The sequence below is a fragment of the Cryptomeria japonica genome, chromosome 7 (genome assembly GCF_030272615.1).
Source record: "Cryptomeria japonica chromosome 7, Sugi_1.0, whole genome shotgun sequence".
NCBI classification, from domain to species: Eukaryota; Viridiplantae; Streptophyta; class Pinopsida; order Cupressales; family Cupressaceae; genus Cryptomeria; species Cryptomeria japonica.
In genome coordinates this window covers 284,178,383-284,322,561 of record NC_081411.1, presented here as the reverse complement: position 1 = coordinate 284,322,561, position 144,179 = coordinate 284,178,383, and the positions used below count along the sequence as shown (strand labels likewise).

The 144,179-nt window shown below is 36.2% G+C and overlaps 1 protein-coding gene across 6 annotated transcripts; it reads left to right on the top strand.

Annotated features, from left to right (window-relative positions):
* Window positions 1-52,551: 52,551 nt before the first annotated feature.
* LOC131052082 (pre-mRNA splicing factor SR-like 1) lies at window positions 52,552-110,015 on the top strand. Of its 6 annotated transcripts, none has more exons than XM_057986667.2 (7): window positions 52,552-52,761; window positions 72,266-72,375; window positions 72,643-72,695; window positions 72,844-73,153; window positions 98,998-99,078; window positions 103,112-103,183; window positions 108,712-110,015. In XM_057986667.2, the coding sequence occupies exons 4-7, from the start codon at window positions 72,866-72,868 to the stop codon at window positions 109,753-109,755; spliced, it is 1,485 nt and encodes a 494-aa protein (XP_057842650.1). In that variant the 5' UTR covers window positions 52,552-52,761; window positions 72,266-72,375; window positions 72,643-72,695; window positions 72,844-72,865; the 3' UTR covers window positions 109,756-110,015. The 6 variants fall into 6 exon arrangements, with proteins under 6 accessions (XP_057842650.1, XP_057842653.1, XP_059063941.1 ...); XM_057986670.2 differs by having other exon boundaries at window positions 52,553-52,761; window positions 72,266-72,348; XM_059207958.1 differs by having other exon boundaries at window positions 52,553-52,761; window positions 72,266-72,349; window positions 72,643-72,683.
* The last annotated feature ends 34,164 nt before the right edge of the window (window positions 110,016-144,179 follow it).

Below are 144,179 nucleotides of genomic sequence, written 5' to 3'. Positions count from 1 at the left end.
TTTGATCAAACGGGTTTATGGGAAGACATAGTGTCGGTATGAACTAATCAGCACACGTTATTCATAGTTTTCACCATGAATACATTTATTTATAGTGGTTCGGAAGAAGATGACTTTTCTTTTGCTACCACTTGGGTCGTCCTCTTCTCACTAGTAGTCCTAATGACCACACGGGAAGATAGGCCCTCTAAAGATTAAACAAAAAGAGCCTATTGCTCAAGACACAAAAGACAATGATTCAATTTTAGTGCACCAATGGAAGTGTTTGCTAGTCTATGAAAACAAGGCACACAATAAAAATCCAAAAAAAACCTTGCCAAGGACCTGCACCAAAGATTTGTTAGTAGTTTGGGTTGTTTCAAATGATCACCCCTTCCTGCAAGCACACAAGTTAGGTAAATTTTAAAACCCAAAAGACTGTGAAAATAGGGGCCTTCAACCAAACGATTTTGCTTCCAAGACAAGCTGGACCAATTTTGTTAGCTAGATCTGAAAATGTTAGTCCAAAAATAAACTAGATCTGAAACCCTAAATTCAAAATCCAAAAACTGAATCACTAAAATTTCAAAATTTTGGAATAGGTAATACACAGATGCGATTACCCCCTACGCAGACGCGATTCTGAAACACAAACGTGGTTCTGTGAGACACAGATGCGAGTAAAAATCACAGATGCTCTTTCCCAACACAGATGCGGGTAAAAATGACACAGACGCGCTTCTGTAACACAGACGCGCCTCCCTAGAACCTGCAAAATGAAATATTGACAAAACACAGACGCGGATCCAGTTGTCGCAGACGCACTTGAAAATCAAAAACGCGATCCGAAAGTGCGCAGACGTGAAAATACCGAAAATGCTGCCGAAAATGTCCGATCTGCAACTTCAAAAACACCAGATCTGCAACAAGGAGGTTAAATGCAAAGGGACAGGAGTCCCACCGGGCATGCCAAAATGTATATGGTGAAAATGGATAACAATAACAACAAGATTGAAAGGCTAAATGAATTCAACCACCAAACCCTAGCCTAACAATCAACAAAGATCCACCATAACATATGAAGATTACCTAAGACAATGCAAATCACATGAAATCACAAAGATTATACCATCACATATCCAATAGGGTTTTAATCTCCATTCTTCCTATCTCCATTGATCTTGCTTGATATATTTGCTCTCAGATTTTATATGCACAAGAGCTCAACAAAGAACGGAATGTGGTTGCAAGTAGGATCGTAGTGTAGTCAAGTGATCAAAAATAGTTCATTAGCTCATTAGGGTTTGATAATGAGGAAGCATCTCCTTATATAGAAGACACTATAAGAAATGGAGGGATAAGATTGAGAGGTGTAAAAGGAGGTCGGCTAGGATTAGAGGGTAGGTAAAGGAATAATAAAATAATGAAAGAGGTAGGTAGTGTATGAATTAAGAGATGAATGACATGTGTCATGGGTAGAAAAGGCTAATGAATGAATTAAATAAATAAAGATTTATTTAATTAATAGAAGAAGTGGGATAATTAAATAAATAAGAATATTTATTTAATTTAGGAAAAGGACAATTTAAATAAATAAATGTATTTATTTAAATGAGAAATAAGGCTAGAAGAGGATAAATGAATTAATTAAATAAATAAAGATTTATTTAATTAATAGAAGAATTAGGCTTAGATAATTAAATAAATAAAATATTTATTTAATTAGACATGACAATTTTAGGTGTCTACAGTATGTATATGTGTGTGTGTGTGTATATGTGTGTATGTACACACACACACACACACACACACACACACACACACACACATATATATGTATAAATGTATGCACACACACACACACACACACACACACACACACACACACACCTCTCTCTCTCTCTCTCTCTCTCTCTCTCTCTCTCTCTCTCTCTCTCTATATATATATATATATAGACACACACACGCACTCTTTCCCTTGTCAGTTGCATCACAATGCTAAAGGCCATCTTATTTGTAGTTCCAATTTATGTGATGTCATTCTTACAATTAACTAATATGGTTGTTACGTCTATTGATAGTATTTAAAACAAAGGAGAAGGCTTGAATATACATATATGTATATTCAAGATGATGTATGTATGCATGTATATATATATGTATATATGTGTGTACATGTGTATGTATATATATACATGTATATGTGTGTATGTGTGTATGTATATATGTGTGTACATATGTATATGTATATACATATATATACATATGTATGTATATATACATGTATATATATGTATATATACATATACATGTATATATACATACATATATACATACACATATATATGTATGTGTGTGTGTCTCTCTATATATATGTATGTGTATATGTATATGTATATATATGTATGTGTATATGTATATGTATATATATGTGTGTGTGTGTGCATGTGTGTATGTATGTGTCTATGTATGTATGTGCATGTGTATATATATATATATATATATATACATATACATGTATGTATATACATACATATATATATATATATACATGTATGTATATACATACATATATATACATTTATATGTATGTATGTATATACATACATGTATATGTATATATGTATATATACATGTACATATATGTATATATACATGTACATACATGTATATATGCATACATGCATGTATACATATACATATATATTTAGAATTACATACATATACATGTATGTCTATATATACATATACACATACATATATGTATATGTATATATATATGTATGTGTGTACACACACACACACACATATATATGAGTATATATATACATATATATGTATGTATATATGTATATATGTATGTATAGATGTATATACATGCATACATATATATGTGTGTCTATATATTTGTGTCTATGTATGTATGTATGTATGTACATACATACATACATACATACATACATATATATATGTCTATCTCTCTATGCACGTGTGTGTGTGTACGTATGTATCTACACATACATACATACATGCATATGTGTGTGTGTGTGTGTATGTGTGTGTGTGTGTGTGTGTGTGTGTGTGTGTGGGCACACACACACACACTCTCTCTCTCTTTCCCTTGTCAGTTGCATCACAATGCTAAAGGCCATCTTATTTGTAGTTCCAATTTATGTGATGTCAATCTTACAATTAATTAATAAGGTTGTTACGTCTATTGATAGTATTTAAAACAATTCTTTTGGGAAGGCTCAAATATACATATATGTATATTTAAGATGATGTATGTATGTATGTATGTATGTATGTCTGTGTGTGTGTGTGTGTGTGTATGTATGCGTGTGTGTGTGTGTGTACATATGTAATTTCCCCTTCTCATTGATGACCTTCCAGTAGTCCATTAGCCTATCCCTGAGACTCGTAGGCTAGGTGGAATGAAGAATGAGGGGTCCAACATTGATGAAACAAGGACTTACTATTTTTAGTAAGTCAAGGAATGGCTATTCTGGTGATATTGTCCTACTGAGCTCTCCATGCTCTGTCTCTGAGCGCGAAGATCATGCTTTTCAGAGCATTAGTTCTTGACTTACTATTTTTAGTAAGTGACAGTGTGGCATAATTCTATTTTTGGCAGTGGATAGGGTCCTGATTCTGCAGCAGTACAGTGGTCTTCCTGGCTCAGTTTCATCCTGGTTGTGATAATAATCAGTATGGGAGTCTTATGTGACACGATTAAATAGTATTTCCTTATCCTAAGGTTTAATATTTAATTAATATGATTATTGGTTGCTAATTATTGAATTTGGGATTAATGTCTATTTTTTCCTAAGTATTTGGCAAAATTTCATGTTAAATAAAGAGATGTCGAAATTATTGGAGGAGGTATTATTTTATGGCTTATCTCTAATGTGCCAAGTGAAGTTCGTGGGCCCATGCCTTTTTGGTGTGAGGGTTGTGTTGAGGATATGGCACCACTCTTGGGGTCCACGTAGGGTGGAATAAAAGGCAAATGAGAGAAGCGAGTTTGAGAGAATTTGCATTTGGATTTGAGGGTGTGAAGTTATAAATATGAGACTTGGGCTCCCATTTGCATTATCTTGAAAAATTATAATGTTATGTTGTCGGTTTGGCGACAGAACTAAGACTTCGGAGTGCATCTCCCTAGTGCTTCCCGGTTTCATACTTAAAACACAGTACCTAGTTGTGCGTTGTATTCTTCTACATTCTCAGAGTTTGCTTAGACATTTTTGGTGTTGAAGTGATGCTGGAGACTTGCTGGTTTACCTATGGCTGAAGTATCTTTTCGCTCATACCTCTCTGCTGAAGCGACTGACAATTATGGGTATCATCTCCTTCTTCCTTCCCAGCACTGGCGATAAAATTTGTGAGTTTATAGCATGTTTGTTTGAGTTTTGAATTTGTTATGCTAAATCGAAATTCCTAGGTATAGTGTGGGTTTCTATTTTTGCATTGGGATGCATGCAAAATAAATAAGGGGTTGTTTTGAGTTGTAGTTTTGATTGGTTGTTGTTGTGAGTGATATATTGTGGGTTTGGGACTGGTTTGAATTGATTTGGATGTATAATGAGGGAGTTATGAGCATTTTGGCATTTCCATAGGCTGTTGATTTGTAATTTCAGCCTGCAAATTGGTTGTAACAGAAATTTATGTTCTTATTGTGGAAATCTGCATTACTCTCCTTCTCTCATCTCTATTATTGTAAGGTTAGGTAGTAGTACTACTAACCAGTTCTATTTTTGTAACTCTCATCCCACTGAATAAGTGGAAGGGACTGGCTTGTCGCCTAATATTCAGCAACTTTGTAATTTTCAATCCTCCCACTAAATAAGTGGTCGAGTGATAGCTTGTGTAATGGTCCTCCCATTGCATAAGCAGTCGAGTTGAGGTTATTATGTAATTGCAGTCCTCCCACTGAAATATTGTGGTTGAGTGATTCTTATTTTGTGTATCTCACTTGGCTGGTTTACCACCAAGTTTCCTTGTTCTCCCGCTGGATAAGCGGAAGGGGTTGGTTGTCGCCCAAGCATTGCATTATGTTTCAGTTTTCTTATGCTAATGATCCCCTCGACACCGTATGCTCTCACCTTCCCACATTGGGCGCTTGGTGATCAGAAAGTGGAAGGGTTACTTTCCAGTATGGTTTTAGTTATGTTTTCTAACCTTAACAGGTTAATTCCTTGTTGATGTTATTGTCGGCCTTGAAAATTCAAAAAAAATTACTGGGATATTACAATGGTATCAGAGTTGGTTATCCTACTACCCTATGAGAGTCAATGTGTTCAGAAGTCTCCATGAGTGACAGAGACGTCAGATACTACAACAAAGAGCAGAAGAGACAACAGTTTTAGATTCCTATAGTGCCCGAAGAGGACACATTTTCAGAAGTACTGAGAAACAAAGGGAAGGATCTAGATACCTCATATTTAGTGGATTCAATGGCAGATAAGACTACAGAACCAAATGAGGCACCTGATAAGAAGGCAGAGAGAAAATTCAATGCCATGATGGACATGATGTCTCTACTGTTGGCCAAGGTCAACCAGAACGTTGTTGGGGTCCCTAATCAGCCCAACAATGGACCAAAAGCCAACACTTCTAACGCTCCTGTAGGTAATGGAAATGGGAGTAACAACGAGACTAACAATGGAGGTTCAGCCCCAAGGCCTTTACAACCTGTATTTCTGCCAAGAGAAGTACAACGAGTTGAAACAAAGATACCCACAACTAATGAAATAAGGAACAACTACATGGAGTATGCTTCTCTTCCTGGTGAGATCTGAGATATCCTAACTCTGGATCAGTTTATGAATTAGAAAATGAAGAGAGGAAGGAGGAATGACTATAAGTCTCCTGCCCTAAGAGATTATCAGCAAGATCTTGGAAGAGTGACCTTAGCACACTTTTATGGAAGCACTAAGAGTACAGCTAGAGCATGGGTACAGAAGTTGGACAATTACTGGTCCTTGAGGCCTATGCCGGAGGAGGATGCCATCAAGTTTGCTACCTTGCACTTGGATGGAGTGGCCCATGAATGGTGGTATCATGAATTGGTCACCCTTGGTCATAACTTAATCACCACCTATGCTAATTTCACCAACAAGCTGATTGAGAGATTCGACACCAGGGATCCAGAGGTGAAGTTTAGAGAACTTGCACAACTCAGGCAGCAAGGTTCATTGGACACTTACGTGACTGAATTCCAAAACCTGTCAATCATGGTGAGTAGCATCTCAGAGAAGCGGTTGGTTGTCCTTTTCACTGAAGGACTTGAAGAACCTTTGAGAGGATGGGTCAAAGCTTTTGATCCGCCCACCCTGGCAGAAGCTATTAAAAAATCTAGAAGTATGGAGTTGGCTACCCCAAAGAGTAAAATTCAGTCCAAGCCTTTCCCTTTCAAAAAGGATAAGAAGAAGTTCATGAATCAGACCAAGAGGTTCCCTCTGCGTATGGATGATGGGCTTCGTCAAGAGCTCTAGAGAAAGAATCTTTGTTATTTTTGCCGAGAACCTTGGGTTCCCGGACATAAGTGTCATGGAAAAGGGAATTTGCATCGAATGGAGTGCTATTCAGAAGATGGATCAGATTTTGAAATTTTAGAACAACAAACTGAAGTTGAGGATAGCGAGTATGAAGAGGCTCCTAAAGGGCCTGAATTTGGGTCAGAAGATAGAGGAGTGGTTGCTCAACTCTTGAGAATTCACAAAAATGAATCCTTTAGAGTTTGGGGTGTGATTGGAGAGCATCGTGTCATTGCTCTCATTGACACAGGTGCAACGCGCAACTTCATTGATGAGAGGATTGTTGCAAAAAAGGGACTAGTGGCAGAGGAAGTTGAGGGCTTCAAAGTCATGGTAGAAGATGGCTCCACTATATCCTGTAACCGAATGATTTCCAACATGTCTTTGAAGTTGGGGAATCATGAAATCAAAGATGATTTATTTGTGGTGAGCATTGGAGGGACTGATGATGCAGTCGTCAGGATTCAACGGCTGAGATCTCTTGGTGAGATCACACTAAACCTACAAACCATGGAGTTGAAATTCATGTATGAAGGGAAGAAGGTAGTGTTGAGAGGAATGTCGCATGGGGGGACTTAAAGTGGTATCCTTGAAAAGAATGGAAAGGTTGATCCGCCATAATCAGGTGGAGTGGGAAGCAGGGTGTTTGATAATGCCTTCCAATCCATTGGTAGATAAGGGCAGCTATTCCTTAGACATTTCAGCAATGATTAAGGATAGAAGGAAGATCATGGTCATGCCTTCAGAACCACAAAAGGAGCACAGGAATTATCCTGAAGACATTCAAGCTTTGATAACCAAGAGAAGCAAGGTGTTTGAAAATCAACCTCCTGCCAGGCCTCCTGAAAGAGGTGTCGAACACATTATTGAGCTTGAAGAAGGAGCTAAGCCAGTCATGACTACTCCTTACCGATATCCTACGAAGTAGAAGGATGAGATTGAGTAAACAATTCAGGAATTGCTTGACATGGGTTACATACGGCCTAGCAAAATCCCCTTTACTTCGACTGTTGTTTTGGTGAGAAAGAAGGATGGAACCATGCGCATGTGTGTGGATTATAGAGCCCTGAATCAGAAAACCATCAAGAATCGGTATCCTATTCCGAGGATTGATGAGCTCATTGATGAGCTACATGGGGCAGTGTTCTTTTCCAAGATTGACCTCAAGTTGGGGTACCATCAGATTAGAATGAGAGTATCAGATGTGGAGAAGACTGCTTTCAGATGCCACTTTGGGCATTTTGAGTTCCTAGTCATGCCCTTTGGCTTGACTAATGCACCCGCTACATTTCAGTCATGCATGAACATAATCTTCCAAGAACAACTAAGGAAGTTTGTTTTGATATTCTTTGATGACATACTTATATTCAGCAAATCTTGGAAAGAACATTTACAACAGTTGGATGAAGTGTTGAGCATATTGGAATCTGAATCCCTGTTTGCCAAGAAGTCCAAATGTGAGTTTGGAATGGAAGAGTTGCTTTGCCTTGGTCACACTATCAATGCAGGTGGTGTGAAGGTGGATCCTGAAAAGATTAGAGCCATCATTGATTGGCCTACTCTAAAAAACATAACACGTTTGAGGGGATTTTTGGGGTTGTGTGGATTCTATCAGAGGTTTGTGAAGAGATATTCTCAGTTGGTTGCCCCCCTTACAGATATTACAAAGAAAGGAGCTTTTGAATGGTCTGAAAAGGCACAGACAGTATTTGAGCAGTTTAAAAGGATCATGAGTTCCTGCCCTGTTTTAGCATTGCCTGATTTCACCAAGCCATTTGAGCTATAGTGTGATGCCTTTGGAGAAGGTGTCGGTGTGGTCCTCATGCAAGATAAGCATCCTATAGTCTTTGAGAGCAAAAAGTTGAGAGGTCCTAAGAGACTGTACTCCATTTATGACAAGGAAATGCTTGCCATAATGCATGCCCTTGCAAAGTTCAGGCAGTATCTGGTGGGGAGTAAATTCATTGTTAAGACTGATCACAATAGTCTTAAACACTTCATGCATCAGAAAGATCTAAATGAGAGACAACAGAAATGGGTGAGTAAGCTGTAGGCTTACGATTTTGACATTGAGTATGTTAAGGGTAAAAACAATGTTGTGGCAGATGCCTTTTCGAGAAGACCCCATTTAAGCTCACTTTGCGAGCTTACTGTTGATTGGAGAGAGTTGTTGCTTGTTGATTATGCCAAAAATCAGTTTGCAACTAGCCTTATAGAAGGTACTTTTCATGATGAAAGGTACAAATTGGTTGAGGGATTGATCCTACACAAGGGAAGAATCTTCATAGTAGCTGAATCTAAGTTAAAAGAGAAGATTTTGAAGACTTTCCATGGCATCCCCCTTGCTGGTCACCAAGGTTATTTCAAAACATACGGGCAGATCCAGGAGAGATTCTCTTGGAAGGGACTTAAAAGTGATGTTTTGAAGTACATTAAGGAGTGTCATACATGTCAGAGGAACAAAGATGAGCACACTCTATCAGCTGGTTTGTTACAACCCTTGCTTATTCCCGATAAAAAATGGGAGAGTTTCTCCATGGATTTCATCACGGGGTTGCCTCAGGCTCAAGGGAGGGATAGTATCTATGTGGTGGTGGACAAACTTACAAAGTTTGCTCATTTCTTCACCATCACCAGCTCTTTTATAGCAGCACAAGTTGTTGAAGTATTCTTCTGGGAGGTGTTCAAATTACATGGTTTATCGAAGAATATTGTAAGTGATAGGGACAACAAGTTCCTAAGTGCTTTTTAGCAAGATATTTTCAGATTGTGTGGTACTATGCTCACTCCAGGCACCAGTTACCACCCTCAAACTGATGGTCAGACCGAGATAGTGAATAAATGGTTGGAAGGTTATCTTAGAAACTATGTCTCGGAGCAGCAGAATACATGGGTGAGATGGCTTCACCTAGGGGAATATTGTTACAATTCCTCCTATCACATGTCCATTTGGATGTCGTCGTTCATGGCACTATATGGTTATGAAGCTCCTGGCTTCGTGGACTTGGTATTTGGTGATAGCAGAACCCCTCAGGAAAATGATATGATGTAGCAGAGTCAGGATATTCTGAGGTTTCTAAGGGACAATCTCTAGCATGCACAAAATCAACAGAAGTTGTATGTTGATCAGTAGCGAATTGAGTGCACCTTTGAGGTGGGCGACTTGGTTTATTTGAGGCTCCAGTCCTACAGACAGTCTACTCTCAAGAAGAGTGGGGTTGAGAAGTTGAAGCCATGATTCTATGGGCCTTTCAGAGTCAGCAGAAGGGTTGGAGAAGTGGCGTATGAGTTGGAATTGCCAGCAAGCAGCAGGATACATAATGTATTTCATGTGTCTCACCTTAAGAAGGCTCTAGGACATAATGTTGTTGCTTTAGTTGAGTTACCTCTGCTTGATGAGGAGGGTGAGTTGGTTTTGGTTCCTGAAGCTATCCTTGAATTCAGGGAACGATCTTTGAGGAGAAGGGTTATCAGGGAATACTTGATCAAATAGAAGAATCTACCAGTAGAGGATGCTACATGGGAAAATGAGGAGATTTTACTGCATCCAGCCTTACAGTTGCTTGAGGACAAGCAATTTTGGGGAGGGTGGATTGTAATGTCCCCTTCTCATTGATGACCTTCCAGTGGGCCATTAGAGCCTATCCCTGAGACCCGTAGGCTAGGTGGAATGAAGAATGAGGGGTCCAACATTGATGAAACAAGGACTTACTATTTTTAGTAAGTCAAGGAATGGCTATTCTGGTGATACTGTCCTACTGAGCTCTCCATGCTCTGTCTCTGAGTGCAAAGATCATGCTTTTCGAAGCATTAGTTCTTGACTTACTATTTTTAGTGAGTGACAGTGTGGCATAATTCTATTTTTGGCAATGGACAGGGTCCTAATTCTGCAACAGTACAGTGGTCTTCCCGACTCAATTTTATCCTGGTTGTGATAATAATCAGTACGAGAGTCTTATGTGACACAATTAAATATTATTTCCTTATCCTAAGGTTTAATATTTAATTAATTTGATTATTGGTTGCTGATCATTGAATTTGGGATTAATGTCTATTTTTTCCTAAGTATTTGGCAAAATTTCATGTTAAATAAAGAGATGTCAAAATTATTGGAGGAGGTATTATTTTGACTTATCTCTAATGTGCCAAGTGAAGTTCGTGGGCCCATGCCTTTTTGGCATGAGGGTTGTGTTGAGGATATGGTGCCACTCTTGGGGTCCACATAGGGTGGAATGAAAGGCAAATGAGAGAAGTGAATTTGAGGGAATTTGCATTTGGATTTGAGGGTGTAAAGTTATAAATATGAGACTTGGGCTCCCATTTGGATTATCTTGAAAAATTGTAATGTTATGATGTCGGTTTGGCGACAGAACTAAGACTTCAGAGTGCATCTCCCTAGTGCTTCCCGGTTTCGTACTTGAAATACAGTACCTAGCCATGTGTTGTATTCTTCTACATTCTCAGAGTTTGCTTAGATATTTTTGGTGTTGAAGTGATGCTAGAGATTTGCTGGTTTGCTTGTGGCTGAAGTATCTTTTTGCTCATACCTCTCTGCTGAAGCGATTGACGATTATGGGTATCATCTTCTTCTTCCTTCCTAGCACTAGCGATAAACTTTGTGAGTTTATAGCATGTTTGTTTGAGTTTTGAATTTTTTATGCTAAATCAAAATTCCTAGGTATAGCGTGGGTTTCTGTTTTTTACATTGGGATGCGTGCAAAATAAATAAGGGGTTGTTTGAGTTGTAGTTTTGATTGGTTGTTGTTGTGAGTGATATATTGTGGGTTTGAGATTGGTTTGAATTGATTCGGATGTATAATGAGGGAGTTATGAGCATTTTGGCCTTTCCATAGGCTGCTGATTTGTAATTTCAGCCTACAAATTGGTTGTAATAGAAATTTATGTTCTTATTGTGGAAATATGCATTACTCTCCTTCTCTCATCTCTATTATTGCAATGTTAGATAGTAGTACTACTAACTAGTTCTATTTTTGTAACTCTCATCCCACTAAATAAGTGGAAGAGGTTGGCTTGCCGCCTAATATTCAACAACTTTGTAATTTTTAGTCCTCCCACTGAATAAGTGGTCGAGTGATAGCTTGTGTAATGGTCCTCCCGTTGCATAAGCGGTCGAGTTGAGGTTATTATGTAATTGCAGTCATCCCGTTGAAATATTGCGATTGAGTGATTCTTATTTTGTGTATCTCACTTGGCTGGTTTACCGCCAAGTTTCCTTGTTCTCTCGCTGGATAAGCGGAAGGGGCTGGCTTGCCGCCCAAGCATTGCATTATGTTTCAGTTTTCTTATACTAATGATCCCCTCAACACCGTATGCTCTCACCTTCCCACATTGGGCACTTGGTGATCAGAAAGTGGAAGGGTTACTTTCTAGTATGGTTTCAGTTATGTTTTCTAACCTTAACGGGTTAATTCTTTGTTGATGTTATTGCCGGACTTGAAAATTCAAAAAAAAATTTACTGGGATATTTATATATATGTATGTATTTATGTATATGTGTGTGTGTGCGTGTGTGTATACGCGTGTGTATATATATATATATGTATGTATGTATGTATGTATATATATACATGTATGTATGTCTATATATATGTATACATGTACATGCGTGTGTGTATATATATATTTGTTTATATACATATATACATATACATGTATATGCATATATGTTTATATATATAATATATATATATGTATATATGTTTATATACATATATATACATATACACATACACATACATATATTATATGCACATATGTATATATATGTATGTGTGTATATATATATATGTATGTATGTATATGTGTGTGTGTGTGTGTCTAGATATACATATGTATACATCTATATATACATACATATGTACACGTATGTATGTATTGTATATGTATACATATGTATATACATGTATATATACATATGTATACATGTACATCACATGTATACATATACATGTACATCACATGTATACATATACATGTACATCACATGTGTGTGTCTGGATATACATATGTATACATCTATATATACATACATATGTACACGTATGTATGTATTGTATATGTATACATGTGATGTACATGTATACATATGTATATATACATGTATATACATATGTATACATACATACGTGTACATATGTATGTATATATACATGTGTACACACATATATATATACATGTGTACACACGTATATATATGCATGTGTACACATGTATATATATACATGATGTATATATATATATACATGTGTATATACATATATATATACATGTGTATATATGTATATATGTATGTGTATACACACACACACACATGTACATGTGTACACACACACACACACATATATATATATTCACATATATATATATATATACATATCTATATGTATATATAGACATGTATATACATATCTATATGTATATATAGACACGCATATCTATATGTATATATATATATAGATAGATATGCATGTATGTATAGGGTGAATTCACAAAGTTGGTTCCCACTTTTTGGTACATCCTGATTTTTGCTGAAATCATACATTTTTTAGAAAATATAATGATTCAAGCTTTAAGAGGTCCCATTTGAAGTAATTAATTGAAGATAGTTAGATCAAAGGCTCTTAGATCAAAATTTCTTGGATAGAACCTCTTTACTTATAAATCATACTTGCAATGGAGTCTCCTTTGCATCTATCAAATGCTAATAAAATATTAAATTTACATTAGCTTTTGAGGGGTTAAATGAATTCATTTAGAAGTTTTGTCTTCTTAAGGATTTAGTCCTTATTTTAAGCTTTCCAAATAGTATAATTTTTAATACATTTAATTTAATTAATATATTTTTATTTTATTTTTTATGAATGTAGGTTTTTCACCGAATATGAACTTCTTTGTTCAATGCATTGGGAAAAATAGTAAACTAATTCCAAAAAATTCTGAAAAATATCTATGCACTACGTATTGATGTCTGCTTTCTAACAAAAAAAAAAAATTGAATTTTGATATATATAGAACAAGTTATGTGTTCAAACCTACAACTATATCTAAATTATAATTAGTCGGACTTAAAAAATTAATAAAATAAAAAATATTCAACATATCACTATCAAACCAACTGCATGCCCTGGATATTGATGTTACAAACCAAAATTTAACAAAGATTAGTTTTTATCATATATGGAGAAAAAAATTATACATTTCGGGATGCACATCACTCTTAAAAAATGTTGTTTGTTGTAAAAAACTACTTTTGAGGGAGATGGAAAACTTAATAAAATTTTATTCAAAAAAATTTGAAAAAACTATATTTAGAATCTACAAAAAGGATGTTACAAATCACTAGTTTACATCACCTTCAAATTTTTAACGGTTTAAAAGTTATAGGTGTCGGAAAGTGAAGGTTTTTTGCAAAATGTTCATCTAAGTGTCAAAGTTGGTCAAAATGTGGGAACCAGTATTGTGAGTTCACCCTATATATATATATATATATATATATATATATATAATCATATTCTTTATCGAAATATAAAAATCAATCGAAGAAAGAAACTTTATTCTTAGTGTAGTATCCAACACAATCCTTTCTTGATATATGAACATAAATCGTATAAAAGAAAATAAGGACTAGATAAAATCTTACATGTCAAGAGAAAAGGTAGGTGACATAAGATGCTTTATTCCAAACAATATCAATGAAATGAAGATATTCGAAGGTTAGGGAAAATAAGTATAAATGCTCAATAGTTAACTCACTACTTTATTAAAAGGCATTAATATAATGTAATAATTAGGATTTGACATTACCCATAGTAATTCCATTCTAGAAAGACATCGTTAATCATCATCCTATATATATATATATATATATATATATATATAGTAGAGGTGAATGGATGGTTTAATCAAATTTAGACAAACATTAGGGAAATGGGTTGGAGTGATTATTGTCAAAAATGTTAATCCCATCACTCATATCCAATACATGGTGTAATACCCTGCCAGGAAACCCCGAAGGGATAAAGCTAAAACATATAAATGGAGTGTAATAATTTTTTTTTTAAAAGATAAACACAACATAATGATTCAATGAGATATCAAATTTCAAATTACACAACAGAAGACATCAACTAACACCTAAGGAGTTTCCCAACATGATTACTTAATTCCACAATTCACTTAACTCACACTAATAAATCAAATAAGCTGATTATCTTGTAACGAGATAATTCTTAAACAAGGATAATTTCTTTCAGAAGATGAAAATATATGGATTACAAGATAAGGTTCATCCATTAAGATCTATTCATATCTTACGTTCAATCTTTTCCTTAAAGTATAAGTCATACATCTAATTTAACAACACACTTGAATTTTATCATAAGCTAATGAGATCTTCCCATGCATACTTAATTTCATCAACAATGATTGAATATAATCCAATATCCTAAACTACATTCTATCAAAATGTCATTCATACATGCTAACACTAAACATGAAACATAAGAACAAAAGCATCACATAACACCAAGATGATCTTAGAGTTCACCCCTAAAGGGCTACATCTCCGGGTCTGTTCAACTGCAAGACCCCTCTGATAATTAATAAAGTTAAGAATACATGAGGTTCTCATTATTTACAATCCTTCCATCAAGGTGAAACATAACCAATATACAAACGACCACATCGGTCAACAAATACATAAACGATCCCTAAAAATACCATGGCAGGTCTTCATAGGTTCCGACCCCATACACTGGGTTACCCTGGCAACCTGATTTGAACCTCCGGCCCATCCAAGCCTCATGTGGACCCACACATCCTTTCGTGAAGACAAGGATGATGGTTTGTCATTTCAGGCCTTCTCATAGCATGTCGAGTCTGTGTTAGCACTCGTCCCATGTGTGAGGCACAATTATCTTACTTAGAGATTATCTTACTTAGAGATTAACATTCTAATCTACTGTTAGGTTATCACTTATTAGACTCACTTTCGATGGGTTACCCAGCATCCACTTTGGGCGCGACCCCCAATTGAAAGTCACTTTCCCATATGACACTAGACTAAACTCAGACGAACTCAAAAACCAAGGGACACACATGGTCAAGCAAACGGAGTTCAAAAAGGAGGGAACAACCATTTGGTCAAACACGACTCAAAAGAGGTACACTTACTGACAGTACTCTAACCAGAGACCTGACCACGAATCATCATTCGACACCCACATAAAGGATATGATCAATACGACATCACAACAAATAACAGTCAACTCGAGACCAAGGACAAAAACAGGTATCCAAATCAACCATATGACAAGGTCCAATCAAACAAAGCAAGGCTTGCCATTACTTAAGCAAAAGCGAATACATAAATTAAACTCGCATAGGCAATAACCAGAGGATACAATCTTTTCCGAATTGATTTAAACATTAAATGTCGATCAAGTTTTCTATATGATCTAAGTTAGATTGCAGTTATCTACCTCATCTAAGTACAGATTGTTCTTGGTTTTCTAACTCTCTAAGGTTCATTTGCATCGAACATACATAAATATGCCATTATGAGTTCTCAAACCAATTTCACATAAATATAATCAAACAACCATTAACCAACTAAATATGATATTTAATCTTCAATTAAAACATCGTTGTCATACCGGTTCAAAAATAATTTTCTCCAAGTTCATCTATCCAGAACCAAGTTACACTTTTCTGATCACACATAAAAGGAATCCAAGTAAAGGTAGTTTGTTCCAAATCTTAATAATTATTTCCTTGTGCATATAGAAAATTACCAAAATTAAATATTAATTACGATATATTTATTAATCCGCAATTAATAAAATATATACAATTGATAATAACAAAACAACAAATTAAGTTTCTAATTAGAAAATATGCATTAATAATAAAATACAATTTGACAATTAATTAAAGTATATTGCCACTATACAATTAATTAATTACAAATAGCATAATTTTTTTTTTTAAATGCCATATTTAAACTTAATTAAAATTTACATTTAATAATATTGAAATATTATTATTATTTTTTAATATAAAAAAATATTTATTTGTTATATTTTTATTTAACGAAAATAAATTAAAAAATCATGGGGGGAAGGGTACCCATGTGCCCCCCCCCCCTTGGTAGCTCACGCTACCCCTTGGGGGAGCGCTGCTGCCCCAAAGGGAGCACGCAACACCCCTTGGGGAGCGTTGTTGCCCAAAGGGAGCACGCACCACCCCTTCCATGTGGTGGGGAAACCCTGCCACGTGGGGGGGGCGGGGCGGGGCGGGGTTTCACACATTTTTAATTTTTTAATTTTTTTAATTTCTAAAATAAATTATCGTGTCTATACACAGTTAAAAATAAATTAACCGTTTACTATCAAAACACACAGTAATTAAAAAAAATACAATCCCAGAGACTTTAAATATAATTTTTATTTTATTTCTAGAAAGCATGGGTTTCCAATATTTTCAATTACCCAGATTTAGGAAGGAAAAACTCTCCAACACAACACCAAACTGACAAAACAATAAGGATTAACATCCATTATTCAAACCCAGGCAGATTTATCTGATTAAAGTTTGAATTTGAAAGCATAAATTTGGGATCTAAACCAATTTCCATTGCAAACAACCAATCTCAATTTTATTTTTGATTTTAAAAACAATCAGAGTAACCAAAAATTAAACTTGGAATGGAAACAACAAGAAGGGTTTGGATTGGAAATAAAATTGCACATGTTTCATTTTCTCCAAATAGATGGGAGTTTTCCATCTTCACACACAAATTTCTTTAAAAAAAATACAAAACAATTTCTTAAAAACAAGAAAATCAATGAAATTAACCAGAGGTCTACCTGGCTCAGCAATCCTGGCAAGATTGAAGAAGAGCCCCATTCTCCAGCTCAAGAAATTCCCTTTCTTCCCAAAACCCCCAAATTTTCCATCCAAGAATTTTTTCGAAAACTATCAATCCCCCATATTTTTCCAAAAGTCTAGGTTAAATGGGAAAAGTTTGACCAAATTTTATTTTTTTGGATTTAAAATTTTTATTTAAAATAAATCACAAAAATCATTCTTTTAAATTATATCAATAAATTAAATTTGCTTTTCAATTTAAAATTGATTTTTCCAAATAACTGAATTTAACCTTTCTATTTCCAAAATGCCAAGAAGATAAAATTAATTATGTTTCAATTAAATTTAAATCACTCTTTTCATAAGCATAAACATAACAAATTTAACATTAAAATTAACTATTTAATTGAACTTGCTCCCAATTTAAATCGAGCAATTCAAATTAACGATAATCACATAAAGAAACCCTGTTTAATTTAGTCCATTAATCTTTAATGCACAAACACATAATTAATCAAATTAAATACTAAGGACTAATTACTCAATTTAACCACACACACCAAACATGCAAACCAAGAACGCCAAATAAACAGACGACCCACAAACCCAACCAAAGGGAATACCGACGACAATTGACGATGCTCTCTTGAGCACGACTATGGTCAAACGAGGGTCTTACAACCTAGGTATCCAACTCTAAGGATAAAAGAGGTACACTCAAACCTGCGAAACCAGGTGGAGATGAACCTCGCACCCATGCGGCACTGTACCTGAAATCTCCTGCAACCACGAGTCATACATGCATACATATATAAACTTAATGAAAGCGTTAGCCCGAGATAATAACACGAAATAGGAGAATTAATTAACTTGCATACAAATTGGTGTGAAAACCACATTAACAGATATGCACTGAAATCAAAACATTTGACTATAACATTATATTATGATAAACTAACCAAGGTCAAACCGAGATTAGAAATTGATTAGGGCAGGGGTACTACACATGGATGATATGATTCTTTTTGGGGAGGCTAATTTGAGGCAGGCAAAAGTTATTAATAAGACTTTTCATCAATACAAAGCTTCCTTGGGTGAGATCATGAACAAATACAAATCAAAGATTATTTTCTTCAATAAGAAAAAGTCATGACAAAGATGAATTACAAGGGTGTTGGGGTTTGCAATTGAGCCCATCCACTTAAAGTTCCTCGAGACCGCAATTCTTAATGGTGCTACCAAATCTTCTCTTTGGGCATATTGTATTGATAATTTTCATGCTAAAGCTCAATCTTGGAAGGGGAAATGAATTTCCCTTATCATTTGCATCACAATGCTAAAGGCCATCTTATTTGTAGTTCCAATTTATGTGAAGTCATTCTTACAATTAACTAATAAGGTTATTACTTCTATTGATAGTATTTAAAACAATTCCTTTGGCAAGGCTCAAATATATATATATGTATACATATATATGTATATATGTATGTATGTATATACATATATGTATATACATACATACATACATACATATATATATATATATATATATGTATACATATATACATATATGTATACATATATACATATATATATATGTATATATATATGTATGTATATATATATATATATGTATATATGTATATATGTATATATATATATATATATATATATATATATATATAAGGAATTGTTTTAAATACTATCAATAGAAGTAACAACCTTATTAGTTAATTGTAAGAATGACATCACATAAATTGGAACTACAAATAAGATGGCCTTTAGCATTGTGATGCAAATGATAAGGGAAATTCATTTCCCCTTCCAAGATTGAGCTTTAGCATGAAAATTATCAATACAATATGTCCAAAGAGAAGATTTGGTAGCACCATTAAGAATTGCGGTCTCGAGGAACTTTAAGTGGATAGGCTCAATTTCAAACCCCAACACCCTTATGATTCATCTTTGTCATGACTTTTTCTTATTGCAGAAAATAATCTTTGATTTGTATTTGTATATGGTGAAAATGGATAACAATAATAACAATATTGAAAGGCTAAATGAATTCAACCACAAAACCCTAGCCTAACAATCAACAAAGATCCACCATAACATATGAAGATTACCTAAGACAATGCAAATCAAATGAAATCACAAAGATTATACCATCACATGTCCAATAGGGTTTTGATCTCCATTCTTCCTATCTCCATTGATCTTGCTTGATATATCTGCTCTTAGATTTTATATGCACAAGAGCTCAACAAAGAACGGAATGTGGTTGCAAGTAGGATCGTAGTGTAGTCAATTGTATAAAAGATGATTAGCATGAATAATTAGAATGAATGATTAGAATGCATAGAACGATTAGGGTTTGATAATGAAGGAAGCATCTCCTTATATAGAAGACACTATATGAAATGGAGGGATAAGATTGAGAGGTGTAAAAGGAGGTCGGCTATGATTAGATGGTAGGTAAAAGAAATAATAAAATAATGAGAGGGGTAGGTAGTGTATGAATTAAGAGATGAATGACATGTGTCATAGGTAGAAAAGGTTAATGAATTAATTAAATAAATAAAGATTTATTTAATTAATAGAAGAAGTAGGATCAATTAAATAAATAAGAATATTTATTTAATTTAGGAAAATGATAATTTAAATAAATAAATGTATTTATTTAAATGAGAAATAAGGCTAGAAGAGGATAAATGAATTAATTAAATAAATAAAGATTTATTTAATTAATAGAAGAATTAAGCTTAGATAATTAAATAAATAAAATATTTATTTAATTAGACATGACAATTTTAGGTGTCTACATTTTGCCCCTCTTTGAGACAATGCGGCTTGTTGCGTTGTTTCAAAGAAGATAAGATGAACTGATACAGAGTTGCCCCAGAATGGGAATGATATGCCCCCTCGAGAGATTGGATGAAAATGTCTGAAAAGATTGCAGACAATCTCTCGATAAGAAAGAAAGGCCAGAATGGATTGACCGGATAAAGTGACAAAGTCACGGGATAAAGAAGACTGACTCGGGAAATGAAGGCGAGGGGTAGTCTATAAGATAGACCACGGGGGAAAACACATCCTCATTGTCATCCATGCATCCATAAGAGCATATTGCAGAGCGAAAATAGAGCAGGAGCAGTCAGCAGCGATGGCTTTCGTGCATAGATTTGACCGTGTTCGCCGATTTCAGAGGCCAGCAGAGGCAGGAGAGCCGGTAAGTACCACCAAACCTCCTCGTACTTGGACGCATTTAATTGTTGTCATTAATGCATGATAGGTAATGTAATAAATGCACGTTTATGTCAAGAAAATGCGTTTGCGTTGAAAAATGCAAGTTTGGTCTTCTAGGTCAAATCGGCAGTTCTGTGATAAACATACGCTGTCGATTGGATAAGCTGCTGAGAGGATACACTCAAGAAGGTCCTCTAGGAAGACTAGGATAGATCAAGGCACTTTGTGATGAACAGTGAGTACCAAGATAGAGTACTTTGTGATGAACAATGAGTACCCAAAGTATGAGCAGCACTTTGGGATGAACAGGGAGTGCAAATGTGAGTAACACTTTGTGATGAACAGTGAGTGTCACGCACGTAGTACTTTGTGATGAACAGGGAGTACCACTAGGATAGATAGCCATATGCATTTAGATAAAAAGTAGCATTTTGTGATAAACAATGAATGCCACTATAACTGACATGATTGAGTTGTTTGACTGCAGGAGTATTTGTCGATGCTGGAGTCACGGGAGAGATTCCCGTCGACGCAGAGGTTGCGACCTGAGTTGTCGCTCGAGGACAGAGCTGCCATCGAGGAGATGGGTTTGAGACATGTGCTGTATGTGCCTGAGTTTTAGGCAAACATGGGTTTGCTGAGAGATGACACTCTGAGACGTGCACGTTCCATTTACCGATGGGTGAGATGACAATCACCCTGGGGGATGTTTACAGGATTCTGCGGGTGCCGATCGATGGGGAGTTGATTCCGTACGATCGAGACGGAGACAGGGATGTCCTTAGATGAGTGTTCTAGGATCCAAGATTGGAGATGAGGGCAGGACACGTGGCATGGGATACCATGACATGGATAGGATTAGCACTACCAATAGTGTTGGCAAGAGTGATCAATGAGTTCCTCTGTATCAGTTTTGTACCATTTTGTATAATGATGTAGACACCTGCGGGTGATTGTAGCCATATGATTTTGACATCATTGTATCATGACACTTTATATATATATATATATGAGATGATGCATCTTTGCGGCAGCTATATGCATGTGTACCTATGTGATGAGATGTTCTTATGTGATGCTTATGATATGGATGCAAATATGTATATGATGCAATGCAATATTTTTTATTTTTATTTTTTGTTCGTTTATATTTTGTATGTGTATGCATGATGCAAATGTGAATGTAACTAATGCAGATGAATATGATAATGCAAATGTAAATTGTGCTAACAGGTGTTGTGTACAGGATTGATGCAGTTGTGATATCTATATGTATGTATGAAATGCGTATATGTGGTAATGTAGGTGCAGCTACATGAAATGCAAATGTTTTTGGTGTGTCATTATACTCAGTCATGTGATAGCAGGCTACGCGGACTCGAGAAGGATGATGGAAGTCAATCAAGAAAGGGGGGATGAAAGACAGAAGATATGAAAGTGAAAGAGTTTCTTGTGCGTTATCATCATTGAGCTTTATTATGGCAAAATAGGTTATGACAATCGAGGCATATGTTCGACCCAGAAAGTCATTGTACCTGTTTGCATGGAGATAAGACAGTCATAAACAAGGAATGCCCCAGTTCACACTAGACTCACAGTGTCCTCATATCCTTGGACAAGTCATAGCATTACTAAGAAACAATCCACAGACAGTAAAGAAAAATAGGTGACGATACCCCATCCTCGCCTTTCTAGTCAAAGACATCCTGGAGATAGAATCTCTAGTCAGAGACATCCCGGAAAAGCTAAAAGACATGTCACCAAAAGATAAAATCAAAAGAAAACCAAGACTCGACACCAACATCCACTGTAGTCCTCAAATTTAGTGTCTCTTGTCACTTGTATACGTCTTATTTGGTTGTGGTCACAATGTTTACTTTCACAAAAAAGATAGATAGCATTGAACCATAATGTTGTCTGAGTCTGTTGAAATATTTGATTTGTTGAAGCCCATTGTTGCTGTCGTGTCTCATCTGAAACTGACTGAATCCATGAAACTGATACTTTATTGTAGGGAAGATGAAACTTTATTGCGGATCTGTGATGCAGATGTTGCTTTATTGCGGATTGTGTGCGAATAGACTGAAGGAAGCTGGAAGAAACTGTACTCCTCGAAACATGTGATGTTCTCAGTTCCACACCCATCACTAGACGTGGGATTTGCCTTAGCCACAGATAAGATCTGATTTATTATGGATGGAAAGGGATGTGAAAAGGGAGGTTTATTATGAATGGCTAACCAATCTTAGGTAGATCAATAACAAGCCATGATGGGACTGGGTAAGTTTATTATGGATGAATAGGTTGTGAGTGTGTGCAAGGTGAAAGGATGAAAGTGAATCCTGAAGGAGGGAGGAGCAATGTCTCTACGCATGACGCTGGTGACCCAATTTTCACCATGGTACTTGCCCAGGGTGCCACCGAAGTGGTTTTCACCGTTGGACGAAATTATTTCTCTTTACTTTTTTCAATTTTTCAATGTTTTTTGTGTCACAAGGCGCCTGTTTGCCAGGTTTTCACCAAGTAACGATTTTTTTGTTTTATAATTTTTTTTGTATTTTTGAATTAAGATATTCTGAAGAGCTATGTGTAAAACCTGCGAAGGTGCATGTTGTTGATAGGATCCTCCAAAGGTTCACCTTCTGTAGTTGAGAGCTGATATGCCCCAGATCCATATGTTGTTGTAATGATGTAAGGACCAAGCCAGTTTGGTTCAAACTTGCCCTTCTTCTCTCTGTCTTGCTGATGTTTGAGATTTTCTTTGAGAACTAAGTCCCCTACCTCAAATGTGTGAGGCTTGACTTTATGATTGTAGATGCACTGTTCCTTGACTGAATGATGTGTAGCTTGAGTGTCTGTCTTCCTTGATGAAGGAATTGAGATAGAATTACTAGTGTGTGGACTACACAGGCCCGTATGCGTGTCACCTAAAGAAGTTCGGGCATCCTTGATAACAAAGTCCCTTGAGGTAGCTCCATTAAAGGTCCATGATGTATCGCCAGAAGGGAATGGATCTGCAGAACAAGTGGATGAGTGATGAAGGCTTATGATTGTGAAAAGAAGTGAAAGTAGGATAGCATGATGGAGACTTAGGATCAACAAGTATGCTTTTTGACTTGAAATTTTAGAACTTTTGCCCCCAGTTATTTTGATATTAGGGGAGATCAACTCTTGCTCTTTTTCTTTTATAGGATTTTTATCCTTGAATTTGATTTTTGCAGAGTCCAATAGCTTTTGATTTTGATTTGGACTAAAGGACTTCTCTCTATTTTTGACTTTTAGATTTTTCTTTTCAAAGCTTGATTTTTGATCCCCAATGAGTGAGGGCTTTTGTGATTCTTGTTGATCCAAGTCTGGAAGTAGAGTGGAAATGGAATCAGTGGATGATATGGTAAGGCTATGTGAGTTATCAAGAGGGCTGGTGATATGCTCAATAGATTCTTCGCTGGAACCACTCTTAGGACTATTGATATCAAGAGTTGCTTGCACCACTGGAGGAGATTTGCATTCAGACTCAGTAGCCACAACACTAGGTGGTTCACACCCAATTCCTTGGTCTTGCATATTGCTTGTAGATTGTTCTTGTCGACTGAATGGCTTAGTAGATAGTGGGAGTTGATCAACATGGAATATGTACTCACCACATCCCATGTCTTTAATCTTGAACTTTTCTTTGATCTCTGCTTGTTTTGATGTAAAAGCTTTCAAGGATTCTGGATCAACATATGCTGATGAAGGAACAGCTTCTCGATTGACTGGTATTGCTATTTCTGATCTAGGTTGCAGATTGTTGCAATATATGAATGGGTTAGGATCAGCTTTGACAGTCACTTCAACTCCATTGTGTGGAAACTTGATACATCGATGATATGTAGATGGGACTGCACTCATCTCATGAATGCAAGGACGTCCTAGTAATATATTGTATGTGAGATCTAAATCAAGTACTTGACAAACCACATCCTTTGTAATTGGCCCAACTTTGAGGGGTAAGGTGACTATACCCTTGGATGAACGCTCTTCATCGTCATATGCCTTGATGGTGATTTTGTTTGTAGAATTCACAGCTTTATCAGAATATCCCAATTGTTTAATTGTGCTCAATGTACAAATGTTTAGACCTGCTCCTCCATCTATCAGGACTCGTTTGATTCTATGTTTGTGTATGGAGGCTTCAATGTGTAATGGTGCATTATGTGGCCGACTTACGGAGGTGTCATCGGCTTCTGTGAATGTAAGGGAGTGTGGAATGGAAAGGTATCCCACCATGGCTTGAAACTGGTCCACATTCAGATCAGTAGGAACAACAGTATCTCTCAAGATTTTGTCCAGAATGGCTTTATGTGCGGGGGATATGCGTAAGAGCTCAAGAATGGAGATAAGTGCAGGTGTTTTCCCTAACTGTTCTACAAGGTCATACTCAGATTTGGTTGATGAAGAAGCAGCATTTTTAGTTGGAGCACCTTGCAAAGTGAATTTACCTCGATGAGTTGTGACATTACATTCAGAGGTAGATTCGGAAGAAGATCCAACACCTTTTAGGACAATCTTGGGTCTCTGGGTAGAATTCTCAGGATTCTTGTCCTTGATGATAATGGTAGAGACATAATTATCCATTGAGATGTGGTTGATGGTTGAATCATAGTTGTAAGATGCTCTGGTATAGTTGGTTTGATCCTCTGTGGCTTTAGCTTTTCCCTTGTCATGTTTTGGGAATGGTTCCTTAAACATCTCATGTTCTTGATTAGACGAATGTCCCTCAATCTCAATGTCACCTCTATCAATGAGATCTTGTATGATGTTCTTCAGTCGATGACAATTTCCTGTCTTATGACCCTTGCTCTTATGAAATTCACAATACTCATCATCATTCCATCAATTCGGCTTAACCTTTGGTTCATATGGAGGAAAATCAGGAGCTGTGATTGCCTTGTTTGCCACAAGCTTCTTGAAAACTGACTCAAGTGGTTCTCCCAATGGAGTGTACTTCCTTCGTGATCTGGAAGTTGTTTGAGTATTTACTTGATTGTTTGTAGAACTTGATCCTGAAAAGATGAATTTGGGTCGCACTGTGTTGGCATCAACAACACCATCATTGACTGTATTCTTGTTTTTATTCCAAAATCTTGGCTTGTCTTTTCCTTTAAAGTCATCTTTGTTTTCCTTAAATATCTTAATGACTCCTTGTTCAATTAGGACCTATTATGTTGCTAAGCCTTTTTCGATAACATCCTTGAAGGTAGACAAACAAGCTTTCCTTAAGTCATAACCAATCTCTTTGTTAACATTTTGGGTGAACATCTCTACCATTTGTTTTTGTGGAATTTCACAAGAGCATCTGCTGGCTAGATTTCTCCATCTTTGTAAAAATGATGCAAAAGATTCTCCCTCTTTTTGCTTAGTATTGCACAAAGTAGTGATTGATATGTCTATCTCTATGTTGTAGGAGAAATGTTGAATAAATGCCTCTGCTAAGTCACCCCATGACTTAATTCCAGGTGGAAGTTGGGAGAACCATTCCATAGCTTGATCACCTAAGCTTTGTGGGAATAATCTCATCAAATATGTCTCTTCTGCTGCTACCTCAATGCAAGCTGTGAAAAATTGTCTTATGTGTGCCTTAGGATCCCCTTTTCCTCTATACTTATCAAATTTAGGCTTCACAAAGTGTGTAGGAAAAGGAGGCATTGGAATGCTCTTGTCAAATGGATAAGGACATATGTCTCTCATTGTGTATGTTGGCTTCGGTGTATTTATGTCCTCCATTTTCTTTTGTAAGTCCCTGATTTGTTGCTCCAAATTGCTCTTAGGTGGAGATCGACTTCTTGGACCATACCCCATGCTTGAGGCACCAATTGGAGGAGGAGCATGTTGCATATATGGATGATATTGTTCATACACATGTTCATATGAAGGAGGTCTGTAATGATGTTGCATATATGGACCACTTGGTATAGATTCATGTTGAGGAACACCATATCTATTTTGTGCATGTATACCATACTCTACAGGCATGTCATGTTCTATTGTATTGCCCCCAAATTTGACATGAGGTTTCCTTGTGTCCAAATTTTGAGCATGCCTTTGAATATCCAATTGCTTTGGTGGTTGATCCTTAGCATTGGTATGTGATTGAGCATATCTGTCTGCATAAGACTTCCATAATGGTCTGCGAAGGTGGGTATCATATGTTTGACCATGTGTGTGTGGGACCTCTGGTTTTTGAAGCAAAGCTGATGGTGATTCAGGTACCATATGTGGTCCTCTATTTCCTCCACTATTAAGTCTCCTTTGATCCATATTGGAGTGAGGTTGTTGCAAAGGTCTATGTTACATTATTTGAGACATGTCAAAATCATGAGGTATCTTGGCTCCACTTTGTGCCATCATTTATAAGAAGTATTGTCTATCCCTCCTCATTATTTCCTCAAACAATCGATTGAAATGGGGATTCATAATGGATTCTTCCACATCTGTTGAATGTACTGAAAAGTTGTCTGCATTGTCATTGTGTGTAGCATTGTTGTTTATAGTGTCCATGTTCTCAACATTTGGAATGTTTCTATAGACATCCATGTTAGGTAATGTAGTATGATCAGAATTGAAAAAGATCTCATTGTCATACTCATAAGAACTCATGTTTGCGGACTCTTGAGCCTCTTTAGTTTCTCTCCTAGATTTTTGAAGACGGGTTTCAACCATGAACTAGTTATTGACCAAGATGTGTGAGACTAGATGAAAAATGGAAAGAGTATGGAAGACCAAGAGTTGGATGAAATGTAAATGAGTCTGAAGTGTACTTGTAATGTCCAAAGTGTAAGACCAAGTATGTATGTAGTAGAGTAGGTGTGACTTCCAAAGAGAGGATAGTTTCTCTTGATGAGGTAAGTTGACCTTGACTCTAAGTAAAACCAAATGAGACCCAAAGGTAAGAAACCTTGATGAGGGACCACTTAGCAAAGTGTTGTTGTATGTAGTGTGTTGACAAAGTATGATGAGGACAAGCAAGTGACCTTTTGACTCAAGTTTAGACAAATGTGAATGTAATGTAAGGTGTAAAGCAATGATGGATTTTGTGAGACCTAAAGACAAGTTGAATGCTAGATGAAAACCTGGAGAAACAACCTAGGAAGCTCAAGAATTCCGAAACTGATTGTTCTTGTTTGCTTGACTGTAAAATTTTTCCAATTTGTGAAGTTGTGACCCAATCTGAATGTTTGACTGTTTTTCGTGACAAGAGGACATAATGTTGATGAGGACTCAATGTTTGCAAGTGTTTAGACTCTCCAAGAAAAGTGTGTTGTTTGATGTAAAAATGTTTTGCATACACTTGAAAACACAAAAGACACAATGTTTTGCTGTTTGGTTTTGAATGTTTTGAATGTTTAAAATAAGTGAAGCACAATTCTTATGGCTGGCCAAGACAATAGTTGTTGATCCCACATGAGGTTTTACCCCTGAGGCTACACTATTCAGAGCGGATACTTAGATGCTTGACCTCACTGGCTCCACCCTCGGCACTCACTTTTCGGTTCAGCCAAGCATCAGTCCCCACGAAAACTCCCCGTGGCGAACTTTGTATCTCTACTAAGAACCGTATGTGTGTGGGCCGCTACCAGAGGTCCGACCTCCTGCCCCAACAACTAGAAGGATTTGGGCTTCTAAAACAAAAAGGTGCTAGTAAGGGCATCCGCTCGTGTGGCCATACATGCGGCACTTTCAGCTCTGTAAATATAGAAGGCTCCCAGCCGGTAGGGGTTACGCCCTACAAATGATCAAATAAATTTGATCAAACGGGTTTATGGGGAGACATAGTGTCGGTATGAACTAATCAGCACACGTTATCCATAGTTTTCACCATGAATACAGTTGTTTATAGTGGTTCGAAAGAGGTGGGTTTTCCTCGCTACCACTTGGGTCGTTCTCTTCTCACTAGTAGTCCTAATGATCACACGGGAAGACAGGCCCTCTAAAGATTAAACAAAAAGAGCCTATTGCTCAAGACACAAAAGACAATGATTCAATTTTAGTGCACCAATTGAAGTGTTTGCTAGTCTATGAAAACAAGGCACACAATAAAAATCCAAAAACCCTTGCCAAGGACCTGCAACAAAGATTTATTAGTAGTTTGGATTGTTTCAAATGATCACCCCTTCCTGTAAGCACACAAGTTAGGTAAATTTTAGATCCAAAAGACTTTGTGAAATAGGGGCCTTCAACAATGCGTTTTGTTGACCAATTCAAAGATCTGATTCATCATAAAAAAAGACTACCTGTAAAATTTCAAGATATTTTTAGAAATGTAAGAAAATCCAAAAAATTTGCTAATTTGCTCCAAAAATTAATTTTTTATGAAAAATCATAAAAAATTCATATAAAATGCAAAATCGATCCAAAAACTCTGAAATTTTTACTAGAGAGTCTTGATACTCTTCCAAACCTGCACAAAAAATTTTCTGCAACAGATCCAAGCAATTTGTGAGATATGAGTAAAATAATGCAAAACCCTAATTTTCAAAGATCTGATTTTTGAGGAATGATTTTGCATCAAATTTAAAATCACAAAGAACATATCCTATGTATAATTCTGAGAGATTTCCAAAAATGTAAGAAAATCTAAAAAATTCACTAATTTGCTCTCAAAATTAATTTTTTATGAAAAATCATAAAAAATTCATATAAAATGCAAAATCGATCCAAAAAATATGAAAGTTTTACTAAATCTTTCTAATACTTTTCTTGACCTACACAAAAAATTTGATGTCAAAATTCAAAGCGGTTTGTGAGATCTGATCAAAATAAGGAAAAACCCTAATTTTTAAAGATCCGATTTTTAGGGAAATATTTTGCATCAAAATTAAATTCACAAACAATAGATCCTATGTATAATTATGAGAGATTTCAAAAAATATAAGAAAATCCAAAAAATTCTCTCATTTGCTCTCAAAATTAATTTTTTATGAAAAATCATAAAAAATTAATAGAAAATGAAAATGTGCTCTAAAAATTCTGAATTTTGGATTGAGAGCTCTTGATACTTTCTTCAACTTGCAAAAAAAAATTGGTGCAAAATTTCCAAGCCGTTTATGAGATATGATCGAATCTCTCCAAGATCTTGATTTTGTGTCCAAAACCCTAGCTACACAAGGTTATTCTCCAAATTGTTTTACAAAATAGCAATATAGGGTTAGAAAAATCTGCAAAAAACATAGATCTAAGAAAAATCCATGTCCCACAGGGCGTGCCAAAATATATATGGTGAAAATGGATAACAATAATAACAATATTGAAAGGCTAAATGAATTCAACCACAAAACCCTAGCCTAACAATCAACAAAGATCCACCATAACATATGAAGATTACCTAAGACAATGCAAATCAAATGAAATCACAAAGATTATACCATCACATGTCCAATAGGGTTTTGATCTCCATTCATCCTATCTCCATTGATCTTGCTTGATATATTTGCTCTCGGATTTTATATGCATAAGAGCTCAACAAAGAACGGAATGTGGTTGCAAGTAGGATCGTAGTGTAGTCAATTGCATAAAAGATGATTAGCATGAATGATTAGAATGCATAGAACGATTAGGGTTTGATAATGAAGGAAGTATCTCCTTATATAGAAGACATTATATGAAATGGAGGGATAAGATTGAGAGGTGTAAAAGGAGGTCGGTTATGATTAGATGGTAGGTAAAAGAAATAATAAAATAATGAGAGGGGTAGGTAGTGTATGAATTAAGAGATGAATGACATGTGTCATAGGTAGAAAAGGTTAATGAATTAATTAAATAAATAAAGATTTATTTAATTAATAGAAGAAGTAGGATCAATTAAATAAATAAGAATATTTATTTAATTTAGGAAAATGATAATTTAAATAAATAAATGTATTTATTTAAATGAGAAATAAGGCTAGAAGAGGATAAATGAATTAATTAAATAAATAAAGATTTATTTAATTAATAGAAGAATTAAGCTTAGATAATTAAATAAATAAAATATTTATTTAATTAGACATGACAATTTTAGGTGTCTACAGTATTTGTTCATGATCTCACCCAAGCAAGCTTTTTATTGATGAAAAGTCTTATTAATAACTTTTGCCTCCCTCAAATTAGCCTCCCCAAAAAGAATCATATCATCCATGTATTGGATATGAGTGATGGGATTAACATTTTTGACAATCAATTTATTGCCACAAAAAAATGAACAAACACAATGCAATTATAGATCCTATCCATCTAGAATTTACTGAAACCAATTTTTCCAAATCTTGCATTAAGAATCTCTAATAGACCCCATCATAGGCTTTGCTAATATCTAGCTTGATCAAAATGCTTCTCATTCAAAAGTCACGATGGAGTGGATGACTTTGTTCACTAGTATAATGTTGTCTATAATATCTCTCCTTTGAGTAAAACCATTTTGGTTATTTGAAACAATTTGGTTCAGGAGTAGTTTGAGCCCATAAAATGCCATTGCCTTCAAAATAATGTTGTAGATACTATTACAAAGGGAAATCAAATGAAAATCAACAAAATACTTATTCTTAATTTTCTTTGGGATAAGTGAAATGTTAGGATAACCGGTGAACAACTAAGAGGGGGGTGAATCAGTTGTTAACATATTATTTGTATTAAAGCACTTAAAATCTTATACCAGAATAATTGATTAAGCATTAAAGCATAATTGAAAACCATAGAATCAATACCATGCAACCATAACACATAACACCATGATTTGTATGTGCAAAACCCGACAAAGGGAAAAACCATGGTGGGAAACTCTACCCACAGTCAGATGATACTTTTGTAGAAAGTATATGATTACAATAGGGGCCTACACATGTAGGAAGGCACACTACCTAGAGCACAGTGCTCATAACAATAGAGTCTCACTGACTATAGAGATGTCAACCACCTTAAAATATTTGGACAAGAATCCAGAAAGAAGAACTGTCGGTGATAGCATCAAACATGTCAGATTACAGTTCTGGTTAAGCTCAATACCAGAGGTAGAAAACTTCTTACATAAACCCAACTCGATCACCTATGATCCACCAAATCCTATGCATGAATGATTATTAAATTATTTGCTCCTTTCCCATTCATACATCCATATGATCTACAATGAGATCTTACATATATTTACACTAACCCGGGACCTAACCAATTAGGTCAACCACCCAAATGATAATTCAATAGATCCATTACATAATCCTGAAATAAAATCATAAAGCATATCGTCCTAAGGCCAAACAAACATCATCCAATCAATAAAACATCTTGGAAGCACATCCTAGGATCCAAAAACTGGTCCATAACCTAGATAGCACTGAATCTAAATTAGATCCACACACACCAAAGCAATGACACCAATCAGCTGAGGCACGAATATAATCACCATCAACATCTTGAATCCCTTCTAGAAGCTACACCAACACCACTTATGCATTACATCAAAGATCTTCAATTAAGCTTGGTCGGTGAAACCCTTACCGAACCAATAAAGAAGGCTTACTAGAACATGAGATAGCATCTGACCATTAAGTTAATACCAACTAACTGAAACATACTTTAGAAGCATATGAACCATCCATACAAACTTGTTCCATCATTTAGATCATACCGATGACAATCAACTGATAATCTTCCCAATCTAATCCTTCTACAGGAAGTCGGTAAACAACCATAACATCTAGTGTTGACATCAATGACAAAACATCAAAGCAATACATAATCAATTCCATCACATTACCAACAATCTCCCCCTTTGGCATTGATGGTAACGCTAGATGTGAAAAATATCCAAGTGCCAATAAATGCCAAACAAGTCTCCCCCAATGGAAGACCGCCAACAATCTTCCATAAAATGATATAGCAATGAAGCTCTGAACCAAATCTGAATCAAAAGACCAAATACCACCAAACTCCCCCTAAGGAGTGCAATGAGTCTGAAAAATAAATAGCAATGGTTCTTCACATATATTCCTCCCCCTTTGACAACAATGTCAAAGAATCAAACAAAATAAAAAAAACTCTAAATCTCAAGGCCGACCCTGAGTAGTACCATTATTTCATCAATCTAGAGCAAAAGATAGCTTTGATAATGCATACCAGACTGATGCACATCTGCATCAATTAAGTCTCTACCAGAGGGGTAGAAACCCCCAATCTGTCTCTCAAATACTCAAATGATTCCCGGGACAAAGGTTTAGTGAAGATGTCTACTATCTATTCTTTAGTGTTCATATAAACCAATCTGACTTCTTTTGCTTCCACATTTTCCTTCAAAAAGTTATACTTGATTGATATGTGCTTAGTCTTGGAGTGAAATATCAGATTCTTGGATATGTCAATAGTTACAAAGTTATCACAATGAATAACTGTCAGATCATTACAACTCACTTGTATATCCTTCAACATCTACTTCATCCATAAAACTTGAGTACAATTAGTTGCGGCTGCAACATATTCAGCTTCAGCAGTAGATAAGGAAATGCATTACTACTTCTTGTTGTTCCATGAAACCAACTTCTTTCCAAGGAAGAATGCTCCACCGGATGTTCTCTTCCAGTCATCAACATCACCTGCCCAATCTGCATCTATATATGCACATAAAGTAAAGTCATCATCTTTAGGGTACCATAAACCATATTTAGTTGTTCCTTGCAAATATCAGAATATCCTTTGTATTGCATTTTCATGATTTTCTCTTGGATTAATTTGATATCTTGATACAATACTAACTGCATTCATTATATCTGGTCTAGTCCGAGTTAAATATAGCAAACCACCAATCATGGATCTATATCTTGTAGAATTCACTATAGGGGATACATAAAAAATTGACATTTTTTCACTTGTAACCATAGGAGTACTAACCGGTTTAGAATTTTCTATACCAAATTTCTTCAACAATTCCCTTAGATACTTAGTTTGATAGATAAAGATGTCTTTGCTAGTTTGAGTAATTTGCAAACCTAGAAAAAATCTTATTTCTCTAGTCATAGACATTTCAAATTCACTCTGCATATTATCAGAGAATTCCATGCATACTTTTTCTTCACCTCCAAAAATGATATCATCAACAAATACTTCAATAACCATAATATCATCATTAGTGATCTTATAATATAGGTTACTGTCAGCATTACCTTTTATAAAATCAAGCTTCAAAAGATACGTATCCAACCTTGCATACCAAGCTCCAGGAGCCTGTTTTAGTCCATATAAGGCTTTCCTTAATCTGCAAACCATATTTTTATCATTTGTCAGTAAAAATCCATCAAGTTGCTCAATAAAGACTTCCTCTTCAAGTTCTCCATTTAGAAATGCACACTCAACATCCATCTGACAGACCTTGTAGTTCTTATAGGCTGCATAAGCAAGAAATAGTCTAACAACTTCAATTCTAGCTACCGGTGCAAAATTTTCACCATAATCAATTCCTTCCTTCTAAGAATATCCTTTGCAGACCAATCTAGTATTGTTTCTTACAACTTGTCCATCCTCATTTAGTTTGTTTCTAAAAACCCATTTAGTTCCAATAACATTATTATTTTTAGGTCGGGGAACTAAAGTCCAAGTATTGTTATTTTCTATCTGATCTAATTCATCTTCCATAGCTTTCATCCAACATTCATCTTTACAAGCTTCAATTACTGATGCCAGTTCAATTTGAGAAATGAAACATACCTCTTGATTTGCCAATATTCTCCTTGTCATAACTCCCTTATTTTTGTCTCCAATGATTTGATTTTTAGAATGATTTAGCCCTACATACCTTGGTGTTTTCTAATATTCAGGTTCTTTGTGCTGCTCTTCAGTTACAATTGAGTTTTCTGATGATGTTGGGGTAACTAGTTTAGTATTTTGTTCCAGTACAGGTAACACTAGATCAATTATGATCATTTCCACTGTCAGTTCACTATCATAATATTTAGCTTGGTCTTTGTACTGCTCATCCACTTTCACATTAGCGCTCTCCACAATTCTCTGCAATCTTTTGTTATAATATCTATATGCTTTGCTTGTAGTTGAATAACCAAGAAATATTCCTTCATTACATCTAGGGTCAAAATTTCCAATGGAATCATCTCTTTTGATATAACACTTACTTTCAAAGATTCTGAAATACTTAAGAGAAGGAGAATGACCAAACCATAATTCATAAGGTGTCTTACCGATATCTCCTTTGATATAAAATTTGTTGAATGTATAAACCACTATACTTACTGCTTCTCTCTAGTAGCTATGAGGCAAATTAGCTTCCACCGTCACACTTTTGGCTACATCCAAAATGGTTTTGTTCTTTCTTTCCACAATGCCATTCTACTGAGGTGTCTGGGGTGCAGATAATTGTCTCCTAATGCCATTTTTCTCACAATAACTCTTGAATTCACCACCTTGATCTAATCTCAGACACTTGATTTTCATCCCTGTCTCAGTCTCAACCATAGCTTTAAAGATCTTGAATTTCTCAAAGGCTTCATATTTCTCCCTTAGAAAAGCAACCCACATCATTCTAAAATAGTCATCAATGATTAACATGAAATATCTATCTCCTTTAAAGCTTCTTGTATTAGCAAGACCACATAGGTTAGTATGAATCAAATCAATAATATCATTAGATTTATTAGGTATGCTCTTAAAAGAAGTTTTGATTTGCTTACTCATTTAACATTACTTACATACCAGATTTCGAGGCTTCACAATCTTGGGCAAGTCTCTAACCGCCTTGGTTGAACTGGTCTTTACAATGCAATTAAAATTTACATGGCACAACCTCTTATGCCATAGCCAACTTTCATCAATATGTGCAATCAAACATGTCTTTTCACCATAGTTCAAATGAAAGATGTTACCTTTTGTCTATGTACCGGTTGCAATCTACAATCCTGATTTGCTAATGATTTTGCACTTTTCATCATTGAATTATAATTGAAATCCTCTATCTACCAACTTCCCTACACTCAAAAGATTATGCTTCGGACCTTCAACATAATAGACATTAGTAGTTTTATGCTTACCATCCAATGAAATGGTTCCTCTTTCTTTGATCATGCATGCTTTGTTATTACCAAATTTGACTTGACCACCATCAAATTCTTGCAGGGTTAGAAACTTTCTTTTGTCTCTTGTCATATGATGAGAACATCCACTGTCTATTACCCATTCATCTTTGTCTTCAACTTTTGTTGCAAGGGCCTTTTCCTCATTTTTGATAATTGGTTCCAGATCATCTTCCTTCATAGCATAAAATACCCAGTCTTTTCCATTACCGGATCCACTAGTTGAATCTCCTGCCAGTTCTTCCTCTGAGCCATCGGTTACTCCTTCCTCATCAGCATAGTGGAATGATTTGTTTTTGTTTCTTTTGTATTTATGCTTGATTTGATATTCAAGGTTAGGCTTAAAAGATCTTCTTGCTCTTTCTTCCAATTTTGAATTCCTTTTCAGGACATCTAGATGCAAAATGACCTATCTTATTACATGCAAAACATTTGAAAGGAGATATTCCTTCATACTTATGTTGGCGGCAATATTGTACACGAAAATAAAACTAGTTAATTAAGTTGTAATTGTCTTGGTTAGTTGGCAACCGAGGGGTGGCAGTTGCGGTGTGACGGTTGGTGCTCGCACCCCCTCAGTATCTTTATATACTTTCGAATGTAACTTATGAAGAAACAATGAATTATGAATGGAATAACATATCTGATACTTGTCTGATATATATGGCATTATTCTACATTACGTACTTTATGCTTTAAGTATTCACCCGAGAGGGCAAACAACTTACTTCCTGACGGACCTTTAGGTATCCTTCTAGCAAATAGGGATTCAAGTTGCTCAAGATCTTCATCTTCTTTCCTAATCTCTTCCAATTCCTTTGCATGCAAAAACTTCCAATCTTGCTTGTCGATTGATGATGTAGATGCCTTAAATGCAGTATCAATCTTTGCAGCTCCAGGAGGACCAAATTCCTCAAGCTCAAAAGCAGATATCTTCCCAACAAGAGTATCTCTATTGACATAAGAATTAGGCATGGTTCTTAGCTCATTAATTGTAGTTACCTTCATTTTATATGTCAATGGAAAAACCCTTAACACTTTTGAAACAATCTCTTCCTCACTCAGAGATCCACCACAACGTTGAATTCATAATACAATTTTATTTACTCTTTCCATGAATGCAAAAATTCTTTCATCTTCCTCCATCTTCAAGCTTTCATATCTTACCCGGTAACATTCAAGCTCTGCAATTTTAACAATAGGATCACCTTCATTCAGAGTCTCCAACTTGTCCCATATAGCTTTCGCCGATGATTTGTCTGATAGTCCCATAATTTGCTGATCTGATAAGACACTTAAGAGGGCTTCTCTAGCTCTACAGTCATTTTCAATGTTCTTATCCAAGTCTGCCTGTGTAGGATTTCCAGATGCCGGATCATGAGGAGTGTAACCTTTCTGGGTTATTTCCCAAATTTTCTTTCCAATGCATCTTAAATGAGTCTCCATCTGAATCTTCCATACTCCATAGTTTTTTCCATCAAGCCTAGGGTTGTCCTTTTGGAAAACAGTAGTTGAACTATTAGTTGCCATAGGATCTTCCACAAGTGGTTAAGCTTCTATAAAAATAGGACCAGGCTCTGATACCAATTGTTAGGATAACCGGTGAAAAATTGAGAGGGGGGGGGGGGTGAATCAGTTGTTAACAGATTATGTGTATTAAAGCACTTAAAACCTTATACCAGAATAACTGATTAAGCATTAAAGCATAATTGAAAACCAGAGAATCAATACCATGCAACCATAACACATAACACCATGATTTGTACGTGGAAAACCTGGTAAAGGGAAAAACCACAGTGGGAAACCCTACCCACAATCAGATGATACTTATGCAAAAAGTATATGATTACAGTAGGGGCTTGCACATGCGGGAAGGCACACTGCCTAGAGCGCATTGCTCATCACAATGGAGTCTCACTGACTATAGAGATGTCAACCACCTCAAAATATTTGGACAACAATCCAAAAAGAAGAATTGTCAGTGATAGCATCAAACATGCCAGAAAACAGTTCCGGTTAAGCTCAATATCGGAGGTTTAAAGCCTCTTACATAAACCCAACTCGATCACCTATGATCGACCAAATCCTCTACACGAATGATTATTATATTATTCGCTCCTTACCCATTCATACATCCATATGATCTACAATGAGATCTTACATATATTTATACCAACCTGGGACCTAATCAATTAGGTCGGCCACCCAAATGGTAATTCAATAGATCCATTACATAATCCTAAAATAAAATCATAAAGCATGTCGGCCTAAGGCCAAACAAACATCATCCAATCAATAAAACATCCCGAAAGCACATCTTAGGATCCAAAAACTGGTCCATAACCTAGATAGCATGGGGCCTAAATTAGATCCACACACACCAAAGCAATGACACCAATCATTCGAGGCACAAACACAATCACCATCAGCATCCTGATTCCCTTCTAGAAGCTACACCAACACCACTTATGTATTACATCAAATATCTTCAATAAAGCTCTGTCGGTGAAACCCTTACCGGACCAATAAAGCAGGCTTACTAGAACATGAGATAGCATCCGATCATTAAGTTAATACCAATTTACTAGAACATACTTCAAAAGCATATGAACCATCCATACAAACTTGTTCCATCATTTAGATCATACCGGTGACAATCAACTGATAATCTTCCCAATCCAATCCTTCTATCAGAAGTTGGTAAACAACCATAACAACCAGTGTTGACATAAATGACATATCATCAATGCAACACATAATCAAAGGGGGAGGAATATATGTGAAAAAACGTTTCTATTTATTTTTCTGACTCATTGCACTCCTTAAGGGGAGTTTAGCGATATTTGGTCTTTTGATTCAGATTTGGTTCAGAGCTTCATTGCTATATCATTTTACGAGAGATTGTTGGCGGTCTTCCATTGGGGGAGACTTGTTTGGCATTTATCGACACTTGGATGTTTTTCACATCTAGTGTTGCCATCAATGTCAAAGGGGTAGATTGTTGGCCATATGATGGAATTGATTATGTGTTGCATTGATGTTTTGTCATTGATGTGCACTAACTGTTATGGTTGTTTACTGACTTCCGGTAGAAGGATTGGATTAGGAAGATTATCAGTTGATTATCACCGATATGATCTGGATGATGGAACAAGTTTGTATGGATGGTTCAGATGCCTTTGAAGTATGTTTCAGTTAGTTGGTATTGACTTGATGATCGGATGCTATCTCATGTTCTAGTAAGCTTGCTTTATATGTTTGGTAAGGGTTTTATGGCAAAGCTTATTGAAGATCCTTGATGTAATGCATAAGTGGTGTTGGTGCAACTTCTAGAAGGGATTCAGGATGCTGATGGTGATTGTGTTCATGCCTCGATTGATTGGTGTCATTGCTTTGGCACATGTGGATCTAATTTAGGTTCGGTGCTATCTAGGTTATGGATCAGTTTTTGGATCCTCGGATGTGCTTCCAAGATGTTTTATTGATTGGATGATGTTTGTTTGTCCTTAGGCCGACATGCTTTATGATTTTATTTAAGGATTATGTAATGGATCTATTGAATTATCATTTGGGTGGCCGACCTAATTGGTTAGGTCCTAGGTTGGTATAAATATATGTAAGATCTCATTGTAGATCATATGGATGTATGAATGGGCAAGGAGTGAATAATATAATAATCATTCGTGCAAAGGATTTGGTCGATCATAGGTGATCGAGTTATGTTTATGTAAGAGGTTTTAGACCTCTGGTATTGAGCTTAACTGGAACCGTAATCTGGCATGTTTGATGCTATCACCGACAGTTCTTCTTTTTGGATTGTTGTCCAAATATTTTGAGGTGGTTGACATCTCTTTAGTCAGTGAGATTCCATTGTGATGAGTAGTGCGCTCTAGGCAGTGTGCCTTCCTACATGTGTAGGCCCCTATTGTAATCATATACTTTCTGCAGAAGTATCATCTAACTGTGGGTAAGGTTTCCCACCATGGTTTTTTCCCTTTATCGGGTTTTCCACATACAAATCATGGTGTTATGTGTTATGGTTGCATGGTATTGATTCTCTGGTTTTCAATTATGCTTTAATGCTTAATCAGTTATTACGATATAAGTTTTTAAGTGCTTTAATACACATAATCTGTTAACAATTGATTCAGCCCACCCCCCCCCTCAGTTGTCCACCAGTTATCCTAATAATTGGTATCAACAAAATACTTATTCTTAATTTTATTTGGGATAAGTGAAATAATAGTGTTGTTGAAGTCTTAAAAAAATTTATGCTTTGCTCTAAACTCTTCCACCACTTCCTAGAGCTTTGGGCCCAAGATATGCAAATGCATTTGATAGAAAAGGGTAATCAAGTTGTTGGGATTGGGTGCCTTATTGGGGTGCAACTTGAAGGTATCATTTTTTTTTTATCTCCTCCACTAAGAAGGAGGCCTTAAGCATAGAGTCAAGTAATCCTTGGAGACAATTACCCCAATGCATTTCAGTATCTTTGAATTGTCTAGTGGGTTTGCTTCCCCTGTGGGTGCCAATAATCTCAATAAGAATTGAATTGTAGTTGCCTCCATGTCTTTGACCAACACACATTCCTTGCCAGATTCATCAGATTCATCAAGGATTCTATTAATCCTATTAGATGTGTGTCTATATCTTTCTAAATTGTGAAAGTATTAGTGTTGTCATCCCCAACCTCCAACTAGGATTCATAGGCCTTTTCAGGTTCTAGAATTCTCCCTCCCTTGTGAGCAATTTAACATGTTCCACCAACAATGCTTTCTCTCTAACAAAATTTTCTTGGAACATACAATTGGAGATAAGTTTTTTTTATTGAGCGTTGCAAACTTAGCTTCAACCCGATCCTTTTCTTTGAAGATATTTTTGAAAGAATGAATTGTTCTACTATTTTATTCTTTTCTTATAAAGCTCTTAGTCCCATTTGATTTTAGGATCTCCTTCCACCAGCCTTACAACAAATATTTGCTTGTAAACCACATCCTCTCAAACTTAAAGTAGGATCACTTGGGCTTTTTGGTCGCACATAATTCAAGAGTCAACAAGAAATGATGAGAAAAACAGATAGAAATATTGCACGATTCCAATCCTATGTGCAGCCCCAATAATTTTGTAGACATTAAGACCCTATCCAAATGCTCAACAATGTTTTTGTAACCCACACGCCTATTGGTCCATGTAAACTGATCTACTTTAGGAGGAAAATTCCCCGAGACATTGAAATTGACAAACCATCTAAAATCCCTAGTCACCTGATTTTATTTTTGAAGGCCTCCACTCTTTTTCTCCAAATTTAGGATAACATTGAAATATTCCCCTAGCATAATTTTATCATCTTTAACCAATTCAATCCTTGTAGACAACTCCTCCCATAACCTTCTTTTGTCATGAATTTTAATAGGGCCATATATGTTAAAAAGGTAAAAGAAAGATTAGAATTAATATAAAAAACCTTACGCTAAGCCCAATGATGATTGCTAGAGGATACATTTACCTTGATTGTTGTTGGATCCCAATGAATGCCTAGACCACTTGCACTCCCTTTAGGAGAGAAAAAGTATCCACACCAATGTCTACAATATTTTAAGAACTTTCCTACTTCATCAACATTTAGTTTTGTTTCTTACAACTGAACTATGTTGACCAAAAGTTCATCTAAATGGTGTTTGCTCAAGCAGCCTTTGTTAGGCACAATTAAAACCCAAACATTCAATATTCATTATCCTCCAAGGGAGGTTGTCACTCCCTTAGATACAAGTATACATACTCTTTGATGTTCGACAAACTTTTCTCAATCACAACTTCTCTTTTTTGTTTGTTAGTTTTTCTTCCTCTCAACTTTGTACACTCCTCATAAAAGCCTTAGAGCCTTAACCATTGATTAGATAATATGTTGAGGTTCGAAGACCCCAATCTCGTCCTAATATTCCATTTCCTCCTTTGACCACTCCTCATATCTGAATCTAGAGGGGAAGCCACTTTCCCATCCAAGATCACCGAAGGGGTGGGGTCTCTTGGGAAGGAATAACCTACTTTGTGACTTGATCTAAAGCTTCTGATATGCATTGAGCCTTAACCACTTTATTATGACCATCTTGAACCTTTGGGCCGATGACACCAACGAAGGAGTCGATCTTCTCCTAAATGGTCTGCATGATTTGATGGGTAGCATTGCACTTGCCATCTGCTGAGATCCTATTTAAGGAATTTGAATAAGAGGTGAGTGAAGGTTGAACCATTGATTTTTTCTTCCATACGCATTGCATAATAAGCAACCTCGTACAATTGGCTTCATTGTGGTTCTTGCTCTTGCACTCCTCGATCTCAACCTTTTGGCACCAAATCCCTATCGAGGAGAGAAGTCAAATCGAAGAGGGAATTTTATTCATTGCTATCAATTTGATCTTTGACAAAATGGATTGAGTCACCCTCCCCCATATCCGGATCAATAACATTGGCTAACTTATCTCTGAATCTCCTGACCAATGCTTGAAGGGGAGATTTTAGATCCTAATCAATATTGGCTCAACATAGGGATCCATTTCTCTAGTATTAAAATTGGGGTACCAATTGCGATTATATACATAATTATAATCAAATCTCCATGATGCCTTCTCCAAAATCTCATCCCTATCCTTCTCATGATTAAAGTCTACCAAGAAGAAATGCTTCAAAAAGAAATTAATAATAACGGTTGCTTTCCAAAACCCTAATTTATTCTCTAGTTCTAGCTTTCCTGATGATTCTCCCAGTTAGTGTCATGTGACTTCGAGCCTTCACATCCCTGTCCACGGTGCTAGAAACATCAATCTCAGTGAGATCCATGTTGGCACTTTTATTCATAGATGGGAAAACAACAAGGATCGCCACACTAGCAACATTGCTCTTGAGCTTTTGCACCATTTTTTCTCGAGTATCTTATTAAATTTAAGATAGGGATGTACCCCTAGCAGACAAATTACAAATGATCCACTCCACATCCCATGGGTAAATCAAGATACGAGATCTTGGGCACCTCTTTGTTATTATGTAGTGGAGAGTAACCTTGCAAGGTTTGAACCATGTTTGTTATAAATAAATTCAACATAGAGTAGAGGTCAATGCATAATTTGCAAAAAATGCATGATTTCTTCAAATTCAAGAGTTCCACCTTGAGCCAAAATAATTGTTTTTGAACCTGATTTCTTGATATTTAGAAAAAATGACTCATTCTAAAGACCATCAAGGTTGACACTACTTTCTCAAATTTTATTAAAAAGGATATTTGAACATGAATTTATAAATTGATAGACAAGTGAAATCATTAAGTAAATTTTTAAAATACTCAACTTTTTATGACACTCCTTGTTGAAAGATGAAGATAAAAAATTAAATGTGATAGTTATATTTCAAAGGTGACAAAGTGAAGCTAAAGATGATTAAAATTGATTTGCTAAGGTGATATAATTTTTAGGGCTAACCAATCACGTGTCTCAAAATCTATAAATTGACTATGCATCGATTTACTTAATATCTATGTTAACATATCTAATTTGAGTGATTATGAAATTTTTTTGACACACAAACCTAAACTACAACTCAAAAAACTGAACTAGTAGATGATGGGCTATTGAAATTTGCTAATCTCACTTTTTGATATTTGAATACTCGTAAATACTAGAAGTTAATAGAAACACTTGTAGGGAATATGATGATTTACAAGGATGAATTTCTCCTTAATTGGACCCCTAGTTGGATTGATTCAAAGATAATGAGCCAAGATCAAGGACAACAAGCAAATGTGCAATGAAACTAGGATAATGTGTGTTGGTGTAATGTTCTGATAGGGCTACTATAATGAGCTCTCATAAATACTCTGTAACAAGTTCTTTCTTGAATCATAGATGATCTTCATCATGATTTTAGATGAATATGTGACTTTCCACAACAACATATAGATGTGCATTAGGCCAACTCATAATGACTATTGAAAAGTTCATTAAGGTGTAAATTTGAAGGTTTGGATCTATGCTATGAAAGAGACTTGGGTCAAGTTTGCACCCACAAACTTTGATCCATGGTGACAAACAATAAATTTGGGATCAATGATAAAGTAATTAGAACGTGGTGATGTCGTCAACCAGATTTATGCAAGAATATCCCACTTGTAGACTAGTTATTGCATTTAAGACTCTCTAATCATAGTGGGTCCAAAGCATAATAGAGAAGAGCACATGTGTGTAATTTTCATCATTACACATTTATGATAATGATGAAACTTTGAACACTCTTTAGTTCACTATTAAACCACTATACAATTAAATCACGCTCTTACATTTTATTACATATTATTTAACAAAATTCTTGAAAGAGGAAAATATTTTTTCTAAACTCATTATTGACTGGTTTGTGTATGGAAAACACCTCTTAGTATTAGATCAACTATGCTATTAATTACTTGGGTACACAGACCAACCACCTTGCTGAAGCCATGAGCGCCTTCCAAACTTTGCAAATTGCTAAGCAACTTTGATGCAGGATGGTGTGGATTGAGGGAGATTCAAATAATATTATTCAATGTCTTAAGGGGAAAAGTTCACCTTAATGGATGATTGAAAATATTATTAATGCCTCTAAGAATAAAATCAATACGTTTGAGGAGTCTTATATTTCTCATAACTATAGAGAAGGTAATTGTGTAGCAGACTATTTCGCTAACACAGGGGTTAGAATTAACACTAGGAAGGTGTGGTTTGATGAAGACACTTTGGATTTTAAGGTTCGGTCACTCTTAATGCACAATCGAACACATGGCAGATATGAGGAGCTCCCTACTATTTTTGATGATATCATTTTCAGGCAAGTGTTTAGGTTGGTTGCCTTATGTTGTTTTACTGCCATACTTCGCATGCTTTATGGGCATTATTTGCTTTTGAAGTCGTTGTTGGTTTTTCTACTGCAAACTCTGTTCTTTTGAAGTTGGTTGTCTCTGAGCTAAGTTTCAATACTATGGGGGGTCAGCGACACCGGGTGGAACCTCCTAACTGTGCTAATTGGAAGAAGAATCCTACCATTTGACATAGATTGCAGAAGGGGGGAGTGGTGACTTTTTCAGAGAAATTGCATGGGCATAACTAGAGTGTTACGAGATAATTTTTGAAGGGATGGAAGGATGGTAAGGTGCATTTGTTTGGAAGGGTGACCGATATTAACGAATAACTTATTGCTGATGTGACGAGAATGTCAACGGAGGGGATTGAATTTTACAGAGAGAGAAAAATATTTGATGCTGTTTGTTGGGAAAAATGGTGTCTCAACCTTGCATTTATGTGAGGTTACTATTTATAGAAAGTTTTCATTTGAGCACGAAATGGTGCGAAACTCTCCCTGAAGCTTCTGGTTGGCTAGATAAGCATTCCGGTAAAGTTGCGTCGCAAGGTCACAACTAGTTTTGAAGATATTAAAGTTTTCGTCTTGGAGGGGTGCGATAAAATGTTTAAACTTAATTTTGGGGGCTTTAGAGGCTCCTAAACGCCCTGAAAAGTGGTCATAACCGGCGTAGCGAGTTACGAGGTGATAGAGCACTTCGCGAGCTTTCTGACGCTTCAAACGGTTCGTCAATCGGACACCCGGTTCTCAAGTTATGGCCTCCGGAAGTTTGTACTCTTGAAATAGGAAAAATAATTTGTATCGGATACATAAATGAGCTGTAAAAGGGAGCGACACATGTTGATGTGTGCTTTAACATGTCATAGGGCGTCTAGAAGGGAGATAAGGTCGGCTACACCTTATTGGGTGGTTTTAGCCCATGGTTTTGTAATACCGTTTGACGGTTTCTTGTATTGTATCTCCTATTTATGAGGTGTGAGAGATAGAGGTTGTGTGTAAGAGTCTTATGGCTATTGAGTTGCCTCTGAATCTCTGATTAATAGTACTCCTGTGAAGAGCTTACTCTGCAAGTATGTTGTAATCTGTTTTTGATTGCTGAATAAAATATTGAGCTGCTTTTGGAGGGTGGGGTTTTTCTCCCGAAAGGGTTTTCCCCACGTAAATCACTGTCTTGTGGTATGATTGCTATTATATCTATTTCTATTTTCTGTAACTGTTGTAACGATCTGAAAAAATTTTGCATTACCCTCCTCTCAAGGTTAGCGTAGGAAGTTGTTTCCGCTACTTAACTTCCTTACAAGTGGTATCAGAGCCTGATCACCTTTGGTTTCAATTGTGGGCAGTTGGGTTTTTTGAACTAATCCAGATTTGAGTGGGAGCTTGTGCAGAAGACACTTTTTGATCTTGTTGCAAGAATATTCAGATGGCGAGTTCGTCAGGGAGAATAGAGGTGGAGAAATTTAATGGAAGAAGGTGGATGAATTGCAGACCACCTGGAAGCATTCAATATGTTGGTGGCTCAATTAGTATCCGTCGGTGTTAAGATGGACGAGGAGGAGAAATGTCAGATCTTGCTTTGCTCTTTGCCTGATTCGTGGGATTCTCTTGTTATGGCTATCGGTAGTACTTCTGTTGTTTTGAAATCTGAAGACGTGGTGGGTGCCCTACTCGGTGAAGAGATGCGAAAGAAGGTATCCATCAGTTCAAAGGAAGCCCTAACCGTTCGTGGAAGACCTAAGGAGAAAGGCAAGAAGAATGAGAAGCGCGACAAGTCCAAATCCAAAGGGAGATCAAAATCTCCTGGAAAGTCCAAAGTCATTTGCTGGAATTGCGGTAAACCGGGTCACATCCATAAGGACTGCAAAAAAGAAAAGAAGAAGAAGAAAAAGAAAAAGTTTGATTCTGATTCTGAGTCCGACAAGGAAGATGGCGATGCATTTATTGTGGCTTTGGCGACTCATGCAGGTAATGATGCCTGGCTAATTGACTCAGGTGCATCTTTTCATATGACTTCCAATAGAGATTGGTTTTCTGAATATGAAAGATTTAATGGAGGTAAGGTGTACTTGGGTGATGATTCACATCTAGACATTGTTGGTCGAGGTAAAGTTAGAATCAGGTTTTCTGATGGTAGAATAAAAAGGATTAATGGTGTGCTGCATATCCCTGGATTAAAACGAAACCTGTTATCTGTGAGCAAACTGATAGATGCGAGTGTGCAGGTAGTCTTTTCTGAAGTAGGATGTAAGATGATTAAGGGTGCTATGGTAGTTGCTAAAGGTGTCAGATTTGGCACTTTGTATAAGCTTGAAGCATACACTGTTGAGTGTAATAGCACTTCTATAAAAAGTAAATCTGCGGATACTTCACTAGAAGATTTGAAGGTTTCACCTTCAGCAGATGGAAATGGTTTTTGGGTACCTAAGGGTGCTCTTTCGTCTGAAGCAAAGTTACCTGCAGAGAAGACTATGTTATGGCACCAGAGACTTGGCCACATTGGAGAAAAGGGTCTAAGGACCTTGAAAAATAAAAACCTTGTTGAAGGTTTGAATGACTGTAATCTTGACTTTGATTTCTGTGAGCATTGCATTTATGGAAAACAAAACCGCGTTCAGTTTTACTCGAGTTCTTATAAAACTTGTGGTGTTTTGGATCTTATCCATTCTGATGTGTTTGGTCCAGTAGATGTCTCTTCGATTGGAAAATCCACATATTATGTTTCATTTATTGATGATTTTAGTAGAAGGACATGGGTTTATTTCCTAAAGAGTAAATCTGAAGTTTTTAGTCATTTTAAAGAATTTAAAGCAATGGTTGAGTTGCAGACTGGAAAGAAAATAAAATGTTTGAGAACTGATAATGGCGGTGAGTTTTGCTCTAATGATTTTGATAGATTCTGTAAAGACTGTGGAATTAACAGGCAGAAGACAACTCCGTATTCTCCACAGCAGAATGGAGTTGCAGAAAGAATGAACAGGACACTGATGGAGAAGGCTAGGAGTATGTTGAGTGGTGCTGGTCTCGAACAAAAGTTTTGGGCTGAAGCTGTTGCCACTGCTTGCTACCTGATTAACAGGTCTCCTACATCAGCTCTTGTTGATAAAACGCCTATGGAAGCATGGTCAGGTCACAAGCCTTCATTGAAACATCTTAGAGTTTTTGGTTGCGAGGCATATGCACATGTGCCAAAGGAGAAGCGAACAAAGTTGGAGAACAAGGCTGTGAAATGTATCTTCATCGGGTATAGTTATGGTGTGAAAGGATACAAGCTTTGGGACCCTGTTGCACAAAAGGTAATTCACAGTAGAAGTGTTATTTTTAGAGAAATTAAGTCTCCTTCTGTTACATTGTAGCCAGAACAGACTAAAAAAGAAGATGTGATTCAACTTCCTTCTACACCTGAAAGAGTTGAATCGAGACCTCTAGATAGGCAAGAATTTGAGGAGAGCTCGTCTAGCTCTGAATCTTCAGAAGAGGAGGAAGAACCTCCAACTCAGCTTGTTCGAAGGTCTACAAGACATAGACAACCACCTGAAAGGTATTCACTTGATGATTGGAGATGTATTTTTGCTCTGAATACTAGTGTGGATGAACCAAAATCTGTAGAAGAGGCATTAGGTATGAATGATGCAGAATCCTGGAAGATTGCTATGGAGGAAGAAATGGTAGCTTTGAAAAAGAATGATACATGGGATCTTGTACCATTGCCTGAAGGACGAAAACCTGTTGGTTGTAAATGGGTGTTCAAGAAAAAGATTGGTTCAGATGGAAGCATTGAGAAGTATAAAGCAAGGTTGGTTGCAAAAGGCTACTCTCAGGTTGAGGGTGTTGATTACGGTGAGATGTTTTCTCCTGTTGCAAAAATGACGTCCATTAGATTTTTGCTTTCTATTGCTACTGCTTATGATTTAGAGGTTGAGCAAATGGATGTGAAAACTGCTTTCCTTCATGGTGATTTGGAGGAAGATATTTTTATGACACAGCCGGAGCACTATGTGGTGAAAGGCAAAAGTAATTTGGTCTGTAAATTGAAGAAATCTTTGTATGGCCTCAAACAAAGTCCTAGGATGTGGTACCAGAAATTTGATACATATGTGTTGAGTTTGGGATTTGAACGTTCTAAATCAGATCACTGTGTTTATTATAAATCTGATGGTGATCATTTCTTATTCATTGCATTGTATGTTGATGATATGTTATTCATTGGTAAAGGGAAATGTATGATTTCAGAACTGAAGTCTCAGCTCGCTGCTAAATTTGAAATGAAAGATCTTGGTGCAGCAAAGCACATTCTTGGGATGGAAATTAGAAGAGATAGGGTGAACAGAAAGCTATGGCTAGGCCAGAGTAAGTATGTGAATTCAGTGTTACAGAGGTTCAACATGCAGAATTGTAGACCATTAAGTGTTCCTTTTACAGTTGGAACGAAACTATCTATTTCAGATTGTCCTACATCCCCATTGGAGATGGAAGACATGAGCAGAGTGCCTTACCAGAGTGCGGTTGGAAGCTTGATGTATGCTATGGTCTGTACTAGACCAGATATTGCCCAAGCAGTGGGAGTACTTTCTAGATATATGTCTAATCCTGGTAGAGTTCATTGGGATGCAGTCAAAAGAGTCTTCAGATATTTGAAGGGTACTTCAGAGTATTCTTTGTGTTATCATGGTAATTCAGTTGGAGACATGACTTCCCTTGATATCCATGGTTATGTGGATTCAGATTGGGCAGGTGATATTGATAGCAGAAGATCCACCAGTGCTTATGTGTTTACTTTGTTTGGTGGTGCAATTAGTTGGATGAGCAAGCGACAGGCTGTGGTTGCTTTATCCACTACTGAAGCAGAGTATATGGCAGCTACTCATGCTTGTAAAGAGGCCATTTGGCTTAAGAGACTGTGTTCGGATATTGGAATAAAACAAGGTACAGTGACAATTTACTGTGACAGTCAGAGTGCAATTAGCCTAGCTAAGAACCCGACATTTCATGCCCGGACCAAACATATTGATGTTCAGTATCATTTTGTTAGAGATATGGTCGAAGATGGTAGGGTGAAGCTGGTTAAGGTGGAAACTTTGATGAATGTTGCAGATGCTTTAACTAAGGCTGTGAGCACAGAGAAGTTCAGATGGTGTTCAGAGTCTATGGGCCTTATGGCCCCTAGCAATTGATTCATTGTGTTGACATTCCCTTCCGCTCATACAAGGTGTTCGACAAGTGGGAGATTTGTTGGGAAAATGGTGTCTCAACCTTGTATTTACGTGAGGTTACTATTTATAGTAAGTTTTCATTTGAGCACAAAATGGTGCGAAACTCTCCCTGAAGCTTCTGGTTGGCTAGATAAGCATTCCGGTAAAGTTGCGTCACAAGGTCATAGCTAGTTTTGAAGATATTAAAGTTTTCGTCTTGGAGGGGTGCGATAAAATGTTTAAACTTAATTTTGGGGGCTTTAGAGGCTCCGAAATGCCCTGAAAAGTGGCCGTAACCGGCGCAACTGTTACGAGGTGATAGAGCACTTCGCGAGCTTTCCGACGCTTCAAACGGTTCGTTAATCGGACACCCGGTTCTCAAGTTATGGCCTCCGGAAGTTTGTACTCTTGAAATAGGAAAAATAATTTGTATCGGATACATAAATAAGCTGTAAAAGGGAGCGACACATGTTGATGTGTGCTTTAACATGTCATAGGGCGTCTAGAAGGGAGATAAGGTCGGCTACACCTTATTGGGTGGTTTTAGCCCATGGTTTTGTAATACCGTTTGACGGTTTCTTGTATTGTATCTCCTATTTATGAGGTGTGAGAGATAGAGGTTGTGTGTAAGAGTCTTATGGCTATTGAGTTGCCTCTGAATCTCTGATTAATGGTACTCCTGCGAAGAGCTTGCTCTGCAAGTATGTTGTAATCTGTTTTTGATTGCTGAATAAAATATTGAGCTGCTTTTGGAGGGTGGGGTTTTTCTCCCGAAAGGGTTTTCCCCACGTAAATCACTGTCTTGTGGTATGATTGCTATTATATCTATTTCTATTTTCTGTAACTGTTGTAACGATCTGAAAAAGTTTTGCATTACCCTCCTCTCAAGGTTAGCGTAGGAAGTTGTTTCCGCTACTTAACTTCCTTACACTGTTGTGAAGAGATTCCCCAAGAAAGAGAAGGAACATGAACGCCTGGTGAAAGCCAATTAGACCCACTTTGAGCTGAAGCAGATTAAAGCTATATGGTGAGGGCTTCTGAAGGTGATTATGAAGTTCTTCACTCTGAATGACAGGTTCACTAAAATCTACGGATATCATTTTGTGTTCCTTAACCATTTTCGTCATAATGAGAAAATGTCGTTCCCATTTTATTTGCTATCTTCGTTGAATGCAAGTATTGCCGATTTTAAGGAAAACCCCCATGTTAATCCTGTTTTACACCAAGGTTTAATCGCTTTGATATTTGAGCATTTGAAAGACAGGGCTTTTGAAAACCCCAGTACGCCATCCCTTGTTATTGCTCAAGATATTGATGATAGTGAGGATTCAGAGTTAGAAGGATGGGAAACTGATAATGAGGATGGGGATTTTGTCCCTCATTCTAGCAAAAAGGCCAAAACTGGGGCGAAGACGGTTGTTGCGGGTGTGAGTAAGGGTTCTCCCGGTGCTGGTGGTGAAGGCTTGAGTAAATGCCCTAAAGGTAAATCTCAAAAAGCCACTTTGAAGGTTTCTGATAGCTCTGATGATCAGGAGTCCCTAGACCAAACTCAAAATGTCGAGGTGTCATCTTCCTCTCACAGCTCGAAACAAAATTCTTAGGATTCAACGAATTTTTCCTCACAGGATTTTCATCCTAAACAGGAGATACCATTTGATGTGCTCAATGTCGCCAAAAACAACTCTTTGGAGGTTTTTCGTCTTTGCAGGTGGGTGTTCTATGAAATCAAAAACATCAATCTTAAGTAGCGGTCTTTATCTTCCAAGATGGAAGTTATGCATGCTAATGCTAAAGATTTGCCGCATGGTGCTATGAGTGCTCACCCTGTAGATGCTGGTAAAGAGATGGTTGAGGGTACTTTGACAGGTGTCTTGTGGACTGAAAGTGAAAAAACAGGTCATGACAAATTGCTTGGCGAAGAATATGGAAGCTACTCAATGTGTTAAGGAAATATTAGACAAAAAAATCATGGATATGGAGGCCAGAATTGCTAAATGTGAAGCTACCCATCGAGGAATTATGAAAACTAGTCAGAATATTGTGAAGGCTTCTATTGATACTATGTCTAACATGGTCAACAAGATGGAGAAAGCTCACATGGATAGGGCTGTTGTGGACGTGGAAAATGAGATGGTTGCTGGTGCTGATGATTTAGGTCCTCCGAGAAAGCGCACTCGTGCTAGTATGAAGAAGAAAGCCATTCAATTGCCTTAGGACATTCCAGACTTGAAGAACGCCACCAAGAAGATGCACCAGTTTAGTGCTGATGTTGAGGAGAACCTTAATAATCTGGGTTGATCTTTTTCTGTTGTTGGTTCTGTGTTGATAATTCGCTGGCCTTTTGCTATTTTTGTGGGTTGAGTGGTCTTTTCTTTGTCTTCTGTTGTCTCTCAGTCCTTTGTGGTTGTTTTTGCTGTAAAGGGTTTCAGGGTCCCTTCAAAACCTGTTTTTCTCGTAATAAAAGACTACGTTATTAATTACCTCACTTCATCGTGTATTAATCTGCCTATAGACAAAATTATTCAATTATAAAGAATTATGTATGTTAATATACTATTGAATCTTGAATCAACTCTTTTCTAAGAGGAAGTATAAAAGATACAAACAAATGCAACATTGCGAGGGACCTTGTTACAGCCGACTTCTTTCGATTGCCCTTAAAATTTCTTCACAAATCATCTCCCCAATCATAGGAAAATGAAATAAAAATATACTAATGGAATATTTCTAAAGGTTCAATAATACTGCACAAACAATATTAAAACGTATATGATTGGAGCGCAGCACATGAAAGCAACTGCTTTTGAATTTGGGTATGATATGCTAAGCCTTTTCAAACCCTCGTTGCAAGGGTTTCGCTCTCAGTTGCGCTCAATAAATTCGCCAACTCTCCCGAGTTTTTCTTTCGACCAGACAGCGTTTCTTCGAATCAGCAGAGCGCAGTTAAATCCTCTTCAGGTCAGTTTTTTTGCTGCACAATTCAGTACAGTTTTGGGAATGTTGCCTTGAATTTTCAGTTTTGTTTCACTGTAATTGTGTGGAAAGCTTTGGCACAGGTTTGTTAAAATTGTTTTAATCTATACATGTTTGAATTAATGATGTGATAATTTTAAAAGACTTTCGGAGTTCTTTTTCAAAATGAGCTTTTCGTCCAGGGTTTGCGCTGGATTTGGCGGAGGTTTTTGTTGGCTTAATGCAATAGAGTCATTTATTTAGTAGAGTTAGCGCTGATCTTCGCAATGATTTTTGTCGGCTTTATTTCAGTCTAGATGTTATTCTCGAAGTAAGGTCTATTTTTATGGCGTGGATATTATGGGTTTTTTTGTTAGGTTTTGACGCGCACATTTTTTTTGGTTTATTTTTTATTATTTCACCCGTTCGAATGGTTCATAGTTTTTTTGGACCTTTGTGTTATTGTTTATTTCCGACATGGAACAATTTAATTAAATATTTACTTTAACTCTTCCGTCAATCTCTGGCTTGCTTGTTAAGATTTTCTTTTTTGAGCTGCTGAGGCCCATGGCTCAAACACCTGCCCGTGCTTAATGTAACAGGTCACAGTAAAGTCCATGATCATGAGAAAACTCGGGTACATGGATGAGAAGCTTGCATATTTTTTGGTGGCAATATCTACATACAATAAAGCCTCATCCTTATTCCTTTATTCCTTTATCTGATTCCAAATGACATCCTCTTACCGGGACTCCGGAATAAAACAATTTGTAATGGTAAAATCTAGGTTAACAATATGGAGAAAGAAATTTCTAAAGAAACAAGACTGCCATGTTGAAGCTTGGAAGTAATTGACAACAGTACCTTAGTATATTTAACGCCACACATGGACACACCAGCAAAAGGTTTGCTTAGAGGCAGAAACTCAATAGAGGCAAAGATGGTCATAACTTAAACGAGGACTAGTACACATAAAACCAGACATCTGATTGGTTGATGGGCATGAACTGAGGAAGGCTGGGAGAAGAGAATGCGCATCTTGCACTTGGAGGTGGTTGGGGCAGAATTGCACTTCATTATGTATTGCTCTGCCTTTAGTCACAGTCCAAGTAACATTATACCTCAGGGGTTGATTCCACATCTTCCCACTTTGAATAGGCAAGACTTGCAAATTAGATAAATTGGAATGGAAATTAATGATAGAAGGTCCAGTATATGAATGCAATTAAGGAAGGCTCGGAGGAGAGAATGCCAATTTTGCACTTTGGAGGTGGTTGAGGCAGATTGGCACTGCACCATGTATTGCTCTGCCTATAATAACATCTAGGCTAAGTAAATTTATACCCCAGGGGTTTGTTCCAAATATTCCCACTTTGAAGAAACAGGACTTGTAGAATTGGAGAAATTCCAATGAAAATTTATAATAATAGGCCCAGAGAAGGGAACTAAGGAAGGCTGGATAAGAGTGTCTATTTTGCTCATTTGGGGTGGTTGAGGCAGAATGACACTTCATCGTGTATTAATCTGCCTATAGAAGTATGTGGGCCAAGTAAATCTATACATCAGGGGTTGATTCCACATCTTTCCACTTTGTAGAGGCAAGATGTGAAAAATTGGAGAAGTTCTAATGGAAATTAATAACAGAAGGTTCAATATTTGAAGGGAATTGTGTGCCACAGTTGATCTAATGCTTTTGATTTGCTCCTATGTACATTGATTTTTTGTCATCTTGCAGCTCTGGCTTTGTGGTACAATAGATTCTTATGGTCTTGTGGATGTTAAAAATTGTTTCATTTCAGTTAAACTGTTTACCTTATTTGGACAATGTTTATGGAATGCATGCAGGTGATATATTGATGTGTCTAACTGAAATATAACACGAGTGGTTTTGAAAATATTTAAATATCTAAAGCTGAAAAGAAAATGAAGGAAGAAATCAAATTAATGTTCACAAATAAACAAAACAGATTCCAAAAAATATTGCTAGTGTAGAACAGACAAGAGGAAGCATATCTTCAATGAAAAATTCAACTATTTTAATTTCAGAAGCAACATGAAGAACCTGCCAAAATAGCTATAAACGAGTACAATAATTTAGTCAGACTGTTCTATTTGAAATAGTCCAATGAGTCTAAGAATGCCATCTCTAGAGTGGTCAAGGCTGAGGGGAGCCATAATGTTATTATTGAGGGCAGGGGGGTTGTTTAGAATAAATAATGTGCTGCTAGAAACATGTTGGAGGTTATGCTGATCTAATCCATAAATTCACGTAGTAGTAAAGAGGGAGCTTCCTTATATTTTCTCAGTAGGCGCCTTTAAGTGAATATGGGAGTATTTTGTTGACAACAAAATGGTTCTATAAATATATCTTTGAACCTCACTGCACGGTTTTATGAGTATGAGCTGACATATGGCAAATTTTACTCACATAAGCCCTAATGAAAACTAATAAAAGAAGGTCCAGTTTTGAAGGGAACTGTTGTGATCCTGTGATTTGCTCTCGTATACATTGATTTCTCATTATTCTGCAGTGCTGGCTTTGTGGTTTTATAGACTATTATGGTCTGTGGATGTTTAAAATTGTTTCATTTCATTAAGACTGTTTACCTTTTCTTGGGCTGTGTGTTTGGAAATGCATGCAAGTGATATTTTTATGCATCTGAGCAAAATATAACATGACTGGTTTGTGAAAATATCTAAAGCAGAAAAGAAAAGCAAGTAAGAAATTATATAAATGTTCACAAATGAATGATACAAGTGCCAAAAAGTATTGCTAGCTTAGAACAGACTAGAGCGAGCACATCTCCAATGAGTGATATAATTATTTTAATATCAGAAAAATGTTTACCTACAACATTAAGAACATAGCAAAACAGCGTGGTTCAGGCTGAGAGGAGACATAGTGTTATTGTTGAGGCCAGGCTTATTATTTAGAAAAAATAATATGTTGCTAGAAACATGTTTACAGAAAAATTATAAGCTGCTAGAAACATGGATGTTATGCTTACCTTATCCCTAAAGTTGCTCAATGGTACCACAGAAGGGGCTTCCTAGTATTTTTTCGGCAGGCGATCTTAAGTAAATATATTAGTATTTTGCTGTTTAAATGGTTCTGTGAATATCAAATTTGAACTTCAATCCACAATTTTATGAGTATCAGCTGATGTGTGATAAATATATGCCACATTAATTTTTGATTTGTGTACCTAGGTGTATTATTTCATGTGTTTGGGTGATGTAGATGTTAACATGTGACACAAATTCTCATTAATTAGTTATATTGGGTCAATGATAACTCGTGGAATTAGGTGTGTTGGATAATGGAACGTCCAATGTGAGATTAGTGGTTTACTTCAAGTTTATTTGTAGGATGTTTATATAAAGGAAGTGAATTTCATGGATAGTATTCTATTTGGTAGGGATGTTTAGTTGGAGATATTGTGGGGAGTGGCTTCTTCACTAAGGAGTATTGTATGGTTGTGCCATACTAAAGGATACATTTTCCAGGTTTGGTTGGATCAGGTTAAAATCCAACTGAATTTGAATTGTTCGACTCAGACTTAATTTTCCATTTCCTATACAAATTCTACCATGTTCCATGTTGATGTATCCACTGCGAGAACCAAGTTCTCATCCTTGGGTCATGGTGTTGGCTAGGAAATGTTCCCAGGGCTGTCCCTTATGACAAAAAAGGAGGAAGCATTTAAGAAATGGCCAAAAAAAGCAACTGTCCCTAGTGGAAAAGACAATTTGAAAAAAAAGTAAAAAATGATCCAGTCATGGTTAGAGCAGAAACACACTGATTTATAGAGCAATCATCATATGATGATAGAAGTGTTGAAGGTCAAATCAGTTCCCCACATACTGCATAGTGCTGGGAAAGATATTGGTGATCTATTGCCCATCTGATTGAAGCTCCTTTATTATATTTATTGGAATCATATGTCTTCACCATGTCTGCTCTTTGATGGTGATACATTGCAATGATGCATAGCTAATATTGGTTGTATTGGGTGTAGTTTTTCTGAAAACTGCTATTTCAAGTCCACACTAACAATGCTAAATACTCTTTGTAGTGTAGGAATTATTTGCTTACTTAAGATTTATCTATGCAATTAAAATACAAAATCTGCCACATACAACTTAAGACAGTCGCCTTTCAATATTATTGTGATCAAGGTCTTGCAGTGGTATTAACTTTTAAATTTGATTTTTATAATAATGCATACAATAATTGTCTTAGTTTATGGGCATGCGACGCTTTTTTTTTTTGCAAACACTAGTACAATAATTAGGTTTTCTCACAAATGGCAAATTATCAAGGTTCCACGGGGATTTGTTGTTGGTCTTGAAATTGTTGTCCCCATCCTTGGTGGTGTTTCCGATATGACAAGTTGTAGGGGCTTGCCCAATTTTTTCCAAAATCTTATAATTCCATTATACGTTAGGATTGTGTGATGTTTTTGAAAACTGCAATTTCAAGTCCACACTAACAAGGCCGAATACTCTTTGCGGCCTAGGAATTATTTGCTTATTCAAGAATCATTTCTGCCTTCAAACTACAAAATCTATCTCAGACAACTTAAAGTCTTGCTTTTCAGTGTCATTGTGATCAAGATCTTGTAGTTTTATTAACTTTTATTTTTTATTTTTACAATTGCCTTAGTTTATGAGCAAGCAATTCTTTTTTGTGCAAACACTTTACAATAATTAGGTTTTCTCACATTTGCAAGTTATTAACGTTCTACGGGGATGTGTTCTTGGCCTTGAAATTGTTGTTCGCATCCTTTTTGGTGTTTCCAAGATGATTTGATTGTAGGGGCTTGCTCAGTATTTTCCAAAATCTTACAATGCCATGATACATTAGGAACCATTTGTGATCTATTTGATCACCCCAAGTATGGTCGGGTAACTATGTTCCACCAAGTTTTTTAACATGAGAAAGACAAGGTATTCTATATAAAACAAGGGGAATTTCAAATATACATATGATAACATTGATAAGGGTTTCATCATATGCATTATAAATCATACACAACATTATAGTTCACATTAAAGTTGAACAATTAATAAATGTCAAAACTCAAAATTTAATTACTTCCATAATTCATTGTCAAGTCTATATGATATAAAATTAAAACATACAACAAAATACTCAAAGCCTGCACTTTTGAACTACAAAATAATAAACCCACAAAAACATAGTGATAAAAAGGATGAGGCTACCCCTATTTGGCATTTGATAACGTTGCATCAAAATCGATGTTTGATTCTAAGCTATTGCTAGTATGAGGGATTGGCTCATCTAGTGGAATTTCCAACCAATTCCTTGCATCTCCTCATCAATTGGGTGGTGTCATTGAGATCAACATCCCATTGTAAAGTTGGAGTCCATTGATACTTTGAAGCTTGGTGATTTTGAAGTTGCAAAGTACTATGCACGATCATTGTGTCTTTTATTCGTCTCAAGGTAATGGTATTCCTCTCAATAGAGTGGTTGAAGTTGTGTCTAGACCAATTGCTCTTTGTGATGGAGGAACTTGCCTTCTATGAAAGGAGGTGTATTGTGAACATCGCCAATTTTGGTGTATCCTTTCTGTGACATGTCCACCATCCAATAAGATTAGTTTTAGCTAATATAGCTCTATCTATCTTTGTCTCAAGTTTATAAAATGTTGAGCGCAAGCCATTGTGTGCTAAGATAGTTGACTCCTCACTCAAATACATCTTTCGACAAGCCTTCATTAACCCTTTTTCCACCTTTTTGTCATCATATGGATGCAACCTCCTAGCCTTTGGTGCATACCATTGGGCTTTAGAGCAAAGGTTGCAATATGAAGTGGGGAGTTCATAATGTTCCACTGTTGCATCACAATGAGCTTAATATGTTGCTCATATAACCTCAAATTAGGATCCTTATTACAAATTGCTTGATTTATCCGCCCAAGCATATTGTCAAATATGTCTTATGAATATCTCCAAGACTAGAAGAGTCTGTATTGGCATATCTGATGACTTTTACAACATGTGAGATGAAGGAGCAAACATGTTAGCAAACAAAAGTTTCAAAAAAGGCGAGTTAGAGAATGAGACTCCGAAACATAATCATAATAACAACAATCTTTCAATTACAAAATCATTAGTTTATTAAAAATCAACATTTTCATTCCTCATAGTGGACCGCTAATCATCATTAAGGACCTTTGTATGATACTTTTTCCTTTAGTAGTGTTTGTAGTAGGCCATCTAGTCCTCTTTGTAATGCGCACCTTTTTGTGATATTCCTGAATTTTGCCCTAAAACAATAATTCCAACCCAAGATGAGAATCACATTATATTTATAAATATAACATTTTAAAAAATGATGAAATTTTATTATGATATTCAACTTCTAATTCTATGAATAATTCTGAAAATAGAACTCATCTTGATTTTCTGCAATAATTCTCCTTCAAATTGTCATGCTAAAGATAAACAATATTCAAATCAATAAATTGTAGCACAATAATTGATCAAATCCTGAATTCCCCGTAAATACCTTGCAAATCGGTTGAGTTAAAAGACCTCGTCCCTAGTTTGTCAAAGGTAGGAAAAGACTTAGTCCCTCCAAACCCTAGCTCACCTAGTGAGCTTGGATCTTGTCCAGTGGTAATACTAAGGACCCTATCCCTAGCATGCTAAAGGGTTGGAAGCAACTCTCTCCTTCTAAACCTTAGCCCAGCCTGTGGGCCCGAGCTTTGTTCGGTTTGCAAGTACTAACTAGAATTCGAAATTGACATCTTGACATATTTGTTAGATTATTGCTGATTGCCTTGATCTCTCTTCGACATTTCTTGAAGGATTGATGAGTGGGTGCTTAAATTTTACTCAAATGAATTGATGATGAATGTTTGATGTTTGAATGATTGATATTTGAATAATTGAGGCTTGCATAATTCTTTGATTGATTGATTGATGCTAGTATGATTAATTGATTGATGAGATGATATTATAAATTGGTTCTTGAATGGATTTCTGATTTCTTACATAGCTGAAAGAATTGATATTTGATGACGAATTCCTGAATGGATGATTCTCCCTTCTTCCATCCTTCCTTCTTTGCTTGGAGGATTGATTTGCCCTTAACACCCATTTCTTGAAGTAGTCACTACCCTTCACAAGGAATGAGTCACCACCTTTCACAAGAATTGAGTCACCACCCTTCATTGTTGCTTTTGAGAATAACAATTCATTTCCAAATTGATTACCTTCATTCCCATTGATGATATATGGATGCCCCTCTTAAAGGATCTCCCGTTTTTATCTCATGTTTGAGGGAGTCACAACTCTTCATTTCGTGCCTTTTGACCATCATCAAACTTAAGTAAGTTTTAATTGTATTATTTTTTTATCTTTTACTTTTTTATATTTTAAATTATTATTATTTATTATTATATCTTATTTCAAAAGTCGACATTACATTCTCTGAATTAACCATAATTAATTGTAGAGCCTTGTACACCTCAAGCATTCTCTCTAACAAAATGAAACAATTGGCATACCTATTCTTCAAAGTTTCAAAAATCATACCATTCGTTAAACTTAATCAAATTTTAATTATATTTTTATTTTTTATTTTTACTTTTTAATATTTTAAAGTATTATTGTTTATTATTATATCTTGTTTCAAAAAGGCGACATTACACTTTGAGTTAACCATAATTAATTGTAGAGCCTTCTACACCTCAAGCATTCTCTCTAACAAAATGAAACAATTGGCATACCTAATCTTTTGAGGTTCAAAAATTGCTTCTTTGGAAAAGTATTGAAGAGGCTAGGTGAGTTGTGGTGGTTACAAATGAACATCTAAATATCTTTAGCTTTTGCCACCAAATGAACATCTAAATATCTTTAGCTTTTGTCAGCATTGGCTGCTGCACCAACCTATTTTTTTGTCTTTAAATGTATTATTTAACACATGAACACAACATAGGGTTGAAAAGATGTGCTTGTAACCACCCTTCACCATCATGCTGGCCAATTTGCACACATACTGAATTGGTGACCACCTATACAACAAATGATGCCCCAACCTCCTCTATGGCCTCTCTTAAAATATGAATTTGGAAGTTTGCATTCTTGCACTTCTTGGAATAATCAATAGCTCTAAGAAAATAAGAGCCAACTGAACATGTGACTATGACATTGATGAGTGGCTGATGTTTAATATTTGTCTACCCATGCATGACAATAGTGCTGTTTTTTATTCCAAGTTTGCCTCATGTCTCCCATCAGCAAATTCACTTTAGAAATATTCTTTGTGAAGGAGGGTAGTGTGTAATTTATGTTCTTTAGAGGCTGAATGAGGGACCAACATAAGCTTTATCTTTGAACATTTGTTTGAAGTAAGGAGAATGTGGTATATGGCTGAGATGGGATGGGCATAGAAAAATTTGGCGGTGGAAGACTTTGCCTCATCTTGTGCTTATGTATTCAACATACTTGCAACTTTCCCCGCTTTCGCGCTAACATTAGTCCTTTTTCCTCTTGTAGAAACATCACCCCTACACTACCAACCATAGAGGTTATAGGAATGGCTGATTGTTAAGATTGTGCTGGCATTGGCACACCTTAAGACTTAGCTTCTGCCTCTATATGCAATTTATGAACCTCTACCTTTGCATCCTTTTTTATATTTGGATACTCCATAACTCCATGTCTTGTAGGGCTTAAGAGATGAGAATATACTCTTGGGTAGGTCTCTTGAAAGTATGTTTTTAAAATGGACACCACACTTTACTATCCTCCACATTTTTCTTTTTTTGTCCAGGGCTGTCACATATCGGAGAAGAATTTTTTTGGATTAAAAGAGCCCTTTGCATAAGGTTTTAAAATAGTGGAAGGATGCTCAAATGGATTTGGTGGCTGTTCCCCTCCACCCGCAGGACTCCCTTGCCTTGATGAACCAACAACTGAGCTTGAAACTTTCACATTTCTTTCTTCCATCTAATGTTTATTGCTCTCATTGCTGTTGTTCATATTTTTTTGTGAAACAATGATGCAAGTGGAAACCGAAAATTGAAAAGAAAAGAAAATCACAGATTTCATATCAGAGCCTGGTTCCTTAAAAATTCGAAATTTTTTGAAAGCAAAAAATTCAGTGTGAATTTTTTTGTTCTATTGTTTTGAAAAACAAAATCGAAGGATTTTTTTTGTCTGAATTTTTTTTGGGAATTTTCTTCCACAAAATCGTGGATTTGTTTCAGCCTATTCGGATTTTTTTTGAAACCACGGATTTTCGGTTCGCGCGTTTTCCAGGCGCTTGCATTTGCTGTGTAAAAAATCGCGATTTTCATCCTTGGCCACGCGACTTCGTTTCCTGTGCCTGTGCGTGTGGGCTTATTTGTGATCGCGTTTTTTCTCGCTTGCAGATTTTTTTCTGCCATTTTTGGACGGAAATCTGCATTTTCAGCTAGGGTTTTGACCCTCTAGATTCAGTCGAATTTTTCTTGTGATTGCAGATTCTTGGTGGGGTTTTCGAGATCTCATTTGGGTCGTCGTCATAATTTTTTGGGTGCCTCGATTTTCGAGCCAGCGGATCCAGATTCTGGCAGCAGATTCCTTTTGGGTTTTTTGCAAGGATTTCTGCGTTGTCTTCGGATTTTTCTGGGTCAGCCGGAAATTGTTTCTTGAAATTCGTGCCAGCTGCACTTCATTTTTTGAAGTCTGTACTTGCATTTGCCTCTGTTTCTGCAATGGGATTCAAATTTTTTGAATTCTATGCCAGCGCCTCTTAGTTTTTTTTCGTTTTCAGTGCATTGGGAAACGTGCAAATGGCTTCTCTAACCAACCTGATGTTAGAAGGTAGTCAATGCTTTAATGGCAACAATTACAACATTTGGAAACAGCGTATGTTGACCATTTTTGAATATAGGCGTCTTGACCAACTTGTTTTGGGAAAAGAGCTCAGTCTTGGCACACCTGGTGCAGATCAAGATAAGTTATGCTTCTCAAACTCTCCGTGACTGATGATCAGTTACCACAGATTCCTTCCGGCAAGACAGCTTTCGACATCTGGAAGCATCTGAAGGAATTGCATGAGACATCCGACAAGAGCCGAGCATTCTTTCTGAAGAATCAGCTGTTCTCCATTATGATGGACGAACGCATGTCCTTACAGGAACACCTCACGAGGATTAAGGACATTCGAGATCAGCTTGAAGCTATTGGTCGGACTATGGAGGAAGAAGACATGGTAATAATCACTCTGAAAAGTCTTCCGAAATCGTATGAACACTTCATTGAGACCCTCAATATTACTTCAATTAATGTTGACCTGAAGTTTTCAGAATTGTGCACCAAACTTCTACAGCAGGATCGCTAGAAACAACAGTTTGGTAGTGGTACTACGTCAGCCTCCTCGGGAAATGCCTTTACAGCCCAATCCTTTCACAATGATAAAGGCAAATTTCAGTACTCTTAGTCTTTTCAGCAGAAAGGCTCTTCTCAGACACAGGATGGTGCTAAGAAGAAGAATGTGCAGTGCAATTACTGTCACAAGTACGGCCATATGAAGAAAGATTGCTGTCAGAGGCTCGCTTCTGAACAAAAGAAGCAGGGAGGGTCACACTAGAAGGCGCATGTTGCTGAACATTCCGAGCAAAGGGAGTCTGCCTTTTATGCCTTTATGGCTAAGAGGTCTTCAGATCATGCTAGGTCTTCTGTTTAGTACATTGACTCTGGTGCGTCACGTCACTTTTCTCATCGGCGTGACTGGTTTACAAACTTCTCATCTTTCAGTGATTCCGTTGTATTTGGTGGAGGTGAGGAGTATACAGTTGTTGGCAGAGGCACTGTTCAGATACAGTCTGGTGGCAGGAATCTCATCTTCCTGAATGTGTACTATGTTCCTGGTATGGAACTTAATCTGCTCTTTGTCAGTCAGATTATGAGGAATTCTCCTCAGCTAGATGTGGTGTTCAGTGCTCACAAGTGTTCCATCATTGATCGGGAGACTCGTCTTACTGTTGCTGTTGGTCTAGAGGATCATGGCCTATACAGGCTTCTTGACATTTGTGATTCTCTTGAAGTGGCTCTGGCAGCTCGTGTTTCCCCTCTAAGCACTTTGTGGCATCAGAGATATGGACATCTCAACATTCAGTATCTCTCTCAGCTATCTTGGGAGGGACTTGTTTCAGGGTTACCTGATATTCATTCTGTAAATCAATCAATTCTTTGAAATCCATTGCGTGTCTCGCACTGTTTTAATTGCTTGCTAATCATTAACATTGATTTCTCTAGCTGCATTTCAAACTCTATTCAAAATGATTTTTATTGCTCCAATTTGGCTGCAAACTTTTTTTGGCATGTAAAAATGAGTTACAATGAGATTGGGAGGCTTTTTTTGTTGATTTAGGGCTAAGTGTGGTGTGAGGGTCCACAAAAAAGAATAAAACAATTATTTTCTTATTTAGGTTCTTTTTGAAAAAAAAGAAGTGAATAGTTGTGGGGACATCTGGTTGTCCCCAACTATCTTAGGGATGTTTGGTTGATCCCTCGCTGTTCCCTTGTCTCAAAAAATTGTCTGGGATGGCTAGGGCAAAAATGAAAAATTGTTTGCTCAAATAATTGGATGTGTTCTTTATTCTATCGAAGAGTCGTTTAAATAGCCGATTACAAGCGGTCATGTTTCTAAAAAGAAACAACTGCTTCTAAAAATAGAAGCCAAAAATAGAAAACTAAATAAAACAAAAATTACACTAATGGCCATTAAAATACTAATTAATAATTAAATATTCTAATACCCTCCCTTAATGGTCATTCTATCTACTAACTACCCTACAGAATACATTGCAGGTCCTTTGATCACAAACGAAAAGAACACTCTGCTGCAGCAGAAACCCTCCCTGGATCTGCAAAGTGTTAATGACCAAGAATACCAAAATCCATCCAACCTGATGTTGGGTAACCAAACTGAAACTTGAATCCATGATTTTGAGGAAAAATCGACAAACCCTCCAAAAGTGAAGATACAAATCATCATTTTTTGTGGAAAAAAATGGCTAAAATATCACGTGGTAAAACATCTAACATCATGTGGCAAAACACTAGACATCATGTGGGAAAACACTAGACATCATGTGGTAAAACCCTGATTTTTGAGGAAAAAATCAAGCAAAACCCTCCCATGATTTTTTGTAGAGAAAAATCAGAAAACCTACAAACAAATTTTCAGGAAAAAATTGTGAAAACCCTAGGATCTGTAAGACGAGAGGCCTTGCTAAGAGAAAAATAATAAATTTTTTGGAAAAAATTAATAAAACCCCCCAAATTTTTTTTTTCAAGGGAAAAATTATAAAAACCCAAAATTTTTGAAACCCTAGTTGCTGTTGGCATACAAACCAAGGTGGCAGGAAAACGTGCCCTAGGTTGGTAGCTACCTAGAAATAGAAAATTCTGGCAGAAATGGTGCCCTAGGTCGCAAAAAATTCTTGCGAACTCGTAACCCTAGTGCAGACCTTCAGAGCTGCAAAAAACCATAGATGCTGAATGCTGTATCACATGGGCAAATATGTGAAAACACAATCGTGCGGAAATAGTCAATCAAACCCAACAATCTCTTGCAGTCCGCGATTCTTAAAAAACCTCTTGCAAAACACTCCGCCCAAAAAACCAATCACGAAAATCGCGTAGAAAATAATATTGCCGAAATCCCGAAATAGAGAAAACCGTGTCGTGTCAAATCCTTGGGGAGCCAAGAAAAAAAATCGCGAAACTCGCAATTTCGGGAGGAAAAAATAATAATGGCCGCTGCTGTGTTGAAAAATTCGCAGATGAAAAAGAAAAGAGCCCGAAAAAATCCGTCTCATTGTTCACGCGAAATCGTTAGATAAAGCCCTTGAATGCGAAATAGAAATGTAGACCAAAAACAAGCTGCGAAAATCAAACCTGCTGCCGCCAAAAAATGCGCCACCAAACACAAATCCCGCCTCGAATTTTTTTTTCACAATTTACCTAGCCGGGAATGAATCACGATTTTTCTGAAAAAATCATGTGCCAAAAATCCAAAACTCCATAGTTGCGCCCTAGTTGGAAAAGCTCGGACCCGAAAAACAAGAAAATCACAAAAAGACAGTTGCGGCCGCCATACACACTGAAAAACTCTGCCCATAGAAATTTTTTTTTGCGATCCTCAGAAAACCTGTAAAAGAAATCCACAAAAATCCACCTCTAACTAGAAACCCTCGAAAATTCCACTAGAAATTATTTCAAGGTAGACGGTTACGATGAATTAAAAAATTTGCCAAATCTTAAAAAAGCCCATCGAGCCGCTATGAATTGCTAGGAATTGTCGGAAATTATCGGGAATTGCCAAAGTGCTGTACTTAACATAGTATCCTTTTCTGTATCGTAGCTTTTAACACTATAAATTTTTTCTAAATTTATTTTTATATATTTAAAAATGTTTAGTAAAATATGTTATTTATTTATTTATTAATTTCTAAGTTTTTTATAAATATATATATATATATATATATATATATAGAGTAAGATCTATTATATTATATATAGTAATACCTATTATATTATATCATATATATTATAGTAGATATTTTAATATTATAATATATTATAAAATATATATTATAATTTCCTGTGTTTGGTGCATATCTTGAGATGGGAAGGGTCAGAATGATTGGCCAGGGGAGTGGGAAACATGGGTTTTGAGGCTAAGTAGTAGGGGCATGACGCTACGATGGGAGTGTTCCCTACTCAAATAAAGATGGTTGGTGATGGGTAAGCACCAAATCCATGGTAGTTTCTGAGTCACTTCTAAATCCTATTCATTTGCCACTTATCAAGAACTTGAGAGGAGTGGGTGGGAGGCAATATAACCCCTCACATGCCCCCCTTGAGGGGGAGGGCTTAATAGTTGTTGTTGGGTGGGAACTATAGTGTGTTTGGTGGGAGGGAATAAGAGTTTTGGGCAGGAGGACATAGTTTGCATTGATTAGCCAGGTGTTTTACTACTGTGGAGATGAGACTGTATAGGTCGATCGGACTATGAGTTAACTATGCCATGCTAATCTATTTGTTCCCAGCCACCCTAGTTTCAACAATAGGGGAATATCAGAAGTTTTAAGAGGGGGAGTAATATCTAAACAGTTAATCAGAGTGTTCCACGGAAACACGTTTCCCCCCCAAGGCCCAAGTCCCCCTGTCCTTGAAACCTATCCCCAAAACTTTTTCCCTTTGTCACCACGTCTCTGAAGCTCGTCCCCGCGTCTCCCCGTCCCCAACAGCCGTGGAACAATGGAACTTAATCTCTTCCTAGACTTGGGTTAAGTGATGCTGTTAGGTGCCATCGAACATGCATACCACAATCACGACAACTCGATTGGAGCAGAGTATGTGATTGGGGTATTCCATCCCCACTTCAGTTCCCGACTTCGCACTAGGCCGCAACTCCACCTATACTTGCCCTAGATTTCTTATTATCGATTGGCTACTCAAGGTTCCAGTAGGTCTATCCACACTATTACTCGCACCCAAGGAAGTTTTTTCTGTACCTGCATACGTGAGTCCATATCCGTACCGACATACATACCTGAATCGGTAACTTAGCTTATAATGAAGGACAAAGCAAACTCAATGTAAAAGTGAGGATGATTTTGAAATTTATGAGAATTAGGAGAGGAAGAAGAAGAATATGAAGAAAATATTAGAATAATTAGTTCTTTTAGTCAGCTACCTTTCTAGTTGTTCTATTAATGGGTCATTTAGTCCATCATTTAGCTTTTTAGTTCGTTTAGTCTTTTAAGTGCAACTATTGCATTCTTTTATTAGAATGCATAGTTAGTTGTTTAGTTTTTAGCTTTTTAGCTTTATTCAGTGTTTTAAGCTTTTTAGCTTCATGTTGAAGCTTCTGTTTTACGGTTCGTTCTTTTTAGAACACCGTCTTGACATTGTATATTCGTAGTTATCATTCAATTATTTTTCACGACATCAGAGCGGTTCGATGGGCTTTTTAAGAATTTAGTGAATTTTTTAGGCCTTTTTACTTGGATATAATTTTCAGGATTTTTTTAATCAATTTTTTAATGAAAAAATTATTAGAAGTTTTTGTGAAGGTTTTGTTTGAGGGTTCATATTATTGAAAAAAAATCGTTTTTCTGCTTGTTCTGTTGGGAAATCGAAGTTTGTGTTTTTTTCGCGCGAAGGGATTTTTCTGATTTTTTCTTCTACGATGTTGGATTTTTTGGAGCTTTGACTGTGTTTTCCATTGGAAGTTCGTGTTTGGATTCTTTCGAGGGTTTTTCTCTTTTCGTCACGTTTTGTTTGATTGCGGGTGGGTGTTTGATTTTTGTTTATTTCCGTGCGTGATTTTTGCGGTCTTCCTTTTGCATGTTTTTTGGCCGTTTGAGTTTCATAGCCCATGTTCTCTATGCGACGAATTTTCACAACGATGTGTTTTTACTGTGCGATTGTGTTTCTCTTAGGCTGCCACAGTCTTCTGTGTCTATGTCTATTAGTGGCGATGTATTGTCTTTACCGCGTGACTGTTTATTTTTCCGTGTGACGCTATTTTCATCGGCGATTTTTATGTTCAATGTGATTTTTGCGAATTCTGGACATCTTCTAGCTCGTTTTTCGCGACATTCTCAACTTGCGCCCTTCGTTTTTTGCCTGAGTTGTGGCGGGTGTTGGTTTTGGTGGCCATGCAGAGATTTTTCTGCTAGGCTTTTATAATTTTTCCCATGAAAATTATTTTCAAGATTTTAATATTTTTTCCTTAAAAAAAATTCAGTTTTATAATTTTTGTCCATATAAAAATATTATATTTTAGGGTTTTTATTATTTTTTTTAGGAAAAAAATTAATTTTGAGTTTTGTTAATTTTTTCCACAAAAATTATCTTTTTGGGTATTTTGATTTTTCTCCACAAAAAATCATGGGAGGGTTTTGCTTGATTTTTTCCTAAAAATCAGGGTTTTGCCGCGCGATGTTTGTGGGTTTTCACGATTTTTTCCTCAAAAATTGTCCGTAGGGTTTATAATACTTCCTTAAAAATGATCATTTGTAGTTCACAAAGTTCATGTGGGATTTTGGTTATTTGGGTTTTACCCTTTTTTCCACAAAAAGGATGATTTGTAAATCCAATTTTTAGGTTTTCACGATTTGTTCCTCAAAAATTTGTTTGTTGGTTTTTTCGATTTTTTCCTCAAAAATCATTTGTAATTTGCGAGTTCGCGTGGGATTTTGTGATTCGTGAAATTTTCAGGGTTTGATGGTTTTTTCCTCAAACATTGTGCTTTGCAGTTTATTTTGGGTTGCTCTTGGAGTTGCTGGGGCTAACATCTGCAATTGTGGTATCTTGCAATCTGTTTTGGAGTGGCTGGAGCAAACAGTGCTCAATGCTCTTCTGCAAAAGTTTTTGTGGTTTTTTGCTAAAATCATGTTTGTTGCTCTTTGGAGGGTTCGTCGATTTTTCCTCAAAAATGGTCTCAGGTTTTTCCGCTTTTGTAATTTACGTGTGACGGTTCTGTAATTCACGTGTGAGGGTTACTTCAGTCGGACGAAATCAGCTATTCTTGGTCATTAACACTTTGTAGATCCTGGGAGGGTCCCCACAACAACAAAGTGTTCTCGCCTTTGTGATCAAAAGACCTGTCTAGTACTTAGTTGATACAATGACCATTAAGGGAGGGTATTAGAATAATTAATTCTTATAGTCAGTTACCTTTTTAGTTGTTCTATTAATGGTCATTTAGTTCGTCATTTAGCTTTTTAGTTCGTTTAGTCTTTTAAGTGCAACTATTGCTTCTTTTATAAGAACACATAGTTAGTTGTCTAGTTTTAAGCTTTTTAGCTTTATTTAGCGTTTTAAGCTTTTTAGCTTCATGTTGAAGCTTTAGTTTTACGGTTCATTCTTTTTAGAACACTGTCTTGTAATTTCTTTTTATACGTTGTATATTTGTAAATATCATTCAATTATTTTTCAGAAAATGCTATAAAAGAACAATACAGAAGAGTTTGAAGAGCAACTTAAGGACTTCAGTACTTGTGAATGATCCATAACTCAATAGATTCATAGCCCTAATGACTCACGAATTATGGTTTTCGAGATGATATGACCTTTAACTTCCAACAAACTACTCTTGAAGGATTATACACCAAGTACAACAATATGCAATTTGAATAATAAGAATGAAACAATAAACAATAGAGTGTTAGTTTTACTTTCAGATTAACAGTAAACTCAGAAAACAGATTTAGTAACTAGAATTGGATTATTTTCTGTTAGGGTTTTCAACTTAGTGAATGACAGAAAGCAAAAAAGAATAGATAAAGATGAGACAAGACAACAACATTACCCTGGGAAAACCTCCTAGGAGGAAAAACCCAGCAAGAAAAGATCCTCAGATCTGATTATGAAATTATGCACAATATTCTGATTACAACACTTATCTCTTTAAGAGGTCTGATATGACCACACTTAGGGCTGATGTAGATGGCTAATCAGTATCAGGTCTGTACCTCAGATCTGCACTTTTGTCTTCATCAAACAACAATCTGGTCTGCACTTTTGACACCTTATTCTTGACAGCAGTTCACATATTTTAATGGAGATATCCACACCTAATGTTTACACCTTGGCAGCAGATGTAGTTCACATTCATGCACAGCAGATAACTGACTAAATTCGCATTCAACTTCAGAGCTAATTCACATTTGTGAAGGAAGATGTGTGTGTTTAATGAGGTCAAATTGTTCTTTATTTGTATGTGGCAAGGGACCTATTTGAGGTCAGCTTGGACTAAATTGGTGCCAATTCTTTTATTTATTTTTATCCCTTTTGTGAGTTATAACCCTTGGGTTATAGGACTGGCCCTATTAGAGGGAACACGTTTCCCTTAGAGTGGCGTGTGAGAGGGGAGAGAAGGGCCCAGCCCTTGGCGGATTCCAATGTTGCCTTAAGGCAATTGGAATCTGCATCCTACCTAGTTACAATCAACATAGAGAACCACACAAAAATGTAATATATGACACCAATCTTCTTAAGAAAAAACTCAAGACAGGTGAAAAACTCTAGGAAGGGTTTACCTTTCTCATTGCATCACTAATAGGTGTCAATCTCAAGGATATCTCTGCCATTACAATGGTCTTTTGGAGAAATAGAGTGCATTAAACATACTCCCTTATTGCCTCTTTGCTCTTGCATCCACAAAACTCTTCACATCTCGTCCCTTGTTGAATCTACTATGATAGTAACTTCCTAAGCTAATTGAATCTCTCAAATGTATGCTTTTTTGTCCTCGCAAATCTGTACCCATACCCATATCTGTATCAACAACTTAGTGTGCAAGCATTGTGAATGGCTGCTAGAACTAAATGCTGTAAGATTAATGATTACGTTTGCTCCTATCAATTACAAATTATTTGGCAGCAATGTATATGGCTACCAAAATAGCAATTAGTAGGAGCTGGTGAAAGAACGATGCTCATCACAGATATCATGATTGAAAACATCAAGACAAAACTCTTTGACAAATGAACCAAATCTGAGATGTTTAGATCAATTAGAGAAGAGTTTTTGTTTTTTTATTTTCTAATATGGTCTGGGTATAAATAAGGAAGAAATCTTGCACATTTAAACCAGAACTGGAAGTCCAGATCAAATTGGAAATAACCTAGCACGTGCATATTTAAATTTATCCAAATGCCAACCAAAGCTTTTAAAACCCTTATGTTGATAAACCTTGAAACAAAACATTGTCATGTAGGACTCAAGAGGGAGTAGAAATTCCTAAGTACTTGAAAAATATTTGGCCACACTCTTTATAAATTAAATTTGTTAGAATATGTTTGAAGGCTCAGCCTTATTTTCTTCTTTTGTTGCTTTTCTATTTTTATTGGTCGAAAGTCTGAGGAATTGGGCTGGGCCTTTTTTGATTTAATGGGAGTAAAAAAAGGTTGGAGATGATCCCGAGCCTTGAAGTGTTAGAAGGGTTTTTTGGGCATTTTATGTTGTCATAGTTTTCTAGAGAATTGGTTGTTTTGGGTACAGGTAACTGCTAATGTGGGGATTGAAGTTGTCATCATCACTTGTCGTGTATCTATTTGTAGGCCAAACATGCTTTGTGTTTGCATTTTTTTGGTGTACTTTTCTTCCTTATTTTGTGTTGTAATGTTTACTTTGTTGTTACTGTATACTACAAACCTATGTATTTTCTAATGGAGTTATAATAAAAATGTCACGAGGGGATTGAAGTTGTCATCACTAGTTGTTGTGTGTATTTGTAGGCAAACATGCTTTGTGTTTGCATTTTTTGTGTTATTTTATTCCGTATTTTGTGTTGTAATGTTTAATTTGTTATTGCTGTATACTTGTAAACTATGTATTTTCTGATAAGAGTTATCATTAAAATGTCTAAAATTGCTTCAATGAGTAATAGATTTGTAAATCAAGTTCCTATTTATGCTCTTAAATTCTTAGGCTGAAGTGTTATCCTTGATGCTTTTATTTGCAGGCTTAATAGTTGAAAGCAAAGGCACACTGGCTATTGTAGCATCACTTTTATGCAGAGCGATGTCCTAAGCTGGATCTGATAAAAGTATGCAAATATTCTTAGATATTAGTGTAAGTTGTGCTGGCACTGGAGAAATATTTTTTGGACATAAATTACTAAAACTATCTTCGATATCAATCGAATCAATATGGATGCAAATAATTGTGAATATTTCAAGGTCCTTTGTCAAATTGAATATCTTTAGCGAAAAAATTGTAGTTCTTTTGAGCTAGTTTTCTGCCAATTGTCATTGAAGTTTGCTGTTTGGACTATGAAGCAAATCTTCTGGGTAAAGTTTATGCTACTCTCTGCTATCTTTGAATTGGTGAATTTGACAGGAAATTGTAGGGCATCGTGGACACCAGGCTTCATTGAACCAGTTAAGATCACGGTAAATGTTGACTTGTAGTGATAAAAGAGAGAGGTTCATTTCACATTCCCTTGACATTTACCTCAATTCCAAAAGCTCCTGGTGCCATTTTTTTTTTTGTATTTGAGCACTTTTACATGACAAATAAAGATCTTGGGTTTTATTTCAGGGAAGATTGGTAGAAGAGAAAAATGGAAGTTCAAACATGTGGAAAATCTATTGATTCTTTGCTTGAAAAAGTTCTTTGCATGAACATCCTGTCTTCGGATTACTTCAAGGAGCTATATAGGTTGAAGACCTATCATGAAGTTATTGATGAGATCTATAATCAGGTTGATCATGTAGAACCATGGATGACAGGGAATTGTAGGGGTCCTTCAACAGCCTTTTGCCTTCTTTACAAATTTTTTACTATGAAGCTGACAGTGAAGCAAATGCATGGGCTACTCAAACATGAAGATTCTCCATATATCAGAGCTGTAAGTTTCTTGATTGCATTGCTTTTTCCTCATTTCTGCAAGTTGCTTTGTTCTGTGATTGTTCATTGTAGCATCAATGATTGGTTCTATTTTTTCTTTCCTTTTTAAACTCTTGGTTTCCTTTTGTTAAAGACTATGTTCTGGTTATTGGTTCTCTGCCACCCTCTGTCACACTTTACTGGGCAGAACATGACAGGGATTATGTTTACTGGTATTTGGCTTTTTCTGTAACAGAGTTAATATATAATCATAAATAAGTCCAACTTGAATAAATACTTGACCTTCTAGGTTCTGTACGGACATGTATTTTTACTGTACAGCTTCTCGAGAATCTTCTTAGCAATTATTTGGTTCATTATTCTTTTGAATGAAAAGTCTGTATTGAAATCCTCTAACCAGATGTTTCCTTTTCCAATCACTGTTATATGCCATGTTTAAATTTCGAGCAGTTGTCAATAACTTTGGATTCATTCTGTCCTGTCAATTTTTTTTTGTTTCTAATTTTTGGCCTTACACACTCTGGTGCTATAATTCCTGCTTTATTTGATACTTTACTGTAGAATGTTGTCAATGAGTTCAATTGCGACCTGATATAATTATATAATTCTGGAACTCAAAACTGAAGGAACAAACTCTGAGCACAAATCTGAGATTGTTGAATCTAAAACTGAGATAGTAGAAAAGTCTCAAATCTGAACTACTAGGAAAATAAAATAACTCTATTCAAATATGAACTCCTGAAAGGTAGTAACTTCAAAACATCAAATAACCTTAACTACCTATTACATGTGACCAAGATAATAAATGACAAACCTAAAACTGTATTTATGGCTGATTTTATTAATAATACTAAGCAAATTGAAGAATTTCATGTCTATTCCGTTTTTAATAGGCCACCTGAACTTCTCTATAACATCCCAACCTATGTGTGTCACCTCTGGCTCTGTTTTTTTCTATGCTCTAGACTATATGAACTATGAAGTCTAACTGTGCACATCAAGTATTAGTGAGCACCATAATCCACATCCAATGGCTGATAAAAACTCCTGCATTTGATCAAGCATAAAAATAACTAGAATTTGTACAGTATTAAATAAAGAACTAAGAATGCATCTGATAATTAATATTTCAATGTCAATTGTTCAATATTAAATATAAATTAAAATGGCTTAACATCAGTGCAACTGCATATGGAAAGTCACATCATTAGGATTTCGTTTTACTATATATATATATATTAAAAAATTGCTTTTTGCTTTTGGAACTTGGCAGTTTGCTCAGTGGTACTGCCATGGGCCTGCAGATGCAGCAATATACCCATGCAGAATCTTCAGGACCCTGGTTGTTCCAGCCCAGTTTTGGTACCTAGTCTATTGCTCCTGGCTCAGCCAGGGCACTGAGTGAACCTGTTATCAGAGCAATGAATACATTTCAAACTTAAGATTTGATGTCCAATGATTGTAAAAACCAATTCCTCTGTTTATCAACTAATTCTCACTCTATATACAGGGAAATATACAAGACAAAGAAAATATAAAATCTAGGAACCTTGGAAATGGAGATTTCTCAAACAAAATTTCTCAAAAAATCTAAAATCTAAATTTCTTGAAAAGTAATGATGCAGTTAAGTTCCTGGTACCAAGTGAAAAGGCAGCCAAGGTCTCTCAGCTGATCATACAAGCAACGAATTGCAGAATAGAAATGAAACTACACACCTGAAATATATTGATTTTAGTTGCTTAGAAAAGTACAGTACAATCCTTTGAAAATCAGAAACTTACAAATGATAATGGGTCGTATTCATCCTCTAGTTTAAACTTCTCAGTTTTACAGAAGTGGCCTGCTACAGTTATCTGTTTATCAGAAAAGCTGTGAAATAATTGTGTCTCACCATACTTCTGCCTTGCATTTTGTTCTGCTCTTTCTGCTTACTGAGGCATTCATTTATAGGTTTTTAACTGCTGTATAAAATGTCTGACAGCTGTGTTTGCTCCCTAGGGTGAATATGATTTAACCTACAGAACAAACAAGAGTTTCACATATATAACCAGACAACTAATTACTGTACACAGCATGAATAACAGGCACAATAATTGGCAGAAAAATATATCCTTTATTGCATTCCAAAATGTTCAGTACATGATCATTGCTACCACTAGGTTCCCTTACATGGTAATATGTACTGTTCGGCGGTTGGCGGATGTACCAACCGTCATAACAGGCACGGGAACCATATGGCCGACTCAATACAAAATTATTATAAAACCCATAACTAAAGTAAGGGAACCCTCAACTAGAACTAATGCTGGAAGGGATGAGAGGGCGTCCCTGGCAGTATGGACGACTGGGATGTGCCTGCTCGCTGCAGACGCTATGTGGCTGCCAGTTCCCGCTCTCATGGCAACTTAACCATGTGGGCAGCCTCAACAATCTTATTGCGGGCTCTCTGAAGCTCCTGCCCCTGCTCCTGCAACTGCTGCTCCTTCTTGGCGAGACTAACCTCCAATCCTGCCACCTTAGCTGCCAGCTCATCCTTTGCCTTGTTGCTCACTTCCAACTCCTGAACATGCTTGGCGACAGTCTCCTCCAATGCGGTAACTCGAGAGTGCTCCTGAGCCAACTGTGTCTCACTTTGTTAAATGTGGTGGGCCAATGTTTTCCTTGCACTCTCGGTTTCCCGCACCACCTGATCCCGCTGGGCCTTCATGGCTTCCATCCTCACCACTGCCGTCCTCCAATACTTCAAAACTAGGTCCCAGAAGGTTGTCTCCATTCCACGCATAGAACCATAAATCCCATTCTCCTCTGTCACTATCACATTCGTTATCCAAGCGTCAGTCATCTCAGTGGTTTCTGACTTCGGCCATCCTTTGGTTGTGAAACATTAGAAGAACCCCCCCTCGTAGTCCTCCTTGACAAAGGATAAAAGGCGCTCGACCACTCGAGCTACCCTCAGATCATGTCCAATCGAAGTACCAGTTCCTCTGCGCGAGGAGAGGAGGATTCCTCCCCTCCTTCCTGAACTCCTCTGTGCATTGTATGCCCTACGGCTATCTGATGAGTTTGGAGATCCCTCCCTCTGTCTCGCTAGACTGTAGATTGCCAGTATCAATTCCTCCATCCCCGCCAGGTGACGACGACAACTCTGGCAATTTCTCCACTCGTACCCCGAAGGTCTCCAGCAAATCGATTGTCTGCTCTTGGTGGTCAGCATGGGCGGGACTCAATTGTGGAACTGCTTCCTCTTGGCCAGAGGTCACCCTAGGTGGCGGTGGCGGTGATGCCTCCACGTCCACCACATCAATCACTTGTGCGGATACTTCCTTCGTTTGCTCCACCCCATATGGTGCTGGGTGGCTGCCCCGACTTCGTTCAATTGGTGTATAGGAGGATTCTTGGTCACCATCACTTCCGTCGCCCTGCTACTATCTCCTACCCCTTCTGTCGCATCTGTGGCCACTGGGTTATCACCACCCGTTCCAACCTCGGCTGTCACTTGGCCTGCGACTGGAACCAAGTGAAAAGTGTCATCTTCTCCACTTTATTCATCTGACGAGGATGCCTCCACGACATCTTCTTCACTATCCTCGCTACCTGCATTGGGAGATTGCCCCACATCTTGCCGTCGTCTCTTCCTCTGTTGTTCCCCGCCGGTTGTCATGGTGTCCAGATGCGTCCAGTAAAAGATGGGAGATTTATATGGCTCCAGTCTGGCTAGCGGTTGCAAGTCACCCCTCTTCTCTGCTGGCACTCCTATACAAACAGCCTCTAGAAACATGGCAATGGCATGGTGTGACATATAAAAAACCTTATGCTGTAGCCCTAGGCATTCGCGGATGTGCTTCCTGGCCGTACATGAGCTGGAATGGTGTATGGCCTGTAGTTACCTTGTACATGGTACGGTATGCCCATAGTACTGCTGGCAGACGTTCTTCCCAATCCTCTCGTTCCACTCCACAGGATTTATAGATGATGGACACTAATACCTTGTTGGTAGCTTCCGTCTGGCCATTTGTCTTGGGATAGTATGGGCTTGAAAGATTGTGAAAGATTTTAAACTCGACCGTCATTGTTTGGATGACCTGGATGACCTGATCAACAAAGTGAACCCCTCGATCACTTGTGATCTGAATTGGAATCCCGAACCTGGTCACGATCTGTTCGTACAGAAACCTCGCCGTACTTATGGCAGTGTTGTCCGGGAGAGCTCTAGCTTCAGTCCACTTCGTCAAATACTCCGTGGCTACCACAATGTACCGACATCTGTGCAGATATACTGTTTGACACGGAGAGCACACACAGAAATATATTCGACATACAATAAGTCAACTACAGAATATAATTCGCCAGATTTCTATTTACTGATTTATATATAATTTGTAAAGCATTGCATCATAAATTCTAAGAATGTGGTAATAACATATGTAGCCACAGCACTTTATACTATGAACATAAATTCATGCCAACTGGAGTGTTGGGTCGGAGTGCCGAGATGAATAATTAATGATTATGTTAAAACAGAAACCTTTGATGATATTTGTATTATTGATTGATTGATTCAATGAATTCCTTAGATTGGATGATTTGAGGTATTGGTGAGTTGATGACTAAGTGATTCTTGATTAGATGATCGATGAGTGAGTGAGTGACCCTTGAATGCTTGGAATGATCTTGTTTATACTTTATTGGGGGAAAAGTCACAACCTTTCATAGGAATTGAGGCACACCTTTCATAACAATTGAGTCACCACTTTTCATTGCTACCTTAAAGAATAATATATTATTCTCCAAATTGATCTCCAGTCCCTCTCTTCCTCAAATGAACCTTCTCCCCTTTATATCTCCCCCTGTGAGGGAGAGGTCACATGTCTTCATCATGCCTGCCCTTTGGCAAGAGACACAACCTATCACAATTTCCACCCTTTGAAAGAAAAACTCTTCATAATTTTTGCCCTTGGAAAGAGACACAAACTTAACTACTTCCCATTCCTTTTTTCCTCCATTAATCCTTCCTTGATTCCCATGCTTCATTCCTTTCTTCCCTCCTCCTTATACCCTTTCAAATGATCTCTTCTCCCGCTTATATCCCATTTTTGAGAGTCACAACTCTTCATTCCATTCTTTTTGACCATTCATTAACTTACTTACATTTTAATTATATTATATTATATTTTTATTAGTTTATGTTCTAATTTATTATTAAATCCTATCTCAAAATGGGGACATTACAATGAGCCATGTCTTCCATTTCAGCTCTTTGCAGTCACAAAATCCTCACACTTGCAACAAAATTCTCAAAGCTTTCCAAGATTGACTTCTTTAGTCATTTCAACAATCTAATGAGCCAATCAACTTTGATATCAGTTGTTGCAATCAAGAACTGGATACCTAGTGAAAGACCGCAAAAGTCTTGTAGCCAACAATACAAACAAGAAGTTGCTTAATAGAAATGAAATGACACACCTGAAACATAAGGATTTTGGTTACTAAAAAGATTACTATAACAATCTTCTGAAAACTATAAACATACAAATGATAATTGGCTGTATTTAACCACTAATTTAGAGCTCTGATCTTATACAAAGGTGGCTTGCTACAGCTACTTGTATGTCAGAAAATCTGTGAAATAACCATCCTTGTCCCTGCTCAACATTATAGAACCATAGTCTTTCCTGTCCTGCACTATGTCCTCTTTCTGCTTAGCCACTAATTTCAAGCTCTCAGCTTATACAAAGGTGGCCTGCTACAGCTATTTGTATTTTAGAAAATCTGTTGAATAACTGTTTTTGTCCTTGCTAAACATAGTACACTTAGTAATTGGTAAAAACTTGATTGTTATTTACAGAATGATCGAAAGATCATTATAAATAATTACAAAAACGATGTTTCTGAAAAGAAACATTCGTAAAATAGAAAGAATCTAAACTTCAATATATTTACTTAATTGACCATTAATTAATAATAAATAATATTATTCTAATACCCTCCCTTAATGGTCAATCTGTCAACAACACCAAGCTGCCCCCTGAATTTGGCAAACTTATCTGGGTTGAGAGACTTGGTGAGAATGTCTGCAGTCTGATCTGCAGTTGGAACATACTGCAATTGAACTGAGCCATCTTCAACAAGCTTCCGAATAAAATGACAATGAGTTTCCACATGCTTGGTTCTTTCATAGAAGACGAGATTCTTGGCAAGTTTGAGAACTCCTTGATTATCATAGAACAAGGGAGTTAGACTTGATTGAGAAATTTGCATTTTTGCAAGCATCCGACGAAGTCAAACTATCTCACAAGCTGGCTTAACTGCTCCTCAATACTCTACTTCCGTCGAGGAGAGAGCCATTGCCTGCTGCTTTTTACTAGTCCATGTGACTGCACTAGATCCCAAATTGAACACTTACCCAGATGTCGACTTCCTGTCATCAACCGAACCTGCCCAATTTGAATCTGTTTAACCATTGAGTCTAGGATCGTGACTCTTAGAGTAAAGAAGCCCATAATCAGAAGTGCCCTTCACATAACGCTTAGACTACCCAATGATTAGCCTTGGGGGCTGTCATGAAGCGTGAAATGTAGCTCACTGCAAAATTGAGATCAAGTCTAGTGGTAGTGAGATAGATGAGACTATTAGAATATTTAATTATATTTTAGTCACCTATATTTAGTTCCTTGTTTAATGGTCATTTAGCTTTTTAGTTAATTAGCTTTTAAGCTTTATTTAGCATTTAGCTTTTTCTTTTTAGTTAATTAGCTTTTAAGCTTAATTTAGCTTTCACGCTTAATTTAGCATTTAGCTCTTTAATCTTTTACTTCAACGTTATGTTCTAATTATAGAACATCGTCTTGTAACCTCTATATATAGGTGTGTATATCTTTCAATGTAATCATCCGATTATTTGAATCATTCATTTAATTTATTTTTCATGGTATCAGAGCGGGTCGATGGGATTCTTTAAAGTTTGGCGAATTTTTTAATAAAAATTCATGGCCTTCTTTTTGGAATATTTTCCAGATTTATTTTTTATTTTTTTATTTTATAAAAAAACGATTTTGCTTTTTTGAAGGTTTTTTGAGGGTTTCAAGTTCGTGGGCGAATTCCTTTGTGCTGGGCAGCAGTTCATGTTTTTTTTAGAGTTCTGGAAATTTTCGGGCCTGCAACCTGGGGGTTTTTTTTGAAGATTGAAAATTTTCCTAGGGTTTTTGCAATTTTCGACTAGGGTTTTGACCCTTCAATTCAAGTCAAAATTTTATTTGCTTGCACATTCTTGGTGGGTTTTTCGAGACCTCAACTGGGTCGTCGTCAGATTTTTCTAGGTGCATCGTTTTTCGTGCCTCGATTTTTGAGCTGTCGGATCTGTATTTTGTTTTCAGATTCTTGATGGGTTTTTTGAGAACTTTTTGGGTTGGTCTCAGATTTTTCTGGATGCCTCGTTTTCCACACCTCGAATTTTGTGCCAACAAATTTGCCTTGGAATTTAAAAACAATTCACAATTTCTGCTATTTCTGTGGACGTTGGGATTTTTGCTGTTTTTTAGGCACCATTTATGCTGTTTTAAGTGTGCAGAAAATTATAATTTCTGGGTTTCTTCCAAACCTTGAAATTTGCACCTTGGAATTTGTGCCAGAATTCTCCTCTAGGGTTTCAGATTTTTTGTGCAGCTGCTTCTATTCTGATTTTTGAATCAGATTTTTCTGTCTCATGCTTTCACTAGGTTGACCTCGTTCAACCTCCATTTTTGTGATGGCATCTTTGACTAACATCATGTTGGAACACAGACAAAAGTTCAACAACTGTCACAACACCTGGAAATAGTGCATGTTCACGATATCTCAATATTGTTGCCTTGATCAGATTAATTTAGGCCAGACCTCGTCTTACAGGTCCCAGGGTTTTCACGATTTTTTCCTAAAAAAATTGTCTGTCGGTTTTCTGATTTTTTCCACAAAAAATCATGGGAGGGTTTTCACAATTTTTTCCTCAAAAATTGTTCGCAGGGTTTATAATTTTCCCTTAAAAATTCTCATCTGTAATCCACGATATTCGCGTAAGATTTTAGTTATCTGGGTTTTACCCTTTTTTTCCACAAAAACAATGATTTGTAACCTCAGATTTCTTGGTTTTTCGATTTTCTCCTCAAAATCATAAATTATCTTTTCGAGGGTTCCTATTTAAGGGTTTGACGGTTTTTTCCTCAAAATCGTGCTTTGTTGCAGTTAGTTTGGGTCGCACCTGCCAGGGCGAACATTTGCAATCATGGTATCTTGCAGTTAGTTTTGGAGTTGATACTCTTCTACAAAAGGGTTTGCCGATTTTCCTCAAAATCTTGGTTTCAGTTTTCAGTTTGGTTACCCAACGTTAGGTTGGATGGATTCTGGTATTCTTGGTCATTAACACTTTTCAGATCTAGGGAGGGTCTCCACTGCAACAAAGTGTTCTTTTCATTTGTGATCAAAAGACCTGCAGTGTCTTCTGTAGGGTAGTTAGTAGATAGAATGACCATTAAGGGAGGGTATTAGAATATTTAATTATATTTTAGTCACCTATATTTAGTTCCTTGTTTAATGGTCATTTATTTTTTTAGTTAATTAGCTTTTAAGCTTTATTTAGCTTTCACGCTTAATGTAGCGTTTAGCTCTTTAATCTTTTACTTCAACATTATGTTCTAATTATAGAACATCGTCTTGTAACCTCTATATATACGTGTGTATATCTTTTAATGTAATCATCCGATTATTTGAATCATTCATTCAATTTATTTTTCAGAGACTGCCCACTAGTTGCGTGAATGTTGTTTCATCTATAGGAGGAGAATCTGACTTGGTTGACAACTTTAGTCCTATCTCCATAGACGTGGAAGCAAGTTCATAAACCCGCATTCAAACCTTGTCAAGCAAGTTCCTGACATACTTAGACTGAGAAATAAAAATGCTATCATTAGTCTGCCAAACCTCAACACCCAAACAATAATGGAGAAGCAAGTCCTGATTGATTTCTGCAATCAAATGTGTTGAACTGCTAGTGATGATCAAGCATCAACAAAGACAACAAGAAAGAGAACATCATCACCGGAGTGTTTGATATACAGATTAAGGTCAGAAGGGCTACGCTGAAAACCATGAGCAACCAAGTATTGATCAATCTTGATGTACCATGCTCGAGGAGCTTGTTTGAGTCCATAGAGTGCTTTCATGAGTCTACATACTTGACGTTCTTTGCCAACAACCTTGAAACTAGGAGGCTGCATCATGTAGACTTCTTCCGGCAACTCACCATTGAGGAAGACACTCTTAACATCTATCTGATGGACTTTCCATCCAAATTGAGCTGCAATAGCAAGAAGAAGACGAATTGTACTCATCTTGGTAGTAGGAGCAAAAGTCTCTTCATAATCAATGCCCTCCCACTGTGTGAATCCTCGAGCAACCAATCGAGCCTTGTATTTATCTAAGGTACCATCTGCATGGTACTTGACCTTATACACCCATTTGCAGCTAATGGGCTTCTTCCCTGGGGGAAGATCAGAGAGAACCCAGGTGTTGTTCTTTAGAAGGCTTTGGTATTCTGTGTCCATTGCCTGTTCCCACTCTAGAATCCTTTTTGCCTTTGCATATGTCTGAGCCTTATAAATACTATGAATGTTGGCCATGAGAGCAAAATGGATTGTAGACTACTGTTAGCTCTTATTTCTGGAAGATCTACCCTCAATGAGTTCATCAGGACGAAGATCAATGATGGTCTTAGACCACTATTTAGGCCGGAGATTAGAAGGACCAACATTAGATGCAGGAGGAACAACTGGAACTGGAGGTGGAAAAGGATATAGAATAGGTGGAAGATTAGGATCATTTAGAGGAAATTTAGGTAGTGCATCATCAAATTCAGAATCTGCATCATCCCTCCTATCAGGTGAACCAAATGGAAGACGAACACCCAAATCAAAAGCCTTCAAAGGTTGATCCTCAAAATTCTGCTCAGATGAGGAAAACTGAAATGGTCCTCGTTCTTCATCAAAGACAACATCACGAGTGAAGATAAGACGATCAATGTCTACATCAATCAGCTGGTAAGCCTTGTGGTTGTCACTGCACCCTGTAAATATAAGCTTCTGACTCTCAGAATCCAACTTGGAGTGCTTGGCATTTGGAATCCATACATATGCTAAAGAGCCAAAAACTTTCAGATGACTGATCCTAGGTTTGTGACCAGTCCAAGCTTCCTTAGGAGTCCTCCCCTTAACAACATGAGTGGGAGACCTATCAAGGAGATAGACTACAGTAAACACTGCTTCTGCCCAATACTTCTTAGGAACATTCCCGTGTTCCAACATTGACCTAGTCATTTCTATATTGGTGCGGTTGCGACGTTCTACAACGCTATTCTGCTGAGGGGTGTATGGTGTGGTCAACTGACGTTTTATGCCATGCGTGTCACAGAAAGTGGAGAAAGCAATAGAACAACACCCCCCCCCCCAATCCCATTATCAAACCTAAGAGTAATAATAGAACAACCAGACTCTTTCTACTAAGGCCTTAAATTTTTGAAATATAAGAAACACATCTGATTTCTGTCTAAGAAAGTACACCCACATTTTACGACTGAAATCATCAACAAAAAACAACAAATACCTGCACCTAATAACATAAGGAGTATTCATTGGACCACGTACATTAATGTGGACCAACTGTAGTACCTTAGAGGCTTGCCATGAGTCACCATTCTTGAACGGTGTCCTGTGCTGCTTCCCAGCCTGACAAGCTTCACAAACTTGCTGATTTTGAGTTTGAATTTTAGGTAGGCCATGTACTAAACCTTCCCGAACAAGCTCAACATGGTAGTGAATGTTCGGGTGACCATATCGCTGATGCCATAGAGTGGTGATAGAGGATGATTTAGCTGCGAAGGCATGCTCAAGAGAATCACTCGTATCCACAAGTCTGTAAAGACCATGATCCTCAATGCCAACAACTACAACAGTGCGTGTTGCACAATTAACAATCGAACACTTGTGAGCATCGAGGAGAATGTCGTATGATCTAACTCCTTGAGAGTAGGTTTAGTTCCATGCCAGGAACGTAGTATACATTGAGGAACATAAGATTCCTCCCACCAGACTGTATCTGAACGTTGCCCTTGCGGACAATGGTATACTCTTCACCTCCTCCAAATATGACTGAATCAGTATAGGGTGAGAATTATGTGAACCAATCACGCCTGTGAGTGAAATGCCGAGAAGCACTAGAATCTATATACTAGGCAGAATACTTCACATGGTCTGCAAGTCTTTTAGCCATGAAGGTGTAAAAGGTAGACACTTCCTTCTTCGTGTGCTCATCAACATTGGCTTTAGGCTAAGACCCCCCTGCTTCTGTTGTTCAGAAGCTATCCAATTGCGACAATCCTTGATCATATGGCCATATTTATGACAGTAGCTGCATTGAACCTTCTTGTTCTTCAAACCATCCTGAGACTGACTAGAGCCCTTCTATTGAGATGATTGAGATTTTCCTTTATCCTTGTGAAAGGATTTGGTTGCAAAGGCTTGCTCTGGGGAGGACAAAGTGGCACTGCTACCAAATTGTTGTTTCCAATGATCCTGCTGTAGAAGTTTGGTGCACAACTCTGGAAACTTCAGATCAACATTTGTTGAAGTAATGTTGAGAGTTTCTATAAAGTGCTCATAGGATTTAGGTAGACTTTTTAGGGTTATTACTACTATATCCTCTTCCTCCATTTTCCAACCAATAGCTTCGAGCTGATCTTGAATGTCCTTAATCTTCGTAGATGCTACTGTAAGGACATACATTCATCCATCATGATGGAGAAAAACTGGTTCTTTAGGAAGAACGCTCGGCTTTTCTCGGACGTCCCATGCAATTCCTTTAGATGCTTCCAGATTTTTGATGCTGGCCTGCCAGAGGGAATTTGAGGTAATTGGTCATCTATGACAGAGAGCTTGAGAACCATGACAGCTTCTCGATTTCAGTCATCAAACTTGTCCTGATCCAGTCCAGTTGTGGTAGGACGAAACTCTTTTCCCAAAACAAGATCATCAAGGTGGCAATATTCGAAGATTGTCAGCATGCGCTGCTTCCAAGTGTTATAATTCTTGCCGTTGAATCTCTGACTGACTTCCAACATTAAGTTGGTCAATGATGCCATCTTGCATGCTTCCCAATGCATAGAAAAAAATCTAAAAAGGCGTGAAACTGAAATAGAGGCAGAGTTAAGTATAGACTTCGAAACAAACGAAGTATGACTGGCACAAATTTTGAGAAAAAATTTCGACATACCTAGAAATTTTTGACGAAGACCTAGAAAAATGTGGGAAAAACCCACCAAGAATCTGCAATCAAAATAATTTTTCGACTAGAAATGAAGGGTCGAAACCCTAGCTGATGTTGCTGAAACACTAGCTTGTGAAAATCACGGATATGATGTAGAAGAGTTAGAAACCCTAGACGCCGCAAAGATAGCACACCTAGATCGCAAAATCCTTTCGAGAAAATAATTTGCAGAAGCCGAAAAACCCTAGTTGCGCGTTGCTGATTAGGTGCGAAAAATCGCACAGAAAACGCATAGGGTTGGCGTGAAAGAAAATCATGGAAGGAGAAACCTAGGTTGCAAAAAGAGATGCCTTCACGCGTTGAAGAAATGAAGAGCGACAACTGCAGAAAAGTAATCGTGAAAAAACGCGAGTAGAGCCGATGTAAATAGAACCGTCGCGGACAAAGGAGATTGTGCAGGTAGAAGTCGTGCTTGAGAAAAAGATCTGTCTTCGCATGAGAGATAGGTAATGGAAGGTCGGCAAAATAAAATAAAATAGAAATTGCTTCGCGCAAAAATACAAGAGGTCGTGGGTTTTAAAATTGTGGAATGCAGAGAGAAAGGCACGCCGGTCGCACGAGTAGGATGAACGCCACCACAAAATAGGTGTGCAAGTTGTAGTAGAGCGATTTTCATTTGAAACCCACGAAATGCGATTTTCAGCAAAAAATTATTTTCGGAAATTGTTTTTCAGTAAACTTTAAAAATTCCTTTCGAAATTTTCTAGAAAAACGATTTTTTTTTTCTTTTCAAGTTCTGGTATCATATTACACTTAGTAAGTGGTAAAAACTTGATTGTTATTTACAGAATGATGGAAAGATCATTATAAAGAATTACAAAAACGATGTTTCTAAAAGAAACAATCGTAAAATAGAAAGAATCTAAAATTACAATATATTTACATAATTGACCATTAATTAATAATAAATAATATTATTGTAATAAAACGCTGTAGAACCATACTCCTCCCTGTCCTGCACTATGTCATTTTCTTTCTGCTTACTGAGGCATCCATATATAGATTTGTAACTGCTGTAATCAGTGCCTAAGAGCTATGGCCAGGTTTCAGAAAGTTATAAGTCAAAGGAAGGTGCAGTGGCAGTTATTATTTATAAATATTCTCATTGACTAGTACACTGCTTGAGCTTGTAACGTTTGTATAGCTGCCCAATTCCTGTATCAATGTTCAACAAATTTATTTGGCCTCACCATTTGGAGTTTGCCAAAGTCAATCTGTTTTTGCTATCACCTTTATTAAATTCAACAACTGTGGACAACTTCATATTGCCAAATGGAAGGGGAACAATTTGTTTGATTGCAAGCATACACTTTTTTTGCATGATATAGAATTGTTTGTGGCTCTGGATGCTTTTACATCAAGTAACCTAAATTTCTAAAATCTGATTTATGGCCTTTAATATGTTGAGAAACTGGGGTTAATGTTTAAGACATTCAACTAATTAACCATATCTGATTAAATCTCTGTAATGAACCATAAACTAACAATTATATGAGCAACAATACCATATTATGCAAATGGCAAGATTCTGATTCTGATTATCCATAAAACATGAGAGCATCGATATATGTGGGAACACTCTTTTGGGGAAGAGACCCACCACCAAAGAGAGCATATCAAAAAATATAGAGTACATTAGTACATATAACTTCTCACCTCATACGATTTTAGTAGAGTAACTATTCTCCAATCTTGCATCGTACAACCTACATCTCAAGTTTTTTGTTTCCAATGCAATTCACTATTCAATGTACCATTACAACAATATTTCTGAGTCATTGGAGAATAATTCATATGCTCCCACCTTCACATGGATCTTTTGTTTTATTCACTCCATAAACTTCGGAGATACATAATTAAACATCAATGGATAATTTAGTTACAATGAAACGACGAGAAATTGCTAAGTGACTATTACACCTAAGCCCCCAACATTGTCTCTCTATATCTACATTGCAAGAGCATGATAGAGAAACAAAAAAGACTAACTGCTTAAGGAGTGAAAGACCCATAGCTGCCTTGCACCAGTTGGCTTTATCCATGCTCAGTAATGTAGTAAGTGAATTAATAACATTTTTTAAACTGTCAACTTTTTCTCTTTGGACTCGCTTACCCTCAACTATCTCATGGACAAAATAACATTGAATATCAATATGCTGAGTATAAGCATGGTATATTACTTTCTTTGCCAAATAAACAAGCAATACTTTAGAGTCTTAGTCTAAAAGATTGTTCGAGCTTAGCCTACTCAGCATACTTTGTGCTATATCCGTCAATATATTTTTCATCCTTTGTACAACTCTAATTTGTTGTAGCATATATGGAGTAGTCCTCAGTCTCACAAACCAGCAGGTCTTAAAAAAATATCAGATTATTTAGAGCAATATTCATCTCCATTATTAGACTTCACTACTTTCATCTTCCTATCTATATGCTTTTCTCACAAGAACCTTAAAATCCTTAAATTTGCAGAAAACTTCAGAATTGAGTTTTAGAAAATAGATCCAGGTACATCTAGAATAGACATTGATAAATGAAATATAATATTGAGATTTATTAATAGGAGGTACATCCACATGAATTAAACACATTGGTTTGAATGGACGATAAAATTCTCTTTGCTTTTGTACTACTAGAATAACTTGACAAATAAATAATCATATTTTTAGTCGCTAAGGTTTTTAAATCTTTTTCAGCAATGTGGCTCAATTTGTGGTGCCAAAACATACTCAAAATCAAAACTTTCAGTTATATTAACAGAGTTCCATACCATGTATCTTTAGCCAACGCCAAGTTCCTTCTAGCTAACCTACAACCATTTTTATCAAAAGGGACATGCACACCAATATGAATATGTTAGAAACAAAAATCAAATTCCTAGCAAGATATGGAATATGCAATACATTAAAAAGAATCTCCACTCTCCCATCATCCAATATCAGTTTTTCTTTTGTTACTAAAAAACACCTCACCACCATCATATTTCCTATACTTTAAGTGCCACTCCTTGTGAGGTTTCATGGTATGGGGTACTTGATATGATCAGCCATGAGTTATCACTAGCATTGTTAGCACTTACAAAGAGTGTATCCAACAAAACCTCAACTAGAGTGCAGATCCATAAGCTAAATACACATTTTTCATGGAGCCAAACATGTGAGAAAGCAGCAAACGAATTTGCAATCCTTCACCTTGAATGGGTTGTTTAATGGTATTACCACATCACTGCCTATGAGGAATTTAAAGGCACAAGCATATCACTACCTATGAGGAACTTTGTGAAAGATTGACAGATAGATTTTGAGAGGCAAGATCTTGAAGAGCACTTCAGGGAGCTCACACAGTTATGATTATGTGACTGAATTTCAGAGGATAGTGGTCATGGTATCAGATGTATTAGAGAGGTGCCTAGTGTTCCTTTTCCTATAAAGGTTGAAAGAGCCCCTTAGAGGTCTAATTAAGGTCCTTGGCCCAATTTCATTTCAAGCAGCCATGAAAAGGGCCTTCACATTGGAACCATCTAATTGCCTACTCTCCTTCCTTTGAATCGTTGACATGGGTGACTACTTCACCTAGCTGTTCCTTTCAATAGTCCACCATTGGAGGTGTGGGTTTAGGAGCACCACAACAGCAGCATAGAACCCAACATAAATTTCTTATCACAAAAACTGGGGGCCCATCCTTTTAATCGACAAGTCATCAAGAGGCAAGACAAACCTTGAAGTGTTTGCAGTTGGTTGACATGACCTGCAATGATATGCGGATGAAACAGCTATGCTTAAATTGTATAGATCCTTGGGATCCAACACAGGTGCTTGGAAAAAGGGCAGGTGCATTTGATTTACGTCTTGTAATTTCCCTTTTTAACATGAGTTTTGAATAGAGTTTTTGCTAGCAAATAGTGAGGAAATAAAGGTACTCTTGATAGTTTAGACTGATTTAGGACTAGGACTTTAGTCTTGGCTAGAATAAGGTGGAATTAGCTCCCAGTTAGCCTTGTCAGTTATCTTAGATAATTAAGGAAGTTGTATTTAGTAATTGCTCACATTTAAGGGGTAGTTAGTTTCGTTAGACACCATCAATGGTGGAATTAGCCATCATTGTCTAGACATTGTTGCAATCCCCATTAGTGGATGAGACAGTAACTTGGTTGTTAACTGCTAAAAATTCTGGAGAAGTATTTTCAATCTGTTATTAACAAGCTTTTCTTTTATAGTTGCTATACATTTATCTTTCTCTTCTAAGAGATCCTTTGTTTTCCACTTCCAAAATTAAAATTTTGACTATTGAACTTTTCAATAGTTTGTTCTAGATGTTGTGCCCGCTATGATTCTTAACACATGCTTTTTGATTTCCATTATATTACTGAGTGGTCCCACTGTATCTGGAAAACTATACTAAGAAAAAAAGACGCTTATCTCTTCTAGTCAAACCAAACAAGGCTTCAATACTAGATGCTTAGAAAGCTGGGTTAATGGTTACAATAAAGCATTTGTAGCTGGCAAAAGTACATGTTATAGTTGGCTAAATAAATAATTATTATACTTTGTATTTACGGTGATTAATTCCCAACTAATTGTGAGTTGGCAGTTGGTAGCCCTAATCAACTTGGTATATTATTTATATGTAGTTTATAGTCGAAAGGGCTCTTTGATGTTACAATACTTAGTGCACATTTGGTAATTGGTAATAAAGATATATCTTCTGAATATGCTGCAAGTGCCAAGCAACCAAGAAGTGACAAAGGGATACGTGGTCGAGAGTGAAGGGCAGGCATTGGAATGTAGAGGTCAAGGCAATTCACCCAGGTCCAACGCACAAGGATAAAAGCATGCGAAAAACATGGTAATTCCCTTAGCGAGTTTGAACATGGATAGACACTCCTGAAATTCATGGGGAATGGGTCCGAGGATCCTGTGAGGCATTGCAAGATATTCAAAACCATTTGGATAGCTAACAGCTAGGAAGATAAAGACTACCAGTTCAAAGCGTTTTCAACAACACTACAAGGTATAGCCATTGACAGTGAAATTGTGGCAGAGATCTACAAGACTAAACAAGGAAAAAATGAGATTGTACGAGCTTACAATTGTAGCTTCAAGGAGTTGCTGGTTAAGTTGGAAAATCAACCAATTGACTTACTGAAGAAGTAGTGGTTCATTGAGGGATTGATCCCCGCGCTGCACAAGAAGATGAAAGTGGTACTTCCATCCTTGTATGTTGATGCTTACAACCAGGTGATGGATATCCATAGTGAAAACAAAACATCCTCCTGAGGAAAGAGGAAAATAGATGAGGACAAGAGCCTCAAAGGTAGTAGCGATGAATAATCTAAACCAGCCCAAGTCTTACAGTGGGACATGATGTAGATCATGAAAGAACTAAAGGCCCAAAACAAAAACTTAAGAAACCAAGTAATGGGACATTCTATCAAGGCTTGCCCGTACAATCAAAAAGCAAGAAGCAGACAAGTGTTCTTAACAAAACAGGAACAATCAACCCCTTGGACAACACCTAAACCAAAAAATAATAATAACAATGCATCTCCTAGCAGGTACTGTGGGGAATAACAACTGGTACAATAATAGCGGGCCTTCTTGAAAGAGATGCCACCAGGGGAAAGGTGGAAATTGGCTCTGAAAAGTAAAAAAATTCCAACTTATAAACGGATTGTCTTATAAAATGGGGTCTAACAAAGTTTTGAGACAATGTGTAATGTAGGAGGAGATACTAGGAGTTCTCAAGGAAGCACATGAAGGCCTCATTGGAGGACACATGGTACCAAATGTCATAGGTCGAAATTTTTTATAGGTATGTTTATGGTGGCCAATGGTACACACAAATGCTTGAGAGTGGGTGATTGGATGTGACAGATGTCAAAGAGATGGCAAACCTCTCAATCAGGATTACCTTTATCATAAAGATATACCCAGATTTGAGTAGTTAGTACTCACATTTTCAAGTGTAGATGCATATATGACTGGCAAATTGATGAATTAACTCTCAATGTCAACAATATTCAAGAATGAAAAGTGATGCAGAGTAGGGGTTCAAAACACAAACTAACTCAAATCAAACAAACTTTATAAATGTGGGACCCTAACTTCATGAATTCCACTCACAATCTCACTATTTCCCTAGTAGCCCTCTAACAGAGGTTTTCTCAGTATAACTTCCTGTGCAGACAACATTAGGCAAATATGAAAACACTTCTGGATACCCATTTGGAAGTTTAACAACATATCAAGAAACGAGGTGGGTTGTTTTCGAACAAATGACTCAATAATTGACTGGTAAACTGAAACTAGGTCCAATTAGTACAGCAAATTGAGTTTTTTGGGCATGCAAACTTTTTATTTTCTTCATTCCAGTCCTTCCCAAAACCTTCCCAACCTGGGATCCGTGTTTACAAGGCATTATATACATTGTCTAACCTCCCAAACCAAACATAACCGACTTTTAAACTTCCCCAAACAAAAATGACCTTTCAACTTCCCATCTTGCAACTTTTACATTTTTTTACTTTGACAACACTTACAAGATTTTGCAATTTTGGAAGTATTGACCCAAATGACTCCAAATCCTGCTTATTACATCAAATGGTCTCAATGGACCTTATTAAACTCAAAAGAACTCAAAACACCTACAAACCTACTACTCGACCCCTAATGTATGAGATGGCCTTGGTGCCCCTGCACCATACACCCGGCCAAAAACAAACTCATGTCCCATGAGGACTGTACTGCCTTTAATCTTGCTCCTTCACGGCATCTCCTTGACCTTCAAATGCTCCCTTGACTGGATGTCCTTTCCATTTGGTCAGGTACTGAAAAATTGTATCATCCTTTATACCTTTGAACTTGCTTTCTCCTTGCCATTGTCTCATGCTTGCAAACTGACCTGTTAGCTGTCTTCTACTCTTTGCCTCTTCAAAATTTTATGTTGCTCTTATCTTCATACCCGCAAACAAGTCCTTACCAGCTGTACCGTGAATGTCCTTCTTCCTTACCTTCGCTGCGTACACAAACTCATCCATTTGCTTTTGCCAAACAACCTTGTTCACTTCACATCTATTCTCAGGTTCCCTGTGCTTAGGACCCCTGCATAATCAGGTCCACAAACCTCTGTCATGGCAGAATATGACTGCTTTCCAACCTCACTTTGCATTAAAGGACAAAGCGCTTTCCTAACCACAATATTTTCAGGCTTCTCTAATCCATTTGGAGTCTTCATCAACAACTCGCCTTTGGCCTTCTCTTGGCCCATCTTTGCTATCACCACATCATTGCTTCTCTCCAATACTGAATCACTTTTCAAACTTACTGTTTTATCAAGTTCATAATCCACTGTATTGGCAGGTTGAAACTGCCCACAAACTTCTTTTTCAATTAAAGGACAACTTTTTGTCCCTACCACAATCTCATCATACTTTTCCAATCTAACTTGGGCCTTCTTAAGGAATTCATCCTTGACCTTCTCTTTCTCAGATTCTATCACCAACTCATCATCTTTTCCTTCTAGACTTGCTGTCTTGACATCTTTTGTCTTTGTAGTGGCTGCACATTCTCCATTTTTGTCTTCCTCAATCTTCATATTATACTCCTTGCCAAACATGATTACTCTTGCTTCTTTGATCTGCTCCTTAGCATTCTCCTGCAATGGTGTTAGTGTAAAAGTGGTTCCATCCTTTTCTATAGTGTAAGTATTATACCTCCCATCGTATATGGCATGTCTATCATACTGCCATGGTCTTCCAAATAACAAATGACAACTCCTCATAGGTGCCACATCACAAAGAACTTTATCCTTATAGCCACCAATATTAAATTCAACAAAAACTTGTTCACTTACCAAAATTGACTGATTATCATTCAACCAGGATGCTCTATATGGTGCTTCATGAGGAATCCATTCTAAATTCAGTTTATCCGCCATTTCTATGGAAACCATGTTGTCAATAGAACCAGAATCTATCACAACTTTACATACCTTTTCTTTGCATTTGCAGGTTGTTCGGAATAGTGATCTCCTTTGAGTCATCTCCTTCAACTCAGCATATCTCTCTTTCAATTCTCTGATTTCTTTTGGTATCTTGTCTCTTCAACTTCCACAGCTCAAACTGCAAGTTTCACCTTCAAATGATCTACTTCTTAAGCTCTGATACCAATTGATGCAGAGCAGGGGTTCGAAACACAAACTAACTCAAATCAAACAAACTATATAAATGTGGAACTCTATCTTCATGAATTTCACTCACAATCTCACTATTTTTCTAGTAGCCCTCCAACAAAGGTTTTCTGAGCATAACTTCCTGTGCAGACAACATTAGACAAATATGAAAACACTTCTAGATACCCATTTGGAAGTTTAACAACATATCAAGAAACGAGGTGGGTTGTTTTGGAACAAATGACTCAAAAATTGACTGGTAAACTGAAACTAGGTCCAATTAGTACAGCAAATTGAGTTTTTTGGGCATGCAAACTTATGACTCAAAAATTGACTGGTACTGAAACTAGGTCCAATTAGTACAGCAAATTGAGTTTTTTGGGCATGCAAACTTTGTATTTTCTTCATTCCATTCATTCCCAAAACCTTCCCAACCTGGGATCCGTGTTTACAAGGCATTATATACATTGTCTAACCTCCCAAACCGAGCATAACTGACTTATAAACTTCCCCAAACAAAAATGACCTTTCAACTTCCCATCTTGCAACTTTTGCCTTTTTTCACATTGACAACATTTACAAGATTTTGCAATTTTGGAAGTACTTACGCAAATGACTCCAAATCCTGCTTATTATATCAAAATGGTCTCAATGGACCTTATTAAACTCAAAAGAATTCAAAACACCTACAAATCTACTACTTGTCCCCTAATGTATGAGATGGCCTTGGTGCCCCTGCACCAAAAAGGGAGTAAACTTGTGTGGAAAACATCTTCAAAATGCAACATAAACAAGATTTGAGCAAGATTGCATCATTGATAAAGGTAGTTAGAGACCTGATTGCATGATTAAGATAATCCCTAGGAAGCTGATTCTATTTAGATTTGAATCTTAAACAATTATAGAGCCCTATAATGCTATCCCACCACAAGAATAATTTCTGGAAATCACTAAAATTGATAACAATCGATAAAAATCAGGAATGTGTTAATGATGATGCACAGAGAAGACCTGAAATTATCGCATAAATCACCAAGTGTGATGCTACTATCGTATGACTACCCTCGGAGAAGTACAAAAGTGTTGGTGTTGTAAATAAGCCACACCCGGACCGACGATGGATTGGTCCAAGAGGGGCCAGTAGCTCAGTGGTAGAGCACTCCAGCAGCATATGGAATGTCCTAGGTTTGAGTCCTAGCTGGTCCATGTCTCAACATGGTATCAGAGCCAGGTCCAGGCTTAGGAGTCCCAAGCACACGAGAGGTGTGGCTTAAAGGGGGGTGTTGGTGTTGGAGTTGGAAATAAGCCACACCTGGACTGACGATGGACTTGTCCAAGAGGGGCCAGTAGCTCAGTGGTAGAGTACTCCAGCAGCATATGGAAGGTCCTAGGTTCGAGTCCTAGCTGGTCCATGTCTCAGCAAGAAGTAACGAAGGAATGTTCAGCTGGGCTATGTGGAGGGCTGTATGGCTAGTGTAAGCTTGGCAACAACAACAAATCAGTTCCGAAACCCGGTTTAAATATTCTGATATGCTTCTCAATTGAGATTGCTACCAAAGGATGGTCAAGGATGCTCCCATTATGGCTGATTTGAGGATAAGTACCATAGTGATGCTGTAGGGATACTGTAGCAGCAACATGGAACCATCAAAATGGTGGTTTTCAATTAGTCATTGTAGCAGCATCTTCAAAGCTTCAATGAATCAGCAAATTTGTTATTCCCGAATGGAATCACCCAAAATGGGAAACAAGTGTTTTTGTCCTTGACCCAAAATGTGGAATCTAAGAGGGTTTTTGTCCACTGAAAATCTGAACACACCAAAGAGATTGAACAAATTGCTCGAATCTGAATATTGGATGGAAAAGATAAGTTGAAAGCTTCGTGAATGAAGATAGCCACATCTTTGATATACCTTTTTGAATTGGGCCCTTGGGTCTTAAATTTCTCTCCAAGTATTTAAAAATACTTTTAATTCTTATTTTATTTTATTATTTTAAGTATTTAAAAATACTTTTATTTTAAGCTATTTTTTAAAAACACCTTTTATTTTAATTATAATAATATTATTAAGTTGCCCTTAAAATTAGAGATTATTGGGCCCAACTTAAATAATATTATTAATTCAGTTAAACCTGAAAAAAGGGGAGATGACATTGATACATCTAGTTCCTCCTTTCAATCCATCAGCATTTTGTTAAGAGTAACCTATATCATACAACCTACATGTCTCTGCCCCATCACAACAATATTTCCGCGTCATTGATGAATAAATAAATAATTACATATATCACGACGCCCACATAAATATCTTGTTTTGGCTGCTCCATGGACTATGGAGATTCATACGAAAATAACTATCTATGAACATTTAAGTTGCAACAAGTTGACAAGGACTTGCAAGGTGAATAACACACTTAGTCCAAGCGTAATAAAGCTATTAGCCTCTTGATTCAAATGTTTATTGTTGTAGTTCAAAACTTCAAATCCTCCAATTAAACCTTGAGTTTCCAAAATAAATGTATATATATACTAGTATAGATATCTTAAATACATTCATACATAAATAACTATCTATGAACATTTAAGTCACAACAAGATGACAAGGACTTGCAAGGTGAATAACACATTTAGTCCAAGCGTAATAAAGCTATTAGCCTCTTGAATTAAATGTTTATTGTTGTTAGTTCAAAACTTCAAATCCTCCAATTAAACCTTAGAGTTTCCAAAATAAATGTATATATATACTAGCATAGATATCTTAAATACATTCATATGACAGGGACTTGCAAGGTGAATAACACACTTAGTCTAAGGGTAATAAAACTATTAGCCTCTTGAATTAAATGTTTATTGTTGTAGTTCAAAACTTCAAATCCTCCAATTAAACCTTAGAGTTTCCAAAATAAATGTATATATATCTTAAATACATCTCTATCTAAAGAAATGTTGATAGATATCAATTGAAACAATTTTATTTACCTTAAAATTATTTTATTTCATTTTAAATTATATTTACTACATATAAAAATATTTAAATTATATTGTATTTAATTTTTTTTACCTTAAAATTATTTTATTTCATTTCAAATTATATTGTATTTACATTATTTATTTTTTCTCAGATACATTTTTTTTATTCGATAATTGACATCTATTTTTTTATATTTAAATTTTAAACTACTTGTCATTGCTCAAAAAAATCATTAAAAATAAAAATTATAAAATATTTTTTTTAAGGAATATTGTAATTATGAAGTGCTGGATTATTTTTTAAATATCTTTGTTTATAATTACTATTAATATTTTGACATGTGAATGGTTGTCAAATTTAAGCAAAAAGATAAAAGTTAACATTAACACAGTCACGCTCCACCCCTTGCTGTCATTGTAGAATGTCTATCGGCATTAACAAGCAACAGTCCATCTTATTTTAGTGTATTTTATCTCAAAAATATTTTGTTTCTGAATATGGGCAACCTTATTTCTATCAAGATAACAGATCCACAGTGATCCCTTGATCAAATATAAGTTGCTCCTGTTAGTTGTTCATATTGATTATATTTTGTTTCCGAATATGGGCAACCTTATTAGTTATTACCATCATGATAACAGATCCACAGTGATCCCTTGATCAAATATGAGTTGCTCCTGTTAGTTGTTCATATTGATTAATTAATGCTGATAGGCATTCTACAATGACAGCAAGGGGTGGAGTGTGAACTAACAGGAGCAACTCATATTTGATCAAGGGATCACTGTGGATCTGTTATCATGATTGGAATAAGGTTGCCCATATTCAGAAACAAAATATAATTGAGATAAAATACACTAAAATAACATGGACTGTTGCTTGTACAAACATTAGCTTTCTATTGAGAAATCTGAAACTATTAATACATACTATTTATCATCATCCTTTTACCTTCTATTTGCTGTGCACAACTTTTTAACTTGTATCTTCCACAACTCTACATTCTAAAATATATAATAATCCATATTTACAAATGCACAGACCCATCTTTCTTGTATAAATGATTTTTTAACCTCTACCTTCTACATGACCAACTCTAATCTACCTTAATACATGTTTACAAATGCACAAGCCTCTCTCTTCTACCTTTTACATAACTATCTACATTCTGAAATATACAATAATCAATATTTTATTGTTTACAAATGAATATGCTCTTCCTTGGTATAAATATTCATCCAAGCATTTTACACTCTGAACCTAGATATAAAAAACTGGAATTTGTATGCAGAAATTTGTCAACTTGCTAAGGCAGAAAGTCAAACAGATTCTTGCATTTTTGTGCCCACTTGAAGGACATAGATTCTTTTTTGTGATGTTTTGTTTGTGTGCGTCTAAACTTGTCTGGGTCAAAGCCACATAGGTTTGGATGGACTTGACATGGAATCGATATATGTGCAGTGTTGCATGCCTTGTGTTGTAACTTGGAAGGCCCTGGGGTCACTGCTTTTGCATATTTATTTCGCAGATGATTGATTTTCAATGTTAATAGGTATGCCGCATAGGGTCCTGGTCCTGGTATTGGTCCTGTGATTGTAGTGGCCAGGATTTGCCCAGGGTCCTGTCGGAAGGACCGACAAGGGACATGAGGTGCCTGGGGGGACCATGGATGAACCTGTAGCCTTGGTGTCCTGGTCCTGTATTGAACTGGTCCAGGTATGGGTCCTGTGATAGTAGTGCCCCAGATTTGCCCAGGGTCCTGTTGGAAGGACCCACAAGGGACCTGAGGTGCCTGGCGGGACCAAGGACAAACTGGGGCTGCTGATGGGTGAACCTAGGGGGACCCTGGATGAACCTGGGCCACTCTTGGGTGAACCTAGGGGGACCCAGGGCTGCGCAAACAGAAAACAACAAAAAAAAGATCATTAAAAAAATGTCAAAAACATAATTTTGTTTTTGTGGTAAAATTGTGAAAATGGCATGTGCCATGAAGGGTTGTGTGGTTTCAGAGGCCTTAATTTGTGTTGCCCTTGGACCCTGTTGGGAGTGTTGCTCCCAGACCCCATGAGGGGTGCTGCCCCTCAGCCCCATTGGTGGTATTGCAATACATAACTCTTGTTTCTGGGAGATCCTATTGTGCTTGTTATCATGAATTTTGTTTAGCTAAGTGGGATTTTTCTTTTCTTCTTTTTATTTTTTTTTTGTAACCGGACAAGTCTTTTTAACAATTTGAAATATAATAAAACAAAATATTATCATATTTTATTTGGAACTCACTAAATTATTGTTGTGAATAATCTATAGTATTTTTCAAAATTTTGTTCTGAATGATACATATTTGCAACTTTTCTGTAGGTTGGCTTTCTCTACCTGCGTTATGTTGCAGATCCAAAGACATTGTGGACTTGGTTTGAGCCATATGTTAAAGATGAGGAGGTACTTTTATTCCTTACTTTCTTGTTTCTCTTTCTCATGAAGATGATAAATGCATATAATGATAATGCTATGGCCTGGCAGTTTGGTAAGTAATTACTTTAGATCACACGTTCAATATCAATCTCCAGGTAAGAGATACATCTATGTGCTTGCTTGCTGTTAGTTATCCAGGGAAGCTTCTAACAATTAACATTTAAAGACATACACCATTGTATTTTCCGTCGTTCTATAAGTTACATTCCCCAACACATGGATGTAGAATACTTACGCAAAAATTTGCAAGTTTTATTGATCTCCCCTTTACTAGATTTTCTGTGAGCAGTTTTAGGAAATCCTCTAAGATATCCTTTTCTGTTATTTCCATGTTAACATATAGGAGTCAACTTATAGCCGTGAATGTAGCAAGAGGTCTGGAAAGGCAAGGCAGGTTGGTCCTTGATCTTTTAAGTCAGGTCTCACTTTGTTTTTTAGGGTTTGGGTGACTTTTGCTAATTGCATTTTATCATCTTTAGACATCTTAAGCAGATTTAATGCTAAACAGTTATCAATGGTTTGTAGAAGTTACAATTTAGCTACATACTACATATATGAGCCTCAAAAGCTTGTTCATTGGTAAACTGATAGTATTTGCAAATCTCAAATCTCTAATTCATTAATATCTATGTGATCCAATCCCTTTTATGAGAATGAAAAAGATGATCACAATCATTAGAGATGTGCCTGCACCTCTTGCAAGCTCCTTTATGATTTTTTAGTCAGTTTTTTTCTGGGACCTAGAGCTCTGTATTACCTCCTTTGGGCTGATGCAGATTCAGAAACTGTCTTTCTAGATATGAGTTAAGGTCTCTATTAAGCGAGGCTAGGTTTTTGCTGTGTCTTTCTCACTGTGCTTGCACTTTGTTGACAAGTTCAGGTCAATTATACAGGTATAACACTTCCATAGAAAGTAGTTATTCTCATGCTTTTCTTGTTAGTACTTTGTATAGTGATACATGATAACAGGGCGGTGTTGTAATGTGATTCATTAGCTTCAAGATTCAAAGATTTTGTAATAGGGAGATATGATGTGTGCCCCTATACTCTTATCAATTTAAGGATATTACTTATGCTTGAAACTTGAAACATAAACATCAAGGCATATTGAGGAGGGACTAATAGCATACTCTGGTGCTAGCCTTTTTGTTATGATATGAAATATCTTTTAGACAATTGAGGCCTATGCTATTTGGCTAGAATTCTTTATCATTTCTGTACATATAGGTTCTCTTTGAATGTTGTGGACTTGTCATATTATTAATAGACTGTTTCCATATCAAAGTGCAAACACAATCACTGCCATAGTTAATAGGCGAGAAAGTTATTAGTAAAAATATGTTCTGTTATTTAACCTTGTGCAAGCATGAGATATTCATCGATTTGGGGAAATTAGTACTGCAGTGTTGCTTATTCCTCAATTGACAGTATGCATGCAATTTTTGAGATTGGTAATGCTTTTCTGTTTGCAATTTTGCTGATTCAACATATTAATTTCCATGGTGCTTTTTTTTAGCGTGTTACCACAATTAAGTTTCATGTATGAAATCCTTCTGACTACCAAGTTCTGCCCTGTACAGTAACTCTTTGACCAGCATACTAACCAGCTTTCTGATGCTCAGGTGCTCTGTTTCTTGATCGATGAGCTAAAACTTCTGTTGTGATGGCATGGTGAGGGTCAACTAAATAGCTATCACCCACATAGCTGGATTAGAGTGCACATACACAACTGGAAGCCAAAATTCATACATAATAATTGTCTTACTTAATTTATACTGCAGAAATACATATAAACTTTAAAGTAAAGGATAAGCCAAATATAAAAGGCAGGACACAGTTCTGTACTATTCAAATACATATAAACTTGGCCTACTTATTCTTCAAAGTTCTTCAATTACCAGCACTCTAAGATGAGAGGGAAAGAAATTCGTACTACATAAAAAAACTTGGCCTGCTTGGCATACTCAGTCGTCAAGGTTCTTTGATTACCAGATCTTGAAGATGGGAAGAATGAGACCTATCTTCAGCATGTTACAAAATTCACTCTCTTTGGTTGAGTATAGAACAGTGTTTCTTGGGATGTGTCTCTGGGTTTAGAGGTGACATTACCTATGGCCTGGATATTCTAGTTAGTTGGGTACTTGGATAAAATGTCCACCTTTTTCAGCACCCTTGCTTTTAACTTTTAAAATTTGAGGTGATTTACGTATGTTAAGTTATTTTAATAGCTGCCTCTCCACCATCCCCAAAATTTGAGAAAATATTTTGCTGTCCCCAAAAATGCGACCCACGTTCATGCTTCCACTCCCATCTTCCCCCTCCTGGAAACTTGGAGAAACATTGGCACACTGTAGATTGACCCAATTTCCATCCATTGAATTGGCATGTGCTGTGTTTAAATGTTACACATGGTTTATGCCACCTCTGCTGAGATGCCCTGCTGAGATGCCTCATCTTGGTGTACCATGTTGTCTCCTTCATGACACCTTAACATCCTTGACCAGAACATGGCAAAGTCATGGAATTGTATGGCAAAGTTACAGTCCTTGCTGGATATTGCTCCCAAGTGGCCATTAATGGGAGATGCAAACCACAGGAATTTTTTTTGCACCATTGCATCCTTTTGGAAAAGTATGCATAAGAAAAGGACAGTCAATCTGTTGTCTCCATGAAAAGTCATGGTTTCTGCAATATTTAGGCCTTTTACAAGGTGTTGCAGCCATGCATAAAAAATGATCTCCCGCATGGTCTGCAGAACTCATTCATGGTATTTTCTCAGAATGAAATCAAATAGTTTTAGCCAATGATGTCAGCGTTGCTCAACCTCAAGAAGGAGCTTGAACATGTTATTTATGTTGTTTTTCCAAGGATGCTCTTGCATCAATTATACTTGGACCATTGTAGAAATTTTAGAGAGTATCCTGTTATATTAACAACTCCTTGGATATGCTCTTATGCTCCACAACTTCTCGATTTGTGAGGCTTGAAATTCTGCATAATTTCTTTTCCATTTATTTGCAGGAATTCATCAAAATTTTGCTAAATGCTCAACTTTTATATTCAAATATTTCTGATATTCCTATAATTCAGACCATGGGGTTGTTTAAATTGCATTTCCCATTTGTCTCAAAAAATGACTGATTTCCTTTCTTCTTTCTTCTTTCATTGCCAACTTCATGAATCACATGGTCCTAATGCTTGAAGACATCTTGCAGTTAGGTATTAATACTCACTTCAGAATTTGTTATCGAGATAAACACTTAATACCAAAATTTGAGCTACATATAATTTTTCTAGATGTGATTTATATTGTATTTAGTATTTACATTAAAATTCCAGTGATGTTAGGATCAAAATTTTGTACAAATCAAATTATACTATTTTCCCTTTATCTCTATATGTTAAAACATTGTTCTTGGTGTTTTCTTCCTATAAAATGGAGGACTTACATCCTATTCAGAGTAAATGTTATAGTACTCTTCAACTTCATGAATTGCAATTGTTATTGCAGCTTTCTACCCTATATCATGGCTCATGCAGCTTTCTAGTTTCTACCCTATCAATGATTTCTTTTGTAATGATAGAAACACATGCCATTCCAATTTAGCTTGAAGCTTATTGTTTAACAACTATGCTGATGCTCAAACTTTTCTCTCAATAGACAATAGAACTATACACTATACAGTCTTTGTTGACTGGATTTGCTAAAGGACATGACCAAATTGATGACGAAGCTGAAAAATATATGTGAAGTTAATAGGGTTAAAAAGTTCTGCCGAGTAAAATTGTACTTTGTTGTCAGGTAATAATGGCTTTTCTAGAAGTAACAAGTCAAGTTACTAGTAGATGTTTATATCTGTTAATCAACAGTAACTTATTGCACTGTCTTATGCATTTCTTGTTGCTTGTTTATGCTTTACATTGTAAATTTTTATTTAATATGTTTCTTCTGTGGATTTTTAATATTAGTAAATCATTTTCATTATTGTATGTGCATCAGGATTTTTCACCAGGATCAAATGGACGAATGACCACAATGGGTGTTTATACCCGTGATCTACTTCTAGGCCAGGTTAGTACCATAACTTTTGCATTTTGAGAGATCTTTTGTTTTACACGTGGACTATTATCTGTTTTGCTTAAAAGTTATCTTTTCTCAAAATGGTCATGTTTATCTATGTAAAACTGTAGAATTGTAGCTCAAATTGTGTTTCTTATTGCAGTTAGAGATAATCAGGTTCTATAAATAAGTTGTCTTTTTGGTCATGTAATTTGGGATGCCTTTTCAAGAATGAAACTTGGGAGGATACATTCAATCGCTTAAAAATGTGAATATCTCTGTCAAAAATATTTGAATGTTTGTCATATTTTGGCTTTATATGTGTTGATCACTCATGGTTGTTCATGCGAGCCTTGAGCATGGGATCATCTTCTGGAGGTTATTGAAAGAGAAGTGGAGCAGATCTTTATCATCATCGCTGTAAAAGGTTTGTAATGTTGATCTTGAAGAAGTGATACCTGGTCCCAGCATGTTATGTGAACCAGTCTGATCTGTTGGTTATCTGTACATATTAATACTAAAACTAATAGTCTTTGTAACTAGTTATACGCGTATTAGTGTCCTTAAAGCTGCATCTCTTTCTTTTGTATCGAATATGTATTTCCATTGTGACGTTAAATTCCTTTCAAATCAGGCACTCCATTTTGTATATGTTTTTATTCTTTTAGGTGTAGATGTCTCCCAAATTGATTCTTCATATTCTTGTTGAATTCCTTTCTGGAATTTCAACTAGTTGTACAAACATTTGAATTTCCGCAAAGAGTTCTAAGTGTGGATACCGTTTTATAATGGGTGCATTGGAATGGTTTCGTTAACTGTGATCCATGCTACTGCATATTGGCAAACTTCCTCTGATGTATTGTAATTTTGTTAGTTCATATTTTGCTAATATATATTTAGTTGAATTTTTGTCTTTTCAGCAATGCATATATCGTATAAATGATTAGGAGATTCAATTGATTGTTTCCAAAATTTAAACGTTGTATATATATGTGAAACTACTCTCAAGTTTTGCAGAGTTTCAACTGAATTGCTTCTAGTGAGTAGCATTACAAACTGTTGTCATCTTATTTTGCTGGTATTATTTTTATGTGAAATAAAAGAATTTCGTATAAAAACGTATTTCAGTATCACATAAAAGGGTTTCGTATAGTCTATACAGAAGATTAAGTCCTGCTAGAGACTAGATACAACATACAATATGCTGAAAAGTAAATCAAGTATTCTCTTTATTTCGTTGTTGTGTAAGCTTGGCAACTTCTTGGAATTGATTTTATAATCTCAGATGAAAGTACATGTTGTATCTAATTAATCTCGAGTTCATTTAGGAAAAAATGGTTTTAACAAAATACCTTTGATTGTTTGAGTCATCTGTTTTTAACAGCCTAATTTGATAAAGGCTGCTTAAACATAACTGTAATATATCTTCCTTATTATTTTTCACAGTTTGTCGTGGTAACATCTTGAGTATATAATAAATATTGTCACATACCTCCAATCATTTTTATCTCATCTCCAACATCATTTTGGGGAGCAGGAAATGTTGATTTTTCTGATCTAAACTTAGATAGTTATACCATACGCTATTCTCCAGCATACTTATTTATGAAAGAATGAAGTGTTGTAAACTTTCCAATTAGTAAACTGAATTAAAGGAATCTAGATGAGAGCAAACACCATTCACAATTGAGAAGACTCTTACCATGGAAAAATCCACATGTGGGAGAAAACTCCAGATACATGTGAGCTATAACTCACTTATAATCCACAACTTGAGTGGCAATCACAATGCTAGTCCACTTGGGCACAGTGCAAGTCTGAATCTCAAAGAATTCAGTTTCTAAAATCTCACACAAATCTCTTACAAGTTTAATCAGCCTTCAATGATAATCTGTTCAGTAGGAACTTAAAACCTTAATGACTTAACTCATTTCCCTTAGTGAATTCTTTCATTCTCTCTCATTTGATGCTTTTTTCATTTACAATAGCATATGTATGCTTCATTGGTCTGGACAAAAGTCCAGAGGTTTCCAAAACTTAGAAAGCAGTAGACTTTGGAATGCCATGGGATGTATTTTTTGTTGCAGAACAAAACTATTGCTTTCCAGCATGGGTCAATTGTGTAACTGGGCCAGTCACAAAGACAAAACTGCTGCTTCAGTGGAATATTTTATTCTCCATTTTTAGGAAGCCATCGCTTTTGTATAGATTTAAATTAAGATTTAGTTTTATTTATTAAATTGCATAATTCTTTGAGAGGATTCTAAATATGCAAAGATTATTCCAATTTTGGTACCATTAAAGACCTGTTTTTGACCCTGCAACAAAGTGTCTGTCAAGCTGTGATCATCTTGCCTCGGAGTCAAGAATTGATCCCAGTCCATTTTTGGACCAGTTTCCAACTCAAAACAAAACCCTTTAAATTCTACTAGTCCCAAAAATTGATGTGCTGTTATCTTGTGGCGTTTTCATCTCTTTCAGTATTGCTTGAATTGCATTAAGCATCTTGCTCAGAGTTGTTTCTAAATTTGTTGCTTAATATTCATTAATCATGAATTGGCTTTGAGTAACAATTTTTGTACTAGAATGCTTTTCTTCAATTTATCACCGACTTCCAACTGAATCCCCTTGATAACTTGTGTGGATTTATTTCACTGTCCACCACATTGAACTGGTCACTAGAAGCCACAACAATTGATATAAAGCAACAGAACTGATGGATATTTTGCAAGAGATGCCATCAACAAGGTGACTTATCATTCTAGAACATGTAAGTTGCCATTTGAAATGCACTGGGGTTTCAAATCAGTGTCAGAAGTAAATGGAGAAAGTGGGAATGTGTAGTGTGAACAACTGGAAAAGGTCCAAATGTTTGGTAGGAAATTTCAGTTTCCACAAAGTTCAGTATGTATAATATAAATTTCTGCAAATTATACTCAATAATTGGGCCTCTTTGATTTGTTGATTTGGGATTAATTTTTGATCTAGGAATCTAGGACAGTTACCTCTAGGTGTGGGATATTCTTTCCTGCAAAATCAAAATGATAAAGCATCAGTACCAAAAACTTTTTGAGAATCACCTATGACAATGAGCTTTTTTGTTTCCTTGACTTTGTACTGATTTTTGGCATTGAACAGTTGCTTCTAGCTTTGTGATATTTTTTCCTACACATTCAAAATTGATAACATCAGCATTGTATGGTCTTACAGCACTTTCTTTCTTTCTTGCATGACCTATGATGTTAAATTTCTCACCATTGTAGTGCAGGTGCGTGCAATATTTGCTTGGACAAGATTATATGAAACAGTAAGAGAGTTCTTAGGAATCAATATAAAATGAGATTACAATTGAAGTACTACATGAAATGCTGGGTTGATTTGTTAAGAATCAATTCAGTAATCAAAAAATTTGTTTCTCCTAGAGTCTTATTGGATAATCACATAGTTACCGAATCGTGGGAAAACAAGGCCGATTCCGGGTACGAAACGTCCTGGAATCGGAAGCGGCTTGGAATCAGTGGAAAAACGGCCAGTATTCATTCACTCTGTTTTGCCCACTTCCCGACCTCTGAAAACCCTAAACAAAAAAAAATTTACTACCAAAAATAATAAACACGGATTCCAAAATCGACTTTGAGGGCATTACGGCGACGATTTCCATATGCTGGCTCCAGCTCAACGCCCGCAGATAGCTGCGTCCAAACTATTTACTCTGCCTGAACAAAAATGTTTTAGACGAATATAGTTTTTTCGAATGGTAATAACCATGACGGAATCCATGGATGCTGTCGCAAACCTTCATGGATTAGTAGTTTACATTATCTTAATATATTTTCCCGTAAACTATATATTAAGATAATGTTTTAGACGAATATATTTTCTTAGTAGAAAATGATAATTAATATTTTAAGGTTTGCATATATATACATGTATTAATATAGTCCCGTAAACTATGTATTAATATAGTCCCGTAAACTATGTATTAATTAATATATAGGCCCGTAAACTATATATTAAGATAATGTTTTTGAAAAGATATGCTTTCGTAAAATCGTTATACATTATCATAATATGTTGTCCCGTAAACTATATATTAGTACTTATATAATTAGATTACAAATTTAAAATAATATAAATTCTATAAGATATTTAATATTAATTTATAATTAATATATCTAATTTTTAATAATGAAATATATAAAATAGTTTATTTTAAAATTATTATACATTATATTAGTATATTGTTCGTAAAAACTATATCTTAATAGTTATATAATAAAATTATAAGTTTAATATAATATTAAATTTATAAATTATATATTTAATATTAATATATTATTAATATATGTAATTTTTAATATATATAAATATTTTTTTAATTTATAATTAATATATTTAAATTTTAATATACATATTTATGATATTTATATGTTTTTTATACTAACATACCCAGCTCCCTCAAAAAATCCGATTCGGTAATAATCATGATTCTTAACAATATCTAAACACATAAATTGAAATTTCATATTTCTGTGGAAAGTGGAAACCGATCAGGCTGGCTGTGAAGAATAACTGCAGTTTTGAATTCAGAGTTCATGAATGGAGCATTTTATGCAAACAAAATGACTAGGAATATTAGAAAGCATCCAGGATAGCACTTAAAGTTAAACCCAATCCTGTTCCTTTTCAAATAACAACTTGTTAAAATGTTCATTCATCTCAATAAAAGATTTAAACCCTTAAAGCTCTCCATTTTTTCTCTAAGTCAAGGTCTTTGATATAGTTAGGATTTTTATACATTATGAAGTCATGTTAGTATAAGATCGCAGACATAACACACTCTTAAACAGAATATTACTGGATGCATCTTCGAGAGGATGTCTTATTCATTTTGATTTTCTTGATTAAAAGAATTCTGTGGTAGCAGCAAAGCGAGGATATCTTCCTGTCTTATTAGATGAAGATGCCTTAAATGTTCTTTTAATGCATTATTACAACAGAGCACTCTTCTTGATGTGGTGATCCGTGTTGTAACTCTTGTAGGTCATTCACTTCCATTGCATTTTCAATTCAAACTGAGTTAAATGTTCTAAAATGTAAGTTTTATCAATATTTTTATTAGGAGAATCCAAACTCGGTGGCAGGATCATATTTTTGAAGAAGACATGCTGCATTTAAAGGAATTATACACTAGCCTCCTTCCAAACTCTTTCATGTATTCTTTGACCCGACACTGTGGAGTTTACTGCCTTATAAGATTGCAGAATTACCAATTGGTTACTTATGTTGCTTAGATAGCTGCTGCTGTTCACTTGATATTAAGTTATTAACTGCTTGCCTGTTCTGTCTGAGATTGTTCTTATATTGCTTATCTGATATTCGAAGGATATGTTGATTAATATTTTCCTGACAAATTTTAATTGTACCAATGCTTATTTTTTGTTCATAGCCTGTACATAATTGACTTAAAATTTACCTTTGTTATAATGTATGCATATTTTAATCACTTTTCTAAACCTCTGAACACTGTGTGTGTGCAGTACTATTTTGATACACTCTTCCCCCGTATACCAGTACCTATCATGCGACAAATTACTGCTAATTTGGAAAGAATGAACCTTCCTACTCGGCTTTCAGGAGTGACTGGTGATGCAACTCGCCATGGTTCAGATGATACTGCTCGGAGGCCACCTTCAGTGAAAGCAGCTTTATCTGTATCCTTTGGCCAGCGTGCACCGCATCGGGCTTCTACTCGAGATTCCTCACCTGTCCGCCGAACATTGCCTCGTGAAAGGAATGAAAGTGATGATATTCCAAAATCTTCAAATGGTGATCGATATCGGGATGCAGATAGGGAGAGAGACAGAGATAGAGAAAGAGAAAGAAAAAGAGAAAGGGACAGGGATGAACAAATAAGAAACAGAGATAGGGAACGTGACAGGGAAAGGAGCAGGGATTATGATAGGGATAGGGATAGGAATAGGGATCATGATGCAGAAAAGAGCAGGGATAAGGAACATGACAGGGAGAGAAGAAGAGACCATGATAGGGAAAGGAGCAGGGATAGGGAACGCGATAGGGAAAGGAACAGAGATCATGATAGGGATGAAAGAAGCAGAAGAAGCAGGGATACGGAGCACGTTAGGGATAAGAGCAGAGATTATGACAGAGAGCGTGATATGGAAAGGAGCAGGGAGCATGAGCGGCATAGCAGGGAGAGAAGTAGGGATTATGATAGAAATGGTAGAGACAGAGGCAGAGACAGGATCAACTCTAGAGACAGGGACCATGATGCTAGGGATAATGATAGGCCAAGGATTGAGAGGTCACCTCGTGAGAGGGATTCTCACAGGAGCCGAAGTCGAAGTCCACAGAGAGGACAGAGAAGTATCAGTGCTGATCAGCAGCTAAGTCCTCTGAAGGAAACAACCAAAGAGAAGACTGCTTTACCCAGTAATCTCACCAAGCTCCGTGATTTATATGGTGATTCAAGTGCTAAAAAAGGTGACAATGACAATATTTACCCTCCAAAGGATTCCAGCAGTGAAGATGTGATCCGCCTTGGTGGTACCACATGGAGGTAGCTACAAGTGATTGGATGAAGTTTCCACAGAGACCTATTTATGAAGAAAATTTAAGGAGTTTCTGTGGTAGCTGTATTTTGATTTGTAAAATTGAAAGGTCCAAATGCCTGCAAATTTGTTTTGATTGCTTGATGAACCTGGGTAATGCACGTGGAGATTACTGTTTGATAATATATTTGATCTAAATCGTTAGGTACAATTGCCTTCTTTGATTCAATTTAATTTTCGGTCAACTTGAATAAATGGCTCAAATTTTTCAATTCCAAAATTTGCAATCGACTTAACAATTCCAGGCTTAATAATTAACTGTGTAGGTTCTTCTCCGCAGCAAATTATTTTTACATTCTCTTTTTCAAAGCACAAAATAATTCATGGTAAAATCTGGCTTCTGGAAGGAGTGATTCAATGATTTTATACTACTGCAAGTAAAATGGTGTATAGGGAAAACATTGGTAGATGATATGGTCTAATTATATGACTCGGCAAAATATCTACATACTGACTATATTTCAAATACATTCACTGTAATTTGGAATGTTCTGTTAGGTTTATGGCATTTTAGGAGTCCTATGTCATTTTTGAGCAAGAGATGAACAAAGAAACCCATCGTTGAATTTTTTATCAGAACCACTACCAAAGCTTATTAACTGTGTCCTTATGATATGCATCTCTTAAAACATAATCCTTTTTAGGACAATATAACATAAGAAATTTTGCTAATGAGTCATTTTGAATGAGAATAGAAGAATACAATGAAGTGGAAGGTGGATAGTTTAGTTGGGTGGTGGGAAGGGAGAGTCAAAGAAAACCAGCAGCACCGAGAGTGATAATGCTCCTACAAACTGAAAGGGCCTCATCCTGAAGAGGCCAAAGTGGCAGAAAATGTGCCAAACTATCAAAGGGACAGATGCCCTTTTACTGAAAGTCAAATTGTTTAAGAGCTGCTTGGAAGAACTTTAATGCTAATACCAAACAGGTGTTCATGCAGCCCAGGCAGTAGCCCGTCATTTATGGGAATTTGCAGGAAACTTTTCTTGACAAGGAGATCATAATTTTCCAGCCTTGCCAGTAAGCTGGATTTTGCTGCATGTTAATATAGACCAATATTAGCAGCTAGTATGGTAAGTTTTTGATTTGGAAAAACATGACAGCTGCACACTACAAAAATTAATCGCTTTATTACTCGAGACCTTTCATGGTCTAAACTTTTGATTGAAACATGAAACTCTGATTTCCTTGGCTCATGTCACAAACTTTGATTGAACTTGGAAACTCTGCTTCAATTGGCCGACTCCACAGCTTGCTGAGAGTTCTCTATGAATGTTTGTTAAGTCTCTCAGCATATGGAAATCCAAAGCAATAATATCTTTAATATCTTCAGTTTCTGCAGATTCAAATTTTGTCTTATTGTGCCCCTTTTTAAGAGCTCAAAGCAAATTCATTTGTCAGATTTTAAAGCATGTGTGTTTTGTTGTCAAAGGATGACATTGTTTCTATTGAGAGTAACAGGGGAGGAGCTTTGCGAGCCAAATTCAAATTACGCTTGTAAATTTACCTGCAATGTTAGGTTGTAAGGACAATTCTCATCAATAGTGAGCATGAAGTCTTTAGCTTTCCCCACTTTGAAAAGTTGATGCACAAATCCATCCCTGAATTCGATCATATTGAAAAGATAAATGTTTGTTGAGGATGCAAGGAGAGGGACAACTGAATATCCTTTTTATTATCAAAGTTTCTGTATCTGCTTATGTTTATGGCAACTATATATACATGGTCGATGGAGGGAATGGAATATAAGGGACTTGCAATCTTTTCCATATCTGATCATGGAGATTAGCATTGATCGAGCCTATAGGAAACCTTTTTCCGCGTAACTTGTCAATGTAAAAAAGGTCTCCTATATTAAAAGCTACATCATGTTCCTGGAAAGATGAGTTGTATATTGATTGATTCGAAAACTCAAACCGTTTTTTGATTTGAAGTTTGTTGATAACTTTGAAGTCGGGGGTGGGAACAAGGAGAGGAAGGAAAGAAAATGGTTCCTTATGAAAAGCTTTTATTATTCTTCAATCTGGAAGATATGAGGAAAAACAGGACCCAACATAGGGAAGAAGTACAAGTACGACCCTTAGCTGGGAAATTGATAGAATTCATTAAGAGTGAGCTTGAATTTGGAGAATCGGTAACACTTTGTGGCTAGTGCTAGTTAATGAACCTGAGGAAAGAGTTCGACAAAGAAACTCGAGGAAGCTTGACTATCTTTGAGGTGCAAAAGGAACTATAGGAGCTCGAGAGGGGGGAAATTTGCAGTGCCATAATCTTTATTTTTCCTGCTTTTGAATTACAGGCATGAGCTCCTTCATCTTATTACTATATTATTCTTTCACATATAGAATGTTTCTTAAGAAACCTATGTGCTTAGTTATAAGAAAGAATCAGTTATGGCTATACTTTCCCATGGATATGGGTACAAGCTTTTTCTTTCAAATGCAATTTCTGTTTTAATAGACATAACATAGATTTCATGAGGAGAGCGGATCTCATTATAATCAGTTTAGAATGTTATTATGGAAAGAGTAGGACTCGTAGGCTTGAGAAAGACGGTCGTCTTAAATTAAAGTTATTTCAGTCATTGAAAAGTTCTTAATGAACAATAGTCTTGTTATTATTACTTATTTCTGAGTCTTTAGAAAAGTTCTTAATGAACAAGAAACATTGTTATAATGGTTGTCTACAAGTCATGTGGAAAAGTGTATTGTAACATGACCTCTATGCTTGAAGTATTATGCTTATAGATTTTAATAAACTACATGTAAGCATACAAGTACAAAGGTTGAACTTTATGCTCACCAATAGTTTCATGAAATCCTATGAGGGCTTATAAACATAATGTTATATGAATACCTAGAAAACTGAAAATCAAGATCAAGAAGACAAAAAGAGAGCCGTACTTCATTATGGTCGCTACCTTAATTAAGATTATGTTTATGTTACCTTGAGGTGTTTAAAATTCTGAACTCGGTAAGAGTCTTATAGAACTTCAAGTTGAAACCAAACATGGCTAAAGTAGACAGTCAAGCACTTAAGAAGAGTTACGATTCAAACATGAGCTCTCTCATCTAAATGGCTATCGAATTCACCTAGTCTCAAGAGTGCACACTTCTCAACTCGAATGCCAATTATAATACTCACACGAGTTTACATCTATCTTATGTATTGTTGTTATGAAAACTAGTGGCAGTTACCAAGGTTAGTATGTGAGTACGCATGACGAGAGGATCCATGACAACCTTGTTTGGTTTAAGTCAATGAGTTGAAAACTATAGGATGTCTGAAGTACCCAAGTCAAGTAGGGGTGAGTGAGTAGATGACTGCACTTCATGTCAAGTGTTCTAGTATAAAAACCTTTGGTCAAGATGGTGCGAAGGTCTGCTTGCATCCAGTCAGTACATCGTGTCCAGATGCATAGTCCAGTCAGTTGGTCATGCCTAGTTAGTGGGCGTCTGTAGCTGTAAGGTCGTCTGGATCTATGTAAGATACAATACCAGACTTAGATGGTAATCTTGACCAACTCTTGTTTTTGTACACTAGTGAAGGGTAGTGCCACTTACAGTAGGAAGGTGTGCGGGGGGTTCGAAAGGTTTTCTCTCTCTCTCTCTCTCTCTCTCTCTCTCTACCTTATGTTATTTCATTGCTTAATTTGAATCTCTCTCTCTCTCTCTCTCTCTCTCTCTCTCTCTCTCTCTCTCTCTCTCTCAATTTTCACTCTCAATTTAAATATGTTAGATTCATATTTCAACATATCATAGCTTTCATAGTTATTCTTATGTGTTGCTTGTACAATGTCATTCCATGATGAAAAGTTAATTCAAATGCAAAATAATTTTTTGTGCAAATTTACAAATATCTTTTACTTTAACTTGTGTTTATCTCTCTCTCTCTCTCTCTCTCTCTCTCTCTCTCTCTCTCTCTCTCTCTCTCTCTCAATTAGATTCAACTCTCTCTCTCTCTCTCTCTCTCTCTCTCTCTCTCTCTCTCTCTCTCTCAATTTAAATATGTTAGATTCATATTTAAACATATCATAGCTTTCATAGTTATTCTTATGTGTTGCCTGTACAATGTCAAAAGTTAATTCAAATGCAAAATAATTTTTTGTGCAAATTTACAAATATCTTTTACTTATGTTTCACGATAAAGTTTCTCTCTCTCTCTCTCTCTCTCTCTCTCTCACACTCTCTCACTCTCTCATTACTTAATTTGAATATACAAAGTTATTCAAAGAAATGAATATGTCTCTCTCTCTCTCTACCTTATGTTATTTCATTGCTTAATTTGAATATACAAAGTTATTCAAAGAAATGAATATGTTAGATTCATATTTAAACATATCATAGCTTTCATAGTTTCTCTCTCTCTCTCTACCTTATGTTATTTCATTGCTTAATTTGAATATACAAAGTTATTCAAAGAAATGAATATGTTAGATTCATATTTAAACATATCATAGCTTTCATAGTTATTCTTATGTGTTGCTTGTACAATGTCATTCCATGATGGAAAAATCTCTCTCTCTCTCTCTCTCTCTCTCTCTCTCTCTCTCTCTTTGTGTTATTCTTATGTGTTGCTTGTACAATGTCATTCCATGACGAAAAACTCTGTGTGTGTGTGTGTGTTATTCTTATGTGTTGCTTGGACAATGTCATTCCATGATGAACTCTCTCTCTCTCTCTCTCTCTCTCTCTCTCTCTCTCTCTATTTCATTGCTTAATTTGAATACACAAAGTTATTCAAAGAAATGAATATGTTAGATTCATATTTAAACATATCATAGCTTTCATAGTTATTCTCTCTCTCTCTCTCTCTCTCTCTCTCTCTCTCTCTCTCTCTCTCTCTCTCTCTCTCTCTCTCTCTCTCTCTCTCTCTCTCTCTCTCATGTTATTTCATTGCTTAATTTGAATATACAAAGTTATTCAAAGAAATGAATATCTATCTCTCTCTCTCTCTCTCTCTCTCTCTCTCTCTCTCTCTCTCTCTCTCTCTCTCACTCTCATGTTATTTCATTGCTTAATTTGAATATACAAAGTTATTCAAAGAAATGAATATGTTAGATTTCTCTCTCTCTCACTCTCATGTTATTTCATTGCTTAATTTGAATATACAAAGTTATTCAAAGAAATGAATATGTTAGATTCATATTTAAACATATCATAGCTTTCATAGTTATTCTTATGTGTTGCTTGTGCAATGTCATTCCATGATGAAAACTTAATTCAAATGCAAAATAATTTTTTGTGCAAATTTACAAATATCTTTTAGAAAAGATCATGTTACATATTGTATTAGAACTACTAGGTTCAGTACTGGACCTAGGAGCTCACCACTTGAAACTATTTACAAACTTTAAGTTTATCTAATGTGAATAATGTTCTTGTTTGGTTGACAGGAATGAGAGTCCGCCAAACACCGAGAAAGAATGTTCATGTGATATGACCTAATTTCCACAAGAAATATAAAACTAAATATAACTACTTAGAGTGTGCACTATTGTCAAACCATGAAACTTTGACTAGCATCATAATGAGGCTCTAGAAGGAGAGGAAGAAGTGGCCACTAGAGAATAAAGAAACTCCAACACCATCATCATTAGTAAACCTGAATGATAGGTGTGAAGTGCCACAAGAACATAACCATGAAACCATATATAAGGGGAAGAATGTCAAGGAGGAAGAGGAGAATCTACATGTTCGCCCTAACTACTATTTAATAATTTTTGATTTTGAAGGGCAAGTTGTGCCCATTGAAACAACTCACCCAGTGGCGATAGTAGCTTGTAAATATGTAAATTCTGAACAATGTACATAAAAGAATAATAGAATGACAATGTAAATGATGTATATGCTTTTGAATGAATAAAAATTAATCTTATTTTGTTGTGTTGTAAATATCTTGTTGATGCTTCAATTTACGTTGAAAATGGAAACATCAGTTGTTCATTTAACTGATAAAGCCCAAAATGAAAATATATAGGTACTATTGTAGATACATGGATCATTCCAGGGATAATTTTGGAGGACCACAAGGGGAGTCTAATCCCTTCAAAAAACCCCATGGAATAACTTGATCATATTTTGTCTATTCTAAACTACAGGTTATAAGCTAGAATAAGTTAGAGGACAATGAATAGGAAACCCAAGAAAGGGGAGACTATAATAGGCATGAGTAGAGCACTTAGTGTGAGCATAGAGGAACACTTAAACACTAGAGCCCGGTTTGAGTGTGAGCATAGAGGAACACTTAAACACTAGAGCCCGGTTTGAGTTGCAAAAACCAATTGACAATTGAATTCTCTTGTGACATGAAAAATGTCACTCGTAAGTTTGAGGGCTCAATGTCAGGCGACAATGTTGAAGCCTGGTATGCGAAAAAAAGTATTTTGAGATTCAAAACTATTTTGAAATAACCAAAGCTATTTGCGGAGCATTCCAGTTGTCTAGGGAAGCTTGCACGTGATGGGAATGTGATAAAGGTCTTACATGGGATCAATTTGTGGTTATGAAAAATTGATGGGCTTTCAAAACCTTTGTCAAGGAGACTTCACTATTAATGAATATTGGGAGAAGTTCACATGACTCCTTCTATATGTGTTGTAATACCAAGTGGATGACATGTTTAGGATTAGGAAATTTATCTCGAGTTTGAACAACCAAATCAATGGCATAGTTGATAGTCTCAGATCGACCACCATGGATGAGGTTTATGATAAAATTGTTAAACAAGAGTAGAGGTTGAAGACATATGTTACATATAGGGAGAAGAGCTGCAATAAATATAAATGGTCACAATCCTTTCAACCTTTCAAAAAGAAAGGTGATAAACTTGAGATGGGGAAAAAAATAAAAGGGTTTAGAGGAAACAAGCATGAATCAAGGGAAGATAGGAAAAACTTCAATAACTTTGGGAAAGGTGGAAATGATTCAAACAAGACTTTAGAAAGAAGGGGACCTCCAAGAGGATGCTTTATTTGTGGAGGCGATCATTATGCCAACCAGTTCCGAAGCAAAAGTCAAGGGGCACCACAATAGAGAAACCCCTTACCATCCCACCAGGTATCCTTTCAAAAGAGGATTCATGTAGCATTGACAACGAGTAGGTAGAGTATCAGATTACCTCTATTGAAACAAAATTATACTTTATGGAAACCCAATGTCTATCCTTATAGATACAAGTGCAACGAAATGTTTCCTTGCACCTAATGTTTTAAGTAAGTTTCCTAAAAGAACTAGTTTTATGGTAGCCTTGGTCTATTGAGTATGCAAATCAGACCAAAGCTCAGGTAGAGAGAGCAATGGCTATTCAAAACTAGGGTTTAACTTCCAGGCTTGTCAACTAAGGTGAATTTGTATTTCAAAAGAAGATACACATTCCCATCAATTTTATATTTTCTTTTGTGTTAATTCTGTCATGAGTTGGCATAATTTGGATAAGGATGTAATCTTAATATATAATAATGACTTTGTACTTGCTAGCTTTAGATATTTTTTATTATAAAATTAACAAAACAAGGGTGTTGACCGTTTACAAATATAGACCAAACGTGTCACAAACAACTACTTGAGTTGTTTTAAGAAATTAAGCAACAAACTAGGGTGCTAACCTTTATAAAAAGCCCAAAGGCAAAGAAACATAGGCCAAATACATGCCACTCATAGCATTCCAAAGGAAATTAACATACTACTTATATCACGTCCTAGGCCATGAATAGAAAAAAACATCTGACATCAAGAGTGGGTAAGGCTTTTAACCATAATGTGAGGAAGAGTTTATGAAGAATAACCTCCATAGAGAGGCTGTTGGCACACAACAAAGGGTGGAAGAGGGAGAATATCCTCCACCAAAGGTTGACGTTGAATGGGAGTAATAAGTAGAGTAGGGTGCATGCATTGGGCAGGAGGTCCACCAACAAGGGTTAGTGGACACGAAGAGGTCACATCAACAACAAGAGGTTTCTTAGCAACCTGGGAGGATGTTGCACTAGAGAGACAAAGAAAATTTGCAACAAACTATGCATAGACAATAGAAGATGTAGAACAATGAGGATTAAAAGGCATCCCAGTCTATACATGAGGGGAAGGAGGTTCAATAAGAGTCTCATCAAAAGCAAGAGAATGCACATCATCCAAGTCGTTCGATGGATCAAAAGCATTGATAGTTAAATGGTCGTTAGTAGCATTCTTCTACCACATAGCAGAACCCTTGCAATGCGAGAGAGGCCAATCTATAACCAAGTGACCAATGGAGAAGCATCATTGACATCAGAAGGTGAGACCCTCATAATCAAGAGGTTGAGTCCAAGGCCTATCCTCAACCATCACCACCACATCTACATGAAGGAGCTTCAAGATGTCAATATCCACTAGAATATGAGTAAAAGTGGAGTGACCCATGAAAGAAGTAGAATCATCACTTTAAAAAAGCGACCAATAGAGTTACCAATGGAGTCATAGAAAGAAGGCTCTCAAAATTGTAGAGGGAGGTTCAAAATTCTAACCTACATTGGGCACACATTTAGTGGCTTAGTAAGAGGATTAAAGGACGTTGACCAAGGCTTAATAGAGAGAGCGTGCTCCCCTCAAGACCCCAAATTTCTCAACACCAAGTTTCTATCACCAGAGGAAGCAAAGGAGACGAAACAATATTTAACACAAGGGAAGATGTCAATCATACCCTTCACAATAGGCCTCCAAGAATCCAACACCCGTTTGTGTAGATTTTTGCACACTAGACCCCTACATTGGTAGAAGAACTCATTTTCCACCACCTCATTGCTAGAAGCCACCATCAAAGATGAGTTTACATAAAGAAGAGGATGATATTTGTACCTCAAAGATTGAGAAATACTAGTTGCCTGAGTAAAGCTACGTCCAACAACAACTAGCCCAGAAGGTGCAACAACACTAGCGACCACGACTGTACTAGAGATAAGAAGACCAACAATAGATGCCACAGAGACCAACAACACAAAAACAACAAAAGGAAGTACACCAATGATATATGGCACCCCAGACTTAGAGGAGACAACCGAATGACACACTGACAAAATATGTTGAGGAAGACCTTGAAACAACAACAAAAGAACTTGTGGCTACACAAGAGACAAAAAGCACACCTGTAGTAGAAAACACAACAATTTGAAGCGCATCCACCATTTAAGAAACCTAGCAACAAAAGAATTAATGCCAAATGAAACTAACAAAAAGCACACCTCCAATAGAAGACACACTAATTTGAAGAGCATCCACCACGAAAGAAACCTAGCAATAAAAGAATTATTGCCAAATGACACGCTAACATAAAGAAAACCTACAATAGAAGATACCAATTTGAAGCGTGTCAACCACAAAAGAAACCTACCAGCAAAAGAATTAGTGCCAATCGACACACTAACAAGTAACATAGAGGAATGAAGGGTCCCATAGATGAGATTTACACTTGTGGCAGATGACATAGGAAGCACACTTCTGGCAGACAAGACAAGAAGAATACCTGTGATAGGTGACATGGGAAGTACACTTATGGTAGACGAGACAAGAAGCATACCCGCGACAGATGAGATGGGAAGCACACCCATTCCAGAGGAAACCCCAATTACAAAAGAACCAGTGAAAAGTGACACACCAACAAAAAACATAGAACCATGGGGCTCTGTAATAGGTAGCACATGAATAGGAGTGGGAGAGCCTATTTCAAGAACTTCAAATTTTTAAATTTTAATTAATTCTACAGGTAAGGAGATCGACTATTTCACTAAGGGTCAAGGTAAGTAACTCTTCACTTTTGACATAGTAGAGAGTGACCCCATGAGGTTTGAACCTTGATTGTTTGTTGTACAAACAATAAGCTTGTCCATTTCACCAAGGGGTCTCCACTTAAAATTTTGTACCTTGGTTGTTAGCTCTACAGGCAAGAAGCCCCACTTTTTCACCAAGGGTCAAGGCAAGTAACTCTCCATAGTTGACTGAGTAGAGAGTGGCCCTTTTGGGTTTGAATGTTGGTTGTTGGCTCTACAACAAAGAAATCCCATCACTTCAACAAGGGATTATTTCTATTTGTTAGTATGGACTTAAATGATTAATACTTTAAAAATTAATTGATAGAATTGTAAAGTAGTTGAGATTATGAGTTAAATGATTTTATTTCAGTTTATAATATGGATGTATCTATACATGTATATTGGACTTCAAATTAACCATGCACTAACTTTCTTGTGTTGACTTGTGCGCGAGAATTTGGAGTGGTTTTGGAGATGCCAGGGGGTGCAACAAAATGGACGTAGAAACTTTTCTTGAGAATAGTCTCTAAGCCTAGTATCTACCTTAGGAATTGCAGTAATGTCTCACCATGGCTTGGTGACCATTGTATCTATCCATAATAAAAGATTGTTTCTAGACTGGGGGCAAAATTCTGAACTTAGTGGGGGAAATCCACTTTAAGCTTAACACTACAGACAAACAACGACAAGACAACACATTGAAAACAAAGATCACAAAGAAACTCATCATTGAACATAGATCACAATTTTCAAAGCCGACTATCAAACTCAACATCAAGATTGGTAAAACAAAAACTCAATGGATGATATATTATGAATTAGGGTTTGATCACTTTGGCAGGAAGGTTCGACTTTTGTATCTTGATTTTTATTATCATATCTCCTAAGTGACACAAGGATGTCTTGAACTAGAGATGCGAGGAAGGAGAATGATATTTTTCTTTGTCTACTGTCTGTGAGTTGATCAAAAGTACTATGCAAATTTGTCGTAGGACGTGATTGGTAACATATCATTGAGGAAATTTTGGATCTACATAAGAAAAGGGTAAACTCTTGTCCGTTTTACACAAACAACACTTAGGTCATCTTGGTTTAATTATACTTTGATGCTTTTGTCATTTTGCAATATCAAAATCCATGTAGGTTGTACTCAGGTTATCATGGTTCAATTATACCATCGATGTTTGTACTAACTTCCAAAATTTTAAAAGCTTAACGATGATAAACAAAACACAACAAAGTTTGGCTGATAAAATGACAACATTGCATTTCTTAGGTTTGCGTGGTTAAGATAGATTGCATTCACATTGCTTCATATCATTCATACATCATAGCTAGGATAATGGATAACTCTATTCTTTATCCTCTTCCATAGGAATGGGTCCTAGGTCCTCCATACATTCTATCTAACATTGACTACTCCCCTCACCCTTCCTATCCAAGTCATCATAATTGCATACCCTGCATCGTTTCCTATCAACATCGATTGAGCCACATACTCTAAATTGAGGTTGCTTTGTAGGTCATCCTGTAAGAAAATAAAGTTACTATGTCTACCTTTTAAACCCAACTGTCTATTGGTCAATCAATCAAACACAAATCAAACCAGGCAATTACATTAATTGTCTGTCTCAATGAGTAATTTGACTAAGATACCTTGACTTCATCAGGAAATTACATCAATTGTATAAGCCTCAATAGGTCACTTTGACTCAATTACTCCAACTTTATCCTACCCGAGCGAACAACTGACATCAACTATCATGCTTTGACTAACATTGGGGCAATTCAACCAATTACACCCGACTATGAAAACAATTGTGCCAAAACAATATCGATCAATTGTACAACATCAATCAAATGCACCACAACACTACATTTGCATCATATCTCCTGCATGACCTCAGGCTACTTACCGACTTACCATTCTTCTCCACCATTCTCTCATTTTTATCGGGAGATGAATCGATTGAAAAGTCGTTGCAAAAACCCTAAAAATTCAAAACTTTCTTTGATTCATCTCTCGAGGGGGCATACTCGCATCATTATCCAACAATAAGCATTTGGGGCAAATCGAAAATTTTATCAGTGTCGTCAAGCAAATTTTTCTTTGAATCAACATGTTGCCACACATCACTTCAAAGAGGGGCAAAATGTAGACACCTATTTCTGTCCACTTGATTAAATGAATTTATATTTGTTTAATTCATTTAACTATTAATTAAATTCACATTTAATTAATCCTTCCTCCTTTTTCAATTATTAATTAAATTAATATTTAGTTAATCCATCCCAACCCTCTTCTTCTATTAATTAAATAAATTATTGAATTTATTTAATTTAATTCACTTAACAAAATTCAGAGCATTAATTAAATAAATAAATCATATTTTATTTAATTAAATCACCCTCTCACATTTAATTAAATTAGTATTTATTTAAATCCCTAAATCTCATCTCTCTCATTTAAATAAATTATTATTTATTTAAAATCCTATTTATCCTCACCCACTTGCATTTTCCTACAATGCCCACTTACTAATTTTCTTCTAAACCCTTCTAAATTAGCCTAATCCCCCTCTAAGTATTTGCACATTCCCAAACTAAGGATTAGGGAGGAGTCACTTCTCAAAACATTTAAGGCTCTTACAAAACATTAAAAGCCTTTTCCTTCCACAAGTTTGTTAGAATAACTGGTGGACAACTAAGAGGAGGGGGGGGGGGTGTGAATCAGTTGTCAACCGATTATATTAATCAAATCACTTTATAACCTTTAACCGGAGCACATAAACATTGAATACTAGAATAGCAGAAAAAGATACCGATAAGCAATACAACTTAAGAATGAAATAGAGAATTAACACATTGCAACCATACCACATAACACCATTATTTGTACGTGGAAAACCCAGTAAAGGGAAAAACCACGGTGGGAAGCCTACCCATAGTCAGATGATACTTCTGCAGAAAGTATGTGATACAATAAGGGGCCTGCACATGCAGGAAGGCACACTGCCTAGAGCGTACTGCTCATTACAAATGAGTCTCACTGACTACAGAGAGGTTATAACCACCTCAATATAATTTGGACAACAATCCATAAGAATGAACTACCAGTGATAGCATCTACCATGCCTGATTATAGTCCCAGTTAAGCTCAATACCGGAGGCCTTTGACCTCTTACATAAACCCAATTTGATCACCTATGATCGACCAAATTTCCTTCGCATATGATATTTCACCACGACCACGACCATGATCTACAATGAGATCTTACATCAATTTATATAAACCCTAAGACCTAAAACAATTAGGTCGGCCACCTAAAAGATATTACAATAAGATCATTACATACATGCATATTACAATGATATGCCATGTCGACTTTAGACCAAAACAACATTAACCAATCCATAAATAATCCCAGTAATGTGTAGAGAACACGTAACATGACACCGATTCATAATCTAGATAGGTATCAGACCTAATTTGGGTCAACCTCGCTAAAGCGATGTCTCCAATCAGTCGAGGCACGATCAAGGATCACCTTCTGCATCCTGAATTCCATCTAGAAGCTGCACCAACACCACTTATGCATCGTGTCAAAGATTCTCAGTAAAAGCTCTGCTAGTAAAACCTTAAACCCTTACCGGTATAGGCTTACTAGAGTGTATGATAGCATCCGATCATCAAGTCAATACCAACTGACCAAAATATACTCTAGAAACATCAAACCAAACATATTCCATTGATCCAAATATGCCGATAGTATCCAATTGATAGTCCTTTCTACCGGTAACACAAGTTCTTCTACTGGTAACCAAAATCTGTCTGTCGGTAACCAACCATAACAACTAGTGTTGACATCAATGACAAAACATAAATGCAACACATAATCAATTCCTTCATATTGCCAACGATCTTCCCTTTTGGCATTGATGGCAACACTAGATGTGAAAAAGAAAACATCTAAGTGCCAAGAAATGCCAAACATTTCTCAAAGAAGATATAACAATGAAAAACTGAAAAAATCCCACCAACTCCCCCTGAGGAGTGTAGTCCAATCTGAAACTGAACTGAATCTCTCTCCCATATGACATATTATGATATTATTTTTCACATATAACTCTCCCCCTTTGACATCAATGCAAAAGATATGACATAGATATCAAAATCCCGTGAATCTCAAAGTTGACTACTCCCCCTGAGTAGTAGCACCACTACATCAACCCATAGCAAATGATAAAGTTGATGATGCATACCAGACTGATCCTCTACTCCATCAGTTAAGTTTTTTCCGGAGGGGTAGATACCCCTAACTTGTCTCTCAAATATTCAAATGATTCCTTAGACAACGGTTTAGTGAATATATCTGCAATCTGCTCTTTAGTGTTCACATAAACCAATTTGACTTCCTTTCCTTCCACCTTTTCCTTCAGAAAGTTATATTTTATTGAAACGTGCTTAGTCTTAGAGTGAAATACTGGATTCTGAGATATGTCAATAGTTGTAGAGTTATCACAATAGATAACTACTGGTTCACTACAATTTACCTTGATATCTTTCAACATTTGCTTCATCCACAAGACTTGAGTGCAATTAGTTGCTGCTACAACATATTTAGCTTCTGTAGTAGATAAAGAAATGCATGACTATTTTTTGCTGATCCATGAAACCAATTTCTTTCCAAGAAAGAAAGCTCCACCAGAAGTGCTCTTCCTGTCATCAGTATCTCCTGCCCAATCTAAATCTGTATATGCACATAAAGTGAAGTTATCATCTCTAGAATACCATAAGCCATATTTTGTTGTTCCTTGCAAGTACCAGAATATCCTCTTTATTACACATTCATGATTTTATTTAGGATTACTTTGATATCTTGAAACAATACTTACTGCATTCATAATATCTGGTCTAGTCTGAGTTAGATATAACAAGCCACCAATCATAGACTTATACCTTGTCGAATTTACCGGTGCAGATGTGTCATTGATAGATAATTTCTCACTTGTCACCATAGGAGTACTTATTGGTTTGGAATTATCCATACCAAACTTCTTCAACAATTCCCCTAAATACTTAGTTTGATAGATAAAAATGCCTTTGTTAGTTTGAGTAATTTGCAAACCTAAGAAAAATCTCATCTCACCAATCATGGACATTTCAAATTAATTCTTCATATTATTAGAGAATTTCATGCATAATTTATCTTCACCTCCAAAAATGATATCATCAACAAATACTTCAATAATCAGAATATCATCATCAATGACCTTGTAATATAAATTACTGTCAGCACTGCCTTTAGTAAAACCAAGCTTCAAAAGATATTTATCCAACCTTGCATACCAAGCTCTAGGAGCTTGTTTCAATCCATATAATGCTTTCCTTAACCTGCAAACCATATCATTGTCATTTGTTAGTGAAAATCCATCAGGCTGCTCAATGTATACTTCTTCCTCAAGTTCACCATTCAAAAATGCACATTTAACTTCCATTTGATAGACCTTATAGTACTTGTATACTGCATAGGCAAGAAATAGTCTAACAACTTCAATTCTAGCTACTGGTGCAAATGTCTCACCATAATCAATTCCTTCCATTTGAGAATATCCTGTACAAACCAGTCTAGCCTTGTTTCTTACAACTTGATCATCCTCATTTAGTTTATTTCTAAAAACCCATTTAGTTCCAATAACATTCTTATTTTTAGGCCGGGGAACTAAAATCCAAGTCTTATTCTTCTCTATCTGATCTAATTCATCTTCCATAGCCTTTAACCAATGTTTATCTTTACAAGCTTCAATAACAGATGCCGGTTCAATTTGAGAAATAAGACATACCTCTTCATTTTGCCAGTCTTCTTCTTGTCATAACTCCCTTGTTCCTATCTCCAATGATTTGATCTTTAGAATGATTTAACTTTACATACCTTGGTGTTTTCTGAACTTCAGGTTCACTGTTCTGATCATTAGTCACAGTTGAATTTTCTGATTGTACTAGTGTAACTATCTCAGTGTCTTGTACCGGTTGAGGCATTGCTGGTTCAGTTATGTTCATTTCCACTGCCGGTTCTCTGTCATATGATAAAGATTGATCTCTTTATTGCTCATCCACTTTCACATTTGTGCTCTCCACAATTTTTTGCAATCTTTTGTTATAACATCTATATGATTTGCTCTGAATTGAATATCCAAGAAATATCCCTTCATCACATCTAGGATCAAACTTCCCAATTGAATCAACCCTTTTGATATAACATTTACTTCCAAAAATTTTGAAATATTTAACAGTAGGTGTATGTCCAAACCATAATTGATAAGGAGTCTTACCGGTTTTAGCTTTGATATGAACTCTGTTGAATGTGTAGACTGCTGTACTCACTGCTTCCCTCCAGTATATGTGAGGAAATTTGGCTTCCATCATCATGGTTCTTGCTACATACAAAATGGTTCTATTCTTCCTTTCCACTACTCCATTCCACTGAGGAGTCTGGGGTGTAGATAACTGTCTCCTAATTTCATTAGTCTCACAAAAACTGTTAAATTCATGGGAAGTGAACTCACCTCCTTGATTCGATCTCAGACATTTGATTTCAATCCAGTTTCTGTTTCCACCTTTGCTTTGACGATCTTGAATTTCTCAAAAGCTTCAGACTTCTCCCTTAGAAAAGTCTCCCACATCATTCTAGAATAATCATCAATTATTAGCATGAAGTACTTATCACCTTGGAAGCTTCTGGTCCTTGCTGGACCACATAAGTTAGTATGAATCAAATCAAGCACATCATTAGATTTATCATGTATGCTCTTAAAATAAGTTCTAACTTGCTTTCCCAATTGACATTCCTTACATACAGGATTATAAGGCTTTATAATCTTAGGTATATCTCTATCTGCCTTTGTTGAACTGATCTTGACAATACAATAAAAATTAACATGACACAACGTCTTATGCCATAACCAACTCTCATCAACATGAGAAATCAGATATGTCTTATTACCAGTGTTCAAGTGAAAGATATTACCTCCAATCTGAGTACCAGTTGCAATCTCCAAATCAGTTTTGTTAATGATTTTGCAATTTCTATCTTTGAACTGAAGTTGGAATCCCTTATCCACCAATTGACCAACACTTCAAAGATTATGCTTTAAACCTTCTACATAATAGACATTATTAGTATTATGCTTGCCATCCAGAGAAATAATACCTTTACCTTTGATCATACATGCTTTGTCATCCCCAAATTTGACTTGACCGCCATTGTATTCTTGCAGGGACACATTTTATATTTTATCTCCAATCATATGATGTGAGCATCGAATATCAATTACCCATTCATCCTTGTCTCCAACTTTTTCTGCGAGGGCCTTTTCTTCATTCTTGATAGGCGGTTCGGGTTCATCTTCCTTTAAAGCATAGAACACCCATTCCTTTCCATTGCCAGATCCACTAGCAGAGTCTCCCACCGGTTCATCCTCTAAGTCATCACTTACTCCTTCCTCATCCACTATGTAGCATAATTTGTTTTTCTTGAATCTATATTTTTTTTTTTGATTAGGCTTAAATGATTTCTTAACTCTTTCTTCAAATCTTGCATTCCTTTCAGGACATCTAGATGGAAAATGACCAATCTTATTACATGCAAAACATTTAAAAGGTGCTTTTCCTTCATACTTACTTCCTGTTGGTCCTTTAGGTACTCTTCTAGCAAATAGGGCTTCAAGTTGCTCAAATTCTTCACCCTCTTTCCTCATATCTCCCAATTCTTTTGCATATAGGGCTTTCCAATCACTTTTGCCGGTAGATGACGATGCATGAACAACAGGTTCATATTTTGTAGCTCTCGAGGGTCCAAATTTTTCAAGCTCAAAAGCAGATAATTTCCCAATCATAATGTCTCTTTTAACTGAAGTGTTTGACATTGTTATCAATTCATTAATTGCAGTAGCCTTCATCTTTTAAGATAGTGGTAGGGCTCTCAAGACTTTAGAAACTATTTCATCTTCACCCAGAGATCCTCCACAACATTGAATTCCCATGACAATCTCATTTACTCTTTCCATAAATGTAGCAATTCTTTCATTATCTTCCATCTTCAAGTTCTCATATCTTATCCGGTAACCATCAAGTTTAGCAATTTTGATAGTAGGATCACCTTCATTCAGAGTTTGCAATTTATCCCACATAACCTTTGCAGATGATTTATCAGTCAATCCCATGATTTGCTGATCAATGATTGCACATAAGAGGGCTTCTCTTGCTTTGTAATCATTTTCAATATTTTTGTCCAAGTCTGCAGGAGTAGGATTGCCAGATGCCGGATCATAAGGTGTATATCCTTTCTCAGTGATCTCCCAAATATCCTTGCCAAGACATCTAAGATGAGTCTCCATTCGGATTTTCCATATCCCATAGTTTGTTCAATCAAGCTTAGGGATTTCTCTTCTGAAAATAGTTGTGGGTGGATTTGAAGTATTAGTTGCCATAGGATCTACTTGAAGCGGTTAAGCTTCTGCAAAAGAGGACCAAACCTCTGATACCCATTGTTAGAATAACCGGTGGACAACTGAGAGGTGGGGGGGGGGGTGAATTAGTTGTCAACAGATTATATTAATCAAACCACTTTATAACCTTTAACTGGGGCACATAAACATTGAATACCGAAATAGCAAAAATAGATACCGGTAAGCAATAAAACTTAAGAATGAAACAAAGAATTAACACAATGTAACCATACCACATAACACCATGATTTATACGTGGAAAACCTGGTAAAGGGAAAAACTACAGTGGGAAGCCTACCCACAGCCAGATGATACTTTTGCAGAAAGTATGTGATACAATAAGGGGCCTACACATGCAAGAAGGCACACTGCCTAGAGCATACTGCTCATTACAAAGGAGTCTCACCCACTACAAAGAGGTTATAACCACCTCAATATAATTTGTATAACAATCCAGAAGAATGAACTACCAGTGATAGTATCTGCCATGCCTGATTATAGTCCCGATTAAGCTCAATACCGGAGACCTTTGACCTCTTACATAAACCCAATTCGATCACCTATGATCGACCAAATTTCCTTCGCATATGATATTTCATTCCATGACCACGACCATGATCTACAATGAGATCTTACATAAATTTATACAAACCTTAAGGCCTAAACCAATTAGGTCGGCCACCTAAAAGATATTATAATAAGATCATTACATACATCCATATTACAATGATATGCCATGTTGTCTTTAGAGCAAAACAACATTAACCAATCCATAAATCATCCTAGTAATGTGTAGAGAACACGTAACATGATACTTGTCCATAACCTAGATAGGTACTAGACCTAATTTGGGTCCACCACGCCAAAGCGATGTCTCCAATCAGTCGAGGCATGATCAAGGATCACCTTTTGCATCCTAAATTCCATCTAGAAGCCGTACCAACACCACTTATGCACCCTGTCAAAGATTCTCAGTAAAGCTCTACCGGTAAAACCTTAAACCCTTACCGGTATAGGCTTACTAAAGTGTATGATAGCATCCGATCATCAAGTCAATACCAATTGACCAAAATATACTCCAGAAACATCAAACCAAACACATTCCATTGATCCAAACATGTCAATAGTATCCAATTGATAGTCCCTTCTGCCGGTAACACAAGTTCTTCTACCGGTAACCAAAATCTATCTGCCGATAACCAACCATAACAGCTAGTGTTGACATCAATGACAAAACATCAATGTAACACATAATCAATTCCTTCATATTTCCAACAAAGTTAACCCTCAAAGTCTTCTAAAAATATTCAAGGCTCTTACCACTAGGTAATAGCCTTTTTTCTCTTCCAACAAGCTAACTCGCCTTTTAACCCTGAGTTAGAGACTTATCCCCTAACCACATTGACTAAGGTAACCATTTAACCCTTGCACATTCCTTCATCCCTTGGATAAAAGCTTTATCCATTAACTTAACCTTAACCCAACCCTCCATGGCAACCCTTAAGTCTCTTCAAGTATTTAATGATTTGACTAAGGTAACCATTTAACCCTTGCACATTCCTTTATCCCTTGGATAAAACATTTATCCTTTAACCTATCCTTAACTCAACCACATAAGTTTACCCTCATGTCCCCTTAAGAATTCAATGCTTCTTCCCTCTCCTCTCAAGCCCACTGATGATGCCACTTGTCACCATTGCATTGGTGGAAGTTTCAAACATGGATTGAGGATCATGCCTCTGTCATGCAATCCTAGCCCTCCATAAGCCAAGTCAATCTCAACCCTCCATTTGCCCATTTCTTCTATAAATAGGACCCATCCTTTCATTTTTAGGGATCCAGGCTCTTGTCTATCAAAGTTAGCTCTATCTATTTATTTCTCTCTTTGTCTCTCTCACACAAGCATTTCTATCATTTTAGATATCAAGCATTTGAGTCATAAATCTCATGTTAGTATAGTATAACATTATCTATAGCATATCATTTTCATTATCATAGATCAATTGTAGCAAGAATTGTTACTATCTCATAGATCTCAATTTCATTTCATATAGATCATTTTTATCATAGCACTCATTCTTTAGGTTGTCATTCTTGAAGTCAAGTGCTCAATGATCTGAGAGCAAAACCATGACTTGAGGAATCCTCGGAGATAGAGAACAATGGAACGTCTTAGAGGGATTCTTTATTTATCAATTAGATCCTTTTATATATAATGTGTCATTAGTATATTTTACTTGCTTTGTTCTTAATTGATTAACACCACAATTCTAGCATACAACAACTATCAACTTTTTAAGGCTATAAACTGCACTTTCTCCCAAACCTCCTTTCACCTCATCATGTATTTTCTCCATCTACTTTTGGTACATGCATTTGCAATAATTGGTGTAAGGCTCCACAATAAACAAAAAACAAGCATAAAATAAAATATATAAACTGAATTCATTGAAGGCATCGCAGAAATGAGACATAAAATAGAATAAAAAACTGAATTCATTGAAGCCATCATAGAAGTGAGACATAAAATAGAATATAAAACTCAATTCATTGAAGCCATCGTATAAATCAAACATAAATTGCAGATGCAAGTATGAAATGACCGTTTGTTTCTCACGTATATTCAAATTTGAAAACCAACTACCACAAATTAATGCATTTATTCTCCACATTTTAATGATTTAGTAAGAGGGAATTTCTAGGGTCATTTTCATTATGATTTTTTCTCTATTTTCACTGAATATCATTTGCAATATTCAAAGCTAAAAAAGGCACCCTTTGCACATTCTTGGGTATTAGGTTGGTACCTAGATGCTAATTCATGTTTTCATAAATTGATATACTGTTCCGAGTCACTTCACTTTTATTATTCTTAGATTCCAAATATATTAACAACAACATCATTCATTTTTTAGTCACATGTAAGTTGCATTTGTATCACCTACATCTTATCAATCATGTTAAGCATCAACAATAACCATTTTTTAATCACATCACAGTTAAATATTTAACTCTTGCATCTTTTATTTTTATTCTATCCCTGGTTTATAATAATGAAATTTCATGGGTATAAGGTTCTTGTCCACACACACACACATCACAAACACATATATTTCATTTTACTGTCAAATGATGATCTATATGGCATTGAGGGTTTCATTCAAATGATATTTTTTATTTTATACATAATACATATACATAATGTATATACATAAATACATACATACATACATACATACACACACACATACACACATACATAATAATGCATATATATACATACATACATACATAAAAATTAATTTGCATATACATACATACATATATACATAATAATGCATATACATACATACACAAATAATGCATATACATAGATACAAACATAATGAATATACATACATACATACTATAACACACCGCTATGAGGCCCAAAGGACAAAACAAAATAAACAACAATAAAATACGAATAATACTTTTTTTTTGATATTAAAAATTAAACCATATATTTACATTGAATAACATGGAAAGGAAAAGTTGTACAAATACTAGCTAGCAAAAGTCCTCAAGGCCCCACAACGATGTTACTCAAGGATAACAATAACTAAACATAAGAGCATATGATACTACATAAATAAGATAACGTTGTCCCTTACAAGTAACATGATACATATTACATTGCCAAGAGAATATACATAAGATCATTGGTTACATTACAAGGTATCTGTAAGGATATAATCACCAAGAGTACAATAATAATATGAATACATAGGTCTGCATCAATACGATAGTCTTCAATTCTCCACGTGCCAACACGAACATGAAGAAGGATGAACAAAACCCAATGGATACGAATAGCACTCCACCCAGCCATGTGGTACCATAAGGTCCACCCCCATGCTAGGAGGTATTAACCAGACCCACAAGACGGAAGCAATCGAAAAGAGTACCAACATGACACACAAGAGAACTCAAGACTTAACCACAAGAGACTCACATGGCTTAGCCACAAGAGACTCACAAGGATTAACCACAAAAGGCTCAAATTACCATCTTCCAGAGGCTCAAGCAATCCACAGGAGAATAAAAGACACAAGTTACCACTAGGTAGCAATAGGGAATAGTGTCATCACTAGGTTGTCATGAGTTACATTGGTAGGTCTTCACTAGGTCCCGACCCCCCATCCTGGGTTACCCCGGCGACCTCTCCTGACCCTCGACCCCCATACAAACACTAGTGGACCGCACCAACCTTTCGAAAGGACAAGATTGGTGGAAGCCATTCCAGGCCCTTCTCAACTTACCTCAACCCTATAAAGCACTTGAGCATAAGAGAGGCAACAAGAATTAATATTTATTAATGTTAACTAGCTACCCACCCAAGTTTTTTATTTAATATTATCACTTGATTACAAAACTCTCATTTACCGTGGCAACCACTTTGGGTCCCGACCCTTAATGAAAGCCACTCCCCCAAGATTGCACCTAGGAATCCAAGCGACACCACAGATCAACCGGAAATCTCAAGATGGGATTCACCAAAATACCATAGCAAGGTTTGACCCTCTTGCTAGAATAAAATAACATACAGGGAGAATCCAAGGTAGGCTAGGAAACACCATCTAGCTTCCAAAACGTACAAGACTTGAACAAATTTCATTAAAAGAGAGGCATCAAATAATGAATTCCATAAACTCCCTTTCTAAGCCTCTGGAAAGAAAACACATATAACCACACATCTGAGTACCCCAACAATGAAAGACAAGAACTAGAAACAAAATCAAGGTTCCATTATGACAAATACAAACAAGTTCATTCAAATCCACCAAAGAGATCATAATAACACCTGTACATCAAATAGATCTAAATCAACATTGATTCCATTATTCCATTTCCTGACATCATATTAATTCATAAGCATGGCAATCCATTCCTTCAAATTGTTTTTATTTATTCGAAATCGCATATTAAGTGAAGATTTTTTTAAGTTCACGAGCAGATCAATAATTCTAAGCGGAACTTAACCACAAGATTAATTGAATATATGAAATAACATTTATACTTTTCTCAAAAATATAGCTAATTTACAAATATATCATTATGGATATAATTATTTGCAAAAAAATAACTCTATGCTCAAAACTATTAATCTAAAAAATATCTAATTTAATCCTTTGTTCTATCTTATCAAATCCTAACTATATTTATCCAGAAAATAACTTTATTAATCGACTAAACTATCTTGTCAAAATAGACTGCATATTCCAAATTATAACCATATATAAATATTTATCGAATTATATTGCACATGCAAATGAATTCACACTAATATAATAAAGAACTGATTAGAAACAAAACACACCGACAAAGATAAAAGAATAATTTTATATTTCATTTCAAATTGGATATATATATATATATTGAATCAATTAACAGGGATCCATAGAAAGATACTAGAAGAGAGAATAAAATTCCACTTGTCGAAACCAAAATTCCACATGCACAGATTGACCCAAAAATATGTTCTAAACCCCAAAATTCTTTTTTAAAACTAGACAATCTCTTAAATTTTTTCTCATCCCAGTAAATCAAACAGAAAGAATTTATTTCAGAAAGAAAGAATAATTTACATGCAAGAAAATAATCAAAACCCCAACCTTTATACGCTATCGAGAATAAAGAGGCAGAAGCAATAATCACGTAGCTCCATTCCTATGAGCTCCAATCTAGAAGATTTAGCCACAAACTTCCAATAACCATTCCTCTTTCCATATTTCCAATTTCTTCTTCCCAACTAGAGATTTCATCCAATATCCTTTTAAAAAAAAACCCTTCCCCAAAACAATCATGCACACACAGATAATCTTCACAGCAAGAGCCTTCCCCCATTTCTTCCAAAAAGAAGATATAATAAATCCCCCAAAAAGTATCTCGCAATGCATGCAATAACTATTAATTAATTTTGCTCATTATTTTATTTTGTAACTCCCCTCATTATTCGACTTTGTTTTTTTAAAACAACTAATTAACATTTATATTTTTAATCTTTTATTCCATGAGCACAAAATTAATTCCTAATAAAATATTTAATTAATCCTTTACAACGAGGATTAAATAAATTTAATTATTTTACCACTAACAACAGTTTAATTTATTTTGCACAATTTCAATTTTACTAGTTAATCAATCATTAATATACAAATACCATTTATATATATAAATATTAATCTTTGTCACAAAATAATAGATAATAGTTAAACTAAACACAATAGAAATGAATTGCGGCAAACGAAAACACGAAGACCAACACAATAGACTAACATGGCAAGCAACCGACATGACAAGCAACATAACATTGGGATACCTGACAAGACTAAGATCCTAGTGATTAGATGAAAAACTATTGATATGATATGGATGAAGAACTATGACAGATGATATGCAAGATGGAGGTGTATTTCCAATTTGAAAGATTAAGTGATGTAATTAAGCTAAGATGAAGATGAGATATGAGAATGCTATGGAATTGATATGAAATTAAGCTAAATGATAATCTAAAACATGATACAATCTAGACTATGATGTAATTAGGATGGCCTAGATACTTGAGGGTGAACAATTGGAGCTCCTTGATAACTTGCACAAAAAAAAAAGTATAATATGGATGCAAAATATGATGGATTCTTAGATTGAAAAAATAGGCCATATTTATAGAGAAAATAGAGAAATGGATGGCCAAGATTGAGCAATCTTAACAATGGCTAGGATTGAAAGTTATCAATCGATGAGAGGAATTCAATCCAATTCCAAGTTGACAAATGTCACCTTTAGATGGCTTGAGAGGATGTTAAGCAAGCATTAGATGCTAAGTAAGCATTAGGGATAACCTCAAGAGATGACATCATTAGATAATGCCATTATCCAAGGGAGCATGCTATTGTCCAAGAGGTAAACTCTTGTGCAAAGTTGAGGGATGGCCAAAGGAACAACCAACATGGGCTAGGATGATGTCTTGTAAGAGGCATTAAATGTCTTTGAAGACTTTGGAGGTTAACTTGTTGGAAGGTAGATAAACTTCAAGGCTTTTGTAAGAGCCTTACACATTTGGAAGACTCAATAAGTTAACTTGTTGAAGAAGGTAAAGTCTTCAACACATTTTGAAGACTTTCCCCAAATTTGGAGAAGTGATTCCCCCAAATTTAGGGATGTGACATGATGTAGTGCCATAAAATTGCAATCCTAGCAATTTACAATTGCATTAGGGTCCTCACGCATGAAAACTAGAATCCTCTAGCCTGATCGGAGACTGAAGAGTGCTCAACTTGTGAAAACTGCTTCTTCCTTGGCTTCCACATCACTTTGTCCACACTCTGCCCTAGAGAAAGGGGTAGGAAAGGGGAGTGGCGCCCCTGTCCCCCCTTGGACAAGGGCGTGGTTCCCTTGTCCTCCCAGGATAGGGGCATGGCGCCCTTGTCCCTGTCCTATTTTGGGGCATGACCTTTCTAGTGCAATAATTGTGGGTTGTGCAGTGAGCGGGAAATCTCCCCGATGACAAAATTCAAATCCTTTGAACATGTATTTAAGGGGCATTCATCCTCTCATTTTCATAAGTTCAATAATTGGAGAGATTCAAGTGGCATGAGCAATTAAGCATTCAAGCATTCTTTTCCAGCATTGAGCATTCTCAAGTCTCCCTTCAAGGCTAGGTGTTGCATTCAAGTCAAGGATTCAACCATTGAAGAGGAGATCCCTTTCAACATTCAATTCCACACAATCATTTCTATCAACATTGCTACTACAACCTCCCTTGAGGTGATTTAGAATTCAGTCTTTCATTTACATCTACTTGCAAGTGCTTTCTTTCATTACTTGGTTAATTCCAAAACTGGGGTTTGACCTAAAGGCAAAACCCCAATCCCAACACATTTCCCTCTCTTTTATGTGTGTAAGTAGCAGGTGCACAACTATACTTTTGGATTCGGGCTTCATTTGCAGAGGCGGAAAAACACTTTTTGTTTCGCGGATTTTTCGGAGGATCGTGTACATTCCCGACACGATCTGGACAAATTTTTGTCAAATTTGTAGGGCAACTTCACCTCAACATTTTACTGTCAAATCCAGGTGCACAACCTCATCCCATATTCAGATCTCAAGTTATAACCCATTCTTTGTCACTTTTGCACTACATAATTCAATCAATTTCCATTTCAAATCAAACAAAAGGGAATAAGGGGATCATCATAACATCCTTAATTCATTTAGAATTCAATCTATCATCTTTGTGTGGAGATCGGATCTAGTGAATTATCCCTCATCTCCCTAATGTAATGGTGAAAAGTGCTTGGTGGATAATCAATAGTGAAACTCTCATATCTCTTTGAGGGAAAGGGTTAGTTTACCTCTTGATCTATCACTCATCATTTTCCCACCATCACACATGATTAGAGGAATTAGGCTAGTTAATTAGGGATTAGAGGAGTTATAGAAGAATATTAGCATGCTAATGGAAAATGTAGGAGAATGCAAGTGGAGGGAAATAGGCATTTTTAGAATAAAATAAAAGATTTATTTTAGCCAAAAGGGGTGCAACTTGCATTTGTATTTTTCAAGTGGGGGACTATTCACAAATAAATAATGATTTATTTAAATGCAAAAGGATTTTAATCAAATATAAATTTAATTAAAAGGGAAAGATGGGGTTTTTAATTAAATAAATAAGATTTATTCAATTAAATGGCTAAAGGGTACTTAATCAAACCTTAGTTTAATTAATAGGCTAGGCCAGAAGAAAAGGATTTTAATCAAATATTTAATTTGATTAATAGGCTGATTGAAAGAATAGGGATATTAATCAAATCTTAGTATAATTAATAGGTGATTAAATGAATACAATTCATTTAATTAGTTGTGAAAGTTTTAGGTGTCTACATTTTGCCCCTCTTTGAAGCAACGTGTGACCACAAGTTTATTCAAAGAAAAATGCTTGATATGTTGCCAAAATTCTCGATATGATGTCATTGCCAACATTGTCGATATGATGCCCCATATATGAAGAATTGATTTGATATGAAAAGTCGACATGAAGCTGGTGTCGATATGAGACTAATATGAAATTGATATGGAGATTCAATATGATAATGCCCCCTTGGGAGATCGTTCGTGCACTAAAGGCATGAATGGTCTCTCGAAAGAAGAAGAATGTTATTTGAAAGATAGAAGAGTGGATACTTGATAACATGCATGGGTTTGATAAGATTGATCTATTTGATTGGATTGATAAGATTGATCAGATTGATAAGAATGCAATCAAGTTTGGTTTCTGGAATGACACCTCTTGTATAAGACAAAGATGATCAAAACGTCTGGTTCCAGGAATGATATATCTAGTATAAGACCTGATCAAAACATCTGGTTTGAGGAAAGATACATCTTGTATAAGACATGATAGAATGGATCAGATGAAATGGATTGATAGAATTGATAAGATTGAGATCAATTCTGATGTTAGGAATGATACCTCTTGTATATGACAAAGATGATCAAAACGTCTGTTTTCAGGAATGATATATCCTGTATAAGACTTGATCAAAACATCTGGTTTCAGGAAAGATACATCCTGCATAAGACATGATAGATGAGAGTTGAATGGATGAGGAAGATATGAAAGTGAAGAAATATTACATGATGATGCAATAGATATGCATGTGATGGATGCAATGATGAATGTGACTAGATGATGATGATGATGATATGCAACTAAATGCCATGATATGACAATGCAACTAAATGTAAATTTTAGGAATGATATGAAAAATGCACCTAATAACTTAACAATGATATGAAACCTGTTATGAAATGCACTCTTGTTCTTGATATTGTCACCTTTTCGATCAAATTAGATATGCTTCCTTTTTATCATCATTGAGCCTTTGATATGTTGAAAGTTGATACAAGCATCATGGTATAATTGAAACATGAAGACCTAAGTATAACCTGCATGGGTTTTGATATTTCAAGATAGAAAAAGCGTCGAGGTATAATTGAAGCATGATGACCTGAGTGTGGCTTGCGTAAACAAACAAGAGTTAACCCTTGTCCTATATAAATTGGAAATGTCCTCAGTGATATGCCACCGGATCATGTCATAGAAAAAAATTGCATAGTAAAAAGGCTTCACTCACAACCAACAAACCAAGAAAATATCATACTCCTTCCTTGCTTCTCTCGTTTCAAGACATCCTTGAGTCACTTGGGAGATATGATAAGAAAAAATAAAAACCATAGATAAACATGCATGCTATCTTATGTATTTTGTCAGATAAAAAATCTTGCAAATGCCTCGTTGTTTAGTTTTGATTAGTTCATGTTTCTTTGTTTTACCATTGATTGCCGTGATCTTGTTTTTGCCTCAATTTGTTTGTTGTGATTGATTTTCCATTTGAAACCCAAAGGTGATATGCCCCTAGCGAGGTTAGAATTTTTCCCCCACCGTAGATACTACTTACAATATGGAATATGTACATTGACTACCAAGCCATGGTGATATATGATACAAATAACTATTCAGATAGTCTAGGACAATGAGTAAGCTAAGTATGTCCAGGATTGATAAGCATTAGTGAAATTGTGAATTTCTGGTGATGGCTCAAATGGGTGGATATGATATGTACAAATAGATGAAGGAACCACTCTATCACAAATAGCGAGCCTGTTTCTAGGTTTTCACCCCTTGCTTTTATTGCACTTTTGATTTTTATGATTTTTTGAAAGATGAAACATGTACTGCCATCAATTGATAAAGATAAGGCTAACTAGGACAAAATCCAGTAGTCATACTGATTTATGCCATTTTTTTTTTATTACTCGATGATTGATAGGAATGTCTGGTTTGAAAGAGTGAGTATAAGATCAATCTATCTGGTTTCGAGTGTATCTTTCCCTGTATAAGACATGTTGATGTTGATAGATGGATTGCTTAACAAGAATCGATGATTGATAGGAATGTTTGGTTTGAAAGAGTGAGTACCCTGTATAAGACCGATCTATCTAGTTTTGAGTGTACCTATCCCTATATAAGATGTTGATGTTGATGTTGATAGATGGATTGATTAACAAGACTTGATGATTGATAGGAATGTGTGGTTTCAAAGAGTGAGTACCCCGTATAAGACTGATCTATCTAGTTTTGAGTGTACCTTTCCCTATATAAGACATGTTGATGTTGATGTTGATAGATGGATTGATTATCGAGACTCGATAATTGATAGGAATGTTTGGTTTCAAAGAGTACCCCATATAAGATTGATCTGTCTAGTTTTGAGTGTACCTATCCCTATATAAGACATGTTGATGTTGATAGATTTCGAGTGATGAATTGATTAACAAGACATGTGATAATTTTGATTGCAAAATTTGAGAGTTTTCTTATTGTTTATTTGATGGATGGTCCATGCGTTCATGCTTTGATTTTCATTTTTTATTTTTATTTTTAGTTTTTTTAGACATTTTTGATTTTTGGAGGTTTTTGGATTAAACGAAAGATGTATTTGTTTTCCCCAATGTATAGCAAGACAGGGATTATTATGAATGGATGAATGAACCATTGAGGTGGAAATGAATAGGAGAAAGACAAAGGTAGCTTATGAGGAGACATGTCAAGAGCTTTTTGAAATCATCTTTTTGTCCTTAGTTTTGATCAAGATCAAGGATGGAAAAGGGGATATGGATGGAGATAGGATATGGATAGGAGAAATAAGATCATAGATAGTGATAGATGATGGAAGAAATGAATAGTTAGGATAGATGGTAGGAATTAGCGTGAAGCATGATCATAGATAGCACTAGATGAATTTAGATAGGGTAATGGATATTGGAGGAAGGATAATGGGAGGTGTGGTATGAAGAATAGAGTGGATGAAACCTTGACCCCAAGTATAGAGGTCTCCATTTGCAAAGAGGTGATATGTAAGATTGTCATAGTATTTAGCACCAACTGAATAAGTGTTCCTGAAATTTTTCAAAGATAGAGACCCAACCCACACTTAGAACCTCCAAAAAATTCAACCGAACATATATAGCAACTAGGAAGTAGACTCAAAAGGGAAGAAGAATCTCAAATTGGATCAAGGTAATTAGTATTTGATTACCCATGTGTGTGCAATTGGGTTCATTTTGGCTCATATGATCCTTGTAATCTTCAAAATCCAACGTGGCTAGCTACATGCGTTACCCTGACTTCAAAAGCATCCTGGATAGAGCCTCGCTGCTAGTAAGCATCCATAGATCCGATGAGGTTATCACTATAATATCACAAATATTGCTCCATTTCCAGCCAGGCATCCATATCCTTGATGGAGTTACTCGCATGTTCGCATAGCCAAGCATTTTGATATTTCATTTTTTTTTCTCTTTTCTTTTCTTGATATTTCTTTTCTTGATCATGCTTTTGATCTTTTGATATTGTCTTTTTCTTTTCTTATTTTGATTGCATTGGCTTGTAAGTAATGAAACTTGTACATGGGTCTGATAATTACAGTGGCATTGAAGCAAGATTTTAGATTTTTCACTAGCCATGTCTTCGACTAAGAGATCACAATGATTTAGAGCAATTGATTAAGTGTATGAGATATAGTAATCAAAAGATGTCGGTACCAAGATATGGTAAATGGTTCTTTTCTGGATTGAGTGTGTATCCCAAATAAAAGAAAATGTTAAAGAGGAACAACCTCAGATTGTGAAGTGTTTCATGAATAGATATCTAGGAAAAGGACTGAACATGAGATTCGAGCATGGGCAAGCATGTGACAAAATGACACAAATGCCTATTTCATAGATGATGAATTTATGCAAAGGATTGAAATAAAGGGATGGAAGGATAGAAAAGAGGTGTTGGATAATAGATAGAATGTTTGAATATTTGTGTGAGGATAGATGGAAATGTATTCAAGATGAGTGTTGGTACACAAATCAAGAAGTGATGAAGAGATGGAGGAAAATTGAATTTTGGGACATAAGGACCCAAAATAGATAAAGGAAATGATGGAAGAATATTTTTGGAAAGATGTTTAGATAGATGGTTGAAAGAAGTTCAAAGATGTGTGCCTTTGTTGATCTTTCTTATGGATCATTTGAGGTGATGGATTGGTGGATGAAGGGAGGTAAGGACCTAAGCTTGATGGAAGGGATGGAGAGTTTGACTTTGGAATGAAAGGACCTAAAACAGATTTGGAGGATGAAGAGTTTGACTTTGGAATGAAAGGACCTAAAATGGATTTGGAGGATGAAAGGATTCCTTGATCTCAATCTTGACTTGGAGTAGGATCATTTGATTTTTTTCTTTTCTCTTGATTTTGAATTAGATTAGTGAAGGAGATGGAAGGGATATCATTCTCTTGATTAGGAGGTGGATGTTGAATGTGACTCTGCTCTTGAGATGAAAGGGGATCATCGTGGATGGAATACCAAAATCTTAGGGGATCATCATAAGATTCTTGATAGGTGGGATCTTGATAAAAAATAGGATTAGATTGGAGAGCCATGATATCTTGATCTTGATTTAGGATAGGACTCATTTCCTTTGAATAAGCTTCTTCTTTTTCAAGCGACAAGGGATGGTCACATGAGTGATCAAAGTTTCAGTTTGGATAGGGTGATATTGTCGACTTGATGGATACTTCATTTTAGATACTTAAGATTACTAAGTTGAATAGAGGGTTCGTTCGATAAGCACCTATGACAAAGCACATCAAATGATATGGATAAAGTCTCCTGATATGGAAACTTGATTTGACTAGCTTGAATACCTAGCTAGGTATTGTTGTCGTTGAGATAGTTGGATGATAAAATCTTGATCAATTGGTTTGATACTCCCCTAATCTTGTTGGATGAAACTCTTGCCTAAAGATAGTTGAAAAGTTGATAACCACCTCAAAAGGTGCTTTGTTGGATTTGAAAATATCTTCCACTTATGATTCCTCTTTGTTTGAACTGACTTTTGAGTTGATTGATTTTTGCAAGATGTTTTAACATTTTTGACAATAATACATAGCACACATGAAGACAATGGTCATCCTAATGCTAAACATTTAGTGTATGTTGTTTTGAGGATGTCTTCAAATCCTTGATGTTTTCACTAGTTTGGATACAAATAAAACACACCAAGTAGACTCTTTATTAAGGGTCATCAACAATATCATAGCCCACATCTCGAAACTCCTTCAACTCAAACAACTGTGTCACCCCCTAGGGGGCGCTCATTTTTTTTGCCTTTTTCTAGAAATTAACCCCAAAGAGGATTTCTCCTCAATTGAGTAGTTATGGTGGGAGATGTATGGTGAGTGATCTTGGGGGAAGATTCTTCCCCACCCTTGCACTATGATATTGCCAACATATGGCAAATGACTCAGCTCAAAGTTTCTACTTCTATGGTTCACAGTAAAGGTTCGGTTCGATGCGAAAAAATGATAAACTCAATTAAGAGGCTTCCCAACCTTTAGAACAAAGGCTTTTCACATCTCAAGGATACTAGGAGAAGGCTATCAAATACACACTTACGTTGGAGGGGATTTTCATCAACCTCCACATTTGATTATAGTGGGTTGGTAAACTTGGCTTTAGTCGTTGCCCACTTGGGTCGTACCTTTCTCACTAGCCTCCTCAAGGCATTCGGAAAGGCAGGCCCTCTAAAGGTTTTAATTGCTTGAAATTAAATAAAGCATGAAAAGAGCGGGTTTGGCTTTTTGGTCACCCAATTAAGGGGAGAACATATAGCTACCACTCAAGACAAACCACACAAAGTTCTTTTTACCCTTTCAAAGCAATTGTTTTCTAAGTCCTAATTGGAGATGTTTCTCCAATCAAACATGGTGTTATTTTTAGTCCCACATAGCAATGATTTTCTAAACTAGGAATTGGAAATCCTGGTCAACAAAATAAAAATAGTTGCAATAAAGTAAATCGCCTTGCAAAAGGGACAAGTTGATTGTTCTTTTTAACTTGCAAATAAAGATGTTGATTGTTCTTTTTATTCTTGTAAGAAATGAAAGATTGTCTTGTTCTTTTTAGAGCCCAAACAAAGTGTGAGATTCTAACTTGCAAAAATGAGAAATTTGAGTTTGTGGTTCTTTTTATTCTTTGCAAGTGTGGTTATTTTTAAGCCCAAAAATTGAAGTGTGATTTTCCTTTTAAGCACCAAAATAAGATGAAGTTCTTTTTATCTTGCAAAAATAAAAAGATGAGTTCCTTTTAGGCTAACTTAAGAAAGTAAGCAAAAATTACTAATTAACTCCTCCTTTAACCCTGCAAACCACTTGTTAGAATCCTACGAGAAACCTGTTAGTGAAAATGAAAAATCCAAGGTGGGCTAGACAAGCCTAGAAATCTGAATTGTGTTACAATTTTTTGTAAAAAATAAAAAAATAAATTTTTTATATATATATTCTGTCACATATGTGCTAAAAAAGAGTGCATATGCACTAAACCAATCTACATATGCACTAAAAAACTTCACATATGCGCTATAGGATCAATATTTCTTTTTCATCAAATATGTGCTAAAACAGAGTGCATATGCACTAAACCAATCCACATATGCGCTACAAGATCAGGTATATGCGCTAAAATAGTCGATGTATGTGCTACTTCGTACCACAAATGTGCTAGAACATGCTTTGCATGCGCTAAAAGATTCTTTGTAAAATCTGGGCTGGACCTACACAAAAATGTTAAAAATTTGCTCAAATTAGGGGTCTAACCCCACAGTGGGCACCAAAAATATGCACGTGATTTTTTGGAGGCCTACAAGACAACAAGAAAACATAAAATGCACCCATGAAACACTATATCAATAAATCTAAATGAAGAAAACATGTTCATCAAATCAAATTGCTCAAAACTGTCTCATGGTCCTCTATCTCCAAGGATCTTCAAGATTCAAAGTGGCTCTAAGATTGGAAGAGCAATTGATATTTTAGATGTCAACCTAAAGAATAAGAGATGAAGAATGATATAGGATCAAAATTGATGCAACTAAGATCCTAGTGATTAGATGAAAAAATTTTGATATGATATGGATGAAGAACTATGATAGATG

Excerpts from the sequence above, each read along its gene's own strand:
- LOC131052082 (XM_057986667.2), top strand. The coding sequence starts at position 72,866 with ATGGAAGTTCAAACATGTGGAAAATCTATTGATTCTTTGCTTGAAAAA. Across the intron at positions 99,079-103,111 it reads CATATGTTAAAGATGAGGAG|GATTTTTCACCAGGATCAAA; the intron begins GTACTTTTATTC and ends TATGTGCATCAG. Across the intron at positions 103,184-108,711 it reads GTGATCTACTTCTAGGCCAG|TACTATTTTGATACACTCTT; the intron begins GTTAGTACCATA and ends GTGTGTGTGCAG.